Genomic DNA, 144,179 nt, shown 5'->3' on the forward strand with positions numbered 1-144,179 from the left:
CCTGTGAGTTCTGCTCAGTGGAGGAGGGAAGAGAGCCCAGCCCAACAGGAGGCTTTGCTTGTCAGGCCCTGAGCATGTTGAGTGTGTACTTGTCGGTGTGTGTAAGTTTGTGTGTCACTTTGTCTGCACCGGCGCGTGCAGTGTTGTGCTTATGTGTGCAAGCGCAGCACTGACTCCAGCTGCAGCGAGATTTATAATGTTGCACGCATGTGCGAGTGTGAATGTGGATTTTGTCACCCACTGGGCCTCACACATTCCAAAATAAACGGCTCCCACCGAGGATTACTATCGATCCGTGTGGAGCACTCAACTGCATTTGGAAAAGGAGAGCGTACAACTTCCTCTCTCTCTCTCTCTCTCTCTCTGTTAGCCCGGCCTGTCTTCTGAGGAATGTAATGTGTCTGCAGAAAAAGTGTAAGGAGTGATTTGGAAACACAGCCCACTACAATGACAAACCACTGCTAGCTGTCTTTCAGACATGTGAGATAAAGTGTGTGTGTGTGTGTGTGTGTGTGTGTGTGTGTGTGTGTGTGTGTGTGTGTGTGTGTGTGTGTGTGTGTGTGTGTGTGTGTGTGTGTGTGTGTGTGTGAGAGAGAGAGAGTGTGAGTGTGTGTATGTGTGTGTGTGTGTGTGTGTGTGAGAGTGTGTGAGAGTGTGAGAGAGGAGACAGGGAGACTCTTACACTTCCCTCTCATTTATTTTCCCTCTCTGAAGTAAGTGAAAATCTTTTGCTTGTCAGACTTGAGGGAGAGACGGGGTGAGAAAAAAAGAGACAGTGAAAAGCGGAGAAACACACATGGAGAGACAGAGCGGAGAAAAGAAATAAAGAGGCTGTGTGATTGACAGCCAATACGCCTGCCTGTTTCCTGTCACACACATGATTGCTGACCCACCCCTCTGCCCGGCTGACGCCCCTGGGTAGACAGGCCAAGATGGCAGCCCCATTTAAAGAATGAAGGATCATGAATGGATGGACTCTTTCGAGACCCTTCACTGTCTGTGAGCCGTTAGTGTGCCGGTGTGCGTGTATATACAGTAAGCGCATATTCTGAGTGCGTAAGAGATTGACTGATTCCGAGGTATAACCAGTTGCACCTTGTTGCTTTTGGCCATAATCCCTGCAGTCTATTTGTTTAAGCATGTAAAGTCCAGCTGGGTCCTACTGACATAACTGCAACACAAAAGCTTAGTCATTTTAATCAAGTAGTACTTTATTGCTAGGACATCATTGCCATACACTCAGGAAGTATTTTGTCAGTGCATCAAACACATACATAGAAACCTAATAAATGACACATAATGAATATATATGGGATATAATGAGTATATCCCATGTTGGACCGTTCCTATCAGATGAATGAGGTTGAGGTTGTTGGTTATTTATTTACAACTTGACTTATTTTGCATTGTTTTTTATCAGTTTCGATAACATAACATTGTACTCTGATGTCTGACAGGAAAAGGAACACAAGCAGTCAGATGATGAGACACGTACACAAGTTGACAATGGAGCCAGATGGTCTGAACCACTTTATTTTGAGGTAGAACTGACAGTGAGGGAACCAGTGTGTAATAATCCCTAATTGCACAGAAAACAGAAGGTCAAAGTTGAAGCAGGAAGTGGGTCTGTGAACTTTATTTGCTGTGTACCATAATATCATTGCCCACGAAAATAATGTCCAAAACTAAATTTTCCAGATAGAAACTTGGTGGCCTTCAATTGTAGTATGAGTGGTTCATTCCGCTCATTACAGAAGCTGATTTTTAGCCCAAATTGGCCCAAGTCTGAACTCCAGAACCTATCTAGATCTGGTACATGCAATCACTCAGATCAGGGCCACCTGCTACAAATAAACTTTAAGCACCTTTGGGATCAGTTAGGGCATGGTGATCTGGTTGGAAGTCTTTGGTAATATGTACAAGTGGGTTACTATAGTAAACCTAAGCTAACCCTGTTGCTGCTATAGGAAACTGTGTTCACCCTTTCAAACTAAAGCTGAGCAGTGTCAGACTTGTGCAACACTGGAGTCATCAGCAGGGCAGCAGACCCATTCACGCTAACGGTGAACACACATTAAAGGAGTAACATAACTACCATCAAATGAACTAGATCACACGCACTATTTTTGTTTACATTCACTATACTCGTCATCAAGATTTATTTAGATTTTCACACTCTAAACATACCAGATTACCAGATAAAGAGGCCTGATTTCTTTAAAAATGGGAACTTGTTTTTTTAAGTAGATTGACAGCTAAGCCAGTTACAGTTTATCTTGTCACTTGTTGCCCATATAAAATCATATATCTGAACTTAACCATGCTACGTGAACTCTGTCTCGCTCTTTCACTGCAACTGTGTGTTGTCTGAAGTTCCTCCTCAGGCCTCCTGTTGTATTTTTTTCTTTCTCATTTTGCCTTCTCTCCTCTCCTGTCCTCTCCTCTTCCACCTTCCCTTTCCTCCTCCTCCTCATCTCCTCTCTTATCATCTCCTCTTCCCCCTTCCCTCTCCTCTCCTCTCCTCTTCCTCCTTCCCTCTCCTCTCCTCTCCTCTTCTTCCTTCCCTCTCCTCTCCTCTCCTCTCCTCAGTTGTTTCTGGGACTCAGAGATAGGATCTCCCTCAACAGCAAACTTTGGAAGACATCTTAAAGATCCCCACTGTCACTTCAGCTTAATGCAGCCCTCTGGGCTTGCAGTACAAACTCACACACATACACGTACACACATGCCCCCCACCCCACCTCCTCACCCCCCCACCCCCCCCCCAGTAATAACAGGGGCAGGGAGAAGCAGCCTGGAATTGAGGACTTGTAAACACACTTCATTCTCTAACAATTCCCTTTGATCTTTATAAAACAAAACAGTTTCCTTGGTGTATTTCGTGCTTCCATCTCTCAACGTGAGCACGCTGCGTTGCACTTTTCCCACTTCGATTTCCCCACCCATAAATAAAATGAGAGCACATTTGGATTTCCTGACTGTGGCTTTCAGTAGGCTGATCACTGCCACGTCTGTCAGATCCATTAATTCATAAGTGTGCAAGCAAGTTCTGCTTAACTGTTTCTTGAGGCAACATGTTTACATCTCAAAGCAGTCCATTTGCATATCCAATCAAATTAGGTTTATTTTTAGCAACATGCCAGGATGGCAGACATGCATTACTTATGTTTTTGAAGCGTTTAAATGGATCAGCACACTTTCCTTTTACCCCAAACAGCAGTCAGCAAAACTTCCTTCTGCAAGGCCAGGCAGCGCTGCACTGGCTGTTTAACTAAGAACAAGTTCAAGCTTTCCTGTTAAGGGCTCCCACTTCCTGTGTTCACAGAAAAAAAAATCATGTCCTTCAGTTTCTGGATCCCATGGTCCATAATGAACTGATCTCTGTCTCCCATAGGCGGGCCGTTGCTATGGCAACCTGATGACGCTCTGAGAAAGGACGGGAGGGAGAAGAGGGAGGGAGGGGAAGGCAGACGAGGAAGAAGGTAGCTGCACCAAAGATTGAGTATGTTCGATGAGATGACTCACTCCATTAGCAAAATATGCGTATGCCATCTCTCACATTTTTTTTTAAACCTGTGTCTCACACAAGTGATGCAGTTTAGAAATTTGATTTGGAGGTGGGGGGTGGGGGGTGGGGGGAGGGGGGTGTATGTGGTGGGAAAGAGGCTGCAAGATTTTCACACACAATATAAAGGAATCAGATTTAAAAGCTCCTCGGTCAGAGTCCGACTTCACCACAGACAACATGAAATTATGATTTATGGTCTTGAACAAACAGGTGAGACGGAGCTCAGACTCGATCATGTACAGAGGACACGTCCCCTCCATCCTCCATCTATTACAGCTCCTACACCCTTGCATGGCTCTCAGCCTCTGCTTCTGCCCTGCTGTTGCCATAGCGACCACCGGGGTAAAGACTCAAAACAACTTACTGACAAAAAAAAAAAAAAAGGAAAAAAAAGAAATCTACTACCTTTGGATGTTAACTTGTTAACTGCTCTAAATGAGCCTCCTCACATGGCTGAAACATCAGCTATCTGTGGCACTGCACAATTATCTCAAGAAAGCCAATAGCAGGTAAGTTTGTTTGCTCTGCAAATTTCTGCCTTGATGTAATTTGCAATTATGGTTGTGCTACCTGGAAATTTATGTGCTTCCAATTTATAATTTTTCGATACTGAAAATATATTTGCAATTTCTTTGGGATTTAAAAAGAAAATCATTTTCTCCACTTACTCAACTGATGATTGTGTTGATATAGTGTTCTTTTGTGTGTGTGTGTGTGTGTGTGTGTGTGTGTGTGTGTGTGTGTGCGTGCGTGTGTGTGTGCGCGTGCGCGCATGGCATATCCCAAAATAGATTTTCCTAAAGCCACTGGGATAAAATTTGTGGTGAATCACATTTTTGGTGATTGTGTTGTTTTTTTCCCAGCGTTTTTAATTTATAATTTATAATAATACATTATTATAGACCATACATGCTTACAAGCAAAATTAAAGATGCACTAATGCCAGAAAATTTGTCCTTTTGTGCCAAGCCACTGAGTGAATCGTCTTGTCAAAACCATAAACGATCTTTGGCTGTGCCTTCCGTACACAATAGCATTCTTTCAGTGAACACAGCTCGCGCTAGGACCCAGGTCGGGCGCCGGGGGAAGTCCTCTGCTGCTGGCGGGGCAAGGCAGAGCACAGAAACACACGCATCCCCGCACACACACACACACACACAAACACACACATACACACACTCACCGAGCTCTTCTCCGACAGAGGAGAGAGAGAGAGAGAGCGCAGAGAGGGATAAACAGGGAGAGAGAGGGAGAGAGAGAGACTATAGGAACGCAGCGGCTTGTGTGCGTGTGTGTGTGTGTGTGTGTGTAGGTACGCTCGCTCGGTGGTAGAAGCGACTGGCGGGGCGGATATGGAGGGGCTCGGGAAAAACGCTGGGAACTGACCGAGCACCAAGACGAAGAGGGAGAGAGAGAGAGAGAGAGAGAGAGAGAAGAAGGACGGACGGACAGCACGGAAGGAAGGAAGGAAAGGAGGAGAGGAGGAGAGAGAGAAGTCTGACAGAGGAGAGGAAGAGTGTGAAGAAGGGGCTCGCCTGGAACACAGAAGGATCCTAAGGTGACTTTATGGGTCTTTCATGGCTGTATGCAGCTCTGGCAGAGGTGTGTGTGTGTGTTGTGTGTGTGTGTGTGTGTGTGCGGGGTGTTGACATATGCTGCATGGCTCCTTACTTAAAGGGAATAGTGGAGGTGTGTGTGTGTGTGTGTGTTTGGGGGGGGGGCACATGCGTGTGTGACAGTGTAAGTGTGCCTGTAGCCTATATATACATTGTTGTGTGTGTGTATGTGTGTGTGCTTGTGTGTGAGAGAGAGAGTTTTAAGGGTTGTTTTTCCACAAGCTAAAAAGGGGGCCAAAGTGTGTAAGCGAGCTGAGCTGACCACTGTAAACTGGAGTGAAGGGATCAAAAGGAGTGGATACTTTTTAGGGAACAGCGTGATCCCATTCCAACACACACACACACACACACACTTCTCAAGTAGGCTACTTTAAGTTGAGCTAGAGAAAATGGGGGGATAACACTCCCTTTTAAGAAGGCAGAGTCTCTTTTACCCCCCCCTCTCACCGTGTGTGTGTGTGTGTGTGTGTGTGTGTGTGTTCAGGAGTTTTTAGTGCAGCAGGTAACACACACACAGTCATTGCTTGGAGGTTGCAAAAGCAGCACTGAATGAATTTTCTGTTTTCCCAAAGCTTGGCTGACACTGAATGAGGCTGGATAAGTAGTAGCAGCTTCTATATGTGTGTGAGAGTGCGTGTGTGTGCGCGCATGTGTGTGTGTGCCATAGACGGCAAACAGGTTGAGAGAGGCAGATCTGATCAGACGCACAGCAACAGAGGAGAGAGCGTGGCACAGGCTGAGCAGCAGCACATTGGATTACACACAGACGAATACACACACACGCACGCACACACACACACACACACACACACACACACACACACACACACACACACACAGGCGAGCTCCGTGGCCAGGAGAACAGCTGGGAGAAATGTGTGTGTGTCAGTGCCTGTGAGCGTTTCACTTAATGCATGCGTCTGTCTTTGCACGTGCAGGACTGTTTGCTTTTGTATTATCTTTTGCTACTATGTGTGTGTGTGTGTGTGTGTGTGTAAGGTTGTGTAAATATGTATGTGCAGGGGAAGAATGTTCTGTCGTCTCTTCAGACAGACGGCGTGTGTGTCTACCTCCATCTCCCCCTGGTCTGGAGACAGGAGGTGGAGGATGGGGTGTGTGTGTGTGTGTGTGTGTGTGTGTGTGTGTGTGTGTGTGTGTGTGTGTGTGTGGAGGGAGGTAAAGCGATCAGATGACCGAGAATAAGGCAGATGAGAAGATTAATCCAGTAGTGAGAGATAAAACGGAGACGAAGGAAAGGGAAGGGAAAAGGATGATGGAGATTTTAGGACAGGAGGAGGAGGAGGAGAAATGGAAAGAAAGCAGAGGAGATGGAGTGAAGGAGACGGAGGCTGACATGCTCTCTCCAGGAGTGCTCAGAGTGCTGCTCATTCATAATTCACCTCCATGGCAAACGTTCATTCACATATTGACCCCCCATGGCTGCGCTCAATGGAGTTCTCGCCCCTCCACCTCTCCCTGTCTCTCAATGGACACCCCTGTGGCGCGACGTTCAGTTAGCCCACTTCTTTTTCACTTGGGAGACAGTTGAGGCTCTCGCAGAAAGCCCACACTGTTTTTGTCTGTTATGGCTCCTTTGACAACAGAAGTTTTTCAATAGGACTCTCTGATGAAAAAAAATTGAATTGTGTAAATTGAATATTGAATTCAGGCTCCACCCCAGACACAGATAATTGGTAAGGATGACTAGGGCTCTCAGTACAACTGTTGTTAGTCTCATTCCCTCAACACAGCTCAAACAGTCCATAATGGATCTATAATTCATGCGCGAATGAGTTGAACAGTCTGGGTTTTGAATAAAAGCATCAGACAGTTTTCTTCATGATTTATTCCGGATAAATACTCAAAAATGGCCATTTAAATATTTCTCATTGTATTAGCCGTGCCTGGAGCTACACTATAACCTACTGCTGCGCTGTGGTCAGCTGTGGCCCATGAGCCATATGGCACCGTGTCGAAAATGCACAGTCAGAAAAAAAGTGTACTGCAGAGGTAGCACAGAACATTTAGTACTAAAAGGTAAACACTAAGAAGTGCAGCTTATCAGCAAAAGTGGTAAAAAAAAATAGCCCCACAACTTTAGTTTTACAGGTATGATGGACTTGTAGTGTGTTTACTCAGCGAGAAGAGGACCCCGACAGTACATTGTTGACATTGTGTGCTGGAATGTCACCACTAAAATCTTCATGACCTTTTGTTGTACGCTCACACAGTACATTAAGTTGTGTTCTCCAGAGACGCAGTAATGTAAAGACATTAACAGCAAGAATGAGACACTCACTACAGTAAATCATGGTGCTGCAACTTCCATTGTGAAGGGTTTGATTCCCACAAGCAGACTAAAAATAGTTAAACTAATTAAAGGCATCGTTCACACCCACCCCAAAAAAAAAAAGATTAAAGCAACCTCAGTCATTAACTGTTCATCTGGCTCAGTGAAAACTTGACTAAAGATTGCATGAAAATAACACACAGAAAATAACCTTGTACTTCCATCTCTGCCTTTTTCTAAACTATCATTAACACAAAAACACAAAAGAGTATTGCGAAGAGCTAATGCTAATGCCTGTGGAAGGCACCATTGGGCTACTTTTCATTAGTCTTTCCTTCGTTAGCCGTGCTAATTTGTCTGCTTGTGTCGTAAGAAGGTAATCAGTGAGGAAGTGCGACATTTTTTATTGTCCTTGAAAAAGTAGCAAAACACACACATATGGTGGAAACACGTTTATACATAAGTTACTCACCTGTTGCGCAACAAAAACTTCCACCACATCTGTTCAGAGTGACTAGTTGGAGAAATGTGAGATTCTTAAGAGCTCAATAAGTAATAGCCCGGACAAAAATGGTCAATATCTGTAATCAGTTCCTACTGAAATGAATCCATTGTAGCCTTAAATACAATGTCATGAAACATCATCAAACCCACAGCCAGTGTGGTCGGTAGAATATCAGCCTGTTGATGAGCCTGAATTTCATTTTGTGTTACATAAACTATTCAACTTGACATTGTATTGATCTTAACACTTAAGAAGAATTATTGTAGTTTACATTGCACAACCAATCAGTTGTGAGTGGCCTTTCTGTCCTCAGTTAACACTGAAGCTGTGGTAGCGGTTGTTGGTAGTAAACTTTTTCATGACAAAGAAATATGCTGGTTTAAGAGTTGGTATTTCTTTGACTTACATCAACCTGTACCTCTGCATCCGTCTCATCACTTGTCACCATTTTTATGTGACTATTTTTCATGGATGTAGCAAGGTAGCTAGCTAGCTATGTAGCAAGACAACTTGCTCACTATCTTGACTACAAGCTCTGACCAGGCTTCAACTGGCTGAGATACCAGTCAGTGGGCACAACACCAGATTTGAATCGTCAATAGCAGTCACATGGCTGTAAATGCTGGCAGATTAGTTAACTAGTGGTAGCGCTTGCTTGACTACTTCACATGACCTTTGCCTTGTAGGCCACAGCATAATGTGTCTTAACCACAATGCCACGGGACTTCCCCCCCAAAATGTTTTTATTCACTGAAATTTATCCAAAAAGCCTTTGCAGCATAACCCAGTGTAATTTAGAAATTACACTATGGGTTCAAAAGCCTTGTATTTAACTCCTTAATGTACATTTTTTTATTCACACCTAACAGCACCCTCAAATGCTGAAATGTCTTCTCAGATGATGCTCTAAACTCAGATATGAACTGTGTTGACTTTCAAAACACTGACAGTGAGCTGGGAACAAATTTTAGGATTATGCACAATAACAAACAGAGTGTATCTTCAATGCTTTTGCTTCACTGTTCACTTTGGTTTACTTGGTATTGAGAGTATTTTGTCATAATTAGCATATGAATTCTTGAGTCATGGCCAAAAATTTTTTTTAAAGTCACAGTGACCTTGACCTTTGACCTTTGACCACTGAAATCTAATCACTTCATCCTGTGCCGGATGAAATGAAATTCCCTCCAGGCTTTCCTGATCAATCACGCTGCCAAGACTGGGACGGACCTGAGGTCACAGTGACCTTGACCTTTGACCTTTGACTACCAAAATGTACTCAGTTCATCCTCGAGTCCAAGTGAACCTTTATACCAAATCTGAGGAAATTCCCTTAAGGCGTCCCTGAGATATCGCGTTCTCGAGAATGGGACAGATGAACTGCTGTTGCTATGTTCTGTTAATTAGAACTAAGAAGAAGAAGAGTGATGTGTTTAGTTGTCATTCATTTTTTTTCACTCACATGATTCGGTAATGACTTAGTTTGCAGTGAATTATTTAATTTCTGCCTGTTTTGGTAGGTGAACTGTGCCTTTCATGTGCTGCGTAATGTGTTAAAACTGCTGGAGAGTTAAAAGCAGGTTTTAAAATTGCAGTGGAAACACAGCCGGCCTAAGTGGCCAAGATGGCTTAGAAGAATAATGCTCCTCTGTATCCCCCAGGTTATAATTGTCTTCAATAGGCCTCCTGCTGATTTGAAATGGACTCATTGTCCACAGTGCTGGGCACCTCAGCTCAATTAGCCTCCGTCTACTTAGTCGTGCTGAGCTATTGCTGGTCGCATCCTCACACAGTGGCACACAAGTGCATGCGCATAAATACACACCGACACATACAGAGCAGTGCTCACACACACATATGTGCATCAGGCATTGAAAGACGTCAGTGGGTGTAAAAATAGAACTTATAAATGGGGGAAAAAGTGTTTTATGTTTACAAGGGCTGATGTCATGTTTGGTTTAGATCCATAGCTGACGAACTGGAGGGCAGCTGTGGCGAATATCAGCCTGCTCAGCTTTGGCTCGGTGATCTGATGGGTTTTTTTTTTGTGCTTTTAAAGGAGCAGAGTTCAAGGAGTTGCAGTTTGTATGTGTGTCTCTGTCTTTGTGTTTGTGTGTATGTGGTGTTTGCAGTGGTGGAGGCATGCACACGGTGACGCTGCTCTGGTTGCCAAGCAACACAGGAACGTGGGTGGAAGGATTTCCTGTCCTTAGGAAGCTTTGTTTATAAGTGGGGGTAGAGTGAGTGTGTATGTGTGTATCTGTGTGTGTGTGTGTGTGTGTGTGTGTGTGTGTGTGTGTGTGTGTGTGTGTGTGTCTGTGTGTGGATTTCAGTGTGCGTTTCAGGAGTATGCTTGAGTGCTTGTGTGTTTTTAATGTGTTCTATGCCTCAAGTAAAAGTGCTACAGAAAAGTCACTTAAGACGAACACACGTACACACACACACACATTGTGTGTACACTGTACACACAAACACACACAGACACACAGAGAAAGGACAAAAAAGGCCCTTTCTAGTCTGTTGAGTTGGATTTGCGTTGCATAACTCCTCTAGCCGGGTCTGTTCACAGCGCTCTGTCTCCTCCTCTTCTACCCAAACACTCTCAGCCATGTCACACTAACGCCAGGCCGCCACACTCACGCCAGGCCGCCTCCCACTAATGATGTCATAAGCATGCCTCATTTTATGTCTCCTCTCACACATGAGATTGCAATTATGTGTTCTTGCCCTGCATGTGATCACACACACACACAAACACACACAGCATGTCTGTCCTGCAGGCGTTGGACACCATGATTACGTAATTGACATTGAGTGAATGGGATGACGTCAGCTTGGCTCTCTCTGACTCTCCTGTCTTTCTGGCTAGCTACAGTGATGTCATAAGTGGATGCAGCCATATACGGTGTGTGTGTGTGTGTGTGTGTGTGTGTGTGTGTGTGTGTGTGTGTGTGTGTGTGTGTGTGTGTGTGTGTGTGTCTGTCTGTCTGTGTGTGAGTGTGTGTGTGTGTTGGCATGCATAATCGTGTGTGGAGACAAAAATGACCTCAGGAACCATCTGATTTATATAATGTGTTTCCTCCTCCCCTCTTTTCCCTTATTCCTTTCCCTTAAAGTGGAAAGAGTTCTAATAGATACTTTATTGTTCTGTGTGTTGTTCTTAGCAACATGAGGCACTTAAAAATGCTACTGCAACACACACACACACACACACACACACTGTTGCAGCCTGTTGCAGCCCCTGGAGAGTGGCTTCTATTTGAAATGGATACCCCAGTGTCTCGCAACTGGTAACTCCATCTCCTTGTTGCCCTCCGTCTGCGACTGTCTGACCTTTGTTGATTCGCATCCCGAGAAGCTGCAACACTCACAGGCAGTGAATGAAAGGATAAAGAGATGATGCTGGGTCGTCTCCACAGATACTGTACGTGCCAGTTCTTATTTTAGCAAAAGAAAACAGCGTCATGGAGAAAGAGGAGTGATTTTTGGTGCTTGGCCTTCTTCAGCTCTCGACAAAAATATCTGTTTTTAGCTCTCCGTTTGAGCTACGGGATTTTAAGCACAGAGGAAAAGAGCTCTATTTGTGTCTTGGGTTGAATAGGCCGCCTGTTGTGTTCTCCAAGCGTTGTGGTTGAAGCTCTGAACATCAGCCATCAGGCAGCTTTGGATTGGAGAGCTGGGAGCTTTTAACAGACACGAATACGCACACAAAGACGCACAAACACATTTTGTCTTTTCTGCCGTCCTCTCCCACTTTTCCTCTCTCTAACCTCAAACCTCAAACCGAAGGGAAATCACACCACACAGTGACTTAAAAGTTTATGAACTGAGTAGCAACACATACACACATACACACACACACACACACACACACACACACACACACACACACAAATGCTTTAAAAACACACGGTTGCACACGCACAAAAAATATGCAGATTTTCAGAATAAACTGATTAGCATTAGCTCCGCCCTTGCTAAGGCCACAAACTCTCTACTGTACATTCCACTAACCACATAAGAGCTTAACACCAAACAGGATGATTTGATACCACTGCACAAACACAGACACACGCACACACCCTTAAATACACAAACATAAAACCCATACACACACTTCATACTGTAGCAGCACAAGTAAATCATATCAGCTGTCTTAATGATGTTGGAACTTCACTTAGCGAGTTCGACAGATACACAACAGTAATTATATACATATGCACACACATGTACACATGCACACGCTCACCCCCCACCCCCCCCCCCCCACCCCCCCAATCCCCCTAGAAGTCTTAGGGCCTTAGTCAGCGTCTGTGTGTCCATGCGTGGGCCTGTTCCCTGGCAGTGTAAGGGGAAAAAATACCTTCCCATATGATGTAAACACCAAAGTCCCTGTGAGTGAGTGTGAGTGTGAGTGTGAGTGAGTGTGTGAGTGTGTGTGTGTGTGTGTGTGTGTGTGTGTGTGTGTGTGTGTGTGTGTGTGTGTGTGTCATGCTTGTAAGCTTGTGTGTGTGTGTGTGTGTGTGTGTGTGTGTGTGACTGGCATTCTCTGAGATAGGGTTCGCTCTCTGTGACAGTTTTCCAAATTATTCCACAACACTGTGCAGTTTCTTTTTAAAGATAAGTTTCTCTGCCATCTCTGCTTTGTTCCACTGCACACAGTGGAAAGAGACGGCAGAGACGGAGGAGACGGAGGGGCTGACATGTGACATCACTGACTAAAACAAGGCAGCGAGGTAAAAAAAACAGAGGCCACTGCTTTTAACTCGATTTTTAAAAAATCTCTTTCATCGATTTTATGATGGTTTTAGTGAATGCAGCAGTTTATTTTGAGTAATGCCAAACAAGTGAACTTCATTATTTTTTACTGTGTGAGAGAAAATATGATCATTGAATCTTCAGGTGGCCCCTTTATTTTTTTGGGTTTAATATGATACATGACTCAGACGTTGAATGTGTATGTGTCTGACTGTGTGTGTGTGCACATGGGAGAGAATGTCAACTCACTCACTAAGGCTAATATACAGTTTATCCTTTACATTACAACTATTAAACCTGTTAATATAGATCAGGGATCAATATGCTTGAATACAACATCACATTATTACAGCTACACTGCATGATTATAGATTTTATGGCTGCAAACGTTCATTTAAAGGTGTGCTTCCATAAAGTTTAAGACTGATTAAAAACAACAGACAAAATCTGTGCAGCAGAAGAAAAGATACCCCGATTTTTTATCTTTAGTATGGATCAAAAACTCATCTCAACTGGGTCTTTTCCTTTTGACCGTCCCTTTTCACTTCAGCGTTAATTTTAGTCTCGTCACATCCTCTGTCCCATTTCCTTTCAACGTATGATACAGATCTGTTGCAGGCGGTGTTTACTGGTGTAGCTGTTAAGACATCTAAAAGTGGTCCATAATTCAGCTCCTACAGAACCCCAAGTTTCCTCCCCAGCTCACTGTTTTCAAACACCACTGTACTGCACAAAGGGATAGAGGTAGAGAGGACAGCAGCCTTGTTGCTGTGATAACCTATAAAGAATTCAGTACACAGATGGGCTGAGCTACCTGCAGTCCTGATGAAACACAGTTTTTCTAGGTTGTAGTCAATGTCACTTTCCTGTTACTGTACTCTGTGCTTGGTAATGCTGTCTGCAGGGGGGCTGCTGTACAGCAGTATGGCAAGCCTCAAGGGACAATTCTGGCATATACAGAATGAGGAAGAAGGTCCAAACGGGGAGTCTTTAGAAGAACGAATGTGACTTGACGTGGCAGGAGTTTGCTTTTAGTGTTAAATGTGTTTCTGCTGCTGGTTTCATTCTCAAAGAGGCCACAACTGACAAGACTCCACCTGTGCATTCATCATGTGTGCTTCACCTAGCTTTTAAGACATTTACACAAAAAAAAAAGGTAATATGTACAACCTTAAACCTAAGTGTACGCATTCATCTTTAGCCCAACAGTAGCTGCACACTTACAAGCCGGCGTGCCGCTAACTGTACCCTTTGGTTTCACTGCAGCGTGCTAACAATGGTGCAAGATTTATTGAGGTCTATTGAGGTCTATAATGAAGCAACAGCACATTCAACACATTTCTTTACAAACAGGTGCAAAACAATCATCTACTGTCAACATATCCATCATACATACATTCAGATCTGGTCAGGGGCACGCAGGAGATCACACTGGAAATTATGTGTGCTGTGTATTTGTTGCTAGGCAACACTGTCACAATACCCCTGTGACCTTCCGACCCTGCCAAGTCTGGTGTTACTGTCCCCGTCTCACACTTCCATGTGTGTGTGTGTGTGTGTGTGTGTGTGTGTGTGTGTGTGTGTGTGTGTGTGTGTGTGTGTGTGTTATCTGAGACGATGGTGCGACTGCCGCATAGCAACTGAGAACAGCTGTGATTTCACAGCGGTTTGGACGAATGTGTGTGTGTGCGTGCGTTGTTGTCCGCGTGAAGCCACCGTCACTGTTCATCTAGATGCACGCATCCACAACAACATAATATGGCATGCTGTCACTTCCACAGTGTGATAGCAGCATAGACTCAATCAGCCAAAATGCCCCCCCCCACCCCCACCCACCCACAAACCACACAAACACACACAGACAGAGAGAGACACACACACTCAAGTCTGTTGTCAAATCGCAGCCGAAAATACAGAGCAGAGGGAGCGACGGAGCAGTCATTTCCCTGAAGATCCATTCATGTAAAATACTGTTATTCAAACCTCTCTCCCCCCTATTCAACAGTCTTATTCATCTCTCTCTTGACTGCAAAACCAAACACGCCTTGTCTTCTGCTTCCCGGCAAGAGCCTTTGTGCCTGGGCACACGCGAGCGGGTGCTTGTGTATGGGTTTTCTCCGCTCCTCTCCTTAAGAGGAATGTCCTTGGCCTGTCCGACCCGCTTGCTCCCACCGAGCCCTCCGTCAAACACCTGGGGCGGGCTCTCCCGCGCTGCTCCAGCCAATCGGGAGCCCAGGCAGTTAATGACATCAGTTAGCGGAGGATCTTTAGGGCCGGCCCCTCGAGGTGATTCGTCGGAGAGAGAGTGCTCTTATTGTTATGATGATTAAGTGTTATATGAAGGGCTATCAGAGGAGAGCCCCTTAATGAAAGTGGAGCACAGAGAGCAGAGGCAGCGGTGGCGGCAGATTGAGCTGGAAGTAGAGTAAGAATGGAGCGAGAGAGGGAGGAATAAAGGGGGAGTTTAAGGTGGGAAGAGAGAGGAGAGATGGTGAGAGGAAGAGGCAGCGCGGGGCTGAATATTCAGCAGCTGTGTCCAGACTTGCTGACTCCGGTGTTCATGCTCTGAATGTACCATGAGACGTAGAGAGAGTGCACAGGAAGCTGCTGTAAAAGAGCAAAAAAAGGGGAAGAGATGTACGTATGTGTAAATGCGTACAAATGTGCTTGGTTTCATCTTCCCGTATTCGGCTTTCATGTGTTTATCTGTGCAGGAATGCAAGCTTGTGTGTGTGTGTGTGTGTGTGTGTGTGCGTGTGTGCAAGTGTGAACAGTGGAGTTTCCCTTGCTGTTTGGTAAAAGAGTGGAACGCCCTGCCTCAGAGGAAAATTCCATCCTCAGCTGCTCCTACGCTGTTGTAAATCATTAGGCTGGGATGTCCAACGCATTCTGTTATTTTGTGAATAAGCAGTTGTCATTTGCCTTTTTTTTTTTCTTTTTTTTGTTGGTTGTATCCACACTCCCTCAGCCTCTCTCGTCATCTTTACTTAGTGTTTTCCTACACTTCCCTGAATGCCTCTTGACACTCCAGCTCCCCTCTCTTCCCCTACCTGAGAATGTGATTTTCAGCTGCTGGTGTAACATATCTGTGGAGCGACTTATGGCAAAAATGGAATTTCTTTTCCAGTCAAGAAAAAAGTGACTCCCCCCCCCCCCCCCCTCAAATGCATCACATCTTGTGACTGCACTGCATTGTGGTCTATACCATGTTCATTTCACTTTTCCCTTCCTCCTTTGTAACAGCTGATTAGAACTGCTATTACTTTGTCCAAAAGCAAGACTTGACCAGATTTCTTTCAGCTGTTAAAGTGTGTAAAGCGTGTATTTTTCATCTGAGTAGCTTCCAGCAAACCTAAAAATATTTCATTAGTATGGGTTCCACTGGAGAGTTGTCGTGTCTGATACTGTTTCACAGGTTTTTCCGCCCGTACAAGAATACGATTATGGTGAAACACTAGAGAACAAAGTTTTTATTTGCCCGTCTAGTTGATGGTTTTTCTCCATGCTGTGGTATTTCTCAGGAGCAGTGACTGAAATTAACTTTGTGCCTCACCTGCCAATAGCTGTTAAACTAAAAGTGTGAATCCGCCAGGAATTATATTTGTTGCTGCAACTATGACTGCTACTAGTACATAAGTAATTTTTTAGGTAGAAATATGTTTACCTACTTGTTTTCAGAGCTTTTTCAAGTATAGTAAGTAATGTAGGAGAGAACCTTTATTGCTAAGACAGTGGAAGAGGGATAGTGTATCAGCCAGTGACTCTCAATGAACAGATCTTATCAGTGGCTGGCAGATTACAGAATATGACTGGTTAGAGACACGCACCCTTTAGAGACAGCTATGAATAGGGTAAACCTAAGGCTTTCCACACATGATCAGTGGCCTGGGCTGCACTCAACACACTCATTGCTAAGTCGCAGCCCAGCTCAGCTGAAAGCTTATTCATTATGTATACAAGAACTGTTAAATTCATGCTCAAGAAAAGCCAAAACACACCTACATTTACTGTAAATTGGTCACATTCAGAGCAAATTTGTATGAGACCATTCTGTTCAAGCTGCAAGGATGCCAACACTAATAATCGTAACAAAAGATAGCTGCCATGATAACTGTCCAGGGTTGTAAACTTTTCCTCAGAGCCTTATAGACCTCTGTGCAGCGATTCAGTGTCTTTTGTGCCTTTTAACTCGTAGATTTATCACTCAAACTCCACTTCCTGGATGGCAATTCTGACCGGTACCTGCATCGACACATCGCGCCACTTCTGTGAGGTCCTGCCTCAGTACAAAAATACTTCTTTATGCTTAAGCTTCTGTCAGTCAGCTGTAATCAGATTGTACATCATACACAGGTCAGCAACCACCAGGGTTGAAATTCTAATAACAGTTGAGTGCAGCAATGAGGTGTAAAATCCGAACAAAGGTAGTGCTGCTGCAAGATTTGTCTTGGCGTTTTTTTTTCTTTCTTGGAAACAATGGCTCAAATCCATTCTGCTCACAATCATGTGTGGAAGGGATCCGGCTATGTTTAGATCAACAATAACACTGAGGGAAACAATGCAGCATCCTCATTCATTTCAGTGAGACGCTTGTGTTGATGCAGGACCAACAAAAAAAACGGAGGTTTGACAAAAAAATGCACAGTTGTACCTGGCACTATTTTTTCCTCAACGCAGTACAACATCATCTGGCAACACACTGCATTGGCCAATCAAATACACAGTCCAATTTAGTAAAGTCCAGACTCGTACGCTGGGAACACACTGCCTGCGTTGCATCTGCATAACGGTTCCATTGCTGACCTGCTGCGGCTCGCACATGTGTGGTCACTGTCCGCTGCATTGCTGCTAACTGCCAACTCGTCTTTCCACATATAGTTTGCAGGCTACTCGAATGTTGGGTTTCTTTTCATTATAAAATAATTTCTGATTCAGTTTTGACAGAAAAATGTCATTAAAATGACACTGTCTCCACATGCAGCTGCTAAAATTGTTTTTAAAAAGTGATGTGCAGTTCATGCAGGAAGTCTGTCCGCGCCTACCCATTAGCATGAGCGCCAAAATGAAAACCAAGACCTTCCACAGCCGCCACACAGCCAGCGTGTTCCTGGCCATGGTTTCATGAGCCATCACCTTAATGGTTCCACTACTCCTGGATCATATCTCTTGGTCAAAGTGGTACCTGTGGCATCAGGCCCACCACCACTCAGCCCCTTTGTTGTTTTAAAGGCCTGCTGGAGGGTTAGCCTGTCTTTGACTGGCCATGTTGGTTGCGTTTAGGGTTAATGTTAGTGAGTGTGCCTTTTAAGTGAGTCTGCAACAGATGGACCCTTCTCAGTTTATCCAACAAACGCTACTATCATTGGCATTCATTTGGCACCGGGCAGATGGAAACTTCAGACTTTGCTCCAGAGTTGATGTGAGAGAGGAAGCTGTAAGACGAACTGAAAGTATACAGCAGGAGGTTTGAAGTATCCTCATGAAGTAATGCGGAGAAAGATACAGTGATAGACAATTGTTGCATGGGAGTTCAGGCAAAGCTTGATCGTGTTATACTGTAATAAAAGGCTGTAGAGGCAGAGGCAGATAAAGCATCATTTGCCCCCCACTTTCCTCTAGAAACCTCAAGCTAACAAGGACACTTCACCACATATTTTGCGCTGGCAAAGAGGATGCCAGCCCCCCCTTTTTTCTCCCACACATCACCCCTGGCTAAAGGAATGTAGCGGAAAACGAGGGACTCGAGATAGAAGATCAGAGGCCTTAATATGAACCACATTGTGTGTTGTTCTCCTGTTTCCCATCTCCTGTGTTCTCCGCATCAGGAGTGAAATAGCCTTTGATGAATATCTACAAAGAGATTTGAGATTTATGAAGCGCTGCAATTTAGCCAGGTATGTTATCTTAAGCCTGGTAATTTGGGAATTCAATTCACTCATAGGGGGAGCCAGGGGAGTCACAGTGTTTATCAGGCAGGTCTGTACATTGAAATAGAGGGTCTGGGGGCTATCTAATCAATGCTTGACAACATCTTGAGACTAGAGTTATCATATCTCTAATCCTCACTCTTTTCTTCATGGTCCTTTTCTCTCTACACCGTGCATATATGAGTGTGTGAGTGTACTGTAACCATGGATCAGGCCCTGTCTTTCCCCTGAGTTACACATCTAATCACAGCACCATCATCCCTCATCCCTAATTCTGTTGGCAGGGCCTGTCAAACAGCATACGCTGAAATACCGGGTGACTTTGAAATGCTGCTAATGACCCTAGGATATAACTACCCTCTTTCTTTTACTCCCCCTCACTCTTTCTTTCTTGTCCACTCCTGTCAGTTGCACTCGCGGTCACCCTCTTTCTGTTTCACTGCTGTTCTGTGGATCCGCTGATTAGAAAATGCGAAGGAGAGGGTGTGAGAGATGCAAGGAATCACACCATTTACTTTATTGAGAGGCAAAGTCGTTAAGGGTTAACGTGAACTTCTCTCCGAATGTTATTTAACCTTTATTTAAACTGGGCAGCCGCACAGATTACAAATCCTCCTCTGTCAAGGGAAGCCGGCCAAGGCGCAGCACACAAACAGAAAAGTCTCAAACAGAAAAACAAAAAAAAAGAAAAGCAAAATACAATCAAAGCCACGTAGCCGAGAGACTACTTTATAAGCCCTTCAATAGGCAACACTTCAGCGTCAAACCAGCAGGCTCATTGCCAAACCTATTTAAATCTTGACTAAACAAAGCAAAGACAGCTCCTTATTGAGTCTGCCACAAGAACCTTCATTAACCGTGTAAACTCACTGAGAGAGCTTTCAGCTTTAAATAATTTTGCAGCCAGCTCCATGAAGAGAGAACAGAGTGCATAAAGGCACATTTGCCTTATTCATCTCTGACCTCAGGGACAGATAACTAAAACAAATTGTGGGATTGCAAACACTAATTTTCCTGTTCTTTCAGAGACGAAAGAAAACAGTGAATTAGTAGAACCTGACTGGCCTTATACCGCATGTTCATATAGGAGTTACGTGTGTTACGGGGAGTGAGTCGAGCAGTGGATGAGGAAGCTGTCACCTCCAACGTGGAAGGTGACACTGATCAGAGACAGATGTGCAGTCAGTAACGCAGCTCAGTGCTACAGCGGCTCGGACAAAAAAAAAAGGGGGCGATGTATGTGAAAATAAAACATAATCAAGTGCTAGCATGTTAATGGGTGCAACCACTCTGTCTCAGGAAAAGGAAAGAGCATGACTCGTGTCTTAAATAAAATCTGATTTCAGCTTTAAGGGTCCAAAGCTTTTAGGCAGTGAAGCTGGACGTGTTTTTCCTACTTTCCAGGCAGACATTTTTTTCCATTCAGCTAAGGCTGCAAAGAAATCAAACTGCAGAGATTTGAAACTTGCTTAAGAAAAGTCATCCATCACAGTGAGCATCCTGCCCAGGTTTATTTGTGTCAAACCTGATTCATCCTTCAATAGTCATTTTAGAGGACTGCACGTGTTTTCTTATAGATTTCAAAGCTGACTTTTAGACATTTATGTTACTTTGTCAGAAAATCAAATCTGGACTTGTCTTGGTCCTTGAATGTGTTAAGATGCAACTGGTCCTCTGTGTTTCCTGTTAAACTACCAGATAAGATGCCATGGAAAATCTAGAGTGTAAACCAATTTTATACCAGTATATTTTTAAAGTTTATAGTGCCGATATGAGACATGAGGTTTGGCACTAATACCAAATAGCTACTTATATAAATGCCACCACCCAGTGTCTCCCCAGGTTTTCCAACTAGTTGGCAGGATTAGATGCAGTGCAATTATACGACCTATTTTTTTCTGGCTGTGCACAAAATTAAGTACCAAACTTTTTATAATCTTAACATGTTCTACAAAATCATTTTAACAAAAGCTGCCAAACATCTGAAATTTTATCTTAACAGAATCAGCCATTAAAAAAAAAACTTTACCAAAACAAAATAGTCTGAAACTGACAAATCAGATCAGACATTTGATGGCAGGTGTTTGATACTTGACATTTGTATTGTATGTATTGTAGTGTATTGTAAAGTATTGAGCTGTGATACTGAAAGAAATTGAAGAGATTTATTATACCTACACAGAATAAACACGAAAAGTTGATTCACAGTTTATCTGTCAGTAAAAATAAATAAAGTCTCCATGTGATTTGTAATTTGATTAGATCTTAACTTCTCAGCAATCTGCTGAAACATGCCCTCATGAAGAAAACAAGCATCTGAAGGTCTCATACTTGCGTGATTCCTCATATCACTTTTCCTTTTTTGGCCTGTTTGTGAGTTTGTAAACAGCCTGAATTTTGTTTTGTCAGCATTCAGAACACGTTTCAGTTGACATCTTGTGCAGTGTTAAAAACAGCTTGTAGGAGTGGGAGGGAGGAGTGAAGGATGTAAGCAGAGTTGTATCATCAGCAGAAGCGGTGTAAGTATCGTCAGCAAAGGCAGGCTGGAGAGGACAGGACGGGCTACTGACAAACTGCTGCCTCACTCCCTTGTCCTTCCCCTCTCACTTTTTTTTTTTTTTTTTCAAATCCCACTTTCTCTTCTCAAGCACAACACATTTTTTTGTGCTCCGACCTCCTCTCTCAGCCAAAGGTGATCTAATAAACTCTTCAATCTTGATCTGCTTTCTCAACCAAACATGACGCCGTGCGGTTTCTTGATCATAACGATGTTTTAGGTCGTTTGCTTATTGATTGAAATCTTCAATTTCAGCCAAATTTGCAAAAGGCTCAAAGAGCAGAGGGAGTTGGGGAAGCCAGAGAGGGCGGACCTTTGGAACCGGACAGGCTCTTCCAGTGGTTGTTGCCATGGTTTTTTGTTGTCGGGACAAACTGTCGGCCAGTGGCTGAGAGCCTGAGCTGCTGTTTGTTAAAGATAAGTGGAAAAGCCAGAGGCGAAAGAGAACGAGGGAGACAGACAGACACAGAGAGGGAGCCCTGCTTAATTTTTTTTGACTGCAGGACATCCAGCTGAAAAACACTCACTACCTCAAAGCCTCATCCACCCTACTCTCCCCTCAATGTAGGGATCCCAATAGATCACGCTCCCCTCTTTAAACAGTTCACCCAGCCTCTCTCTTCGCGTTTTTTCTGACCCGCACCCCTCCCTGCCTGCTATCAAAGCTCTGTTGGCTGTGCACTGGCTGCTTTGATATTGTATAGTGTTTCTGGCAGTCTCCCTCTCTCTTTCTTTTTCTCACTCTCTCTCTCTCCCTCTCTGTCTCTTTCTCCTTTCTCACAATATTGTAAAAGAGCACAGAGTGCCAACAGGGACCTGCTCACTGTCAAAGAGAAAAGACAGGGAGGCCTTAGAGGGAGTGAAGGAGGGACTGGGCGAGGGAGGGGGAGGGTTGAAGGAGGAGAGGAGGAAAAGGTGGCAAGAGTGAGGTGAGTGTTATCTTTTATCAGTATTACTGTAATGGTTGGCATCAAGGTTTTAGTAGCAGTTTATTGAATCTAAATCCAGTATCAGATCTGACTCTTATTGATTTTTCTAGGTTTAGCTTTCACCAGTAGTTAAAAGTTAAAAATGTACAAATAACAGGTGTTGCCTTCTTACTTTCGCACACATCATCTTATACGTGCTGGTGGTCAAACTTCAGGACTAAGTTGATAAATTCAATTTAAGCTGAACAACAACAACTTGATGTGCATGAATGTTTTAACAGGAAGACTCCAGTGACTAAAATTAACATTAAGGAAATGCGGTTAACGACATTCTTTCCAAAACTTCAATGTGAAGATTCATACCATTGTCATGTTTGTGTGTTAGAGGAGCTTTGTGTATGTTTTGCTACATAGCTAGCATCAGCATTAGCATTAACAGCTGTTTACTTACCAAGAAGTGTTGCAAGTTCAGCATCAAACTTCATTCCTTTACCCACCAAGAGCTGCCCCCACCAGTGGAAAGAAAGGCCAATGTTAACGCTTGTGTCTATCACATTTTTTCTTCAACTAAAGTTAGCACGCTAACCAGCTAGCCCCAGCCCTTCACTTTCCGATAGCGACTCACTCTAACCTCTGATCTGTCCTGAATATGCAGCGCTGCTCAGAGGACGTATTATAACCTCGTGTCATTTAAACCAGACAATGGCTGCAGCTCTTCTCAAGCAACAATCACCACCACCCGCTCCAGGCAAGAAACCACGTTTAGCAGCAGAGAAAACTTACAAATAGCCCCTTTAACTATAGGTCTAAAGCAGGGAGGTGATTGGCTTAGCTTAGCATAAAGACTGTAAGAAGGGGTAACAGCGAGCCTAGCTTTCTCAAAAGTGACCAACTGCCACTTTAAAGCTCAGTCATTAACATGTCTCTTGCTACAGCAAATTAACAATGATCATTTGTTGTTTCATGGGAGCCACACACACGCATACACAAACTGATCTATGTTTCTATTTGTATATGAATTAAACAAATGAGATTCAACATGCTAATGCTAAGCAAATCTAATTGCTTCCTGGCTCCAGCCCTGTGCGGAAAGCTAATGAATAAGCATGTTTCCCAAATTGTTGTACTATTCCTTTAAGTTCATAAGCTTAAATTATATTTATGAAGCTGTTTAACTTGCAGACTCCAACCACTGAAACCAATATGACGCAATCAGCTGAGGAGAATTACCGCTCTGTTGGTCTAGTTAAACTGCACAAACACACACAGTCCACTTGTTATGGTAAAATGGTTTTAGAGACCAAGAGCTGTTTCTTTATCTAACTAATAATTGTTAGCCAAGTACACACTCCGCCTTGCAAGAGCACATCAACTAGACAACAGCCAAGGGTTTTATTTGGGCCTTTTAGCTACATTTATTAGTTTAACCAGTGACGAGAAGCTTGCAACAAGCATGTTTTCTACAGTAATTATTCTTTAATTCTTTGCTTTGAGACAAAAGATACAGCAATTGATTTGTTAGCCTCTTAGCTTATTGGATATGGGTATTTTAACTTTTTGGAGCCTGATCCGAAGCAGAACCGCATCTGTACACCAAGACAGCACCCTGACTTGACTTGAACTGAATGGGTCAGAACAGAATGGATCGAGTGAACGGACGAGTTAGTGTGTACGATGGTACGATGGTGTGATCGCATGCGGGCACGTGGTGTGTCAGGGCCATTACCATGGAAGTCTAGAGCCCTGGGCCTGGGCTTTTTTTAAGCTTGACCTGACTGTCACAGTCAGTCCACCACACACATGCACACAGGCACACACACACACACACCAATATACACTCTCCACCCCTGCACTCCACCAAGGGACCTCCAGGCTGCACACACACACAAGTCACCTTCAAGCGTCCACATTCGCAACCTCAGTTTGCTTTTGTGTTTTGTGTCTGTGTGTGTGTGCGTGTGTCTGTGTGTGTCTGTGTGTGTGTGTGTGTCTGTGTGTGTGTGTGCATGTCTGAGTCTGATTGTTCACCATCCTCAGAGAGCGAGGGTGAGCGTGACTTCCTGATCACTGGCTGCTGATGAATCATACCAAACTTACTCTGTGTTTGCTGGATGCAAATGCCTGTTTGCTTTGTTGGTTAGCCTACTTTGGAGGATGGAAGCTGTGTGTATCTGTGTGTGTGTGTGTGTGTGTGTGTGTGTGTGTGCGTGCATGTGTGCGCCTGTGTGTCGTCTTGAATTATTCACTGGCAATATTTGATTTTCTTGCACCATACATCACACGTGTCCTGTCTGAGCTCTTTCCTCTTAGCTACTGTGTGTGCATTTTTGAGTAAAACAGTGTAGTGTTCTTACAGCATAAGCAGTGGCCCCATTGATGTGTTCTGTGCTATCATTTTTCAATTTGAAAGTTCTGGGGCTCGGTTCCTCTAAATATACTGTATATTATGTGCTTATTATCTGCTTAGTTGGTTTGCCAATAGACAGAGGGGATAATGTTTACTCCTCTGGCAGAACAGGCTCTGAACTCAAAGTTACAATAATGAGTGTGCAAAGCAAGAGCTTCAACCTCTTTTACCATAGGCCCAAATGATTATGGTTCTTATACCATATACATCATGGCTATGCTTGATTCTGATGCTTAGATATTATGTATTATAACTGCAACTATTTTCATAATGATTTAATCTCTCAATTATTTCCAGATTAATCAATGTATTACTTGGGTCCAGACTGAAATATCTCAACAACTGGATTACCCTGAAATTCTTTGCAGACAATCATGTCATCCCCAGAGGTTGAATCCCACTGACGTTGGCAGCTGATTTTTTGTGTAATTCAACCATGAAGTCAAAATTTGTGGTTAGGTTTACGAAAACAAAAGCACTTTGGTAACGGTTATGGAAAGATTGTGGTTTTGGTTCAGTGAACACAAACATGTGTCTGGAGTCACAGTGAACTTTTTCTGTATTACACCAGACTATAATCTTTCTATAACCTTAACCAAATGCTGTGAGAGTCTTAACCATAAAAAACTGTGATCATGCTGTAGTCACTACAGGAGGATATTCTACTGCAACATTGGATATTTTGGTGGAAAACAAATGTTGTCTGTGAACATTTTGCTGATACATTCAGTATCAACATATTTGCGAATTTTCAAATACGTATATTAATAACACGTCCTCTTTACGTTGCAATTACGCTTCCTACAAAATGTATTTGCTGTTGCAAATTAGTTGTATTTGAACATAATTGCTAGGAGATTGGGTCTATTTGTGTATGTTTGAGACCAGACATATTTGTGTGTGTGTGTGTGTGTGTGTGTGTGTGTGTGTGTGTGTGTGTGTGTGTGTGTGTGTGTGTGTGTGTGTGTGTGTGTGTGTGTGTGTGCGAGCGCAACTGTGTGAGTTGCCAGGCAGCTGGGAGCAGCAGCCTGGACCGAGGGGTCAGGAGCAGTCCTCTGGGACACCCCGACCCCTGACCTCTATTCCATAACTCTTTGCTGCTCTAGATGACATAAAAGGAAGACACACTCAGACCTTATAGGATGTGATTGGTTCCTGCTCCGCTTCCTTAAAGCCCTCTGGAACCCTGATATTTGTCGTCAGGGGAATGCAGGAAATACAGAGGGTGGGGGGAGAACGATTTCATGGGCTGAAAATGGAGAACATCACAAGGCTTCCTGCAACCGGTGTTGACATATATGTAGCAGAAGTTATTATTTCCCAGCCTCTGAGAGAGTTCTCATTTTCTCCTTCTCTCTGTTGGTCTTGCTCTCCCCTTCCATCCATCCAGCGTATGTGTAGGAGGGATAAAGGTCGTCCTTTTGTCATCAAAACTCCAGATTAGTTTTGCCTCGGTGCATCTGACTCTGCTTTATCACTGTGGCCAGAGGAGCCACAAGGTTCAGCTCACCCCTCTGCAAAGTAATAACTCCTACCAGCTACTATTCCATTCTTCGCCACTATCTCCTACACTACTATTACTACTCCATTCTGGGGTGGAGGGGTGGGGGGGCGGGGGTTGGGGGGGGATTATTTTCATGGCACTGACTTTATTGGGCTGTATTGTGGAGACAGACAGGAGAGCAAGGAGCAGAAGGATGTGACATGCAACATATGTCACGAACCACGATCAAACTGACAAAGTTGTAATTGTCGCTTCAGTCCGCCGAGGCCCAGAGCAGAGCATAAATGCGCTGCTGACAGCATGTCATGAGCCTATCTTGGTTTTATTTTAATATTTCTGCACTGATGTGGTTTTTGAGGGTTCTGTAACTTGATGACTTGGGGATTTCGCTGAAAGTCAGTTTGGCTAATATTGCAGCAGACTCTAGTACAAGACAGTGAAATGAAGTACATTATTGAAATGTTTCTTCTGGCGTCGGCACATAAAACGCCTGCGAGTCAGACAGAAAAGCTGCCAACAGGGAATGGAGATCTTCTGAGGATTACGTAAATGTGGCATGTGATTTAGACAAGTATCTGCGAGAGCATGAATGCAGCGTGAGATGATTACGCTGTCAATTAAAGCACATGAATTAGCCGAGGCCCTCTCCACTCTCAGAGGAGTTTGTTAACCTCTCTTCCCTCCATGTAAACATTGGTAGCCGCTGCTGGTCAAAGGTCAGCAGGGTTACATCAAGGTCAAACACATTCTTCATTTTCGCTTTTCTTTTTTGTTTTTGGGTCATGTTTAAGCCCTAAAAACATCAAAGACCTCATCTGAAGTCATTGAAGTTTATTGGTTGATTGCCACAGATGTGACTTTTCACTTGGATCATGTTAATTGTTGCTCTATTAGCTCTTAAACCAAAAATATCACTGTGCCCTATCCCTTAATTTTTTGCAGACGTGACAACAAAAGAGCATATTGACTGTAAAAATGTTTTGCTTTTAATGGCACACCATCGTTAGCTGAAGTTCAATACGGCTGGAACCAGGCAAAAGACCAAGGAGGAGGACCTTTAGCTTTGTCAATATCCTGTCAGAGAAGCGTGAACACCAAGTCCTGACTAAAGCGAAACTGTCTGAAAAATAAAGCTCAGATTTAGCTTTCTTACTGTTTATATATATATATATATATATATATATATATATATATATATTTTTTTTTTTTTTTTTTAATTTATTTATTTATTTTTTGGAAACTGGGTTTCACATTTTATATAGGTGTGCTACCTTAAAAATTTGACTTTTTAAAGAGTTTTATGAAATGTTGTGATGGTGTCCCTTACTGGATGAGGAGATAGAAAAGACACTTCTTTTGGCTGATATTTATTTTCATTATTGATTAATTTAGCAATCAGTTACTTCTATTATACACATACATAAATCTCTATCAAGTTGTTTTTTAAATAAGTGTGAACATTCATACTTGACCTTGAAAATAGTAGTTTTACAAAGCTATCTCGACTCAAGGTCTCCTCCCCAGCTTGTTTCAGAGCTTTCAACCGTATCCATATCAGTAGATGGAATTGCCTCAGTTGTTAACTTAACCTTGTGGTTTATGGCTAAAAGAGGGTTTGAAGTGATAGTTCCAGTTCCTAGCAATATGCTCATTTGCTTTCTTGCCAAGAGGTGGATGAGAGGATCAGTACCACGCTCATGTCTGTGTGCTGAATATGAAGCTGCCATCAGCAGTCAGTTAGCTCAGCTTATGAACCTCATAGAAACAACTACCCTGGTCCACAAAGGCATCAAAGCCACCTACCAGCACCTGCTGACATGTTATATCCTAATTGCTTAATCTGTGTAAAAACTGAGATAAAAAGATGACAAGTTGCAGTTTTACATGGGTTCTGTACCGGACTGTTTCTTGACCAGGTACGGTCGCTCCCTGAATTGACTGTGAGGTTGCCAGGCAACCAGTGGCTAATCTAACAGTAACTTGATACAGTAGCTGTGTCCCAATTCAGGGGTTGCATCCTTCAGAGGCTTTGCGAAGGCTGAACCGAAATGAGACGGTCTGGCCTACAGAGGCTCTCTGCTTTGTGTCACCAGCTGTGCCTGCCCTTACAGTTTCATAGCAAAGCACTGCTCCTGTCGCCTAGCAACTTTGACAACATGTGACTATTTTTTACTTTACAAAAACTTGAGGTTTTAAGGCCATTTGATTTTTAGCAGTTATGCTGTTAGCTGAGCTGAAACCCAGTACTTAAATTTAAAAGTGTAGTCCTCAGACTCTGTCAGCGTTGTTTGCTGCCATATTGTTTTCATTACCAGCACGCAATGAACCTTGGGATAGGTTGGGCCATGAAGGATCCACCCGTTGGAGCTTTCCTTGCCCAGGAAAAGAAGGCCGCATTTGAAGGAGCCTTCGAAATGGGAAAGCCTAGTCACGCCGCTGGTTTTCAAATGCAGCCTTGGAAGGATTAAGCTAACACTATGTGCGGTGAAGTGTCAGCTGATCTATATCCATGGCAACTGAGCGAATTCCGATTGCTGATATAGACCATGTGATGTGGTCGAAACTTTTAATAAAATGTAGTAAGTGGACCTTGAGTTCTCACAGCCCAGAGTTAGTTCTTCAGCTTGTTTGTTTTGTATGACCAAACTACAATATCACCAAAATTTAAGACTTGAATAATTAATCAATTGAAAAAATACTTGTAGCTTATTTTCTGGTCAGTTTCTGTTATCAATAAATCCACTGATAATTCAAGATCTGCCTTCTTTTACAGTAATGTCACCGAATAGGCTCTTTCACCTGTGGAGTCTGAGGGCGTTTGAATGTTCAACACAGCGGCCACAGTTATTTTCAGCCTTTGTTTCCTGTCAGAGTCTTGTGGAACCCATATTCACGGCAGCATAATAATAGGAACAGTCTGACTTAAGTGTACCACCAATCACCCACTGTTAAAGAATCGTGTTTTGAATGGAGAGAGCCATTTATTCTAATTGAATGCTGTCTATTAAAATCCATGCTATCAGGGTGCAGAGTGCAAACAGAAGCGGTGTGGTTCCAGTGTTACAGTGAGAAACAGACTCACCGTACAGATTACAGCTGCTTTAAATCACATTGGTATGCACAGACACTTAGATGGAGAGTGTACTTATATACAGATAGTCAGAGAGTGCTGGTTGTCTGATGCGAACACACACACAAACGTGAGAAAAAAAAAAAACACATGCACACGCTAAGCCAAATGTGGACATGCCAAACAGAGACGAACACAAATGAAAACAAAGCATGCAAACACAAACGAGATCCAGAGAATGAAGAAGACAGAGAGAATAGCACAGTCCCATCTGTCAAACAAATGTGAGGATGCTTCTCACACACACACTCAAACGCAGTCCCACACACACACACACACACACACACACACAGCAGGCATCATTTAGTCTGAACTTGAGCGATATCTGCCTTTGTCCTTTAGCAGTTGGTCCTGAGGGGCTGCTGTAGAAGTTGCATGAAAGTTTGTTTAGAGCTGAGCGAGTGTGTTAAGCTTTATGAGAGCCCATGGGAGACATGGTGGCACACACACACACACACACACACACACACACGTACACACAAACATTCATCCACTCATACACACACTCAGGCACGAGGCTTGGGCGGCAGCTCACACTGGCCCCAACCAACAGTGAGGAGTTTGTTGTCATAGCAACAGTAAAATGAGATGACTTTACTGTCAGCCGTAATGTTTCATGGCCCCCTTGCCGCTATGGCAACATAACAAGGAGGAGGAAGAGGAGATTGAGAGAAAGAGAGCATCAGAGCCATCTCTGCATTCCAGTAGACTCCTACCAGGAACAATGTCACCACGATGCCCTTACTTCCTCCGCAAGACAAACACACACACACACACACACACACACACACACACACACACACACACACACACACTGTGACAAGCCTGTCAAACACACTCACACAAAGACACGCACACACAGACACCTTGAAAAGCCTGTCAAACACCCTTTCCACCTCGCCCATCTCTTTGATTGTGCGTTCACTATTTTCAGCTACAGCGTTATCGTCGCCGGGGCAATTTGAATTCATTATGCTCAATGTCAATATTGGTGCAACAACGCCGTACCTCAGACAGGTACAGCTTGTTGAATGAGCACACGTGCTGTCAGGAAGTGCGAGGAGTGAAAAGAGAGGAGAGAAGAAGTGGAGAGGAGATCAAAGACATTCAGCTCCGCCGAGCGTTTCCCTGCGCCGCGGAGAGAGTCGGATGGAGCAACGGGGTGACTATAGGCTGGCCGACTATATGCGGGAGCAAAAGCGCGGCAGCTATACATCACAATTCTATATTTAGCCCAGTCCTTCCACTACAGCCTATCAACACTGTTAGAAAAGTTTATCTACGCTGGTAGAAAAAAAAAAAAGAGGAGATAGGTGGAAGAGCGACAGACACGGAGGAGAGAGAGAGAGAAAGAGAGAGAAAAAAAGAATAAAGCATCAGGACGAGAGAGGATCTGAGTTGTTTTGCTCTGTTGCCATGGTGACACGGCGGCCAGAGCTGTAGCGAACTGACAGTTGTCACGGCACAGCGGGTTGCCATGGGTGACAGCTGTCAGTCAATCACGCAGAGTGAGGGGACAGATCGGCAGATGATCACCTTGGATTAGAGAGCGATCGCACCACACGGGGGCCAGACAGAACATATCTGGACTTAATTCATGTCCTAATGGTGCTGCTCTCCGGTGTGTGTGTGTGTGTGTTCATCCATATTTGTATGTGTGTGCATCCTTTCAGTTTTGCAAGCTTTTTGTACTCCTGTCTGTTTATGTTTGTGCATCTGTGCACTTTTTTTTTTTTTTTTTTTTTTACAAGAATTTGTGTGTGCATGCAAATTTAGGTTCGCGCCTTCATTTGCATGCGTCTGTGTCCCTGTGTCTGTGCGAGCACGTGTGCATCCCACGGAGGGAGGGTGTGTGTGTGTGTGTGTGTGTGTGTGTGTGTGTTGTGTGTGTGTGTGTGTGTGTGTGTGTGTGTGTGTGTGTGTGTCCAGACTCTGAAACGTTCACAGGGCGAGTGGAGCCGATTACATTTTGCTGTAGCTGCTGCCTGGGTCCTTCCCACAGCTGTCTGTGCTAGAGGACAATCAAAGGCCTGGTTGTGAGCCTTCTGATTGTGGTGTGATACTCAGGGCCGTTCCCCTTCAATTACCACACTCTGCCTGCATCTAACGAGCACAGCATTGCTCTTATGTTAGGAGAATAATGGTCTGATTAGACTAGGGATGGATTTGAACTCACACTCTTAATTTGTTTCTTTCCTTTCTTGGCACATCTCCTGATCATGATCATCTCTGGTCACAGGTATCCTGCTGTGGAACTAAGCCCAGCAGTTTAAGTTTATTTTGCACTCATTTACGGCTCCAACCTTGACAATTAAATTTTCTCCTGCTGTCGAGATGTTAAAGCACCAGAATCACTTCTGTGACCCCGCGACTATTAGACCTTTAGCAGCATTCATATGTTATGACAGCAACCCCCGTGTAATGTCAATACTTTGCTGGTACGCTGGTAATTAGAGGGTAGTTGTACAAGGCAAGATTTCCACAACCAATGAAGCACTAAATTTGCTATCCCAGTCAGAACTGGACAGAAAGCCCCGGAGAGAAATGATGATGTATACTTTTCCCCTCAGATCTAACGCAGCCTAATTTGGAATGTGGTGCCTCCCTTTGGCCTTTAACAAAAATGAAGGCTTTATGTGAGAAGCCAAGTGGATTTCACAAGCTGACCTTGTTTCTTTTCTCTCTTTCCCTTCTCCTCTCTACCCTTCTCCTCCTCTGCCTCTCTTTGGCCTCCCCTCTGTCCTGTCTCTGCTGCCTCCCTCTGTAGGAGTGAGCCCTGGGCTGGATGGGACCCACCATGCCCCCCAGTAAGAAGGCCCAGAGCCCCAGTAGTGGAGCCAGTGCTTCGCAGGGCATGAGCCCGCCGTACCGGCAGGGGGACGCAGCCACGGCAGCATCTGAGGCCGAGGCGGCTGACCTCTCCCTGTCCCTGTCCGCCTCCTTCTCCAAGGCTGAGGACGAGGAGCTCACCAGCCTCTCCTGGCTCCACGAGAGCACGGACCTCCTCAACAGCTTCAGCCACTCGGGGCTGCGTAGCGTCTCCCCTCTGCAGGACCCCGACGGTCAGCACCCCCGCTCGCCCTCCTCCTCGTCTCCCTCCCCGGACGACCCCCTGCTCGGCGACGCACACTCGGGTTACGACTTGGCAGCAGGGGCTAACCGAAAACCGCCGTATTCCTTCAGCTGCCTGATCTTCATGGCCATTGAGGATGCGCCAAACAAACGGCTGCCTGTTAAGGATATCTACGGCTGGATCCTGGAGCACTTCCCATACTTTGCAAACGCCCCCACAGGCTGGAAGAACTCAGTACGCCACAATCTGTCGCTCAACAAGTGCTTCAAGAAGGTGGATAAAGACCGGAGCCAGGTAAAGACATCAGCAGTTGTGTAGAGAAATGTTGGATCTTATTGTCTTCCTTTCAAGCCAAGGGCTGTGTATCAAGCCTCAATGCTTTAGTAACAAACGTCATGTGTCCATAGTAGGAAAATCTGACATCAAAAGCACTTTTCTTCAGTTCATTTACATATTTTCTGACTTATACACTACCAGTCAAACGTCTTAGAACAAGTTTTTCCAGCAGTTATTGAAATTTACATAAAAGAATCACGGACTCATCTTGTTGAACTAAATTTAATCCAAACTTTTAACTCATGCAGCAGCCGAACTCACTTGTGGCGTTTTTTCTAAAGAGCAAATCAAATATTGTTCAGAAAGTTCGTCTCAACACTGTTGCAGTTCCCACAGTGTTGCAGTTGTAAGCTGCTTTGCTTTCACCGTCCGTCCAGTCCATCCCAAACCAGCTCCATGAGGTTTAAGTCCGGAGACTCTGCTGGTCTTCATCATGTGAAGCCACCGGCTAGTTTTCCTATTCTAATGTTGTTATCTTGCTGAAGGATGAAGCCCTGACCAATCAGTCTGTCTTCCTTTTTCTCACTGTTCTGATTGCAACATACCTTTAGTACTGTATGTTAACAGAGTTTGTTCCACCACTGCCTTTGTACAGACAGAGGGTTTATAAGTCAATAAAAGTTAGGGCACCTGTAGGAATTGTTTGCATTAACTTTCAAGGCTTCATTTACTTCCACTGCTAGAGGAAAGCTGTAAATGAAACAGTTTCTTAATCCATGAAACAGGCCTGTTTTCTATGAACTGTACTTGATTTTTCAGTGTTTGGTCACCTGGAAAACAAGAAAGTAGAAAAATGTGTTTGTTCTAAAGCTTTTGACCATTAGTGTGTTTATTTAGATAAACTTCTTGAATGACTGCCCATGTTCAGACAACATTAAACAGTGATGCATTTAGAATTCTGGTTTATTTTGTAAAAATGAAAAAAGGGGGACGTAGAAAGAATGTGTTTATTTTCCATAAACTTAGGCATTAAAAAAAATATCACATAGGTATCAGCAGGGTTAAATCAAGAACCTACCAGTGACCGCCTGAAAACATGAATTTTCCTGTCACTGCAACCTCCCTTCACCCAGTTGTCCCATATGCTCAAAGATGGACTGCCATGAGAAGAAAGCAGAGATAGCAAGCAGATTCTTGTCCTTTTTGCCATCAAAAAAAAGAACAGAGTGGTGAGTCCGTCTGTAGAGAAACCATCAAGCATTAGCTAACTGTGCATGTCATTCTAGTGTGGAACCCCCCAGGTCAGCCGTGTAAATCTGTACTCTCGGTTTACAAATCCGTGCACGCCGTGTATAAACAGTGCTCTCCGATTCATAATCTGTGCCCAGAGATTAGCAATCCGAGACCGAAAACTATGGTTTGAATCTCTCAGTTATACTTTTAAACACGTCTCACAACATGTCCAGGAACCCGAGCAGCAGCTCGCTCTATCAGTATGTGAAGCTAGTTAACATTAGCCAACTTTAATTTAGCAGCCAAAGTGGAGATTACAAAGCAGTATGTGAAATAACATTAGCTAACAGACAATCCTGCCTCAGCTTTCAAACGAAATTTCAAACGATTCCCAGCCCTAATTCAAACTAATGCAGGGATTTTTTAAAATCAGTCCTCATTAATCATATTCTGAGTTGTTAAAGGTAAAATAATTCTGCAGCCACGTGGTAAATACAGGCCCATTATTCACTCTATCATGTGTGGTTATAACTTATTTCACAGCCAGACAGTTATCAGCGGTTTGCAGGCATATCCAACTTGAAGTCAAATATATTCTGTATTTTGTCTACAGCTGTACCAGATTCGGCCTTATCAATAGTTGATGATCTCTGCTTTCATAGTTCTCTTTCACTCTGACGTTCTGTGCTTCCCCAGTGGGAACAGCATTTCGCTTTTGATTTAAGTCTTGATACAGTCTTTTATACTGGCTTTCCCATCCAGATTTTACTCCATTAAAGACTCGGGGTAAACGGGGAATGAATCCCTCACTCAATTAGTGCTAAATTAATACTGGAGGATTTAATAACACAGATGCCAGCAGACTTTAGATTTCATCTTGCCCGAGGGTGTTGGGGGTGGGGGACAAACAGCGAGGATCAATGCTAGCTTTGCGTGTTTAGCTGATTGAGATTGGACTAGAGGATATGGAAGCTCTTTATGCTTTCCTTGACCAGCGTGTGAACCTGAACTCTTCCTTTTGAGTGAGCTCTGTGTGTGTGTGTGTGTGTGTGTGTGTGTGTGTGTGTGTGTGTGTGTGTGTGTGTGTGTGTGTGTGTGTGTATGCGCACACACCCTCACGCTATGCTGTCATCTGGCCCATGACTACAACGGCACAGAGTTTCTCTTGTATACATATCTCCATAGTAACTAGGTTGCAGTTGACATAAAAGTATGCTGTTGCTGTAGCAACGGGAAAACTGATTTGGCTTTACTGACTTAGGTGTGTGTGTGTATGTGTGTATGTGTGTGTGTGGTGTGTGTGTGTGTGTGTGTGTGTGTGGTGTGTGGGGTTGTGTATGTGTGTGGTGTGTGTGTGTGTGTGCATGTGTGTGTGCATGTGTGTCTGTGTGTGTGTGTGTGTGTGTGTGGTGTGTGGGGTTGTGTATGTGTGTGTGTGTGTGGTGTGTGTGCATGTGTGTGCATGTGTGTGTGTGTGTGTGTGTGTGTGTGTGAAAATGTGTTCATGTGTGTTGGAGCTTCAGATGGGCACTGAGCTGCTGAGTGGGGGAGAATGAGTGTACGTCCTCATATCCTCATATTGTGCTATATGCACATATGTGCTGGCGTGTGTGTGTGTGTATGTGTGTGTGTGTTCTGCACATGTGGAGCAGCATGTGTAGAGGTGATTTTGGCAAGGACAGCCTGTCTTGTCTTCCTGTCACTGCACACCGTTTAAGACAGCACGCTAATTAACCCTTCAAACCTATTCCCCCCTCTCTCTCTCTCTGTCACACACGCACACACGCACGCACGCACGCACGCACGCACGCACGCACACACACACTTCCAAAAACACACACAGGACATGTCTGACACACAAACAAACAAGTGCACACATACACACACACACACACACTTGCAAGCACGGATGAATGCTTTAAAGGACTCACACACACACACACACACACACACACGAGCGCTGTGTCGATGTAGAAATGAGGGCACATCTCTGCAGACTCCTACTCTACCTGCCAAGTGCTGTGCTTTATCTGAAGCTGCAATTACAGAATCTCTGTAATTTTAGTCAGACTCTGCCATTCAAAGCTTTTCACTGAGAATATCTGCATGTGAATACTCCTTTTTCCTCACTGCTTTGCTTTTTCCTCACCTGTTTATGTCTTTTTGAATTGAGCATGCAATTACAGGGTCCCAGATATTTTTTCTTTACGTTGCATTATATTTTACTCATTGTTTGCTGTGAAAAAGAAGAAAGACAGGGGATTCGGTTAAGGGGAGGTCAAGTTATCGTTGTGAGGGATAGACTTGGAGACACAGGGACACATAGAGAGAGAAAAGGGGGAAGTGGAGAGACATGGCTTACTGTGAACGCACCAAATCATATTTCCATCAATTTACAGAGGTGGAGATTAATATGACAGTGGCCTATTTGTTCCAGTGACTGTATTTCTGGGTCATATCCAGGCAGATGACAAGATGGGAGATTAGTTTAGAATAAGCTTGGTGCTCTATGTGTGTGTGAGTGTGTGTTTGTGTGTGTGTGTGCGCGTGTCAGTCTTGCGTGTAGGAGTGCAAACTTGTGAGAGAGAGCGTGAGAGAGAGAGTGTGAGTCCCACGGTTGCCATGGCTTTGTTTACAAACAGGATTCTTGACTGTGCTGAATGACATGCCTTAATGACAAGTGTTGTTGCCCTCAGACTTCTGGATCAGCGCTGAAGATCAGTAACAGCACAACACACACACACATGAACACACAACCTCACAGTGATATATCTCTCAAAGCCTCTTATGAAATCACAGCAGAGAGAACAGGCAGTTTTGTAATCCAAGACTCCCTATGAAGTCTCTCTGTGTTGCGCTTAAGTGTGTCACCTCTAACTTAACCTTGTCTTATTCAGATGAGAGGCGTCCTTGATTCTTTTACCTTTTAACTTGGACCATGTTGAACTGTAGCATATGGGGTGAGCTAAGGTTGTCTTGGCTTATGGTGGTTTGTTGATGTTCATTCATCAGCAGGTTATTTGCGGCACAAAGTTGCTGCTGCTGTATGCAGAAAGTGGATATGATTTTTAAACTACAAGCAAATTAATATTTTTCCTTAAAGTGTAGGTTTTTTGTTGTTGTTGTAAAGTGTGGATATGGACGAACGCTTATCTTTATTAAGCAGAAAGAAAGTGAACCTATTATGTTCATTAACAGCTCTATTCTGAGACTCCACGAGAGAAGTTTTGCATGATTCACAGTTTAAATACAGCCCTTATTTACCTCAGACTGCCTGTTATGAAGCCCCTCAGTTGAGTCGCTTACTGAAACAGGCAATGTTAGCTTAGGCCTCCTTAAGACACCGCCTTAAAAGCCCACTTTCATCTGATTGGCCGAACATCCGGAAGCCTGCCAATGGGCAGCGCACCCAGCACTTGAGAGCAAGACATCTCTGGTTGGTTAATATAATGCCCATTACCTGCTTATTGTCTGACATTGGATTTTGGCGGATTTAGTCTTTCAATCACAATCTATATATACATTTTTTTTATATCTGCCCCATATGTTTATAGTTGTAAGTGTGGAAATTGCTTAAATTGCTGGCTGAAGTGGAAAACCTTTGCTGTAAGGAAATACAAAAGGTAACATTTGCTGTCGCCAAACGACTGCATAGTAAACCTGTACCTTTTGGTTATTTGTACGCTACATTAGATGCCTGTAAGACTACTCAAGTAGACTATTTTGGGAGAACCAGTTGTGCTTGGAGCTGTATAATGAAATCCATGATGAGTTGACGTCAGCTCATTGCGGAAGCTGAAAGAACCTCATTTTACCTCAGTTTAACTCATTAATTTTAACTTTTCCCTTGTTTAATCTGACATTGTAACATCATATATATGACAGAAAGTAAGGAAAAGCATAATAGGTCCCCTTTAATGTATTTTTTTTTAAAAGCTGCTCCAATCAAGATTTTGACAGTAAAAATGGGTCAGATTACCACGTGTAATATGAAAGAATTGACTCACAGGAGTGTGTTACCACCCCGTTCTGCTTCAGGGAGTGTTGTAGTGTCTTTGAGCTAAACGTTTTGGTTTTATGGTCCACTGCTTCACTGGTTTGGTTCCGTCTTACTGCTTTCTTCCTTTAAGTATATTCTTTTTTAGTTAGTCTTTATTCTTTCATTCAGTGTCTGTACACAAGGTCAATCACAGGTCACCATAGTTCATTGTTTATCTCTAGCCTAGTGAGTGTGCAGCTGCTCCACTCCCATCAGCAGTAACCATAGTAACCAAGGTTACAGCAGGGCCCCTTATCGATAGCATGTGTAGGGAGGTGTAAACATTTGAGGGAGAATGAGGGGCCTTAGAGTCAAAGGGCCAGATAGTGCACATCATCTTTATTAAGACAAAAGTCAAGGAAAATCCTCTGGGTGAGACATGATCATGTTTATACTTAGGTATCCAATAAAATTAAAAATGTATATGAGATATACATATATACTCATACATACATATATTTATTTATTTGGGAATATAGTTGGTGACATGCAAACTTGAGCCATGTGAGAACCTTTGGGTTTATAAGCACATTTTCCAGGGGAAGCTTCAGATTTGGGATGGCATTACACTAGTTAGCCTGTTAATGTCTTTAATTGTACATTGCTAATCTCCTTGATGCATCAAGCTGCAATAAATTGTTGTGCTTAAGACATCGGGCATCTCCTGAAAGCTCCTTCATCCAGCTCACAAGGTTTCCATCACAATCATCAACCCTTTTTTCAGCCTCATCAGAGGGACAGCTAGGATAAACCCACTGTCTGCTACCTGCTCAGCACCAAACAGCAGACAGAAAAACTAAGCAACCAGCTGGTGAACATAGTAGAGCATTTAGAAGCTAACGAGTCAGATATTTCCCTCAAGATTTGATGGAAACCACAACAGAGCTAAATGGAGGGAAACACATCTCCAAATAAATGCTAATGTTGCTACGTGTCTGCTAGATGTGTAAACTACTGGTTGTTTGCTAACACGTTAGCCGCATCAACTTTGTAAGGTGATAATATGTTCATGTGTTTGCAGTTTGATCTGCTGTCCCAGAGTGTCCCAAAAAAGATCTGGCTAGCACTGTTTTTGTAATCTTTCTTCTTTTTTTAAAGGTGCTATTTGTAAGTTTAGCTATTGCTACATATCTGACGTTAGCAGTAACAGCTGTTAATTTACCAATCTAGAAGAAATGTTGCGAGTTCGGCATCAAACTTCATTCTTTACTCCCCAAGAGCTTTCCCCAGAGGTGAACAACAAAACAAAACCATTGTTAACTCTTTTCTCTATAATGTCTTTTCTCCTACTGAAGTTAGCATGCTAACCAGCTAGCCTCGCCTAGTGTTGTCACTTTCTCATAGCGACTCACTGTAGCCTCCAACCTGCCCTGAATACATGGTGCTGCTCAGAGGTCGTATAATAATCTGTAGACACAATAATGGCAGAAACTCTTGTCAAGCGACAATCACCACTGCCCACTCCCAGTAAGAAACCACTTTTGGCGGCAGAGAAAACTTACAAACAGCCCCTTTAAAATTTCTGTGTGACATATTTGTTTCTATCTCTCTGAGTCTTCAATATAAAGACATGCCTTGCTGTCACATACCATATGCAGCCCAGGGGAAGCAATTTTAAACATGTATAAGACTGGTACTTGGTAGCGCTCTTGGAGAACTTTCATGGTTGTAGAAATGATGCCACTGTGAAAAACCAAATACGAACCAAAACCCAAATGACCTTAGTTAAATTAATTGCCAAGTGACAGGATATCATAGCTGCTTTGGGAGTTGCTTACATTGGACTGGGCCCAGTTTGTGCCTCTCATGTAATCAGTGTTTTTACATTTCAGACTTTTGCTTTCGAATCACAGATAGAAGCTACTGCTTGTGTAAAGGAACAGACATGCACATTATGAAATCAGTTAAAAATTTACTGCACAGCAGATGTGATATTTTTCACCAGTAAGTGTAAATGACCTGCCAAGTTTTAAAAAGTTTGCTTTGTATTATCTTTGAAGAAAACAAACTCTTATCTGTGAGTTGATAGTAAGCTCCAATGCGAATAAAAACTGAAATGCAAAAATGATGTCCGCATGAGAAGCACAAACTGGGGCGAACTTTTGACTAAATTAAAACCACATGGAAAACAGGTTTGTGGAAGAAAAGTCAATTCATAACACCTGTAGAAGAAATTTCCACATATTATCCTACTCAGTTTTTCTGTGCTCTGACAAAAAAAAAAAAAAAAATAGCCTGTAGTCCAAGCAACATGTAACTTTTACACCCAACAGGCCGTCTTTGTCCTTGAGTCTCTTTGTTGCCAAATAGCTTTCAACAAGAACAGAACTGGCAGGTATCAAGCAACTTTACTAGATGAAATATCCCTCCTCTTCTTCTTTTCCTCTCCTCCTGCCTCTCTTGTATACTAAATGTATGTAATCACAATACTTGCAGCATGGGTTAAGTCATATTGCACATGAAAATGTAGAGGACAAAGCTTCTTACACTGATGCTTTGCGTGTTTCTCTGCAGGGAGAGAAGCAGCTCTTTGCTCTCTGTGCATCATACGTCTTCTTTAATCTCATCCGATTACTGAGTAGAAAATAAAATTTACTCTCTCCTCTCATAAAAGACAATATGCCTCTGCAGTATATGCCATTGTTAAAGATAATTAAATGGTTTAAAGCTGTAGATTTGCTGGTGGACACAGATGTAGCAGCTGTTATAATAGAGGAAAGGATGAGTTTTCTTATTGTCACAGGCACTAGGGATTTCGGTCGGTTGTTCTGTCCACCAGTTTCGGAGAGACCGAAAAATGTGAACTACTGCCATTACTTGTTTTACAGACATTCAGGACTCTCATATTGGATTATTATATTATTATTGCCATTACTTAGATATTCATGACTTCCAGAGGATAAATCATACTCACTTTGATGATCCGCTGACTTTTCCTCTAGCGCCACCATGAGGTTAACAACTTTTGTTTTTTGGGAAACGTCTCGTTAACTATTGGATGGAATATTACATTATTATTGCCATTAAATTTGGTACAGATATTCACCTTCTCCTCAGGCTCCATCACATAACAATGAGAGAAAAATATATATATTTTCAGCTTTATTCTTTAAAAATAAGTCAAATGTATAAAATTGACAAAGTAGAGGAGTAAGGGTTAGTATGAATAATGTGAACTCTTTTTATTGCTTTTTAAGTATTTCTGTGTATATTTTTACTGCAGCGAGTTTTGTCTGATAGGGAGGTGTCCTTTCCATATTGATGCTTAATGTATATATGAAAAGATAACATTGCAGTCAGGAACGCAGTAGCAGTAATGTAGTGCTACTAGCAGGGTCAGCGGCGGCACGACTTTTTAATATCTCCCATTTCCAAGGGAGACCAGCCCCCACGGCTTATATAACACCGGAAACAGATGTTGGCAACACACAATCATCTCTCCCTCTCTCTTTTTCTCTCACTCTCTCTCTTCCTTTGTGTCCTCTTTCTTCCCCTTTTGTCCTTTACTCACACTGTGACATGTTCAAAGTATATGTGTTTTCTCCATGATAAATATACCTGCACATTGCTCAGTTTTCCACAGATTTTTTTAGCACAGAAGCTGCTCTTGTAATCAAAACCACTACAAACTAGTGTAGTGACACAGATACATATAATTAAATCCATTTCTTTAATATTGCTTAAACTTGCAGTTTAAAGTCTAATGCAGTGCCAAGTCACTTTTAGTTTCACACTGTGTGCGGTATTTGTGAGAGGAGGGGTTAATGTTTCCCGTTGTGGATTATTTGTTGTGTAATCCTTCGCTTTAGCTGCAAACACCACAGTGATGCAACTATTTTATATCACATAGATGCAACACAAATAAACACATCATCCAGAAAACCGTGCTGATCTGAAGAGTAAGACCAGATGGGAGCATGGGAGAGCGAGAGGAAATTATATAAATGGAGATCACTAACATAGTTTCAGGTGAATGTCCTCCATCACCTGCTTTGCTGCTGTAAAATCCTCTGTTGTGGACGTATTCTATTTTTAAAATCTGTGTCATACTGTATCAAAGTCAGAAACTTTAAAAACCCATCTCTGACCTCAAATACTCTTTTGTGATAATTTGATTTTGAGACACGCTGCCTTTTTCTCAACTTGATCAGGAAATGAAAAGTCCATTTCACCTCCTCTTGCTTCCAAGCCCAGATGATGCCTGTTGCCAAGGCGACTGCTATAACCCAGGTGACAGACCCTTCCTGTGAGCTGCGCCCTGTGATTGGCCTGTCGAACCGGGGGGGTGGGGGGGGAGTGGGGTGGGGGGGTGTCCACAGATTGAGCCTTTTGATTGGCTGGCTGGTTGGCAGAGGCAGGGGCCCCGGCAGACAGAGATTCTGTAGAGAGCATTGATTTAATCGGCTGGCAAGCGGGCAGACAGTCAGTGCACGCGCACACGTGCGCGCACACACAGACGCGCACACACACACTTACACAAACGGCTGGCGGGCTGGAGGTGCAAGGGGAAATTTGGCCCAGTGGGGGTCACCTCTGTGGGAGCGATTGTATGTGTGTGTAATATCATGCTCTCCAGGAGAGGCGTTGCTGGCAGTAATAGAAGCACTCCCAGGAGCAGACCACGCTGGGTAATATCACACTCCCTAGGGAACTTGCCATACACACACACTCGCTCACTCACTCACATACACACACACACACACACGGAGCAAAACACAGCACATATGGCCTGTGTTCAACATGAATGACATACTAATGCAAAGATCCAGACAGGGGGGACACAAATCAACAGTGCACACACATGCTATTAGCTTCTTGCATTCTTACAAGGTCAGATGATGTAGTGAGCGGTAGCAAGGTTTTTGACTCATTCACTGGACATTGTAGGATCAGGAGACACACTGAGAGAGCAGCATTCACAGACGCTCTGGATGGTAATCTTTCATGAGAAATTATACAAGTTGAATTGTCATTTATTTTACCAAGGAGTCCATAAAACAGGAAAAATCAGGTGCCAGACATGAATGTGGAGGTTAATTTAATCCAAGTTTTTGAAGCCTGCAGCAGGATATGTCTTGCAGCAGATCAGATGCCAATGCTTTTTAATATTCTGTCTGTGCACCGACAGTAATGTTTATAAAATATCATTCTAGGTGATTTAATTTGAAACTTTGGTTGGTGTATATATCTTCTATATTTATTTTTGCAATGTAATCAGAACAGAGTTCTTACCGTAGTCAATGCAAAACATTAAACAACTTCTTCAGATTTTATTGTAACTGAACTGCTATAAGTTCAATTTTGGACTTAAGTGAGAGATAAAATTAAGTTGTGACCATATATATGACAGACATACTGTATAAACACTCGCCATGATGAGACACAGACTCACAAGGTGAAAACAAAACCAGCCACGCTGTCTTTTGAGAACTCACTGCTTAGATTGTCAGCATGTTGACAGGCATCACAGCTGGTGGGATCTCATCACAAGATGGTTTCTACTTTTACCAAAAGTCTTAGAGTGGAATGATTGACACCGGCCCCGTTCATACTTTGATTGGCTAATTGTCTATGTCTCAATCACAATCTCAGTGGTCCTCTTACACCTGGCTGTAATTTACATGATAAATGTTTTATTTTTCACTTTTAGTGATGAACTTTTTTACTCCTTAACGGGCTCTTTTCTACGTTCTGAAGTGTATTTCTTGTTTGTTGATGTTTGATGAATCCGGGTCCACGACCCCTAAGATGTGGCAAATAAACCTGGGTGGTCACAATGTGATTAACATGATAGTAAAGCAGAGAAAAATATCTTCTCTCTTTCACAGAGAATATGTTTTAGATACAGAGTAGTTCCAGACACCAGCGCACACAGTGAGGTCTGTGAATGATTATTTTAGAGGTGTAATTGTATTTACCACAAACAAAATGTCATTCATCTCTATTTTATTGCAGAAGTCTCAAAGAATGTCTAACTAAAACTAAAGCTATCTGCATGACTAGAAGGAAATATGTTTGTGTTGATTATTTGGGTGAACTGACACTTTAAGTGGCCACAAGCCAAAATGATGGGAACCACTGATGTAGTGGAAACATTAAAGTGTGTTTTTCTCATCCACTTCAACACAAAATGCTACTCAGGTTTTAGAATTTGTCTCCATTGCTCACATGCACGTCTCTGGCACATCTGACATTTCCCTCTTAATAGATTCCTTGCAGTATTTGCAGAAATCAGAAGCCTGCAGTCATGACATCTCCCCGCCCTGTAGCCTGTACCTGTAACATATCACAGAGCACTACAAAGTGAGCTGAACACGAGGCAGGACGGCTTTAATTTTATATTTACTTCTCCCTCGCTCTCCCTCTTCCTCTGCCATTCTCTGTCTCTGCCGTACACAAACTCCAGATTTTGCCACATTCAGATGACAAGGCAGATGAAAGCACAGAGAAGGCTGCGAGAGATGGAGACAGGGAGTGTATTCTCGGCCCATCCGAGATCCCTCCCCCTTTCTATAATCTATAGGCTGGTTTTCACTCAGATTGGGAGCCGACAGCTTCATTAGGTGAGGGGGGGAAGCTGCTTTGATCTAAAAATACACACCATCATCGCCTCTGGAGTGGGAAAAGTTAAAGAGTTTCCCTGTGTCTTAATCAGAAAAAAAGATGATTTTTATTCTGAGGAGAGACAGAGGATTGGAAAATATTGAGCGAGGTGGCATTGAGGATGCATTAATTCTCATTCCTGCAAGTGTTATCTTCCTTGGGAATATGGGAATGTTTGCGTGGCTGAAGTGTGTGTGTGTGTGTGTGTGTGTGTGTTTTTTTTTTTTGTTTTGTTTTGTTTTTTGAGGGGGGAGGGAGGCAGTAATCTATCTGTGTTTGAGCCAGTAGATGCTGTTGTTTTTCTCAAGGTCTTTATCTCGGTGGGACTGCAGCATTGCTGTGTATACAGGTGGTTTGGTAAATAAGAATCCAGCACAAGCTCTGGACTTTGAGCTTGTGTTTGGGCTTTGGACTTGTTGGCTCAGGTCAGTGTGCTGTGATGTTTGTGATGTGCTTTGAGGGGCCCGATAGCACTTCCAATAACATCTCTCGCATCTCTCTCGCTGTCCCCTCTCCACCCCTCCCTCGCTCTCCACCTCTGTCTTTCTTTCTTTCTTTCAGAGCATAGGCAAAGGCTCCCTGTGGTCCATAGATCCGGAGTATAGGCACAACCTGATCCAGGCGCTGAAGAAGACGCCGTACCATCCCTACTCGCCCGGCCTGGCCACCCCCTCCACCTCTCCACCCACCCTGCCTCAGACATTTCACCACAGGTAAGTAGGATTTTTAAAGTGGCTGATTGATTTGATACATTTATATGACATATTTTCCAAATGAATGCTTAATGGCTGTGCTTAATTTGATTGGATTATTTAGCTTGGTTAATTGATTAACACATTCACTGATTCACACATACCTACAGTATATACATACACGTGTAGCGACATATATAGATGGATGCTACAGTGCCTTCCCAGCCCATGTGAGCAGTTTCATTCTTGTACTCAGATATTTCTCTGAGGTATTCAGACCTGTTGTATCATCTTTAAATGTTTTAAAATTAATTACATTTTATGATTTTATTGGTATATTTTGGCACAGCAACTTATAGATTATAATAGTTTTTAGGAAACGTCTCTCACTGCGACAGCTGCCTCAGGGTGTTTACGCAGGCCTCCGTCCAGGATCATCCTCTGTTGCACCCAACAATGTAACATGACCTACTGTCAATCTCTGTCACATCCCTGTGACCGCCTCCTGTCTGAGTCACTGACCGCTTCGCTTTACACAGAGTTTTTTCCCTTCAGCCTGGCTTTTAATTTAGCATGGTTTTTAGTCATTAGTCGCTTGATTTATTCACTTATTTTATTGTTAATGTTTGTTACTGTTATTAAAACTTTTAACATCTATTTTATTGAATTCCATTGTCAGCTTTCTTTTTTGATTTGCCCTTTTTTGGCTCATCAGTCATCTGTGAAGCACTTTGAACTGCACTAACCTGTATGAAAAGTGCTACACACGGGAAGTTTGATTGATTGATTGATTGATTGATTGATTGATTGATTGATTGATTGATTGATTGATCGACAGACAGTACACTGCTACTATCAATGTGCTCTAATTGTTTTAGGTCCCTTTAAAACTAACACTTATAATTCTGTCATGTTTTCTTCTGCTGACTCTTGAAAGACTTGAAGTTTCTTTCTTTCTCTTATTCTTTTTTTTTAACTGAACTTTTCCAACAGAGCAGTTTAGATATGTTGGTTATGCTAATGATCAAACGCTCACCGCCTGATGAACAGGTGGCAGGTTGACAATGAGCGATTTCCAACAAGTCTGTGCAGTTGAGTTTCCTGAGTCTAACTTTGAAAGCTCGTACAAACAGCCACACAGAAGAAAGTAAAGACCCATTTATTTGATTAATCAGATATTCAGTTAAAATAAGATGAATGTGCAACAGTTTGGATGATTAATCATTAAGTCGATTATCAAGCTGAGACATTCTCCAGTTCCAGCTTTTCACATGTAACATGATTCTCCACTTTTTGTCATTGATTTTCTGATTGATCGCAATTTTCACTTTTAACCTCCTAGGACCTGGCGTCCACATATGTGGACCTCACATTTTGGGTTCTCTAGACCACAATACTAACTTTTTCTCAACAAGGGCCTGGTGACCACATATGAGGATATTATACTGCCACTCAGTAATCGAAATTTAAAACTAATGTCCTCATATGTGGACATCATTTTTCTCAGGTCCCAATCAGCCTATATAGCAAGGAATAGAGCTCAGGTCTTAGGAGGTTAAGGACTGGATACTGAGTCTTAAAATAAAGATCAATCTTTGAATCTTTTTGTGTACTTAGTTGCCTATTTTAGTCAATTTTGTAACATATTTTGTAGCAGGGAAATGGGTTTACAATTGTTGTTCACCTGTGGAATAAAAAGAGAGTCTAGTTTTCAGCATAAATTCAGCCAAGCCGAAAGCCTCAAAGCCTCTCTTCTGATTGGCTCACTGGTAAACTGAAAACCACAAATATATCTTCTCATGGATCAACACTTCACATAAAACACCAGAAAAGTGTAAAATATGAGCCCTTTAAATTTTAATTTAATAGGAAAATCTGTGCCAATATTCAGCCTTATATATTTTGTAAAAATTGTAAATTTTTGGATTTTAGTGAGAAAAAAAACAAGAAATTAGAGGTTTTCACTGTTGGTCCTGGAAATTTGCATTTCTTACTATTTTCTAAACAGTGAATCAAAAAAAGATCAATGCATTAAACGATAATATGAGCATTCATTAGTTGCAGCCCTGAGGTACATAGAACATAAAACACGTACACTCCTCCACCTCTCTTATTCTCTCCACCCACTTGCCCCTGGCATTATATAGCTGACCCACCCTATCCTCTCTTTTTTCTTTTTTCTTTTTTTTTCATGCAACAACTCTCCCATCCCTCTTCCCATCTTCCTCTCCCTCAGGCACATGCTCAGGTAAAAGAACTGGTTGCCTTTTCTTCTCTCCACATGTTCACTTGTTCATTCCCTCACCTTCTCCCCAGTCTATCCTGTGCATCCCCCTGTTTCGCTTCTCTTCTTCTTCAGCTCTTCACACTCCTCCTTTCTGCTCCTCTCACTCTCTTGTCTCTTCTTTTAATACCTCACACACCCTCCCGCTCATCCTCAGGCATACATTACAACTAGTGGGGGCACCCGGTGCTCCGTCTTCTTTATTTATCCCTGCTGTGATTTATTCCCACTCTCTCTCTCTCCCTCTCCGCTCTTCTCACTCTCTCTCCACCACTTTATCATTCAATTAAATCCTCTTTTGTCTACATTCGCTTCATTCTCCAGCCCCTCGCAGTCCCCTTGCATGCGCACAAGCATCTCCACAGCAGCATCCACCTGTGTTGTTTCCTCCACATTCCTTTCCTGACCTCTCCTCCACCCTCCATCCTCTTCCTTCGCTAACTTCTTGGTTTCCGACACTTTCGCCCATCCCTCTGGATATGTCAGCGAGAGCTACTATTAGTTGTCTTTCTTCCTTTCTTTGCTTGTTCTCTTTCTCTCTCTCTCTCTCTCTCTCTCTCTCTCTCTGTCTTCCTCATTCTCTCTCTCCCTCTCTCTCTCTCTATGAATACCCCACCACCACCACCACCACCTTCCCTCCACCCCGCTCCCCAGTTGATCCGGGCAGGTTGGCTTGCAGAGCCAGCGGACTGTGTAAGACAGAATAATTGGTTCACCATAAAATGTAAAAGTGTCATTTTGAACAATGAGGTATGGGGAAGTGGAACAAATTGGGGGGATATGGGTGGGGGGTTGGGGGGTGGGGTGAGGGGGCTGAGCAGAGGCAGGGGGGAGTGAAGGGGAGGAGTGGGAGAGAGAGGAGAGGTTGTTCATTTGCATTGTGACACACAGTGGGAAATGAGAGAGAAACTGAGGAGAGTCCATTTCTTGGTTAGAATGGAGCTGAGGTCCCTTATGATGCAGCACCTGAGGAGCGTGCTGTGTGTGTGTGTGTGTGTGTGTGTGTGTGTGTGTGTGTGTGTGTGTGTGTGTGTGTGTGTGTGTGTGTGTGTGTGTGTTTGTTTGTTTGTCTTAACCATGTTCATGGTGTCCACTACACTTCTGGTGCTTTGTGGGAACTGAAATGCTGGACCCCACAACTTTAAAAAGCTGTTTGAGGATTAAGACTTGGTTTAAGGGTTAGGGTCAGAGTTAGGTTTAGGTTAAGGTAAGGGTAAGGGTTGAAGTTAGGCATTTAGTTGTGATGGTTAAGGTAAGGTTAAGGGGCAAGGGAATGCATTTTTGTCAATGACGGGTCCCCACAAAGGGAGCTGTACAAACGTGTTATCTAACCTTCCCAGCAGCCATCAGTTTTCATTATAACTAATGAAATAACTAACAATTATTTTCATTGTCAAGTGATCCAATCATTCTTTCTTGATTGATTAATTATTTTTAGCTGAAAAAAGCTAAAATTGTCCATCAATGTTTCCCGAGAGTCCAAGGTGACATCGTCAAATATCTTGGGTGATTTAAAACAGAGAAAAGTACTAAATCCTCTCAGTGGAGAACCTTCAATCAAAGAATGGTGGCCATTTTTACTTCAAAAAATTAATAAAATGGTTAATTGTTTGTGAGAAAAGTTGCTAAATTAATTGATGATTAATTAATCGGTGTTGCAGCTTTAGTTTCCATTCATTTCTTCACAATATGAGAATCAACCTGAGACTTGCAGAGACTGAGAACTCTTTTGTTGCCTTCCTTGTACACATGACAGTTGTTTGCAGTTATGAGCAGGGGTCAGGTGCATTTAAGTGCAGTTCAGCATCAAACTCTTTAGCGTGAGCTGGTGAAAAACTAATTTTAATGCAAGAAAGACCATCATCATAGTCAGTGTTTTCTTTGTCTTTTTGTCCAGGCGAAAGCGCCTCTCTTTGACTCTCAGATATCAGAGCATCTTTGAATCCTTGAAAAGGAGAGCCTTCAAAAATGTCACTGCTTTTCGACAACTATGAACTCCAAACGTTACATATGACTGAATAGCATGCACCTTTCAAGTCTCTGTGAGTTAAGTTTTTGTATCGTCCTTAAATTAATGGAAACCAGCAGCTTTACAAAAGGTAGAAAATCAGTCTAAGAATTTAGAAACAGGCCAGCAGCAATGTAAAGTACATGCACAGCATGTACAGTATGCACAATTTGTAGCTAATGGGCTACAACATGAAACCACCACTTGTATGGTCCTTTAACCTCTTTAGCAACACTGTGCTGCTGTTCCATTATACAGAAATGCTGCTGGATCCACATCCCGAAGTTTCCAAAGATATAAAACATGTCAGTCTCAATAAGCAAAGCACATTGATGATTATCCACAAGATATCTGTGCTTTTTCCATTTGATCCAATAGTGCAGCAATAAAAAATACATTTGTGTTGGAACAAGCAGATACAGAACAGATAAGTGTCCTGCAGTGTGGAAGGAATGTATTCTCTAACTTTAAAGGCACTTAGTGGTGAATTTAGGAAGAAAATTGGGTTCAATAGTGAATTAATATTACCCTTTGAAGCTGGCACAATAGGGCCACTGTTCACACGAAGTCAGAATTTGCAACTGCGGTCTTGTACTTTTAATTATATTAGACAACAAACAAGCATCCTGCCTTCAGGTTTCAGAGCACCATGGCTCAAAAAACACATGAATGGGGCAAAAGGTCATCCTTGTCCTTGGAATTAGTCATTTCAAAAGAAAAAATCCCCACTCAATGTCCACTTACTAGTTTTTTTTCCCAGTTTTGGACACTATTACACAGTCTGCAACATAGTTCATAGTTGTTATGGATATGGATCTGTCTACGTGCACATATTCAAATGTTTTGGGATAATAAAAGAAAACAGGTGAAGACTACATGATCGAGTGAAAGCTCCAGGGATTTAAAAAAAAAATTATTTCTGTTTATTAAAACCAGAAAAAAAACATACTGTTTTGTACACTACGAGTCAGAACAGGCTATTCAGTTAAGATAAATTCTTTGTTAAAAGTTGTGAGTGATTAAAAACGCTTAAACACTTTTAAGATTTTAGCCTTAACATCTTATGAAAAAAGTCATCTCATAAAGCTCAAAGATCAAGATTATTTTTTGAAACTGTATAAGTAGTGAACCTTAAAAGTCCCATTTTTTACACTTTTCATGTGTTTTATTTGAAGTGTTGATCCATAAGAAGTTATCTTTGTGGTTTTAATAACTAAAAACCATCTCAGTGTAGTTTTACATCTCATCTCTCAGGCTTCTCTCTGGAGCTCCAGTAACAAAAGGTTGGTGAGGCAATCGGAAGAGAGGAGGTTTTGAGCCTCTCTTCTGATTGGCTGATTGTTTTCTGAGTGATCGATTAAAAATAGCAGATTTCAGGTAAACACTGAGAGAAATCAAATCCTGCAAGGTTGGATGGTGGGTCCAGGTGGGTAGGGCTTGGGGCTTAGAGCGGTGAGTGCTTTTCTTGTGACATCACAAAGTTACAGAAGTCCTGACGGCTCGTTTCAAGTCTTAGTGTCTGAATACAGGCTGTGTGCATTTCTCTGTGGACTGAGCGCTTTGATACTTTCACAGTATTAATATAGAACCTAGACCTGCTTTATAATCAAACACATGGACATCTACCATTATACTATATGGGACCTTTAAGGTGTAGATTAAAGGATCAGGGAATAAATCTCGTCAGAAGATGGTCCATATGAACCAAGTGATCAAACACAAATGTACAGTCTGTGTCACAATATTAAATAAGATATTAACAGTTTCCTTTATATGTATCTTGGAACTCAGTAGGTCCAATCAATATAACACAATATCTCTTTCAAGAGCACTCACTCTCAAGAATATTATGTTATTAAGTGTAATGACTGTGAATGGTTGCACAGCTTGTCTATTATGTTAAGGTCAAGGACTGTCTCAAGCAGTTCTACAGAACTCAGAAGTGGACGATGAACGCAGAGAATGAGAAGATAGAGAGACAGGAAGTGGCAGAATGAAGAGGTGGAGAACAGAGGGGAGAAAGAGGCTGAGAAGGGAGGAGGGGGATAGAGGGAGAGCAATGACGCTTCTTTGTCCTCTACTCTTTGTAGCTTTACACCTCTTGGTTTTTCATGGACCATAATAACTCACGCCGCGCCAGTCGACCCCCACCTGCAGTTTGCTCCAGCACGTGTGTCCGTGTGTGCGTCTTTATCTGCATGTGTGCACGAGTCAGTGCAGTTATGTTTTTCAGTCCAACTCTGTGTGTGTGGATGTATGTATCCTATGTGCGACATGTATTTCTAAATGGGTGCATGTGTGTGTGTGTGTGTGTGTGTGTGTGTGTGTGTGTGTGTGTGTGTGTGTGTGTGTGTGTGTGTGTGTGTGTGTGTGCGTGTGTGTATGCGTGTGTGTGTGTATGTGTGTGTGTGTGGAAGGGAGAGAGAGGGAGAGAGAGCATGCTGGGTAGGAGGTCAGCTCCATGGTGCATTCCTTCACACCCCATCAGCATCTGGATGGGAGGAGGAGGGGAGGGGAAAATGGATGGAAGGAGAGAAGGGTGTCTCAATGGGTTTGGGGAGGAGCTCTCTCCCTCCGTTTCTCTCTTTCTTTCTTTCCCCCCACCTTCCCTCTCCCCTCACTCGCAGAGAAAAGATGAGGGGAGATGTTGGTGGTGGTGGGGGGGTGAGCGTCTGCCACGAGTTTAGTCCCTCGCCTACTACATTAAATGTACAGGGTTGCCTTGGCAACGGGAACGCCGCCATGGCAACACATGTAGTATAAGGCAGGTGCTGTCGCACTGTGAAGCCATTTGTTGAGAGAGAGAGACAGCGGATGGGAAGAGAGACAGAAAGAAAGAGTGAGAAAAGGGGAGAGGGAGCGGGGTTGAGCGAGAGGGGGGAGAATGAGATGGGCGGGGGGTGGGGTGGTAGGGAAAACAGACAGGCTGTTAGCGCAGGAAAAATATGTTATCGCCGTGGCAACGCAATGTGGCAACTCTCCATGGCAACAGCAGGTGGCTCAGGGCTGAAATTTGCGTTCTGCTTTTGCTTTTTCGTGTTGCTCTGTGTGTGTGTGTGTGTGTGTGTGTGTGTGTGTGTACATGTACAGTAAGTGTGTGTGTCTGCATGCAGCAGTGTGTGTGTGTGTGTGTGTGTGAGTGTGTGTGTGTGTGTGTGAGTCCATCTTTTCCCTGCATCTGGTGAGGTGAGAGCCACATCACAAGTGCAGACGTCCAAATCCTCTCATTCAGCAGCTTAGCTGAACATAAAACAGGACTCATATTACAAAGGAAACTCTCCTGATGAGTGGAAACGAGTGGGTTGCTTTTACAGAGTTCACAGCATCCCCAGGTGTTTTCTCTCCTGTTTGTGTGTGCACGCGTGCGTGTGTGTGTGTGTGTGTACATATGACCAAGATGTATGTTGTCAGCCACACACTGACTGTGTTTGAGAACAGCCTGTCTAACCACAGAGAGAGAAAGAAAGGAGCAGTCAGACGTGTTGCCTAATGGGGAACTAAAGACCACTCAACCTGGGAAAGCTCCTACATCCTATCTCTCTTTCTCCCTCTCTCTCTCGCTCGCTCTCTCCCCATCCTTATCCCTCCATTTTTCTCCTTCTGTATTAAAATTATGGATTCACCAGCAGAACTGTATCTCTTGTCTTCTTGTGCGTTTGTGTGTGTGTGTTTGTTTGTGTGTGTGTGTGTGTGTGTGTGTGTGTGTGTGTGTGTGTGTGTGTGTGTTTGTGTGTGTGTGTATGAGTGAAGATGTCTCTGTCTATGTGAGAAATGCCGTCATTACCTCCCTCATTAGTGGTGCAATGATCACGTAAACTGAATCCCCGGCTTTGTGTGTTCTTCTTCTCCTGTGTGTGTGTGTGTGTGTGTGTGTGTGTGTGTGTGTGTCTTTGCAGCGTGTGTTTTAATGTGTCACACTATATGCACGTCTTAAACATGCCTGTGTGACATGAGCGTGTGTTAAATGTGTGTGCGCTGATGATGAGATTTTTTTCTTTTTTTATTTGAATGTGTGTGAATGGACCAGTGGCGGGCGGTGGGGGGTTGTCATGAGAAATTACCCCCATGGACTACAGCAGCGAGGCTGTAATTCTCTGAGGTAATCACAGGGAATAATGGCAACAGTGGGACACCCGGGAATCTAATCACTATAATCAGAACCACTGGCTTATGGGCTCAAATTCCTGCTTTGCTATCTGCCTCGTGATGAAGCCTGCTGGGCTGGTTGGCTGCTGCAACATGATCAAATGATTGACCAGTTTTCTCTTTCTCTCCACCTCACTCCCTCCATCCCTTCTTCCTCTTTCCCCTCTAGTCCACCATTGTGGTCGGGGAGTCCCCTCTTCAGAAAGAACGGAGGAGTTCTCCTACAAGGTACCGTTTCACCTCTGCAAGTCTTGTACTGTATGTGTGTGATCTCCTGCCTGTTTCTTTCTTTCTATCTCTTTCTCTCTCTCTCTCTCTCACTCACTCTCTTCCTCACCGCCCCACAACCCCTCAACCCCAAACCAGCCCCTCCCTCCACCCTCCACCCTCTATGGATGTGCCTACTCCAATCATCTCAATTCCAAATCCCTCTTTTTAGAATCGTACCTTGAGAATACCGAGCGCTGAGTTCTGACACTTGGCTCAGCGCCAGAGGAGGAATGTTTTTTCTACGAAGGCGTATTTGAAGGTTAAAAAAAAAAAAAGGAGTGATGGAGACAAAGTAAGAGACAGAGAGAGAGAGAGAGGTAAAGAGAGAAGAAAAGGGGGAGAGAAAATCCCATCTTCAAATCAGAAGCTGGGGAGATATCCCCCTGCCTCCTTTCCTCATTCAACACAGCATATAGTCTCACTCTTTCACTCATACACCTTTTCCCTGTATTTCCCATTATTCCTCTCTTCCTCTCCTCCTCTTCCTCTCCCCCCTCCCGACCTCCTCCCTGGTGGCTGGACGGCAGTTTAAATGGACATTCAATCCCAATCAGGGAGCACTCCGGGAGCTCGCTGGGCTGCCGAGTCCTAAATGGAGGGGGAAATGGATACATTAGGCGTCTGCGGCGCGCCCTCCATTGCCGCTGATAATGGAGTAGTAATGGTCAAGGAGCCGAGGTTGGAGAGAGCGGCTGAAAACCTGGTCTCCCCCTAGACACACACAGTCTGAGAGTGATGTGTCTGAGCAGCTGGACAGATAGATAGACAGACAGTGAGCGAGACAGTCAGGAACTCGGAGCGCACACGTGACAGGGCGAGACAGGAGAAGAGAAACTTTTTAAATGTGTAATGTGTTTCTGAAGGGAGAGAGGGTGCAGAATGCCCGGGTGTGATATTTGGAGGCGGCAGCAGGGAGAAAGAAAGTTGTGGCAGTCAGCCAGAGGCAAAGACAAGGAAAAAGAGTCGAGGGGGGGGTGGGGGCTGCCAGAGAGAGTGAGTTTGGGGCTGTTAGTGCCCTGTGTTATTACTTCCATCTCCCATTCCCAGAGCTTTCAGAGCTGCTCCGCTCTGAGCTGATGTGGGCTGAAATCTGCCTCTCCCTGTGGCCCAGCACTGGCTCAGGATGAACACAAGGACAATGGCTGGCAGCTGTGTCCTCAACCCTACCCATCACTCCACCTCCACAACCCCTAAAGTTCATCATTCAATCATGAAGTCTTCCTATTTTATTTAAGTTCTGAAGTCACCTGCTATTATTTTTAAAAGGAGCCTAATTTCAGTTGGATTTATTTGGAGCCAGTTCTAAGTCTTTATTAACCTGTCAGCTGCAAACAAAGTGTGAATCCAAGCCAACAGAAACATTGACCACCTCCTAAATGTTTAATTGCAGTGTATTTGTTTTTGGAGGATGTTTTTTATTGCACCTGCAGACAGCTAGAAAGCAGCAGATTGAACCTTGAGTATTCCATTTTATTCTACTCCTTGTACTTGTACTCATTACATTTCATGGGGATATGTTGCACTACAGCTCCACTGTAACCTATAATCAGCCTATAAAATATGATGCATTGTTACACAGTAAGTGAAACCAGCAAACAGTCTATAAAACTGTTATTATTAGCTCTGCCTCAACCAGCTACATCATTACAATGCTGCTTACATGTTAATGCATCAATAACATGAATCCAATATTACAATATACAATAATATAACACTGACAGGATAATTGCTGCCAATATTTTTGATACTTTAAGTACATTTTGATGATTAAATGTAATTTTCTAAAAGCAGTGGTGGAAGAGTTCTGCTCCTTTAAAATAAAGAAATAAAATTGAGATAAAAGTAGCAATACTATAATATATCTATCTATCTATCCACCTATCTATCTAGTAACTAATAGTTTTGAAATTTATGTAGTTGAGTAAAAAGTACAATATTTATTATCTGTAGTGGAATAAAGGTAAAGTAGCTTAAAAACTTTGTCACTAATGCAAATACTCATCTATTTATGTTATCCATTAAAAAGCCTGTCAATCAACACTTTAACACCCAGCGTTTCCCATAATGCAACTCAAACTTTCATGCTTCCAGGTTGTAACACAGGCTTTCTACGATCCTCTAGGTTATTTTTTGGCTCCCTCCTGACAAAACTTTTTCCACCGGCTGAACTCGAACGCCTCATGATGCGCAAACTGAACTTTATGTGTAAAATCGATGGAGTGGCCCTTTAAGTTTTCAAAGCAACATGAGCCTCTATCCCAAATCATCTTTGCCCAAATAGCAGAGCAAAAGATTTGATTTTCTTTTAATATGCTTATGGGAATATAGTTGAAGATCATAGAAAATGCACCAATACTCAGGCAAACTGCATCAAAGAACAGAAATGTAAAAGTTCAATCCAACCAGCGAGGATGTAATTTATAGCAGAATAGGCTGCTGAGCATCCAGCCTGATATTCATGATATCCATGTTTGGAGCCGTGTTTAAAACGTTTATTAAGTTACAGTAATTAAGTGTTGCTTTTATTTTGTCTCACCCCTGGAAGTCATAGCACATGTCACTCAGCCAACCACTTAAACACTCAGCTGAGAGTGTCAGATAGACAAGCCAGTTAGCCATCCAGTTAAACTGCCAGCAACATCAGCCCACCAGCAATCCAGTCAGTCAGTCAGCCAGTCAGTCAGACAACATTAGTATGCATCCTGCCCTCAGACTCAGTACTCAGTTTAACACACGGCAGCCAAGCAGGCCGATAGACAGGAGGGGAGGGGTGTTTTGACTGAGTGAGAGGCCACTTTCAAACGGTTGCGTTCTCAAGGTCTGCTTGAAGTGACCTTTGAACCTTTGGACTGCGTGTGTGTGAGTTCAGAGAGAGAGAGAGAGAGTGTGTGTGTGTGTGTGTGTGTGTGTGTGTGTGTGTGTGTGTGTGTGTGTGTGTATGTGTACTGTCTGCTCTGCTCCTCTGCCGGCCGTGTGGAGACTGCAGCCTGCAGGGCCATGTGGAACTCATTTAACAGGAGAGCAGAGGAGGCTCAGTGTGTATACGGCACATGAGAGCGGAGACGGGAGGGAAGCTGAGGGCTTCGCTTGCCCTGGAAAACAGGCAGGCAGGCAGGCAGGGAGACGGGCGGCAGGCGGCAAGTGAAGACGTAGGAAGCAGACAGAAAAGGCAGAGCAGCTGACCAGACGTAGGAAAAAAGACAGACTAAAGGATATTTTCTCTCCAGGAAAAAGGCAGAGATGCAGACAAACACCTCTTCTCTTCTGTATTTACATTTTTTTTTTCCCTCAGCACGTCCTGCTTTCTGCTACCAAGCCGAGTGTTTTTTCTTTTCTTTTTTTCTTTTTTTTTTTATTGCTTTGAGCTTGTAAAATGTTTTGCTCCATCTCAATCTCAGTGAGTGAGGACAGGCTTTTGGGAGCGCTGCCTGCTCTTTCCCAGCTTAGTTTGTCACCTCATCTCCTCAGCATATGTCCCAGGCTTTTTACCTGCAGAGACAGCATGCATGCTCAGTCGGAGATATGAGTCACCACTATACATAGAATGACAGCGAGACTGATAGAGAGAGAAAGAAATCAACAAGAGGGGCCGGAATTAGAAAGACAAAGAGAAGCGTTTGCTGAGAAATTCAAACAGCAAAGCAAGGAGGTAAAGATACAGAGCACAGACATAAGAGGAGAGTTGTCTTGTGCTCGTGCTGTGGAGGTGTGTGTGTGTGTGCGTGTGTGTGTGTGTGTGTGTGTGTGTATCTAGGGTAAACACTGGTGGTCAGGAGTGTGTGGTTGAGCTATGAGAGGCCATGTCAAACAGAGCTTGGTATTTCCTTTCCCCTTTTCTCTCTCTCTCTTTCTCTCTCTCCCTCCTTCTCTCTATCACTTTCTCTGCTGATGCATGATCTACCACTCTGTGGCATGTGGAAGGGGAGTCGTTGCTATGGCAACCCAAAGCCTGACTTGAGCGAGAGGTGGGAAAGGAGGGGTGGGCGCATGTCAACCCGGGGAGACCTAATGCACTGCCCACACACACACACACACACACACACACACACACACACGTGCGCGCGCACACACGCACGACCATGCAGCGAGTGATCAAGATTACAAAAGAAACTCTGTGCAGGGACTTACTTATAAGGTTATGGAGAGCAGAGCTGGAGATATCAGGGGCAGAGCCACACTAACTGGAGTCAATAAGATTACTGTGGACACAGGCGGCCGGGGAAAGGCAACAGAAACACACCAACAATGACAAACGACAAACAGATCCATCATAATTCATCTTTGTGTGTCAAAGCATGAATCAAATACACGTTGTGGGATTGTTTTCTGGGGGGGCCTTGTCATTACAACTTGTATGTTTTTAATGAGCCTGTGGTTCCTGGGGTGAATTAAATCTCTCCTCATAGCATCGATCATAAATTTACTGTACTGGTTTAAGATTTAAAACCCTCCAAAAAAACAAAACAAAAAAAGAAAAGCTGTGGCGAAACGTTTTAAGCATTTACACCTTAACAAATGCTTCTGCAGCAGACAAAGCAAACAGCAGGTCATCATTTGTGAAATGCAAACTGACCCCAGAGATGAAAATGACAGCTGTTTTAGTTTTAACAGAGATGGCTGTGCTGAGCAGCCAGCCCTGAGTAATGAGAGCTGTTGGCTGACATGTACGTACACTCTTCTCTTCTCTTTTCTTCTCTTCTCTTCTCTTCTCTTCTCTTCTCTTCTCTTCTCTTCTCTTCTCTTCTCTTCTCTTTTCTTCTCTTCTCTTCTCTTCTCTTCTCTTCTCTTCTCTTTTCTTCTCTTCTCTTCTCTTCTCTTCTCTTCTCTTCTCTTCTCAAATGGATAAATATATATTAAATAAATTCACTGCTCTCGCAAGTGTTGAAAGCGTATACGTAGCTCTCCCTTCTGGTCTGTCACAGTCAATTCTGTATTTGTGAAAATGGTCTTTTCAGGTCAGGTCTTTTTCACAAGTAGGAAACCAGAGGCAAGAGTTTGAACTTGATGGAAAGTCTGAAGCTGCGTAAGAAACAGTTTTTTTATTTTGGAGGATCTGAATGTTTGTTTTCATTCTGAAGTGTTTTTCTTTTTTTTATATCCTGAGACACTGTTGGTTCTGAACCAGAAAATGTTCCAGCGTCTCAGCGGACACAGTGGAAACTGAACTGAACTCTTTTTAAATGAATTCTCTGTAAAGTAGGTTAATTTTACATCGTGATGGAAACACAAGTTTTTCTCTCTTTTTTCATTCTGTGTTTTCACTAATCCATAATGGCAACAGGAAAACCTGTTCAGAACTTTAAAATATATTTAGCTTGATATTTTGGGAAATGTGTGTTCAGTTTCTTGCTAAGAAGTAGATGAGAAGATTGATACCTCTCTTGCTATGTCTGTACAGTAAATATGAGACAATAGCCAGTACCTGGTTAGCTTAGCTTAGCATAAAGACTGGAAATCAAAACAAAATCTGCCTATCAGCACCTCTGAAGCTCACTATTAAACTTTTTACCTCTGGTTTAATCTGTACAAAAAACAAAATGCAAATAAACATGTTTCTTTATGCTAAGCTAAGCTAACCAGCTGCTACACAGAGAGAGAGAGAGAAAGAGAGAGTGGTATCAGTCTTCTCATCTGGTGTAATTCTCATAAGCGTATTTCCCAAAATGTTTAATATTACTTAACTGCACAAGTATTAAAAATCAAACACTGAGTATCACTGCAATATGTAGAACCTGCACTGACAGTGATGGCAGCTTTAAGCCGTGCGTCTACCAGCTGTCAGACTGGATCAGGAGCGTTAGTAACCTGTGATTTTCAGCTCTCCCCATAGATTTTCAAATGGCTTCAAGTGCAGGCTTTGGGTGGGCCACTCGAGGACGTTCAGGGATTTGCTCCAAAGCCTGTCTATTATCCTGGAAGTGTGGTTCAGGGTGTTGTGTTGCAGGAAGGTGGATCTTTGCCCCATTCTCTAGTGTTTTCTTCGAGGACTTGTCTGTATTTGGTGGCATTTGTACGATGATGCCAACATCGTGCTGCAGTGTAGTGACACCAGGTGATGGCCAGGTGATCAACAGCACCTGGTTTTTGCAGAATGAAATGCCTGAAGATTCAATTTTTGTCTCATTAGACCAGAGAAAGCAGTGTTTGGTAAACTCCAGGTGGGTTTGCCATATGCCTGTTTGTTCTGAAGAGTAAAATGGCACTTGGATGGAGTGCTGGAGAGACGGTTGTCCTTCTGGCAGGTTCTCTAGTTTCTTTGAAACTTGGTTAGCCATGGACTCCTCCCTGACCAAGGCCCTTCCTGCCTGGTCACTGTTGACCAGAGCCTTAATGATGGACTCTCTGTGGAAACTTCTTCATCTACAGAAAAAACTGTTTCCATCACAATCCTCCCCTGGAGGTCGACTGACGGTTCCTTGAACTGTTTACTTCACAGTAAACTGTGAGACATGATGAATGCAGTTCACCTTGAAGTGATGCGTCTAAGTAGAGCTACAATAATGATTTGCAAAAGTGTCAATACTCTCAAATTTGAAAGTCTGTGTTATCCGTCTTTAAGTTCCAGCCGCCTGCTGTTCAGCTCACAGCATCAGACAGGCTGGATTTAGCCGAGCCCAGCGGTCGTTGGTAATTGAATGACTCGCAGCGGCCTTAACTCATTTATGACGCTTTCCCGCTCAATTTAACCTTGCCTTGCTCATCAATATTGCCCTGTTGGCCTCCTCAGACGGTCAGTGAATGCTCATCGAGCTGCTCCCGGGTCTTATCGGGGTCCAAACACATTTTGGAAGAAGCTTCCTGTGTGTTTTCCTTCAGTGCTCAGGATTAACTTTGAAACAGTGTGGCGTGGATCTGTGTTTATATCTTGTCTAAGTCCCTGTATCTCCTGCTCTCTCTTTTAGTTCCTCGTGGTGTGATCCAAAATGGCGCCCGCGTCAGGAGCCAGGCACTCTTTCCTGTGATCAGACCCCTACCTGTAAGCCCTGTGGGGAGCAGAACCTCGGCCATAAGGTTGGTAAACTTTGCCGCTGTTGCCCTCAACCATATAATTAATGTCAGCCAGGGCTTTCCCTGCTCAAACGCATTCCCGCACAGACATAGACAGACACACCCTCACCCACATGCAAACATGCAGTAGCCTCCAAACAAACACACAAAAAACACACACCTACACTAACCAGACCTTTCACTGAAACTTTCCACTGATAGTTTACATAATTACATCTTTATTGTGTTGAAAGTCAGAGGCATTCACACACTCCCCACTGTGCAGAACATTTTATCCAGGTGTGTTTATATAATGGTCTCTCACATGCACACGCGTACACACAGACACACACAGACACACACGCACACACAAACAGGTTTATTAGTGGGAGAGGCCTCATGATTCAAAAAACATTCGGAGCATGCATGGACATGCACATCCATCATAGGAGCATAAGAGTATGATGGTCTCCACTGCATAATGAATTAAACATATCCAAAGGCTCACTAAAGGTATGCAGTGAATATTTGATCACTGTAAGGGGTGCATGTTTTTCTTATAAGATATTAATATGCTAACCCTCTCATCCTGAAGGGAGAAAATGTCCGGGGGACAGGGCACGCTGCTGAAGCTCCTTTTGATTTATTGGTTGTCTGAATACACCCCTGTCCTTTAATGCCTTACAGAGAAAGGTGTCTCCTGACTAATAGAGTAAAATATGTGTTGCAATACAATGCATAAGCTGATGTACAGTGGACAGTGGTTAAACTGCTTCGCTGCAGAGTCGTCACTCGGTGTTGATCTGACTTCAGAGCTTGCAAGGTCCTTTATGTGCTGAGCAAGTTCCACAACCTTAGGGAGCACAAGAGCTGCTCAAAATACACTATCATTTGAAAAATGCATAGGTGGCAATCTGAAAATGAGTCTCCTCATTTCTGAAGGAAAGGCTGACTCTTTTTGGAGATACAAGGTTTTAATCTGACCTGGGAAATATGCACATTAGGCCCAAGGGGGCTATTTGTGGGTGATAGATTATCAGATGAACTTTTTCTGCTTTGCAGCCAAACGCAGAGCAGACTGGAGCGGCTTCAGTGCAGTGAGGAGTTGAGAGGCAGGCAGGCCACCTGGCTGGCTGTGTGACAGCAGGAGTAACAATATTCTCTCCCACTCTGTGTCCTCGCTTCATACAGATCATCCCTAGGAGATTATCTAAGCCGGGGACAGGACAGCCCATCCTGCTACTCTCCTCCGCCCTGCAGTGAGGACCTCCAGGATGACCACACTTACAGCACCGCCAAATCCCCCAGCAGGCTGTGCTCCTCCCAGGTCGCAGCCCCTTCCTCCCCCCTGGACGATGACGACATCATCGCTGTGGAGATCCAATCAGACGTCAAACCCGAGCCCCGGGAGATCCCACTGGATTCTCACATCACCACTGCCGCCGCTACCTACATTTCCCAGCAGCCCCTGCGCGGACAGAGACGTAGTTCGGGGGCAGGAGCTGGGACTCTGGCAGGAAGCAGTTTGCCCTGGACCAAAAACCGAGCAAAGGGCATTAGCGACACACTGCCGCTGAAGAAGCGGCGCGCGGCGGCGGTGGAGAAGCCGCCGGAGAGTGACGACGAGGAGATGAAGGAGGCGGCGGGGTCGCTGCTCCACCTGGCAGGGGTCAGAGCCTGCCTCAACAACATCACAAACCGCACCGCCAAGGGCCAGAAGGAGCAGAAAGAGGCCCTGAGAAACTAAAACACACACATAGAACAAGTACATAGTCATGCAAACACACACAGACGATATACAGCTCAAAGCACGCACACACACATTAACACACAGACACATATACAATACACAAATAGGTCAACAGGTAATGTTACAACAGCATTAGTCTCAACGGACAATTCTCATCTCCCTCTATCTATCTGCAGGGCATTAGGTGAATCCTACTTATTTGTGGCAATATCAAAAATCTATGTTTTCCTACATGTTCAGCAACACTAACATCAATGGGTATTTCTCATGTGTCTTTGTTGTTTTTGTTGTTTAAAAGGGGATGAAAGCCATAAAAAAAAGCATGTTTTGTCACTAATTTGGACAAGTCGAACACGACTAAACTGAATCACATTGAGGAGCGTACAGTACATGAACAGAAGATGGCTGTTTGTCTTACCTGTTTGTTTCTATGTGAATCTGTAGCAATCTTGCAGTGATGCCAGCAAAGATGGCAGAGCCGACGAGACAAGCCTATTTAACAAGACTTAGAGCCTCTCTCGGCCGCTCGCTGGCATCACTCTCCTACATCCACGAGCACAAATGTGAGACTGTGCCAAAGATAAGCGACCAGGTTGCTTCATGTAGCCGATATGACAGCTGACAAAAAAAAAAAAAGAAGGCATAGTAGTAAAGAAGAGCTAGAGAGAATGACCTTAAGTGTCAAAATAATTGTAAAACCCAATGTGATATATATTCATGCACTTCAGATTATTTTACGCCACTTATAATAAAAGCATCATGGGTAAAGACATGGTTTATTTCAAGAGCACTCATAGTATTTAAGAATAGATATATTAAAATTTAAAAAAAAAAAATGGTCATGTTTATCACCATAGAGATGGATAGTGTGCCGGGTCTGAGGCAATATCTCCTTCATTTTGTTGTTGTTGTTGCATAATGTAAACGTCCCTTAAACTTCCCCAGTACTTCTGTCCATAGACGTAGACACCTGGTATAGATATCGTAGCTACCAGTAGCTACCACACCTTCCTATTCATTTGACAATGTCAAAGAACTATATACATAAACTGTGGGTTTAGATTTCTGTTTGTGTCTGTTTACCTTCACTCTACCCTCATAAAGATATAAGCAATTTGTCCCGTGTGGACAACTCTGTAAAAAGGTTAGAAAATATTTTATTTTTTTCCTTTCTTAATTGAAGCAATTTGACCTGCAGGACTTTCTCAGTTATATTGCATGGGTGCTTGTAAATAAGATAAAAAGCAAATCTTTTTTATTCAAAGATCATGTAAGATAAACGATGTATTTAGCATGAAGCATGACTTATTTTCATATAAACCTTGATCCTAGAGGAAAGAAAAAAAGTTTTGCCGCCAATTCTTATACCCGTGATTATATTGGAGTTTTTTTTGTTTGTTTTTTGTTTTTTGGTTTTTGTTTTTGTTTTTGTTTTTGAGTTTTGTTTTTGTTTTGTTTTGTTTTTTATGTTTTTTTTTTTGGTTTTCCTTTTCTTTTGGGTTCTGTTTTTCTGAGCGGGCTTTCAAGACACGTCTTCAGGGAGGAACATGGGAGATCACTCTGCAATTAGAGGCCCAAGGGTGCCTCCTCTGGGCTTCGGGTTCAGGCTATGTAGGCCAGCTGAATCACCTCTTAGGGGTGGGCTTCCGTCTTCTTCTGCCTGTACAGTGATTTTTAGGTGTTCAGTGTTAACCCCAGTGTTATTTCAGCACACAAACTCTCACGAGTGTGTGAGTTTGTGCGCCCAGGAACACACACCCTTTAACATTGTGCCTGCCTGCCTGCCTGCCCTCAGTACCTCTGTTGTCATGTCTCTGACATGTTTTGACAGAACGTTACCTGTCTTTATTTATAACAGTGTTGTTTTTATTTCTCTCCTGTGTGTATATGTACATGTGTCCTTATTTTCCATCAGCATTGTTCAGTGTAAATGTATGGATCCGATGGGCATGGGAATCTTTGTAGGTGTCCTGAAAGAACCTCATATCTCCAAAAAGGCTACTTGGGAGTTGAATTGAAAAGAAAGAGGAATGTAGACACAAAAAAGTTTGTTTTCTAATTTACATACAGTATTGCTAACCCTTTGATTAAAGGTACTACTTGCCATTGTGGATGTCAAGCTTGCATACAGTCTATCACATATTTATCTCAAGAGGCCAATCTGGAGATCAGAGGTAGATTTTTTTTAATATATTTTGCCACTTTACAACATGTATGTGTATCTCACTTAGCATTGACATTGACTTGATTGAAATTGGCAATGGCAGTAGTGAGCTTTGATGTTGTTTGCATCAGAAGTGATATAAATACTGCACTGCCATTATTCGGCATGCTTTTGCTTAAACAGCAATGCATTAAAGTATTATTTTTCCCTCACCTGCAGAGATGAAGTGCGTATAAAAAGCAGCTTTGTAGGAGAAAACATCAGCTGGGTTTTGTTGTAGCAGCAGAGTCGCACAGCTTTTGTTTAAGCTGAATAGACACCGAGTGATTGTCAGCGAGCCAAGATGGAAAACAAATGCATGTCCCATCCACTGGTACAGTGTTTTGCCACCTGTAGCATGCATCACTGGCTTTGCATTTTGTATGGTATCCATGCCGGCATATAAAAAAAGGCTAAAAAGAGACACTGTCAGTGTTCTTGTTGTGTGCCATCCGTCTCTTGTCTGATATCTGTCTGAGTGCTCCCGCGGCCCAGGTCAAGCACTCTGCTGTATTTGCAGTAACAATCCACTGTTGTGGTGACTAATAACATGTTCAGTTGGCAAGAGGCATGTCGAGGGGAGTATATGTTGCTTTAGCAACCACCATTTTTTCCTCTGACTCACTCAGTGACATGCAGGAAAGATGAACTCCTGACCTACGCGTCCTGGAAAAACAGAGCAACACATAAAATATACCTGGGACATTTTAAAGCAAAGGAAATATACTTCACTGCCTGAAAAGCCCCTAAAACAAGTGTTTCTTTCAAGCCTGCCAAACACACAGTTAAATGCTCTAAAAGATGTAGTTGCCATTTTTTATTTGTTGATGTTTTTATGCACATTTTCATTTTCTGTTTTGTTTTCTCTCTGACAAAATTAACTACAATACTGCCATTATTTTTCGGTGACTGTCTGAGCTGAATATTGGAAAGCCATAGGTTAGAGATGTCAAAATGCAAAACTGTTATTGATCTGTGAGATGTGATACAGAGTACGCCCAGGTGTTGGTTTTTTCAGTAAATGTTCAATTCTCTTCTTATTGTGCAATCATATTGCCAAAGAATGATTTCAAGACCTATTTCATCACTACATGTAAATATCAACGTTGTCCAATACCGTGGCAAAAAATATATAAATGTTGTTTTATTTTGTTTTCCATTTTCTGAAAAACTACAATGATGTTTATGTGATGTATTGTCTTCCAGTTGGTTGCAATAATAAAAAATACAAGTTGCAGAAGATTAGTTTGGCTGTTCTGTTCTGACAGGCTTGGATTAAACAGGAAAAAAAAGTCACTGGTAGAAAAAGAGTTGGTATTAATATCAGCATTACTGGTTGGTAGTTTAAACAGCCTAGAAAAAGCAGTATATGGTTGCATCAAATTTAACCATTTTCCTGTAAAAGTCTCAAGTTGAATATAACAAAGCCTAACCAGAAAGCACGTCACCCTCCCTCATCCCCCTCCTGTTCACCACTTCATCATGCAACACACACTAACTCCCATTTGCCGACTGTGAGAGTGGAGACTTTTTGATTTGCTCTCAAGACTGACCCCAATAATTAACCTCACATATTCCTATCAACAAGGGTCTTATCATAACCATGCGTCTTCTGCCAGTTAATTATTCATTTACTTCCTCTAATCATTTAAGTTCAATACTTCTGATTAAAGTCAAACTCAGCTATCCCTTTAGGGAAAGAAGTAAAAGAGTTAAGTGAACCAAAGAATTCCTCAATGTCTTATCAATTTGAGTGGTGCCATTTTGGAGCCGTGTGGCAGTGGAAGCCCATTCATAATTGAAGCCGAGACAGGCTTAATCTCGAGCCAGTGCCTCCCTGTGCAGTGCGCTCCCACCACCAACACAACTGGAGCTAGCAGCTCCTCTGTTGCTATGCAACTACAGCAAAGAAAGGGGGGGGGGGGTGCCTTCTCTAGATCTTTAGAGGGCATCATACTACTCAGTAACAGAGAGAGAGACTCAAAGGTAGAGACAACATGCAATGGATAACAGCTTTATGTCTGATCACATCACATAGTTTGAGAAGCACCTGCTAGACACAAGTCTCCAATCATCTTTTCACAACACTTTCTCTTTTTATTAAAGAAATAGATTAAAAGTGAATACAGAAGCATATCCTCATCAGTGTCAGGTAGGCCTTCAATTTCATCTCAAGGAAATAAATGTAACGAAATCAATTGTAAGATTTCAGCGTAAAGGAGGCACACTGAAGTGCTAAGTGGATTGATGCACAGAGAGCTGTGTGTTCCCCGGTCTATATCATCCATATCCACAGAATGACCAGTGAGGCAAGTTTCCATGGAGACAGAAGTGGAGGTAACGTTCTCTTGTCAGTTCTCATTTATTGCAAAGCTTTATTGTTTTTTGGAAATTTTCCCCTGGTAGTCAGGCCAGGTGTGTTTCTGATTAAGCAGACAAGACCTATAGACACGGCTCATCCAAAAATTCACTTAAATCCCCCTTTATTGAATTACATGTAAAATAGTTGTGCGCTGCACAAAGTGAATGGATCGTGTGTGTGCGTGTGCGTGCGTGTGAGTGTGTGTGTGTGTGTGTGTGTGTGTGTGTGTGTGTGTGTGTGTGTGTGTGTGTGCGCGTACGTGTGTGTGTCTGTGTCTGTGTGTCTGTGGAAATGGAAAGGAGAGTTTGTTTTCTGGAGTTCTGGGATGTGGTGTGATCACACTCTAGTGGCAGAATGATGGTACTACAGGAAAAGTGCTCTTGAATCATAAACAAAGGTACCTGTTACAGTTTGGAAATTTATTATGAAGGACCGAAATTATTGGCATAAAAATATTCTTGTCTCCATGACAACTACTGCCTGAGGCAGACACCTACACTTTGGGTCTTCTTTGACCCTCCAAGCTGTTGCAGCCTCTCAGTGGTTGAAATTAAACTTTGAATTACAGAAGCTGCCATCAAGCCAATTAATGTAAAATAGTTGTGAAATAAGTTGCTCAAAGTATCAAAGACAGCACTAATGGTGGAAGAATTATTCAGACCTTTTACTTGAATAAAAGCATTAATACACCAGGGTACAAGTACTACATTACAACTGAAAGGTTCTGCATTTATCTAAATGAGTTAATGTAGAGACATGTTATCCATTAATGGCTGCAATCATTATTAAATATTCTATAATTAAATTATTAGTATTGATGCCTAAATTCTCACTCTTCAAGCACTTTATCAGGACCACCATGCTAACAGTGGGTAGTTCCTTCCTTTGTTCTCAAAACAACCTCAGTTCTTCACAGTTCTTGTATGGATTTCACAAGATGTTGGGGACTTTCCTTTGAGACTCTGTCCCATGTTGATATAATCATATCACACCATTTTTGTAGATTTGTCAGCTGCACATTCATGCTGCCAATCTCCTGTTCTACTGGATTCAAATGTGGTGACTGGAGAGACCACTGAAGTTCAATGAACTCATTATCATGCTCGTGAAACCAGTTGGAGACAACTTTTGCTTTGTGACATGGAGCATTATCATGCTGGAAGAAGCGACTAGAAGATGGTAAATTGGGGCTATAAAGGGATGAACATGGTCACCAACATACCATGACTGATTGGTATTAAGGGGCTCAAAGTATGCCAAAGATTCATCCTCACACCATTATTATACCACCACCTGCCTGGACTGTTGACACAAGGCAGGTTGGTCCGTGGATTCATGCTACTGAAGCTAAAGTCTTAACCTGCCATCTGCTGCTTCATCAGAAATCCAGATCCATCAGACCAGGCTACGTTTTTCCAGTTTTCAACTGTCCAGTTTTGGTCAGCCTCTGCCCACTGCAGCATCAGATTTCTGTGGTTATCTGAGTTTCCATAGCCTGTCAGCTTGAACGAGTCTGGTCATTCTGCTCTGACTTCTCACATCAACCAGGTGTTTCTGTCCACAGAACTGCTGCTCACTGGATGTTTTTTTTGTGTGTTTTTCACACCATTCACAGTAAAAACTCTTGAGACTGTTTTGCGTAAAAATCCCAGGAGATCATCAGTTTCAGAAATACTCAAACCAGCCTGTCTGGCACCAACAATCATGCCACGGTCAAAGTCACTGAGATCAGAGTTTTTTCCCCATTCTGTTGTTTGATGTCAACATTAACTGACACCCCTCGCCTGTATCTGCATGCTGTTATGCATTGCACTGCTGCTACATGACTAGTGGATGATTGGATCATTTATGAATAAGCAGGTGTACAGGTTTTCCTAATAAAATGCTCAGTGAGTGTAAAGCAATATCTCCCTGTGAAATGGGGTAGAAATAACAGAAAATACTTCACTAAAATACAAGTAGCTTAAAATTGTACTTGGTACAGTACCTGGGAAATTGTACTCAGTTAGTTCCACCACAGGCCTGTTAACAAGATTTCAAGTTTGATCACTGATACTAACTATGTATCACTTTAAAAAAGAAAAAAAAAGAAAAAAGCATTTAAAATGTTTTCAGCACAGAAAACAAAATTACTGTGGTGCTTAAAAGTGAATTGTTAAAATGATGGGAGCAAAGTTGGAATTAGAATCTTCAACATAAAGGCTACACCACTGAAGCCCTGAGAGGCAGTGAGAAAAAAAATTCTGGTGATCCATTTTCTAAACCCGATCTAAATCGTTTTCTCTCCTGTGTTTATGAATCAAGAACAGGTGAAAAAAGGGTTTTGCCAGGATAATCTTTATAAAGTTCCCTTATTTTATGTTTTTTAATCTGTGAAACAAGTGGAGTAAATAAATTGGACAGGTCATATTTTTACTAACTTTGCACAAAATACTTCAAATAAAGCTTAACTGTATGGTGATATATTTACTTTATTTATTTAACATACATGTAATGTGATGTACATAAATGTATTATCTACTATCTATATCATATTATCAACAATTAGCCTACCCACTGTTGTGTGGAAGTAAGACTCCTGAAATGTGATTAATTCCTGCATTTAAACTACATTTCCCAGCATCAGCTGCATTGATTGGTCATCATGCTTCACATGAAATATCGCGATATCTGCGAATTGACCCTGCCCTATGTCTCGCGCACTCGCAGCTCCATCGCTCAGTATATAAAGCAGGACAACGACGGAAGGAGGACGGCTGGGGAGTCGCAGCCCGGGATTGTAAATAAGACCGTTAAAACTGTGTTTTATTTACAAAAGTGATGCCGGCTGTTTTAAAATATCGTTCCCAGTTGTTTTAATTCGTTTTTCGTAAATTTTTGGCTCTATTTCTCGCCTATTTCCGTGTGGTTTTTACACTACGCGTATAATGGCGAGCTCGGCAAACTCGAACCCAGTGGTAAGGATCAATCTCTAAGGATTGTCAGCGGGGGAAATGGGGGTAAAGTTAATGGAAAGCTGTCGACAAGCTGGTTTTATTTGTTGCAGTAAAATGAATCTGTTTTTAACAAACACTTCACTGCTTGGTCAAATAAAATGAAGACTTAAGTTCAGTCAATCGGCCATTTTAATCAGTTTGCTGAAACTAGTTCTTCTCAGATAAAACCATCTGGTAGGAGCAGTGGCTAATGAAGAGGGGCTGTAACGTGTTATTTCGTTAAGAGAAATAAGGTAAATGGTGTAGATGTTCAGGTTTAGTGGTGAAAATGCAATTTTAAGTTGTAAGTTATGGGTTGTTTGTCAGGTTGGAGGTTTCATGAGTTGGCCGTTAGTTGGTTCATGGTAGTGTCTCAGAGCCTTTTGAAATTAACTAACGTTAAGGCTAAACATGGATTATCGGTATGTTTGTGCTGTTCCTTTAGTTATGGTTCAAAGCATTTCTTGTGTCTTTGATTAGGTGATGAAAGGGATCAATGGTAAATTTAAGCTAAATAGTTTATTTCTGAATATTTTATGAAATACAAATGTACGCAAAGCACCTTGCCATCATCCACTGCGAATGAATTGAGCTTATGTTTTGACAAATTAAAGTGTCCTTAGTCGAAAGTCGTCAACGCTCAGTCAAATGCCTCATCATTGTCCACCATTCCACGCCCAGAAGGCAGGTTAGCCGCCCCAAACCACCACTTTTACCCATCTCATGTCAAATTTGTCCTGATCCCTACCGACAAGACCATACTGCTTAGTTAAAGCTGAGCACTCATAAGATAATACACCAAAAATATCCTTCACATTCCGCCACATACTGGTAAAAGTACGAGGCTGTCGAGCGCGCAGTTTGCCGCTCCGTAAAATGGCTTCCACGTCTCCCCTCTCTCCGGTTCTGGCCCTCCTCCTTTCCGCTGCCTGGTTTTATACAGCCATATTGGCTCTCTAATATAGACTGCCCGGGATGGGAAGGTGCTACTCGACGCTACGTCACCGGCTCTACATATAAACACCAGACTGTGCTTTAAATAGTGGAGAGCAGACAGGCCGAGGGGGAGGGAAGGAAAGACCGAGGGCCGTGCTGCGGACACTGGGGACAAAGCAGCGCGGTGGCCTGCTTGTGTGTCGCTTTTAGCTTTACGAAGTACCGCTTTGTTCTGATGCTGAAATGTGACCGTTATGCTGTTGCAGACCTTTAAACTGTATGTAATTGGTGGTGGTGTTGTTGTATGCACATGTCACGGTATCCCAAGGGGAACCGTTGTATACGTCGTGAGACACAGACACATATAGACCTGGTTCATATGGATTTGGATGATAAACCAATCAATGCTGAGTATATGTTATAGCTAAATGCCACGGATTATATAGCAGTGGACTAGTTTTAGAGTTGAGCTATACACAAGATAACACGCAAAATTAAAATTAAAAATTAAATGTAAAGGAACATTGGTTATTGGCTGTTATACATGTTTTGCTGGTGTTATGGTGAAGCTGTTGTGTTCCTATTTAACATATTTTTGTATGTACCAGTCACTTTAACTTCTATGTAAACATTGATGACAGGAGAAATATTGTTTTTTGATACCAAAGGCATATGTTTTATTTTATTTTTTGCAAAAAATTAATGTAAACTTGTTTTCTCTCCTGTTCCACATAGCCTAAACTATATAAGTCTGTGATTGAGGATGTGATCAATGAGGTGCGAGAGCTGTTCCTGGATGAGGGTGTGGATGAGCAAGTGCTTCTGGAGCTGAAAACGGTAACTGTCCTCAGCATTATTGTTTCTGTGTGCAACCACTACAGAAGAAATATTACTAGATCAGAAGTGTGGTGAGAAGTGCTTAATCTTCTGCTTCAGATTGGTTTAGAAACTAGTTAGTTTCAAACTTCTCCCAGACAGTAATAAAGTCTGTTGAAAGGTGCACTGGATGGATTTATTTTAAAAATAATTTAAACCCTGTGTTTGAACAATGATATTTAAAGCAGTTCCCAAAAACCTACAGTAAGAATGTATTGCTCATAGATTTATAAGCTTAGCTTTGCAACACTCAAAGACAGCCTCCTGACAAATGATGCCCTTCTGCCACCTTTGCTCGATGCTACAGCTATGGGAGAACAAACTGTTGCAGTCCAAGGCAGTGGATGGCTTCCATACTGAAGAGCAGGCAGCCCTGCAGGCTGCTCAGCAGCAGCAGCAGCAGCAGGTTCAACAGGTCCAACAGGTCCAACAGGTCCAGCCGGTGACCCAGCCAGCACAGACTCAGCAAGTCATCCTGCCCCCCCAGCAGCAGCAAGGTTGGTTAGCACCAGCACTACAACTATTGTTAAAATAACTTGAATCAGATGTCTATAACTTCTGTCATTTGTTGTTCTGAAAGTCATATACACCTTTTAAATTATTTACTCAACATACACAAGTAAATCCTTCTATTTAAGTGACTTATTGAAAGAATTTGATATTAAACAAGCAATTATTTTATGATTACTTAGTATATTAAATGGCCCAACCAATTTACAGATTTTGTACATAATTTTTTGTTCTTTAAAACCAATTTCTTTTTCTTCTTTTAAGGCTATATTCATTGTTTTGGGGCATGTTATGGCATGACTTAGATGTGTTTCTCTCCACAGCTCCCCAGCAGCAAGTCATTGTTCAGGATTCCAAGATTCTTCAGCACATGAGTGCAACGGGGATGGTAAGTAGATTATATGCAAATAAATTGAATGTAAAATTATAGTTTGGGGGTTTGCAGTGGTAGAAGTTATTGTGTATTCCTCAAACAGAAAGTAAATAAGTGCTACAAAGAAATGTAACAACTATTGTGACAGTGGAAATAAACCAAAGACTATCGCTTATAAGCAGTCATATGACCTTGTTTCTGATGGGCAGGGAACAAGACTGCAGGATTCTCACTAACTCTGTTTGTTTCATATATTTTCATTGAGAGAAACACAAGACTATTTTCCACTCAATAGCCTGCCAAAAAGAAGAAGACAGCAAAGAATCTTAATGTTTGTCTGCAGGCCTTTTTGTCAGAGCAGGATAACTGGTCCAGTAATAGACAGGAGGACATGGAGGGCAAGAGAGTAGAGCAAGGACTATCACAGAGCTGTGTAGTAGCCTGGATTACAGTTAAAGCCACATCCACACCCTTTTACACGCTCCCTTTTTGTCTCATACGCAATGACAAACACACCTTTTTCTTCATCAGTTTTAATTTCACACAATGGAGCGTCGACACTCTCCTTCCTTTCTGCACTGGCTCCCCTCAACAACACTTCTGTTCAGCAAGCCATCTGTTATTGGCGAGGCTTGCATCTGTGCCGCTGTAGTAAACCATGTTTTCCCTCTTAATCCTACAACCTTTCACTATCAGACCTGGAAGATAAAACGAATGAATGAAAATATGTAAATGTTGCTTTTATTACATCTGCCAGGGGAATATGAATATTAGCGCTTTAATTGTTAAGAGATTGAGCTGTGCTCCATAAATATTAAAATTTCTCTAGAGAAAGGTACTTCACATTAAGGCCATAAATACCTGTGTTTGTACCTGGGGTGTATTTTTGATACCTCTGTAGAGCTTTTACACCATGACAACCATTGATTTCCACATTGATGAATCCAATCCTGTAGGCCACAGTTAGAAATATTATTTAGCCTCAGGACCAAGTTCCGCGTGTGAATGAGTTTTACCTACTGCTTCATTTCAATCACTCTTGTATGTGTGTTCTCCTTTTCTCCTCTAGAGTGCAGCAGCTACCGCAGCAACGCTTGCTTTGCCCACAGGGGTCACCCCATACCAACAGCTCATCACCAGCCAAGGTAAAACACTCACACAATCTGTGTACAGCATGTTGTGTGTCAGGTTTTATTTCCCCGTCACAAAATGCTCCTGAATAGTCATATCAAGTTAAATCATAGGTATAATTTACTCTAGCGTGCTCTTAATGCGATACATTGACTGCTCTCCTCATCTCTCTTCTGTTTTGTGGTGTTTCAGGTCAGATCTTGCAGGTGGTCCGTGCTCCAAATGGGGCTCAGTACATCATCCAGCCCCAGCAGCAGATCCTCCTGCAGCAGCAGATGCAGCCTGGTGGCGTGCAGGCACCGGTCATACAACAGGTATGCCCGATCACACAAGTAGGAACATTTAGCTTTGGTAAAAGGAGAGAAATTTTTGAAAACTAAAAAATTAAGCGGGCTGGAAGTGCCTTGTTTTGTCTGCGGTCTTCAGAATGGCAATCAGCAACTTCCAGTATATAATAATTGTCATCCTGTGTATAATCGGTCCATAAATCTGCCCATGTTATGTTGTATGAAGCGGTTTAGCTGCGTAGCTGTGGAAGCAGTGGAAGAACCAACTTTTGGAAATATGGGAAAATAAAAGCCATGAAAAACATGAAATGATTCTGGGAAATCAGGACTGTCTGCTCACCTCTTTTCCCTAAAGAAACATTATCCATGACCCCACTATCCATCACTTCAAATGAAGCAGGAACAGTTAACTTTAATACATCATTTACTACTCTGCTTTTCAGCTTTCAGCTTACTACTGCTTCAAAATTACAGTACATCAGTTGAGGCCTAGCCGTGCTTATGATATTTTCAGATATAACTCCCAAAGAAAAGTCTAAAAACAAGAATATTTTTTAAAAACTTTTAATCTGAGAGCTTATATAAAATGTGGACTCTTGCTATTTACTTTGTGTCCAGGTCCTGGCTCCTCTGCAGGGAGGCCCCCAACAAACAGGAGTCATCATCCAGCCACAGCAGATTGTTTTAGCTTCAAACAAAGTCCAAGGCAATACACAGGTTAGCACTTCTCCACTTCCTTCATGACTGATTATATTGTTCTTATCTGTAAGTTTGCAATGCACTTGTGTTCTGTAATATACTGTGCTGCTTTCCCACCATATTTTACAGCCTTATTTATTCTGTCATATTATAGATGGATATATAAGTGTATTCTAGTTTTATTTGTCAGAATTATTCTTCTGTAGTCAACATGGATGAAGCCTTGGGGTAAACCTACAGGAAGCTTGGCATAACTGAGTGTTATTTTATTTAGTGTTAATTAGACTAATGACAATCACGCATCAAAGCCAAACCAGCATCATGCTGTCCTTGTTTTCTTTCTGGGTCCCCTTTCCCATTAGGTGATGCAGGCAGCAGCTATGGCACCTCAGCCCGGTCAGGCAACAACAGCTGCTCTGGTGCGGCAGATTCAGCAAGCCCAGGGTGCAGCTGCACCACAGGCCCAACCACAGCCTCAGGCCCAGCAGCAAGACCAGCCCCAGGGTCAACCCCAGCCTCAGGCACAGCAGCCTCCCATGGTTGTGCAGGTGGATGGAGCCGGAGACACCTCCTCAGAGGAGGACGAGGATGAGGAGGAGGAGTATGATGAGGATGACGAGGAGGAGAAGGACAAGGATGGGGGAGAGGACGGGCAGGTGGAGGAGGTGGGCACAAGAGGAAATCTTTCAAGCTAAACAGACCCAAAATCAATGCTACTGTTTTATGGCAGCTGATTGTCAGTGGTGCATGTTAGAAACCATTATTTTCATACTGGACTTGGGATGAGGATCTGAGAAGGCAGCTCATGCAAGTGTCAAGTAGTTCTACTGCTGTGATGAATAAAATTATGTCATCTGATAATTATCATCAGGTCATGCATTAGCATGTTTTCTTTCAACAGATTCAGCAGGATTGGCCATGTCACCAGAGACGTGTTTTAACGCTGTATAGACCAGATGCCTTTTTTTTTTTTTTTTAATGTTCCGCCTCATCTAGGACATAAAACATTGTTCAACCTGTTTGTTTTGTTTCTTCATCAGGAACCACTGAACAGTGGGGATGATGTCAGTGATGAGGAAGACCAGGAGCTGTTTGATACAGAGAATGTAGTGGTGTGCCAGTATGACAAGGTAAGAAACTCTATTCTGTGGGAGACAACAGTCAACCAGTGTGTGTAAATACAGAGATGCCTTATTTCTAATTGCCTTCTATCTCCTGATATAGAATTTTTACTTTCAAATCCCTAACTCGTGTTATTTCATATCGACATTTAGACAAAGATAAAATTTATACATTGAAGCAATAATATTTGTGGTGGTAAACGGGGAGAAAATGTGAATGAAAGCCGCACCGTAATATTTTAAGTACACAAATAGATGTAATTTTAGCTTAATGACACATAATGACAGATATTGTTTAAAACAGAAGTTATAAAATTTTGCCCATATTATACAATTCCAGTGTAAAGACTGTCACACACTAAAGGATGAGCAAGTACTAAATGCCTCATAAATAGTTTAATTGTTTATCTTTCTTTATTTTGAATTTACTGCCATGAAGTAAACAGAGATATTCACAATCCTTTATTACATCAGAGTCACTAATTCAGAGCTGCTAAAGAACTATAGATCAGCGCTGGTTAATATCAGTGTACATGTCCCGCTGAGCATTCTGTGTGCGTGGGCTAAAGACATAAGAGCCTGTGTCCACTGTAAGCTGAAACAGTGTCCATCTATCCTTGACGCCCACAATGTCAATTTCTTTCCCTCTACTCCCCAGATTCACAGAAGTAAGAACAAATGGAAATTCCACCTGAAGGACGGGATCATGAATCTGAACGGGAGAGACTATGTCTTCTCCAAAGCCATTGGGGATGCCGAATGGTGAAGTAGGGGGAAAAAAACACACAAAAAAAAAACAGGAGCAGGAACTCTGTAACTCCTTCTATCCAGTTAACAGACACTTCAATATCCTTCCATATCCTGTGACTGGATTCATTTCAGGAAACTTCTTCTGAGTCTTTGAGAACTCTGACAAACCCAAAGGACTGAGAGGGTACTGTAAAACCTGGGTGTCGTCAATAATACTCGGCTAGCCTTGCGAGATGAGAAACTTACAGGAGAAGGGAAAGCCTGTGTGAACAGAGCATTGTTTCTCTTTTTTTCTTCTTCCTCTTCCGGGCTTCTCTACGTTTTTTCCTGACAGAGTTCACATACTTTGAAAGTAAGCGTTTCACATCGTACAGGTGTAGTGGACCAGGGTGACGTGACCTGCCCTGTCACAGGAGGTCAGAAGTCATTCATTATAACCCCGTAGATGAAAAACACCTTCATAATGCACTGTAGTCGGTTGACTGGATTGACTCGTGTCTACGTTTAAGTCCGAATTTAGTGCCACCAGTCGAGATCGCTGCCTTTAGAACGGCCAGAATCAACTTTTTTGGCTTCTAATTTTTGTTCTTGGATCGTAATTCTGTCTCAATTGATGTTTATGAAAATGGTGCTCCAGAGTGTTTTATGTAGTTAACAACCTGTTATTGTTTTAAACATTTTTTTAAAATATGTTCTATGAAGGGTTAAGACAAAGAAGGTAAAAATTACATTAATTTCAAAATAACTAATAGTTGCGTAAAGGCATTTTTAAAATCTTGTAGGGAGTGCTGAATCCAAAAAAAGTTAGTTTGTTCATCTGCTTCTCTGGAGTTTCATTCCATCTTTATCAGAAAAGTAAAACAAAAAAAAGGAAGAACAGATCCAACACCGAATTCATTTAAGAATTGTACAAAATGTCTGAAAGTTTGTCCTGTTGGTGTTTCTTCTTTGCTCTTATTTTAGTTCTCTGCAGCCGTCTGAAAATTTGCACTGTCAGTTTATCAATGTGTAGTGAAATCAGTCAAGTTAATCAATAACCACAGCGTGCTCTGTTCTGTCAAGTTGTGTGTGAGAGAGGCATGTGGCAGGGGGTCACGTATGTATGATGATTCATGTGTGTTGTCACTGCTTTTCTCTGGAAATTTGTTGGTTTATTTTTCTTGCACACGACATTATCTCAAAAAATCACAGCTAAAATAGTAAAATAGAGATTTAAATTTATTTTGGGTGGGGCAGGGCGGTGTCCTGTTTTTTTTTTTTTTAGTTTTTTTTTTTTTATATTTATTCCTGAAAGTTCATGAAATGTTCTATTTTTTGAGAAGGTTGGAAAGCCGCACCAAACTGTGCTCTTATAATCTAAAAAGTGTTCCTTTTTTTTCTGTTGGCTGGACAAAGCTACCTAACGCTGTGTTCCAAATCATTTCGTCCACCATATGTTCTCCTGTGCTTTCATTTATTCATGATTTTTAAAATGAGAATATTTTCTATCAAAGTGAGTTTAACTCGGGGGCCCGTGTGTTTCTCTGCAGTTTGTTTTTAGTGCCCCTGTTGCAGCAATTTGAAATAAAGTATGTGTTTTTTGACTGTTGTGTTGATTTGGTTGTTGGCCTGCTCTATAGAGTAGAAAGAAATCATATGAACACCAAGGAAACACTGATAAGGTCATTGATGTAGAACCACAAAGGGGAAAATAAGAGTTGCTTACCTTTTTGACAAATGAATTTAATTATTTATAATTTTTTTCATTGGCTACAAAAAATAATTGCATCTGTTTTCTTTTATGGATCCTGAAATGAGTTGTCTATAAAAAAGGCTTTTGAAGAGGCACTGAATGGCCCATTACCATGTGCAAATAAATATAAATGTGCCTAGGTAGAGGTTTCCAACACATTTCAAGTAGAGAACTTTCAAGTAAAATATCACCCTAAGAGCTCCTGGGCTTTCAGAACACAGCATCCAGTAGCTTGCCTCCTTATTAATGATTTAAAAAAAAATCTAACTAGCTCATATTATTTTATGTTAATCCCCATATTGTTGAATGTTGTGTCTGCCAATTGAACTTTATTTCAGTTCTGGTACTCACAAATGATAAATGAGTTTATGAAAAGGATGTCTATTAAAAATGTATTCGACACAACTAATTGTTTTGTCATATGTGTTCTAAATGGATAATTACGCAAATGTGTTTGTGTTATTCATTCAATTTTTTTTTATTAAATCACGTTCAGAACAACACTTGGGAGGTTGTCCTTTGAATGCATTAAGTTGTCCTTTGCAAAACAAAGAAAGTGTCTTTTAGTTCAACTCTTAACCTTAATCAGGTGAATGAATCAGAATCAGTCTTTCTTTTAATTCAGGTCCAAGTCTTAAAACACCCGCAAAATCGCCTTACTCAAGTGGTTGTCATCCTTTTTTTGTGCTTTGTACCCACAGCGCTGAACTCCAGTTCCCCGTCATCAACATCAGTCATGCTCTAAATGTGTTGTGATGAATTGATTTTTTTTTTTTTTTTTTAATCTGTTTCAGTTTGGTAAAGTTTGCATTTGTACCACTATGAGTTTAGTGGCAGAGAGTTTCAGCCATTTATCCATTACAATTACTTCCATTACTTTTGCCTAATGTTAACAATTTTCTCCATCACTTATTACCTCCACTTTTTATCCATCACTTAAAGCTATTTCAATTGTTAATGCATTACCTTTAGCTATTTCCTCTGCATTTACCAAACAATTTATTTAAACTGTGATCCATTAGCCTACTTTTAGGTAACTGTTGAACTCTTTATCCATTACTTGTAGCTGTTACCAGTGCTTGAAGTGGGCTGGTACGCACGTTGATCTTTATATTACTCTTTAGAGTACCGTTACTTTTTCTTGCGTACCGACAGTTCACACTAGCTGCCGGACCTCGGTTCTGTCCTCTCCATTTCAGGTTCTGGGCAATTAGTAGTGACCCCAGTGTTTGTTTATGTAAGAAACGGCCGGGAGTAAGTACTAAACTCACCAAACGAGTGTCGCGGTGTCCCGCCCACAGCACCGTCTGATTCGTTACACGTCACGAGTAATAGCCTATCACGCGGAAGGCTGATGTGTACTCAGACGGGCACAGACTGCTCCAGTTCAAGTTAACGTGTGTCGAAGGTAAGACAGCAGACATCTCTGAATATGTAATAAACATCACAGTCCTCTACACTGAAGTTACAACAACACTACACTACACTCTGATAAACATGTTCACCTGTTGATCCAAGACACACTGAGTATGAGAGAGAGAGAGAGAGAGAAGCTAGCGCTAACTGCTAAGCTAAAGTAAGTAGCTGATCTGAATAGCATGTAAACAGCTGAATTAATGAAAGTCCCTAAAAGGAGCAGAGAGCTCTGGGTGCAGGAGCAGAACTAGTTTAAGTTTAAATGTACAGCAGGTAGTTAGTCACTGTGATGAAGAAAACAGCAACATTAACTGTTTAGATAGAGCAGCAATAATCACTACCAATAACAGAAACCAGCTGAAGATGAGGCACTATACTGACTGCAGCACATCAACACCTACATACAGTCTATGTTCAACATCTGAACGGTCATTAACTGTTACTAGGTCACTGACTCTTATAAGTAAAATCACTGTAAAAATGTTTTCTGATAAAAGTATAATGTAAGTCAGTTAAAATGTCTTTGAGTAAACATGTTACATTTTAAAAGGGGGTCGGGGAGGGGTAAAACATATTATATGGTGATATAAACTCAGTTGTCAGTTTATTAGGAACATGTAGCTAAAATTGATGTAGTCTAATACAACAGCCCTGTAGTAAAACCTCCTGCATGAAGGTTGTAATCGGTTTTTATTGTAATAGTTTTAGAGAGTTGTTGATTCATCTGATCATTTTGGAGGATGTAGTGTTTGGAGCTGTATTGAACTATACAGAGAAGTGCTTCTGTTATTTAGCCTACCTTCATTAATATAAATGCTGTGGACAAAATAATAGAAACACCTGGACGCCACAGTGAGAGTCCTCATATAGTAGTAGTTTTGTCTTGGCATATCAGTTCCAAATATTGGTTATCAGTCTCCTTGATTGCTAATAATCGTCTGGGACATTTTCTTTTTCTTCTTCCACTTCAAGCACTGGCTGTTACAGCTCTTTACCCATTACTTTTACTTATTTATTTAACCCATATAGTATCTATCACCTGCTAACTATTTAGATTTTCTCTCTTGCTAACTAGCTTTCACTCAACTGCATAGGTACCCCCTGGAGTACAAGTACCCCTGAATGGTATCACTTCCTCACAACATCTGATCCCACATAGGCGTGAGACCCAGAATCTGCCCCAGTCTGTCTTCAATTCCACTTTTCTAGCTGTATAATCCAGTGTCTGGATGGCTGTCAGGCTTTGCACAGCATGGGCGTTCTCGCTGCCTTTCCTCTAATTCCTACCCAAACTGATACAATCCCTGTGTATTTCCTTGTGGGTAATTATGAGATAAAGGTGTGGTGCTGTCTGGGATTACGGCCGAATCAGAAACTACATGGAGATTTTTGCCCTTGATTGTAAATGGATTTGAGGCAGGCTGTCACTTCTACAATATATCACACTTCACAAAGACGTATTCAGCCCTGAACAGAGCTAGTGGAGGAAGAATGTATCCCTGGCTGCTCTTGATGAAGTGGGCCCTCATGCTACTCCTGGGCACTCAGACATAAGAGTCTGAGCTGCTGGCAAATGAGACATATAATGAGGCCCTGGAGATGTCTAGCTTAGACTCTATAGCTTTCTCTGCTTACCAGCTAACTGATGGTGACTGCCAATCAGCTGCATGGCGAAATAAAGTTTGTTGGCTTCAGTGCAGTGTAGTAGCCAGGCCTGTTGGCTGTGGCATGTTGAGTTTACCACAGTCTCAGAAAAATGTGAAGCTCTTTGGGACAAAGAGCCTTTATCCATTTCTAATGGAGATTCCTCCTTTGCTGGTTTTTCTCCATTGTCTCATGCCTTTTACAGTGTCCCACAATGGATCTAGTGTGTCCAATAGACAGAGCTGTGTAAAAATCTTGGCTATGAAGTTCCACATTAAGAGAAAATCCTAACTTTATGTTTCAAGTCCTAAAGAAGTCTTTTTTTGGCATTAGCAAACACACCTTTCCTTCCATCTCCCGCAATGTGATAGGTCAAGAAGGACATTTTGACATGTCACAGCAGGAAAAGCATAAGTGTAAATAATAGAATTAATGGTTTCTGTCCTTAATGTTATTAGTAACGTCAAAAGTCAAAACGTCTGCTGTGAAAAAAGCCTATAGGCTGATGATTGAATTATATCCCTGACTTGATTTGCCATTCACTGTCGTCTGATGTATTTTTTTTTATCTTTGTGTCATTTGAAGGCACAAGGCAAAATGTCGAAGCGATGTTACAAGATATTAAAGTCAAGTTGCAAGTCTTTAGTGATTTTTCAAGTCAAGTCTGAAGGTTTCAGTATATTTTGACCAAAGTGCTTGTGGGGTGGCCAAACACCGTCTGAAACTTCCCCTCACGACTTCTGACCCTGGAATTAGGGGCGAACAGCACTGAACAATTTCTTTAAATTTCCAAAACCAACAATCGGGCAAGCGTACCTTCTGAGCAGGTGTGTCGAGGTGAGAAGCAGGTTTTCACTCTGCCTTCAAACGTGGTCGTTCATAACAGTTGTAAACACTTTTGCCTTTAGACGTGATCTGAAGACACATCAGACAGAATACTACCAGCCGAGTCCAAGCTGTATGTTTCCCCCCCACACCTCTGCTGATAGGTCACAGTAAGATGGAGGTGACTAATCATATTTGGCAGAAGGGAAAAATTCAAATATTGTTTCAAAGTGCGGCCTCAGCCTCTTTTGGTATTTATTAGAAGATTTTGAAAAAAATAGATAAGTATCAAAAACAATCCTTTGCACCAACCAAATGAATTAATAGGTAAAATATATACTGGAGATTCTTAATTTACTACATGGATGCATGGGTCACCTGTATGCCACTGTGACATGTAGTCTATTAAATTATATAAAAGCAAAAATAATAAAACTCTTGTCCTGTTTATGTGTGTGCAATGGGTGAAACTGCTTGCATAACAACACAGGGAGAAATGTTTTAATACAACTCCATGGTTCACTCTAGTAATTTTTCAAGAGTTTTCTGTGAGAGAGCGGAACTTGACTCTTCAAGATGACCGTCCTTGTCTAGTGGCCCATGGAATTACATGAGGAATGACATCATAAATGCAGGGATTTCATGTTCCCAGGAACAAGAGCTGGATAGATACTTGAATACTCTGACCTCCTCCGAGCGACCGCGGCTACTCTAAATCTCCTGACAGAAACCTCAGTTTCTTCGCTCACTTCTTCTCATGATTCTGTTCCCACTGTATTTGAGTTTAGCAACCTAATCTGGTGTTAGAGAGGTGCATCGTCGGGCCCTGCCCTGCTCAGGAGAGAGATGGGTTTATTTGAAATACCGAGAGAGGAATAATCAGGCAGGCCTGAGAACCAGCTAGCAGAAGAATGTCAAAATAAATCCAGTCCAAGTCTCGATCGGTTCGTTTTGACCTTTTCTGTCTCTTGGTTGGGCTGTGCACCTACCCACAAATCTCTGTGAAATTCTCTATGATGATCCTGATGGCTTTGAGAAAACACTTCATGACCGAGTGTTCTACAGATATATGTCACCACCCCCAGTCTCTTCGTGTTCACCCAGACACCCACACAATTTGTGCAGTGACTTTGATTTCTATCAACCTTGACATGCACACACTCGTGAAACAAGTATGAACTGTGAGTTAACATTAACTGGCAGTGGAAGGGAGTAGGCCCTCACAAACGCAGCCAGGCACATCACGCTCCAGCTCAAGAGTGCTTAGCATTTGAAGGGTCCACACTGGATTGTTGTTAATGGGTGGCTGGAAGAGATGGACACGACGCTGTGGAAAACGTTCAGCTGAAAATGATGTCCTGTTAGTCTGTTCACAATTTACAGTGTGAGTTAAGTCTGGAACAGAGTGAGCAGATGCCACTCTTAATTTTTTCAACTTTAAAAGTAGAAATCCCTCCAGTTTTGAGGTTTTCGACCAATTCAAACTCACTGACACTTTAAGATTGCAGTGGGGTTATATAGATTTGGGAATGTTGTATTATTTTTCCCATAATGAAACAAACTGTCCAGCAGTCTGGTCAAATATCTTCAACTTTGCAAGCAAAATTTAAAAAAAAAAAAAATGATCCCTTTTTCCTGGAAAGTTCCCCCCCGTTCATCTGTATATTTCCTCTAAAAAATGTCACCCAGCAGATGAAATGCTAACCAGATGTTAAGCTGCCATTGGCAGAGGGTGTCCTTTAACTCATAATAGCTCAATATCGCACAAGCTACAGCGCTCTGCAGCTCACATATGTCTCAGCTGTATTTGCTTTAAGCTCTCCCGGCGAAGGCAAAGCTATCTCCACTGATTGTATAAGTCACTTGTTTCCGTAAGAGGATGGAAAAATATCACGATCATGCTAGAAAAACAACCATGACATTCCAAAGGAGAGACACGGCCTTAACAGTATATATTTGTGATTATCATACCTGTCTGTAATTTGTAGAAAAATGGCTAATAATCAAAATATGTCTCGTGTTTACTTTTGTAATTGGATCATATGCTCTTGGGAGATGAAGAGGTTCCTGCAACGAGTGGAAAGTTACAATATTCAATAAAAATGACATAAAGAACAAAAGTAAGCACATATTTTATTAAACTAAGAAAGCGATATATTGATTTGGTGCAGTTATAAACCACAATTAAGTACAAGTACAGAGTCCACTTTAGCTGTAAAAACACTCACTCAACAGTCGAGCTCTTTACTTTTCAGCTTCAGGTAAACACACTTCAGAAATGCATAAAAATCACAGACAATGTGTCCTGCTTTCATTAATAAATCACCAAACGTTAGCATGTACTTACATGTACTTACTTATATACAGAGGTATTGATAAGACGATGAGAAACGCAATGTTTTTATATTTGCATAAACTGTTTGAACGGCACTGAGCCAGCAGGCTGTCCTTGAACACAATAGCCAAGTATAAATATTTTACCCCAGAAAGGTCTTATCTTTGGAAAATGAATTACTTAATACAATTTGTCATATTTCCCTGTATTTTAATGCGAGACTGTGCACACATAATTTGAATTAAACTCAAGATATAATTAAAGATACTGAAAAATTGATTTTATTCATAGTTAAATGTGTATGTTTGAGTATTATCTTTATGTTTTCCTTATAATAATATCGGTTCTATTCTAGCCAGTCCATCAGAATAAAAAAGAGCTACAAGTGAGATGAAGTCGAGCTCATATTTCAGGGACACTTGATATCCTCCAACAACTGGAACCATAAAATCATCACAGCCCAAATTGTGAAAACAGCTGAACTTGGCCTGAAAGTTGAAGCAGATACAGAATACTGGAGCTTTCTGTTAAATATCCAAACAGATCTGTCCACAAACACTTCAAGGCCTCCTGAACTTGTCTTACTTTTTTACTACTTCAAGCTGGTGTTCGGCTCACGTGTTCAGGCTCTGGCTCTCTTCAGGGCTTGTCTGCTGGCTCACTGCTTGATGGTAGGCATGTCCGGAGCATTTCTTCAGGTGGATGGGCACCTCTTCCTGGCCCCCGCTTCCTCCTTTCCTAACCTTATCCTTGTCTCGACGGACCTGAGATGTCCCACTGCTTCCTTTCGACGAGACCGTCTGGCCTCTGAACAGCTGTGCTTGCTGCTGACATAGCCCCACCTTACTGAGGAGGATGAATACATCCCCCCTGAATGCTTTCGTAAAGATGGCGTAGAGGAACGGGTTGGCGCAGGAGTTGAGTGGGTAGAAGAGCACCAATAAAATTTTTGAGTTGGAGACAGTGATGAGCGGCCGGTCCAGCACTGCTGACATGGCGTAGAAGGAAATAGGCGCCATGCACAGGAAGTCAGTAAAAATGAGGACCGCCATGCGCTTGGCGATGTTGGTATCTTTGGATCCAGAGTGGTAGTGAGGGTTGTGCACTGCGCAGTAGATCTTGAAGTAGCAAGCACAGATAACAAGAAAGGCCAGAACGTTAAGGACCAGCACTGACAAGATGTAGACCTGAGCCACCGTGGACTGGGTGTCCATTGGGAGGCAGATGCTGACCTTCTGATAGCTGCTCACCCCAACCAGTGGAAGCAGCGCCAGGACGAGGCAGAAGATCCAGCCTCCTAGCATCACAGCTGCGGCATGGTGTAGCCGCAGCTTGCGATCCAGCCTCATGGCAAAGGTGATAGCATACCACCTCTCCAGAGTGATCACTGTCAAGGTGTAGACAGACAGTTCACTGGCAAAGACTGTAAAAAAACCCGCAAGTCCACAACCAGGACCTGTTTGCCAGTCTATGGCGTGGTTGAAGTACTCGGCCCGTGTGTGGAGGTCCACAGAGGCGATAAGGAGCAGATAAATCCCCATGCACAGATCTGCGAAGGCCAGGTGACACATGAGGAAGCGGGAGACTGAGAGCTTGTAGTGGCTGGTGAGCAGCACCAGGAGCACCACCACATTTCCCAGAATGGCCAACAGACTCACAAACCACACAGACACTCGCAGGAAGCCAAAACCCATTATGTCCTCACAAGGATTGAACTCATCGGGCACTGGTGCACACGCCACCTCCTCTCCTTCCTCACACACCACATAATCGTAACGACTGTCAAAATCTTGGCTGGTGTCTTCTTGGGGGTTCTTGAGGGTCTCTCCAAAACCCACATCCTCATCCGGCTGCCCCCCAAAATAGGCGTGGTAGTGGAGGCTGCCATGAAAGTCACCTCTCCTCCAGTCTTGGTGGGACTCTCTGTGACCTCCATCGTTTGGCTCCTGGTCTGGGACTGTTTCCACAATGCTGTCCCCCTGGAGGGAAGGCATGCGGAGGGGCCCCACAGAGCGTTTGTGATGCTGGTCGTTGAAAGCAGTCAGGTTACAGAAGAAGTACTCCAAAAAGCTGAAAAACAAATGCATACAAACACACATAAGACTGGCTGCAGTCCTCACTAGCACTAAGAGTACTATCAAATCATTTATATATCCAATTGAAGAAAAGGGATTCCTGTTTTGAGAGTCATTATGACTCTGACTCAACATTCTTCCTACAATAACAGCAATGAGTGACACTAATTATGGCAGCGCTGTATGAAGTTATAGGTAAACACGTCAGAGAGTTGATTCAATCCCTGCCAAGATCCACACCATAGAAGTGCAGCTGCCCCACTCACTGTGGTAGCTCATCCAAACACATTACATGAACAGACTACCTGTTTTTTGTACACCCAGGACACACTTCCTAAGATGCCTCCACTTCACTTTTCTGACTGTCATAAGTTTGTTTTGACGAATGCAAAATGAAGAACTGAGACAAAGGCTCACCCTCGTTTCTTTTTGAGGTTTTTGAAGCCGCAGCAATGGCTGGGGTAGGTGAGGTTGGCAATGGTGAGGTGCTTGAAGGTTTTGATAGGTGGCAGTTTCTTGAGGGCCCAGGCATTGCGCGCCTTCAGCTCCCGTAGAGAGTCCATACCTGTGGTCGGCAGGGAGCTGATCCCTGTCAGGGACACGTCTCTTCATGACAGAAAGAGAATGAAAGAATTTAAGATGATATATTCGTAATGAAGTTTGCCCTTCACAGTGGCAGAGTGGCGATGAGAGGAGAGGAGCCTGAGCTACCCAATAATTCTTAGCTACATCCTAACTCAAGCCTGATATTAGAGCTTTGTACGTTACTCCGTGAGTCAGTCACATAACACCATGGATACATTAGGGAAAGTCAGAATATTACTTTTTTTCCCAATGCTTTCACAGTGCCGCTCCACTCTGCCGCTCTTCTTCTTCACTGGACCGTACATTAAGTCCATAGTCTGTGAAACATTAGATTTAAGTATTTGTTTCACCACCGGAAAATAGACTGGCAGACAGAAGACTGGAAGGATCACGATACAACCTGCTGCTGGATAACAAGTTAAAAAAAAATAACGCTTTGAATTTTTCAAAGGATTATGAAAGGAAAACTGTGTCATCGAGGCTGAGCTACGTCTGGTTGATAACATGCAATTTTTTGCACACCTCCCTCCTATTATATTACACACCGTATTGTAATAAATAATACGGAGCACCACACTTTCATTTAAGTCAAATAACAGCCCGTAGTCACCACCCAGCACCTAGTTTTCACAGATCAACAGAGATCTGATGAGACGAGAGAGCTCACACATGGATTAAACAACATCCTCCATCTGTTTCCTAGAGTGAGCTCCTCACTCCTTCATCATCTTTAAGCAATTACATGTGGTATTTCTCGCGCTCGCCTGTCATGCCAAAGCCAGCTCAACCTCATCGGGACAGAGACGTGCAGGGGATTGACAATCTCACCAACATCCTGTGTGATCCCATTATCAGGACATTCCTCTTATCGGGACATTCAGCTGTACAGCGTCGGACACGAGGGGCCAAGGAGAGGCCAAGTTCTCTTGTGCTTTCTTTAGTTTCCTAACCCATTACACCTAAGTCAATGATTAATTCTATTAAATAAAATAAACACAAGCCAAATAATTTCATATTTGCTAAGAGCTCAATTGTTCTTTTTTAGTCCCATTTGCTCTCCCCACTTCTCTGTCCTCTCCTCTCTTTTCCTCTCATGGGGCACATTGTGTAAGGCTGCACAAAAAAAGCAGCACAGACCCTATGAGTGTCAGCCTGATTTTGTCATTCCCAGATGTTTAGCTCATGACCTCAAAGAGGTGACCTCACTCAGGACATGTTACTCAGTGGAACAGAAGAAGAAGACCTGCACACGAACCCTATTTACCTAACCAGACGCTGAGCGGCTCGATTGGAGCCACAATAGCAACTAGATAGCCGTGGTAAATCGCGCACCTTTTAAAAAGCGAGCAACTCAGCTTTAATAACCTTGAGAACTGCAAAAACACAACAGTATCAGACAAACGTCGGAAGTTTCTCCCTCACATGCTTGCACACAATGAGTGTCAGGTTTCCTCCTCCAGCTGTGGAGCTTTGGATTTTTACACTTTGATGATATGCTATCCAATGTCGCAGACATGTCTCATCCAGTCTGCACATTATGAATGGGGAAACTGTTGACATTTAACTTGATGTAAGTAATGTAATTGCCAAACTAGGCCTATTACTTAGTGATATAAATACACTTCCAAAATGGTTTGCTATTTGTAAATTTGAAATCTATTATTGAAATAGTAATTTGCAGAGTTAGATGAGAAGATCGATGCCATTTTCAGGTCAAAACATGACATAAATGGATGTAACTCACCTTTTTGGATTGTGTGCAATTATGAGCAGTCGATAAGAGAGGCTCAGAGTACTCGGGTAGTTCAGGTACTTACAGAAGCATGGGGCCGCTGATGGCGCCCGCAAAAGCCCTTTCATCCATCTTGGTCAAATACTTATTCCTGTGAAGGTCGCTGGGACAGGAAAGCAAAAATTTAAGTTTATTAAGAGAAAAGTTATCCTTCATGTTTCAGTCAGTCTGACAGGGGCGAGGCATGGCATAATATTTTCCCAAGCCTCATCACTGCACATTTCTGTGTTTATTTTCTCTCATTTCAGGGGTGAAACATGACAGAAAAAAAGGTCTCAATCAAGATCACGTTGTTGATTCAAATTAGATAGTATAAGATGCGACGGCATACTCCTTAAACATACTGCACCCTCAATACACATCTCCCTGAATCCCGTAAATCTAATAAGGATAATAGACTTGTGAGGGATGTGTTTGTCTTGGTCAGGCTGCGCTGGGATCAGTTCTCCCCTCAGAGCGGATCAGGTGCCAACACAAACACCCATGTGGTAAGACTCACTAGTCACAGACCAATGGCTTAATTAGGCTCTTAGAAGGACCCGGGCTGTGTGTAGGTGTTGTAAAAGAGGAGAGGGGCTTTAAATTAATATCATCAATACCTCATATCCTGAATATGCAGGACCAGGCAGTGACAAGAACAGAAGAAAACTCGTCGAAAGAGAAAAAGGAAGCAATTCTTACCTATTCTCCCCTCACTGACTCATAATTTATCCTTGTGAGGCTATTGAATATACAAGTGTGAAATTGTTTTCTACAAGTCTGACACAAATCTAGGGTCCAGTGTCACTCAGTGTATGGGAGAAGGGGGCTCTTAATGCAGACTTCCTGATACCCACTTTTGGAAACATATTTTCCCATGAGAACTCCAGCTTGCTAATCAAGAGCTGGGCTTAAGCCCTTTTTCAGTGCATATGAGAAGGCCCATAGAGACCCAGCTGTGATCCTGCTGCTTTTGTAGTGTAATTTTGGGAAAGGAAATACACATGCCAGATGTCAGAAGTGGTTTAATCCAGGCAAAACACTGAGCAACCAATTTTTATGAGAAATGTAAAGTTTCTAAATCGACAGATACTACACCAGATAAAATAAAATTGTGTCTCCAGAGTTGAATTTTTTTATTTTTATGTTTAAACTAAACGATCAGCTGATGTGCATCTGAAACTGCTGAACAAAATTGTTAGAGGGATAGTTTGACATTTTGGGAAATGCTTTTATTTGCTATCATGCTGAGAATTACAAGATTGATACCACTCTCATGTGTGCACAAGTTAGCTTAGCCTAGCCAGACTGGAAACAGGTGGAAATAGTTAAGATATACTCCAGAACAAACCCTTTATAAAACAACCACCAGTCGTTTTTACACTTAATTTTTTCTATGGATTAAACAAACAAGCTATGACGTGTTAATGAGCTTTAGAGGCGCTGTTTGGTGGATTTCTGTTTGGACAGAGCCATGCTAGCTCAGTCTGTGAGGTAGGCTAGTTAACCAGGTGCTGGCTGTAGCTTCATATTTATCACACAGACATGAGACAATGGTCTCATCTAACTCTCTGTAAGACAGCAGCATTTCCCACAATGTCACACTATAAAAAATAATGTTTCACAGAACAGAAATACCATCAACCTACACTTGATCTAGCTTGGTCCCATTAAAGGCATGATGTTGGATTTCTCTGAAACCATTTCCATACAGCATCCTGGAACAAAAGAATAAGTTTAAACAAGTATTTTAGTAGAATTTTCTTCCAATCCAGTGAATAAAAATATTTCCCATGTGTTAATGTTTCATCTATTTCCATGCAGCAGTGACAGAGATAAGTGGGATCTTATTTTACATTTTATGGTGAGGTTTTGTGGTTTTTAGTCCAACATTTTCTGTAACATGCCACTCTGTGTATTAAAATTACAATCCCTCTATTTTCACTCCCAAACCTAACCACATACAGTATATGTGCTTGCCTGTTCTGTGTGAGTGTCTGTGTACTTGTTTTTGTTATCAGGGAGATTCAAGTTGGTTCAAAATGAGGACATGTTTTTAAAGTGAGGTCATTTTGGCCAATCCCTGCTTCTTCTAGTGGCTATTTTAGGGTTTGGGTTTGATTTAGGGATAAAGGACAAAACCAGTCTTACGGCACTCACTTTACTACAGTCTATATCATATACAGTCTATAGTTTGCATTTACTTAACACATTTTTTGGTGAGAGCAGATGTTTTTACATGAATGTACAGTATATACAGTATGTGTGTTTAATGTGATATCTTACACTGTCAGCACATCACTGGTGATGCCACGGAAAGAGTTGGCTGGGATGTCAGTGATGTAGGGATGATCAACAATTTCCCTGCAAATGAAGGCACCAAACAGAGAGGAAATGAAGTGGTGTAAGTAAATACCTTTCACTGGAAAATGGCATCGGGAGGAATGTAGAGCTGATGAATGTATGCTCAAGTATTATGGCTGGGTAGGAAAATTAAATTAGATAGAGCGGCTGTCTGAGATGGTGATGACAGAGATGTGACTGTAGATGTAGCTCATTTCGTAGGGACATGGTGAAGCAGATGAGGGGTACACATGCACACACACACACAGAGCACAAACTGCTAATGTAGCATTTTATATCAAATTTATGAGGTGGCGTTGTTAGTGGTAGTATTTCTCAAAATTGAGACCACATTTCCCATAATCCCTGCTGTGTTGTGTTACAAACTACAATGTTGCTATTTGTCCATCCTTACATGGAATACAAAGGAGAATAAATATGTAAGACGCGATTTTTTTCATTTCCCTGTCATTCCTTTTAGTTTATTACGTTGTCAAAATCATAAAAAAAAACAAAAAAAACACTCACTTTGTAGTGGAGCAAAACATCCATCTTCCTGTCCCTTAAACAGTGTAAAGCATGGTGCAGGAAATGGCTGTTAAAGGCTAATTACTTTCCTAAAAGAGTCATGTTTGTTTGTTCTATTATACGAAGGACAGATGTTAAAATGCTAAATAATAAATGTTGACTAGTGTGCTCGATTTAAAACGTGTAAGGTTGCAGTAACTTACAATATGAAGTTCATGTCATTAGAGTGAATGTTGCTCAAGTCGGGGAAGAAAGTAAGGCCGGTGTTGAAAATCCCCCTGAACAGCACAGAGATAGAAACAGTCGGGATATATGCAACAGAGATTACAGGGCTTTGCAAAGATGTGATGCATTTTATTGCTCGATTATTAATCCTCTGTAGAATTATAACACACAACGGTGTAATGCAAATATATAGTGCGCACTGCTAGCATAAATACAGTCCCAAGATCTAATGTGGGCTTCACACCTAAATACATTATTGTTCGGACTGCATCATTTAAGAATTAGCTAGCCCAATTTATTTAATAGGCAACTTGAATGGTCATTGTCAGATTCTGGCTTCTTATAGGCCAGCGCTTCTTGAAAAGAGCTTAAGTAATGGTGGCATCTCTCTACACTAGTAAACTTTGGCCCTCTGGAAGGAAACAACAGCTTATAGTTGTCTGCCTGAGTCAAGAATTCACATGAGATTGACGTCTTTCATTCTTAGGCCAAATATGTTTGATTTAATCTGTGTGTAGAGCGTGCAGCAACTTTTCTAAACTCAGCCTGTACCACTGCATTAAATTCAAATGAAGCATGACTCAGTCTTGCCCATACTGACACACACAATTCTATGAATAGATCACAATGTCTAAATTATTACCAGGCCCAAGCATTTTAAATCTACACCCTCGTCCTTTTTGGGTTTCCATAATGTTGTCAGTATGTGGAATTCAATGCCAATAATGGTATGAGTTAAAAAAAAAAAAAGAGTATGCAATGAAAAGTACTCACAGGTATTTAAGGTTTGGGAGATTTTTAAAGGCTTCTGGGTCGATGTAGGTCAGACTCTTCGCATTACGTATCTCTCTGGAAGAACAAACAGGCAAGAAAGGGATGCACTGAAAATATTTTTACGCATAAATATAAACTAATTGAGATCATAAGTAGAGGACAGAAATGTTTTGACCATTACAAAATTTTTCAAAGAAACGACACACTGCACAGTCTTAAAACCTGCTGACAGAAAATAGCAAGGTGCATGCCAGTGTGCAAGAGAAAGGAAACTCAGTGCAGACAGCCAGGGCCGGAAGTGGCGTCCAATTAGTGTTTCATTAGTGTGTTTACTCTGGTCCACCCTGTGCTGTGCTGGACTGAACACCTCTCTCTGCTGTCTGAAGCCATGTGGTGCGCTCAAACGTGTGTTCTGGCCCTTCTACACACACCTGGCAAACCACACTGAACAAAGGAGACAGACGTGGTCAGGTCAGTGGAAGTCCCTGAGTCTTCCCAGTGCTGCTGTGTAAAAACTAGGGCTCAAACCAAAAGGTCAATCACACAGTGTCAGTGGAAATTGGATTTCCTTTTACTTTCTGCTGATAGACTTTGTATTTCTGTGTGTGGTCCTCTTTGCTTTGTTAAAGTTCCTCACCAGACATGTTTTAAAGTATGTAAAAATAATCGGCTATGATTAATATTTTCCCACATAATATGTGAAAAAAAATGGAAAATTGGGGCTGGAACACATCTACACTTACTTCCTCATTGAGAAATTCTGGATCAGGCCTTGTGCCCCGCCCACCACTGCTGCTCGTGCTAGGTTGACCGGTGAAAGAGCAAAGAGTATCAAGATGGTTAGCCAAAATCGGCGACTAGCAGACATATCAGGACGGTTAGCATAGTTAGCATCTTTTTTTTCTTTTTTTTAATTGTTTGTTAGCTTGTAACTGGCAGTGGCTGACAGTGTTAGTGACTGTGCTAATGCAAACTCTTGCTCTCTGTACTGAAAACTGAAGGTTTTGTGTTTATTTTGCCCGTCCCCTGACCCTGCAAGTTGATGCAATTGGTTCCTCAGGTTTGTGACATATGAATCCCTGGCTATCTGAATCTGTTTTTATGAGACTGTCATTGGTTCACTGCAGTTCCAAGGTGGAAATACTCAGTCATGGTGTTGACTGGTTATTTTACATGGATATGTCTTGTATTAAATAATAATAATAAAAAAAAAACTGCATATTCACAGGTTAACAAGGTTAGGAGGGGGTCTTTAAGTTTATCATATTAACTACACATCCATCCTTACTAAAAAGTAGAATCAGGTTTGTATTGCCAAGATAATCAACATCATCATCGGAAAGAGGTCTATGTGATGATGACAAAAATGTAGCAGAGACTGTTCATATACAAAAAGGGTGTTGATTTTGCTTCTTGCTACCAGGGAAAGAGTTTCTCTCCTGTTAGCTCTGGTTTGGTCTCCAGCAACTCACCAAAAACACCTTTTCACTGCAAAATGCTCCACCACATTCACCAGCCAGTGACTAACTTTGTCTACCTGCTGTTTGGTGCTGTGCAGTATGTTTATCAGGGCTGCTTTCAGCAGCTTGAAATTGGGTTGTTAAGAAGATTGAACCACAACAGTTAAGTTAAAAACCAAGACAGTGATCTAAAAGATACAAAACAACCCCAGAGAGTGAGAGAGAAAGAAAAGAGGGAAATTGACTCAAGTGATAAATCTCGATGGGTTTGTCACTATGTCACTACACTTTTCACCTTACTCAAAGTTATTTGACCCATTGTTAATGCAGCTTATACCTGTAAAGATAAAACATTCTTTCCTTTGTGGCAGAGTGTTGAAGTTTTTATAAATTGTGTGTGTATAGATTGAATCATTATTGCGATGTATCATTTGCCAATAGAGCACTGAAACTGAGATTTATCTACACCACAGAGTATGAAAATATGTGCATTTTTACTTCTGTATATATCTTTTAAAAGTGGTGGTTTTATCGATGGCGGCACGATACAAACTTCACCAGCCACCCCTCTGAATTTTCAGCTCCGACTGCACTCCTCGATCCACAGCTGCTGTCGGCCTCAAGCAGCCAACAGGAAGCAGAGCATTAATTTGTGTCTGACCCTGAAGGAAACCTGAGAGAGATGCCATTTTCTGATGTATGGCACTACACCCCACCAATCAGTGGCAAATAGGCCCCAGAGATCCAAAATACACCCCCAGAACACAGATACAACCCACAGCCAGCAGTTTGAATTATCGTTTCTGTCTGTATTTTGATATCTGGAATTAGGAACCAAATAAAGACAGAGCAAAGGGAAGGATAATTAAGATAAAAATGACAGCTAAATGATATGCACATATGCATCAAGTCATGTCAAATGAATGTCTGTGGCTGTTAATCATAGTTACTGTTTAAAACAGCTGCACATGCCCACATTTTATACAGTAAGTGAAGAGTGGAAACAAATTGCGTACACGCAAACTGCTGTGTTACAAGATGCTGTAACTTGGAACAAATCATTCACATAGGCAGGAAGTCTCGCAGTAATATATGAAGTGCTAGGAGGTGTTCTGCTGGAAAGTGTGTGGTCCACCCGGAGACTCAGCCATAAATCTCTATCCCATAATTGAGAATAGAGTGCACCTTGCTAGACTTTTTTCCCCTGAGCTCCTTCAACAAGAGCTGGAGTATGAAGAAGACGAAGAGAGAAGCCAAACACTGTCTGCTGTTTAGCCTCTCTGCTCTAACATGCTCAGACCGGGCCCTGTAATAATGCGGCAAATACATTCAGATAATGAGTTACTTCATTGAATTGAATAGTTTCTTATCTAATTTGCAATAAGTAATCCCACAACAGGGTTATTTTTTCAACCTCATGAATTAGCAAACCTGCTCCGTACCACTCTGATGAGGAGCAGTAAGTGATGTGCAGGAGAGAAATAAGTTTCTAATGTGTTTCTTCCACACTTCCATTTGCTGCCGGCAAGGTTCAAAATTAAGCATTTTTCTTTTCAGAGAGCAAATGGAACAGCTTAATCAATAAAGATCAATAAATAGCGTACCCTTTTCCTTTAGGTACTCACATGTGGGTGATTTTCCTCAGGTTGTAGAATGAGTGTCTCTCCAGCCTCTGCAGCTTCACGTCCACTGACATATATCTAAAAGCAATAAACAAACTTACACCAAATCTAATGCACAAATCATCTTTGCAATATCTAAAATAATGAGTTTTCTTAACCATCTGTCTGATTTTTAAGAATGAAAAGTACTGTGCAAGCGTGAAAGCGAAATATAAGACCTGTTTTCATAAATGACTGTAAGTGTGTGGCTCTAAAAATGATCCCAAAGTCTGCAACTCTTTCCTGAATTTATCAACCCAAAGTGTCTCCCAAGCCCCCCTAAAGTCACGGGCAATTTTAAAGGTATGCACCTCACATATACATTACCTCGTCATCAGTCACTCTGCTCTCACTTGTTATTACTTGGTAACAAGTATGCTCTTAAAATAAACCATGAACTTAGCACTGGATTAACTGTAAAAATGACAAAATTACTAGAAAAAAAACATATATTCTGTTTACTTATAGTTATTACTAGGCACTGAATGAAACACACCTCAGTATTCACAAACTAAAAAAGAGCTTGTATTTGAGAATCTGCTGACATTTTATACGTATCTGTATCTGGACAGCGAACAAAGAGTCAGTGGACACACTGGCTGTGAGCACTTGTGGCCGTTTGAGGCTTACACAAAACCTCTCATCCACCATCTCCGTCTCCCTTCACGCATGACTTGGACGCAGACGTCAGACTCAGCGGCCGAGGATCAAGTCTCGAGTGTATATTTTACCTCTACACAGAGGAGACTCCACCTCTACAGGGAGTCTACAATTCCCACACATCCAATAAGCTCTGCTGGAATACCTAGCCAATGTCCAAGCCCCACTGCGGTCGAAGGACCAACATTCCTGATGAAGGAACGCATTAGTGCTTCCAGCTGTGATTAGGAGGCAGCAGTGATACTAAACAGAGAGCATATCATCTGCTTGGGTGGGAGACAAAAAGGAAAAGGGGTGGGCAGCTTGGAGCTGGGATAGATTCCCACTCTTTAGGGAAAGGAGTCGAAAGACAACAGGTGGATGAGAGCAACTTTGAAGGGTCTGTGAATAGAATAAATTTTGATAAATCGACACTCACATCCTTGAAATGTTGACCATGTTGGCAAAGACATCTGCTGGAACAGCTGACAGACGGGTCTCAAAAAGCCACCTGGTGAAAAAATAAGTATGGACATTTTAGTTGTCACAAACACATTTTACTCTGAATAGCATCTGTTTGTTGGACTTGACTTTTTTAGCAAGGTGTTCTTGACATTTCTGAAGGAGCAGTTTGACATTTCGGCAGAAACGCTAATTCACTTGTTGCTGAGAATTAGATGAGAAAATCAATACCATTTTCACATCTGTATGGTAAATACGTAGCTAAAACCAGCAGACAGTTGGTTGAGGTTAGAACAGAAATAAAATAGAAAAGATTGGAGACATGGGGAACAGCTAGCTTGATTGAATTGTTTTTTTTTTTTGTTGTTGTTTTTTCGTACAAACTAAATAAATTCAATATGTGTTAGACAGTGATTTAGAGGCACTGTTTTAGATTTTGTTTGGACTGAGCCAGGCTAGCTTCTTCCTACTATTTCAAGTCCTTATGCTAAGCTGACGTCTCCTGGATACACATAGCTTCATTTTAAATACAGAGATATGCAGGGACACACAGTCAGGGAACCAGGCAAATGTTTGGGGCCCCCAAGAGGAAAAGGGGTCCCCGATGGCCCTTCATATTAGAAAATTTTGCGATGACATCTACAAACCCCCTTAAACCTCCCATAATGACACCATACTGTTGCTCCAAACCACCCCCTAGGGGGGCCCCGGATGATGTTTGTTGTAGCTAACATCTACCCATTTACTACATGAGAGGCATCCAGGGGACAATGTAAATTGTAGTGTCTGCCAGTAGTCTAGGTGAGCGGTGGGGTTCTTTGATGGGCTTCTTAGTTTGGGGCCACCTAGAGTTTAGGATCACCACTGCAGATATGAGAGTGGTATCAATCTCATCATCTTTAAAAATTTTGCACCTGGAGATTTTATAACCCATGGAGAGTATAATGACCTTCACTGTAGCATTGCAGAAATGTTTAATATTTTAATTGTGATGAAAGTGATTCAATTATCAATAACTAGATTTCACATATAGAATTTTTGTCTTTATATTCCAATATCCAATCCAATGATCTAATAATTCCAGACAAAAAGAGGTCTAACTGCAAAAAGAGAATGGGACAAAGTGTAAAGAAAAAATAAAAGAGAGAAAAGGGAATAACACATAAAGGCCCAACACTGATGAATTTCAGTGTTAGATGAAAGGTTTCTTTGAAGTTAATGGTAAAACAGATCCCCCTATTCTAGGAACAAGAGAAGAAACAAAGACTTGGAACTGAATGGACCTGATCTGACAGCCAAATCAAACAATGTCTGGGCCTGCTTAGGACAATGTTTCAGAAAGTAAGGTTAAGGCCTAAGTATGCGATGCACACCTCCACAATAAGGTTTAAGTTATGAGACAGAAAGTATTTAGAATCTGATCTGTAAGTCAAACTTGTTAGCTTGCTGCAATGTTTTGCATAAAAGGAGGAGGAAAAAAATTGTATTTCCAAAAAAAGAAATAGCTTGATATGCGGAAATTAGCTTTCTTGCTTAAAGTTATATGAGAAGATCAATACCACTCTCATGTCTTTAAATATGAAGCTGTAGCCATGGTTAGCATTGCAAGAAGGCTGGAGGTACGGGTGAGCAGCCAACAAGGTTTTGTCCAAGCTTTAAAAAAAAAAATTTACTTCTAAAGCTCAGAAATGTTGTGTTGTATCTGTTTTGTTTAATCCATACAAAAACTGAAGTGTAAAAAGGACATGTAGGGGGTAATGTGCCAAACTATTTCTTGGCAGGGAGCCGTAAATTCCTGGAGTGTCTGCTGGCTGTCTGGCAAGAGCAAATGTCGTTTTTATGGAAGGGTTCTTGTACAGATTTACCAGATATAATGTGTTAATTTGTGAGCTATAGATGTGCTATCAGGTGGGATTTGCTACCTTTGGAAAGTGCAGGCTACTCCTTGATTCCAACCTTTGTGCTTGTTAAGCTAACCTGCTGCCGGCAGTAGCTTCATATTAAGCACACAGTATAGACATGAGAGTAGTATTGATCTTTTCATCGAACATTTGGCAATAAAAGTGCATCTCCCAGAATGTCAAGCTTTTCCTTTAGAGTACATTGTGGGCTCTTTCACCTCATACGTCGCTAGCGAAAATGTGTTGCCTCTTTCCTGTGATCTTACGGCAGACTTTGTTGTGGTGGACTTGGGAATCACAACATAATAATAGAAGAAAGAGATTAAGATGGTATCCACATGTGTTGATGTCATATTGTATTTCAGGATGCACTTTGTTCCACCGCATCCTGCCTCAACTAGCAAACAGTATGTGTGTCCATTTGGAAACAGGTATAAAAAGGGACTCAGCCAAAGCCACCATCTTCATGCACCTTTGCTTCATCAGAGGAACAATAGACTAATTCAGAGGTTGCAGATCTGGCCCAGGAGTCTGAATCACGCTCATGTGGAGGGAAAAGTGGGGTTTGAGTCACTAAGTAGACACTGGAGCACGGCACCCTGCACACGCTTTGACAAACTCAAACAAACAGAAGGACACAGAGCAGACCCTGACACCAAACACCCCTGTCAGAAGCATGCTGTTTCGCCGCCCTGCTCAAAACCCAAATAACCAGCATGCATTTTCCCTCAGGAGCAAGTGCGAAGAGAGAAGACCAATGAGTCGATCTCGCGGGCTTAAGGAGAAAATTACTCCCTCACTTTGTCATTTTGGATAGAAACCCGAGAAAACAAACAGGTGGGGAATTGAGTTTGAAGTGGGGAGAAGCCACATAATTCATAATAGTGTCAACATTGGATTGACAACATAGCTGTGTTTACTATGGGTTCTGTCTCATTTTGATGTGTAATGGTCTGTAGTGACTGGTAGAGAGGGTCAGTTACATATTCAACCTGCACTTTCTCCAGTGTGATTCAGTGTAAATCTCCTCTCATGTAGAAATGCTGTCGTTACAAAAATCCTGACTGTCTTCTCAGTCCGAATGCTTGAACGCACACAACCAATTAAGAGGCAAAACAACAGTATTTAGGACAATGAATAATTTTTGTTTAAAGTTTATAAAAGATGACATTCCTGTTTGTTTTCTCATATACACAGGAGGTAATTATTATAGAACGTGAAGTTATAGTAACAATTTCCATTACTTGATCCATTGGTACAAATTAATAGCTGGGAAACTGTCAGTATTTCCAGTAATCTCAGCTACAGCTCATCATGTTCAAAGTCCCACTTCATATTTTACAATTAATCCCAGTGCTCATCTGTTACCATTCAGGAAACAGCATTAGAATTTCACTCTTCGGTCACTTTTTTTTAGATGAGAGGTTGAGGGACAACGAATATCACAAGTTATCACGTTTTAACTCCAATCCAAAAATTCAGAGGCTTTTGAAAGACGGGAACTGCTGTGTTTTTTTTCCACGTTTCCCTTGAAGTCTTTTTTTCCTCTTAATTATTCTCAAATGGAACTCTCTGGGTGTTTGAGAAATGTGCTGTAAAAAGTAAATATTGTATTTGAATGCATCGTCCAGACGCAGCCGGGAGTCACGCTACGCAGGCTTTTAAGCATGTCTGTGCTTTCCTTTCCACCTCTCTGACTCCCAGTGGCGCATGGAGTAACCTCCACAAGTGCACACACACAAAGGACTCCAAACTCTAAGTATCCACATGTTCATACTCACACACAGACATGCACAGACGTCTGCTTTGCATTCACGTTTTGTTTTTTGAATAGAATGTTTACACATTTTCTTCCACAAAAGATGGCAACAAAAGAATTAGTGCAGAAAGTTTTCTAAGTTTTTGTCCATGATAGGGCAATTTAAAAGAGATTTGAGAACACAAACCTCCGTCAGAGTTGAAAAAAGGTTTGGGAAATATGCTTATTTGGTTTGTAGCAGAGGGTTAGAGGAAAAGACTAATACCACTCTCATAAATATCTGTATGCTAGATATAGTTCATGCTAAAGCCAGCAGCCAGTTCCATTAGACTTAGCTTAGCAAGAAGACTGCAATCAGGGGAAAACAGCTCAGCTGGCTCTGTCCAAAGGTAATAAATTTTACCTACCAGTGCCTCTAAAGCTAACTAACATTACTATCAGCATTATCTCTTTGTGCAATCTGTACCAAAGCAAAAAGTGTAAAAACAATTCACCAATTTCACAGGAAGGTATGTCCTGGACTGTGCGTCCCTGCGTCCAGTCTTTGTGCTAAGCTAAGCTAACCAGATGCTAGCTTGTCATCCGAAAATATGTAGCCTATCAAAAATATTGAACTTTTTAGAGTCTGTCAAAATCAAGTATCTTTCTAAGCTCAGTCAGTGTCTGAAACACCAAGCCTTGACTATAAAAATATTATGTGATTTTTCATCGGTCCAATTCATGGAACTTGTCATGAGGATTTTCAGATTGTTTGCTGACAGAAAAACTAATGGACCAAATCGAAGCTCCTTGGCAGAGATAACAATCCACAAGACAAAAGGCCAATAGCACAAACAAACTGACAGCCAGAATCAGTGAAACTGGACCCCACTGGCCTGACCAGGGCAGCAGGGTCATTCATTCCTCAGTGTCCGTACAACAAAACCAAACTTCCTTACGCCTCATCTGCTAGAACATCCCCCTCAACACACAGTCTATTTTGGGATTATTTGGCAGATATTTTTATCAGGATGGCGACAGGGCAGCGCTTGGTGGCATGCTTTCATGTCTTTCTATTGTCCTGGAGGGCTCTGGGTAAACTTTGGGCAGGAATGTGAGGAAATCGTAGGGGACATAGGGGCACGTGCAGACGTGAATTGGAGCAGTGATCGGGAGATAATTTTATGTGATGGGTGCTGTTGGAGGCAATGAAGAGTGGTGTCTGGGATTGAAGGATAGAGGGATGTTCCAATAAACTGTAAGAGAGGAATGAGGATTATCATAACACAGCGCAGAACCCTCTCCTTATCTTACCGAGCCCTACATCAGTGCTTTAGAGGAATTTTGTGCGAGAGTAACAAGTGTTAAAACATACTCACAATGACAATGCCAATGCCAGCAAAACTTCCACTCATCATATATGTTTAAGATGGTGTTTGAAATATTAGAAAATGTTCCAGCTTCCACAACATCATCACCAAAAGTGCAGTTTGTTCAGCGTAACATCTACTGTCTGAGTTATCATTCAAGAATACTGATTTAAATGGAAATACCCTTTCTCACTCTTCCAGCTTCTATGTTTCCACATCTGCCACAGAGTCCCTGAAGGGCATGTGTTTCCATCACTCAAGGCCACGGCAAACTGGTCGCGCTCTATTGCATAATTTTTTCATCCTGTATTTAAGCAATTTAGGAAGTGTAAAAGCCCTGATACATTTTTCAGAGGTGACCCTGACATATTACATCATGTCGGCTCCCAGGATCCTTGTCAGATTCTTTGGGGTCTCAGATAGCAAGATAGCAAAAGTGTATCAAGCAGTTTGGCTGTAAATTAGTTCATTACAAGTACGGTATGTCTGTATGCGAAGGTCAAAGTAGAAACTGAATTAATTTAGATGAGGAGGTAGGATTGTTTTTCTATTTTCCTCACTAAATGCAAGGGTAGTAAGGTGTGGTGAGCGCTACACTTAGTAATGAAGCGCATCCCTTTTTTCCAAACTGTTTCTTATCTACCGTCAATGCGTGAAGTATGGGTGCTTTGCACAAAGATCCAGTACCCTGTAGCACAAACCCAGTGAACTGGACATCTCATCCCTGCCTCTCTTCTTTCTCTCTTTTTCTCTGTCTCTTCCTCCACCCATCTCAGTTTCTCATACAGTTAACTCATAACAGCACAAACACTCAGGGGACATACTATGTTGATAGTAGTTGTTTGAAGTGCTAGGAGATGCTGTTGTAATGCAAATTTCTATGGGTAAATTATAGATGATTACACATTAATCATGATACACCTGTGACCAACACACCAACCATTATTAACTTTAACATTATACTTTTCAGTTACATCAGGGGGCTATATGATTTCAGGTTATAAAGGTGGGCTAATGGTTCAATGGATCTTTTTGATAACATGCTTGAATGAATTATTTATTGCAGTCATATTATTCCAATATTAAAGTACTTGAAAGTTAATCTTCATGAAAAGAATTGTAATAAGTTCAGTATACTTTTAAGATGTTTAAAGATTGGCTGTATTTCACACTAAATCAAGAATAAAATCCTCGCTGACAACTTTGGAGTTAGCAATCTTAGCAATCTTATAATAGACAAAAATAATACCTTGAAATGGAATAAGTGCTTAACATCACAGACAGCCTCGAAATCCCTGTGGGAACACTTTGAAGGAATATTCATGATATAATGATTTTTCCTCGGGGTTAAGAGCACTTTACTTTCAAAATACAGGGGAAAAAAAGACAGAAGAATCACTTTTACAGATGCGTTTTTTACGCCTACTTACAGTGTCTCCGTGCTTGCTGGAAACCTGGGGAGAATATCAATGTCAAAGCAGGAGATGGTGTGAGTCCTCCACTCAGAGCACTCGCAGACAGCAGGGCAAGAGTCAGCCTCCGACACGGAGCTGACAGGGAGAGTGACGAGCATAAACAACGCGCATGTTATCACCTGCATGCTGGAGAGCTGCCCGCTGTCAGTGTCGCCTCAAAATATCCTTCAGACTGACTTCTTTGTCTCCATCTGATGGTCCTCTTGATGTCCACCACAACAAATATGTATACCAATGTCAGCAAAGTTCTCTATAATAGACTATGATGTTTGTTTTTGGTGTATAGGTTATAATCCTTTGGTAGAGACAGTGGAGCTGTACTGGACTGTGATGTTCAGTTTTCTTTACAGGGCCCCAGGAGTTTCTGTGAGGTTGTGAAGGTGGAGATGCTGTAGGACGGACAGCTGCAGCTCGGTGGTGGGTTTGGAGGTGGTCTTCAACTTGAGGGGAGGGTGGACTTCTGAGGCACTCTTGTGTTAGACTTGAGAATAGTATTTTTCCTTTTCTCCCCCTTGAGCAATGATTTCAGATCTTGTATGTTTTGTTCTTTTAAGTAAAATATATATTTTACATACACAGGCTTAACTGTAAGTCTTTTATACATTATTCATCAGTTGTTGATATAAATTGTCCTATTCAATATATTTCATAAACCTAAAGTGTTTCAGTATATTTCTATAAGTCTATATGCCCAATATAGTTCTCTTCTCTTCTCTATTTATTTTATTATACTCCATTATTAGCTATGTCAAGTACACGTCGGTGGACATGAGATTTCTAGGTCTATTCTAATAATTTTTCAATAATTTACTGACTTATCTTGCTTTTTCTTTTCTTTTTCCCTTCCTCAAAGTAAAGAGAATCGACCTTTCCTGTCCTCTACGATACACTTTTTTCTTTTCTTTTTTTTCTTCTCTTCTCTTCTCTTTTCTTTTCTTTTCTTTTCTTTTCTTTTCTTTTCTTTTCTTTTCTTTTTCTAACTGAAGAGCGGAACGACAGGCGCAAACGCATAAAACTTTGGACAATGTAGTTCACAAATGATAAATTCCCACAGTGATCTATTGTGAACATCCTACAATTCCCGGCATCCTTTGGAGCAGCCGCGCTCTGTTATTTTCCTGTTCAGACGCGGCTAGTTCAAGTTGCCATAGCACAGTGAAACTGAGGGTTGTTCTTCTGTTAACTACCACTCGCAAAGCGAAAAACCAACGTCTCATTCGTAATTTATTTAGAACGATAGCGTGTATTTCCTCAGTTTCCACTGGACTTATGCAGTGTTTTGCAGTTCTACGATATTATTTCAGGGCAAAATTACTTGGCTAACGTTGGGTTAGCTAGCTTACGTTCATAGTGGTTGCCACTTGTTGCTAACCAGGAGGAACACCACTCGCAACAATGCTCAGGACTGTGATTGATTGGGAACGGGACCGAGTGAATTGTAGTGTTTTGCAGGTCAAATAGTTTTTTAGCATCCACCGGTTGTTAAGGTAACGATGACAAAGCTTTCATTTCCGTTTGCTATGACACAAATATTTATTGTTAAGAAAGTTCAAAACCACCCATCTTTATTCGTTAATCTGATTAACGTTAACAGTTAGCGTTTTGTGCCGACGACGCTAGTGCTGGTCACTAATCGTCATATTTGCCTAGTCAGCGGTTTTTCGTCGCCACACCCGCAATCTGTCCAAAATTATGGACACAACCAGCGAATCGGATTCTTACGACAGGACGCCGGGAGACAGGGCTCGGGGGCGTGAAGCCCATCGCAGACCTGGCCGGGACAGGGGCAGAGCCAGTGGGAGTGGAGGTGATGATAGAGTAGTAGACATCTCCAAGAAGATCAGCACCCTGGCAAACACTTTACAGGTACTCCGCTGTGCCTCATGAGACAGACAGGCACCTGCATGTTCAGATTTCATCCATCAGCAAGTACTGAAAATTTATTTGTGTTTTGTAGCCTTACCTTACCATCAAGTCAAGTATTCTGGCTGTGCCAAAACTTCCCTATACACTCTAAGCACTTTTTGTGTGTATATATTTATTTATATTGTATTGATCCCTAAATTAATTTCAGTAATTGTTAACTAATATCTTCCTTTCTCTGGTAGGACACCAGTAGAAACCTGACCAAAGTAGACCGGATGCTGGGCCAGTACAGGGAGCATACAGATGATCAAACTGAAGCCATGGCACTGGTGAGACACCTGTTCTATTATCTAAGTATTTATTCCCTAAAGATGCAGATGGTAGCACATATAGCCATATATTTTATTAGATGTCAGGTTTGATTCAGATGCATGTTATTGAAATACTAAAGTGATACTTATTGGAGGTATTTTAAATAAAATTTGCCAGGATTAAAGAAACTTTAGACAAAATGTCACTTTTTCTCCAACAATTGTCAGAGAACTCTAACAGCAGCACTGGAAAATGAATAGATGGGACAGTGTGAGGAGTTTGGCAGTTTCATAAATCCACATCTTCAGTGCATAACCACTTCAACACTTCAAGGACAATAACATACCAGTATTAATGCACAGTAATACTATTTAAGGGATATCACAGTCAGTTATCACATTGTTTGTTCAGCGCTAGGCCTGCACAATATGCAAAAAACATTATATTGCTATAATTATTGCAGATTTTTTAATATCTTTGACTCCCCCTCCTCTATGTCTCCCCTTCCAGTTGTCATCTTCAGTATGTGATTTTATTTAGGAGCTCTGTTATTTTCTGTTTCCTTGGTTAGTCAGCCCTGTGTGCTTTTTCTTCTGCACCAGCTCAGGGAAAACCTGGAGGAGTCAATCAGTCAGCTGCAGACACAGAGGTTGAGCAGATCCAATGGGGCTCGAAGTGCTTCAGCTTCGGCCTCTACCCTGCATACCAGTGACCTGGAGGCTGGCTCAGGGTCAGGTATGGAGAAACAGAAAGGCTTTGGCTGACAGATTTATTATGAGTGAGGCTAGTTTTGGTTGGAACATACTGGCAGATAACACAGAGGTAAAATACAGAAGTGAAAGCCATAGACCATCTTAATTATGTATGTTTGTGTTGCCAACTTAATTCTAATAATTAAAAACAGTAAAACAATCTGCCTCTGTGTGTCGCACCATTAGCAAGTTGTGCAGTTGTGAACATTTTTCAGAGGTTACAAAAGCTCTGACTCCTGCTTTATCATATTGTTTCCAGAAACAAACACTTTATAACATCTCTACATCTGTGATTTTAGAGGGCCAACGTTTCTACCCCACCTCTCCACTGAGGGAGTACACAGGCACTCAAGCAAGGAGAAGGAGGTCTCAGTCTGCGGGTGTTCGTTTCAAGGACTCCAACCCGAGAGGAGAGGATGTAAGAAATGCCGACAGAGCAGTGCTGCTTGTTACTTCATGTAGTTTCAGAAAGTTGCCACAAGAGGGTACACTGAGTTTGCAACATTGATATAAAATTTGTTATTCTAATCTTGAAAAAAAAGGTCCTGATAAGACTTCATTAAAATCAGATATTATCCATGATCTATTCTTACTACAGTGGTTGCTATAAATGTGCATCTCTGTAAATGCAATCATGGCTAGCTCTACTTTGCTTTGCTTGTGTCTTAAGATTTGTATCGGTATGTGTTTGTGGCTGACTCCCATAGATTCATTCTGTACACCAATCCTTGAGGGATCTGCGTTGTGACCAGCAGAGACTGTCTGATGACCTGGATAGAGAAATCCTAAGGAGGAATAGGTATCTGAGACAAGGGACACAGAAATCTGAAACGGTGATAATTCGCAATAAAAGATGCTGAGATATTTCTGTCAGGCTTTACTAATGTGGTAAACACTTCCTACATCCACCCACAAATTTTCCACATTAACTGAGGTCTTGCCTCTTTCTGGATCAGTGCAAGATATTGAGCTTATACTTTTCATGTCTGCTGTACATGAAAAGTTTTTTCTTGAGCTTTGAAAATAAATGCATGGATTTCAGGTCTTTGAAATCTCCTTGATGAGAAAGTGATAAAAGTGTCATGGGAAACTTAAGGAGATGCAACTGCAAAGTCAAAAGGCGGCAGATCTTTCCCTCAACATGCATTCAAATTTGACATTTTGAAGTTATTAAAAAATCTCTCCTTCCAGGCCCGCTGACCAAACCAAATTGATCTACCACCATATTTCAACATCTGAAGCTGCATAATTAATTTTAGTGACATCGCATTATGCATTCACATTTTGATCAATGATGTCCTGGAACAGGATTTTTCAGAACTGTCGAGAACTCCGCTGTGTAGATATGTTCAGTCTGCTGGATTTGTCTGTTTTTTTTTTGTTTGTTTTTTTATAGGTCTGAAATTGACACCAGGCGGGCTATGGAGAGCCTCACAGGGCACATGACAAGTTCTCAGAGACAAGACTCAGTGAGTTGTGGCTGTGTATTTCACTAGCAATACTTCAAGTATGCTTTCTAGTGGATGCATCCTGAACTTAAGGACATCACATCACAGTTATTGATGGATGAAAGCTGCTGTACAGAGCGTTGAATATGCAAATATTTTTGTTTTCTGATCAAAAAAAAACAGCTACAGACAAATGGCAAACTTACTTCATAAAACTCTAACTTTAGCAAATGTTTCAGTATAATTTCCAAGCACATGGCTCCTCACTGCACCATCACTACTGTGACAAATATGCTACTTCAAATGACAGCCAACATATTTAATATTTTTTATCTTGTCCTGTCTGTGGATGTGACAAGATAAAGGTATTTACTGTCTCATACAGGTGGATGTGATGCCTCCTGATTAGACAGCGAATTCTTGCATCACAAATGTAATACTTTCAGTCAGCTCTGAAAGATATTTTTGTCACCCACCCTTTTTAATTTCCTGTTGTCTCATTTATCATATCCTGCTGCCATTCCTGTACTGGTGATGTTTGTGTGACCTGAAGCATCCTCCATCTGACTGTGTGCAGGTGTCGGCTCGCGTGGAGCGGCGTCTGCAGGAGCTGGAGAGAGAGACGCACGCTGATGAGAGGAGCATGGAGAGAGAGAAAAGGCCTGAGCAGCGGGTGGCCATGTCTGACGAGCTGCAGGAGGTGACACTCCTCCCCACCACTCATCTGCTGCGATCCCACTGTCACATACCTTTCTGTTGACACTCATGTTCTCTCACATTCAAAAAGAAAGCCAAAAAAATCTGAAGGCAAATGAAAGCAAATAAATTCATAAATTGTTGACAGGGCAAGATAGAACATAGTTATATTTAACTTAACTCATTTATTTATTAAGGACAACACACATTAACAAACACACAGAAGCAAATAGGACAGTCAGAATTTTATAACAAATTAGGCTAATTGTCACAAAGGAGTGTGAAACTTTAGCCTTACAAGCAAGTACTAAGGAAACACGTTGATACACTCATACACTCCATAAAAAAAAAGAATAAAGCAGGCACACAAGTCAATCAACGGTAGACATCACAGATGATATGCAGACCTAAAATCCACTATAAAGACATTGATTGACAGAGCAGATTGAAAATAGTTCAAATATCATGTTGTGTCTCCAATTTTTCAACTTTCTAGAAAAAGTATCGTAGGTTGTCAAGTCTTTCAAATTAGTTGGAGCATTCGAGCCAAGTGATGCACAAAGTGTTTTTCAAAAGTGAGACCATTAAGCACTCGTTTTTTTGTCTAAGACCTTAAAAGCTGGATTGGAATTCTGTCCCTTGAGGATTGTTGCACAGGTATGAGACCGACTGGTCAAGTCCTGCTTTTTGAGGAAGAAAAATGTTAGTCATGCTCTCTAATACTAAGAAGCAGTCAATGAAATTTAATTTTTGGCCTTGATAGCAGTGGCTATTTGACAATCATGGTCCCTAGAGGACGAAACCTGTTTACTTCTTATGATCCTCTGATTTTTTTTGTCTCGTGCCACCACAAGGTCAAAATTTGAATTTGTCCAATATTTTGGTTTTATGACCAAACTTCTGCACAACTAATAATATTCCGAGCCACTTCAGATTTACTTTGTTTTGTGCTAATTGGCAAATGTAAGCATGCTAACATGCTAAATTAAGATAATAAATATAGTAGACATTACCTGCCAAACATTAGCATTTAGCTCAAAGCTAAAGGAGAGATTTAACAGATGAAGTAAAGCGAAATAAAGTCAGTGGACTTGCAGAAGGAATAAATGCATTTTGGTTATTCTTGAGTAATAATAAAGACCACTGACATTTACACAATTTATTAAACCTCAGTTTTCCAGGAAAAAAAAAGCCAAAAGCTGTTCTGACTGCCAGCACTGGCCAAAAAGATTAAAAAGCAAGTGTGGTAGTGTCCAAAAAATGACTGCTTAAACATTTTTCAGGTGTTCTCTGTTGAGTAGTTATTCCTCACCTTTTGAAAAAGAAGTCAGAAAAGATGTCAACTAAAAAGTCTAATTATAATTGGTGGGATTTTAATCTTCCACACAATTAAATAGCAGTGATTTATTACTGTGTTGACAAGTGTTGTCCATAAAATTATATTCACAGTACATGTAAAAAAAGAAATTCTTAATTTTTTACTTGCTGGGTCGCTGTGTTTTACTGAAAGGTTTTCTCTCCATTGTACTGCCTTCTTCTGTTTGTTAAAGCAGCGCTCCCACTGTGTCACCTAGCCCTCTTGCTCTGCTTTATGAGACTATAAAGTACACCTAGGCAATTACTTTGATGCACTGCAAATGTTCGCTAAGCAAGCAATTACAACTTTTCTGTATTTCAAGCCAGTCGTGTGTTTTTTTGGGGGGGGTTTTTTAGGCATGCATTTGTCTAAAAGCATTAATAGCTGAGAGAGCTCTGCCATTAGGTGCACTTTAGTGATGTAGACTCATAGCTAGATGCACTCTGTATATGCCCACAGTCACAGTAAAGAACACATTATCTTGTATTATTGCTCTCTTACATTGCTACTTTCCATTTAGCCACACAAATCATTCATATTATACATCATCAACATAATGTTAGTTCATATTTGAAATAACTGAACCATTCATTTCTTGGTTACTGGTTTGGAGGACAGTGTTTTGTATAAGATAATCAGTGTCTTGGCATCTGCTTGTTTTAATCTCTCATGCTGCAGTTTATTATTAGCCCACAGAGGGTCACTGTGTAGCTGTATCCAGACTGATAACCTTCCGGGGCTAGACTTTTCAACATACTGTGTAATGATGGTAGCTACCAATTCATTTGCATCCCTCTCCTCTGTAGTGCCCTAATGGGACACCAGCAGGGCCCGGGGCGGTGGGAAATAATGCATTTGTCCAAAAATTAAGGGTAAATAAACAAGCTTGAGGAAATGAAGAGGAAAATAATCTCTTTTACTACTAAAGAGCAGGAGAGGAGGGAGAGCAGAGGGCACATTTATTCCCCACCGATGGGCCCGCTGTGATGTGAATCAAATAGATGATGAGTCACTTGGGTAGCTGTTATTGCTAGCAGCCGGTAATTCATCACCACAGCCTGCTCAGAATGAGTGGGATTGAGTGGGATCTAAGCTCTTGTACAAATCCACCATGATGCCAGTATCTTGTTCCAAAAAGACGGGATGGGGGTATACTGTGATGCAATAGTACCTCTCATGTTGCATTCATACAGTACTCGTATATGTGTGCTTTCATAATAATACTCTATCCTGTTTGTGATTGTGCTTGTTTTTTGTAGATTTTAGGTAGACACCAAGTTCAATCCCATGAGAGAGAGGAGGCCATGACAACCAGGTTGTTGAAAGCAGAGAAGGAGAAGTCCAAGGTGCAGGAATTTAGTCTTAAAGAAGTGTTTGTGTGTTAAAATAGAAATCCTCTGTGAGTTAGTTATTAAAGTTTGCCATATAAAAGTTCCTACCTCATTTTTCCAGCATCATTTTACTGAAATTAGCTGCTTAGGTAGTTAACATTCAAAGTTTTAACAAGGCACTTAGTATATCAACACTTTTTAGCTGAAAATTAAATTAAAGTTCATAATTAAATTATTTCATAATTGTGCCTTAACTCAAATTGTATACATTCTGAACTTGTAGATTGTATATGCTGCATACCTAATGATATAGTGTAGGAGATCATTCTGAAGCTTCCAAGAGAATCAAACCTCCTGCTGACTCCACAATAATTTAACACTTGATTATTTTGTATTGCCCTGACAGTCTTGTTGTTACACTATCCTCAGGTGGAGAAGGATCTGGAGAGAGCTAGAAGACTATTAGAACAGTCAGAGGATAGCAGAGAGTCACTTGTTCATCAGGTTCGTTTGTGGATGCTGTACATAAATCCAATATAAACCCTCTGTGTTGTTCATTTTTTCAGTCAGATGTCTTTCTCTTTGTGTCTGCTCACATGGCTGATGATCCCCAGGTGGAGGGCATGCGTGGTGAGCTGTTGAGGACGAGGAATGAGAACACTGAGCTTCAGAGGGCCCGGCTGGAGACTTCTCAGCCCACCGCTCGGCCACATGGCAGCCACACTGACAGGGAGGAGGGAAGAGGTGGACTGCGGGGGCTAGGTACTGAATTTAGGTCTGGACTCTTGAGATGAGGGAAAGGAGCATAAACAGGGCTGAGAGGATTGGGATGTAGGTGAAAGGGACAGGTTAAAAATTGTTATGCCAGCCCTGTAACCGTAGCTGGCAATACATTGTGTTATTTTTATTAGTTTCTCCTTGAAGAAAAACTTCACACAGTACATATGCATTGCCAACAGCCGGATCAAAATACCCTTTAAAAGTGGGAGACAGGGTGAATGCATGGCAGGGGGAAGGGAGCGGCCTGAGAGCAGATACGCGGCCAGCAAGGGTTAATGTGGAGTGTTGGTCAGAGGTCCAAATTGATTGGACTATGGTACAAAAAGAGAAGAGAAAAAGAATGTCAAAGTTATGACCAGAAAAGGGGAGAAAATTGAGAGAAGATTAGAGAAAAGTATAGAAAATCTTACCGTTCTGTGCCTTACTTTATTTTTTATAATGGTATTGATTTTAGGGCATCAGTAGGCCTTAAAAGGCTTGAAAGTGACAGATTATCCTAAGAGTGTCTCAACTTGTATAGTATTTCAATATGCAATAGAGATTTTCAGCTGATTTAGATTATAGATTGGATAAAAGATGGTTCATTACTTCATGATAACCTCATTGAATCATCATGAATACTTTGCTTATTGCATCTTTGTTTGTTGATATCATACATGGAGAGTCGTGCATCATTGACTTCTAGTAACACTTTATTTATACTCTGTTCATGTCTATCAACTATTGTTCTGCCCCAAGTGACCAAGTGAAGTGATTGACAGAGAAACATGCATAGCAGGTAAAAAGGTGAAAAAAGAAATTAGGGTAAGGTTAGAAAATTATTCTAAATTCAAATCTGCTTAAATATTTATCTTACTCATAAAGTGTTGCCAAGGCTTGATATATTTATTCCTCTTGTTCCCTAATCCATCACTTTCCTAGTCACTGTGTTCTACTTTTGTTCTCTCCACCTGCAGTAATCAGCAGTTTGATTGTGTGTGTGTGTGTGTGCGTGTGTGCGTGTGTGCGTGTGTGCGTGTGTGCGTGTGTGCGTGTATATGTGTTAGATCGTTCAGACCTAGAAAAAGAAGTGGCAGAGCTGCGAGTCCAGCTGGCCAAGGCCTCCGTCCTGGGTGAGGTTGAAGAACTGAAGAGGGCTTTGGAGCGTAAGGAGAAGGAGAGGGTCCAACTCAGCTTACAGGTGGAGGTGTGTGTATGAGAGAAATTGTGTCACACTGGGTGTTTATATAAAACAACGTGAGCTTGTAAGAGCAGTGGTTCAGAGAAGGCATTGCGTGTCTTTCCTTAGTCATCCATTTGGCTGTCTTTGTAGTATGCTCTAAAGAATAAATGGGAAACACTGAGGAGCTCTCAGCTGGAGTGCAAATGAGCACAACACAAGCATGACTTTGACTTTGCCCATGTTGCCGTCTCCACCCTGAGCAGGGTTATTTCAGTTTGTAGGGTGCCTCTCATCCGTGGTCGCATCCTCCGCCAACTCCATGCCACTTGATCCTCTTAAGATCGTCAGATGAAGTGACAGTTGGAATAGGAGATCAGAAGTCAACCAGCAGTCATTTATCCTTCTCAAACTGGTGCGATGTGTCACTTCCATCACTGTAACAAGACATAAAAAAAAAACTCTAGAAAAACACATCCCCATGCTAAGTGGGGCTAGTCAAGGCTATGCTGGGTATCAATAAAATGTTAGTAGGAATTGCTGCACTTTAAGCTTTGGCACATTCCTCTAATCTCTGATGTTTCTTTCATTGAAAATGCGTTTAAACTGCCACGCTTCCCCTATTGCTGAGTAGGCGTTAAAAGATAAAGTGGGTGTTTGCATGTATCACCTGGGGCGTCTCTTAGGGTTTTTATGTCTAGATCAAAATAGACGTCTGAAATGTTTCATTTTAATGGTAAATGAGCAAAAATGAAGTATGATGAGGAGAATGGCGTGGAAGATTCAATTTTTCAGTCGCTGAATTTATATACAGTCTAATAGGTCTATGACTAATCAGGCTATGACTAATTACCCCTAACTGATTCAGTATAAATACCTAAACGGCACCCGGATAAACTTACCTGCCCTCACTTTAGACTTCAATCAAACTTGAAACTTCAAAGTGATTGAGTTTTTTTTTGGATATGAAGTTAATCCAGTGCAGCTCTCCTCTCCGACTACTTTTCAGACCAACATATCAGATAATCCAATTGTAAGCAGCATGTAAACACAGTCTCAGTCTTCTTTGACCTTTCTGACTTTGTCTGCTGTCTTCTTTGCTCACCATAACTGCCCTTTACTGTTTATCTTTTCTTATGATCTATCACACCTTTTTTTTTTTCCTCACTTCCCTTCTTAAACATCACCTGTCTTCTTTTACTTTTTTCTGGCGTATATTGAATTCTCACCCCTGTATGACCCCCCCCCCCCATTAGCAGTAGTACTCACACAAGTACATTCACATCCTTGACCTTTTCCCTTTTTGTATATACCAGGAATTGTCATCAGACCTGGCCCAGCGGGAGCAACAGCAACAGCGAATGCTGGAACAGTTGAGGGAGATACAGGTATTTTGATTGGTTACTGCAATTCATCAGTGCATTGGTAATTTAAATCAAGGTCTCTAAACAAGGGGTGCTTTTTCTAGTGGTAATTTAAATTATAAACATGCTGTGTTTAGTGGCTTGTCTGGGCCATAACTCAACACAAAAATGACGCTGTAAAGAACTACAAAACTAAAAGTTGCAATAATGAGATCCTTCAGAGTTAGGCCTGTGAGACATTTTAGGATCCACCACATGCTTAAAAAACACTTTCAGATTCAGATTATAAAGAATGAGTGTACACTTTATTCATAAATTCTGTCATCCTTTCAGAGCCGAGGGCAGGCAGAGAGGAGGGAGACGGAGGCATTACTCCAGGAGAGCACAAGGAACAGAGATGAATTGAAGAACAGGGCCCAGGAGGCTGTGCGCCAGTGGAGGGCAAAGTGCAAGAGACTGCAGAAGGAGCTGGAGGAGACCAGGGCCCAGACTCAATTTCATACTGACAAGGCTTTGCAGGTCGGTTGAGGCTGATGCATTCATTACACAAGTTTTGACACCACCACCTACCTACAGTAGCAGCTGTGACTAAGTAACTGCTGATCTTTATAATGTTGGCTATCTTTCACATAGAAAAAAAAATCTATCTCAACAACTCAGTGGGAATCTAATGGCCTGATCTGCCTTATTCTGTTTTATTTCAAAATATTGCTAATGGAAGGAATGAAGGGTAAACCTAGGAAATGAGCAAAATTATCTCACCCTGTTTGCTTTAAAAAGGCACTCAACCGATTTTACACGTGAATTTCAGTTAACTTGTTATGAAGAGAACTATTAAGCTTGTGAAAACAGTTGTATAAAGTGGCTGTAGACAGATCTTTCAGAGTTGAAAAACAACTCTGATGAAGTCAACAGGCTTATCTCAGCTTGAGCCTGAGATTTTTTTTAACAGGAAGTCTGCATTACAAACCAGAGGTGTAGGAGGCAGGAGGGACGTAATGAATTATGCTAATGAGTTGAATTGTGGGAAATGTAGTATCCAGTGTTTTTGGAGCTTGACCCTTACAAGAGACTAAAAGTTAGGAGGTCTCTGTCTCTTCTGCTTTGGTAGTTATTGATTTATGAAAATGCTGTACCAGACCAGAGATTGCCTTATTAAAGCAACATTTTGGATCTAAGTATAAATCTATATTTATGGTAGGTGCAGACTATTAACACTAAAACCACTTTTGCACCAGTGATATTGACAAAGAACCTGCCATTCTCCTGTTTAGAAAATATTAATATGCATTGTGTATGATGTACTTGATGGTCGAAGCCTCTGAAGCCTGCAGGAAAAATGTACAAACACATTGTGTATTGCACATACAGTAACAATATAAAATAAACGAGCTTATGCATTTGATAACAGGCATGCAGAACTGTGCTTGTTATTGTATATTACCTAGAGTTAAACTATCACTATGTCTGTGCCTGCGTAAGCAAACTCCGTTTTTGCACACTTGCAACAGAATCCAGCAAAAGTTATTGACTACGTATCGGTTGGCTCTGTCTGAAACGCTGCTGCTGCTGCTTGCTGAACCAGCAGCGAGGCATCTGGCTGCACTATTCGCTACAACTGAGCCTCTGAATCATCTTTGTTGCATTTTCAAAGCAGCAGACTCTTGCTCATGCTTAACTGCTTTGACTTTGACAGCATGTTCTAAAAAGTGAAGTAATCAATAATGTCTGCACTATAATGCATTTCTTGAGTTCAATAGTAGAATGATTTCTGGTGCCACCCCAGGCAGTGAGGATAAAACAAAACCTCTCTCAGCCAAACTCTCCCTGTAGCTGTGCAGCCCACTGATGTCAGAATACATTAGTGGGTGGTGGAAAGTTGCTACAACTGACTAAGTGATGCACAGAATATTGGTACGTATTGTGGAAATTATAGATACGACACCACAAAAATGTGTACTGTGTTACTCTGGTGTCATATGCCAAATGTGTTAAGCAGCTCCTTTGTTTCATTTACATTATGGAGATGTCCTCCATACTACACAAGTTCAGGCATCTATTCATTCATTCTATTATTTCAGAGAAATAAATTAACACCCTCACATCACCAGGGAAATACAGAAATTGAAATATTTTTCAGGTCCAAGGCCTCCAGTACCTTTCATAGTTGAAATGGGCTGGAAAATCAGCAAAATCGACACCTTTAAATATAATGATTGGGAAGGGGTGATACAAATACATATCCTTTGCAGTCCATATTTTATGTCCCATGATGAGGAAAAAGAAACTTTAAACCCAGCTTTAAAGAAAAATAATGAGAGCAAAATAAATACCCTTAACACACCAGAATAAGTAACACACATGTGAGAAATGTTACAGAGGTTTTTATTAATGTTGCTATTTAACCTGAACGAAGCCAATAGGTAGAATACCTGTGCACTGCTCGTTTTAATTAATACTTTGTTTTGTCATTTATAGCATAGAGAGCTTAGTATCAAAGTCATATTAAAACTTTGAATAATGTATTTTGAATTAACTTGATAGTAATATAACCAAACATGAAGTCAAGTAGTCTGAGTACCTTCGCATGGTATGTAACAGCGGTTGTGCTTAGTTGAATAATTAACGGCTGACTATTACTGTTAGCTTGAAAGTCACCTCCCAGTGATTTCCATCCCATTAGAGTCACCTCCAAACTCACAGTCATCAGCCTTGCGCCTCACAGAGAGACAGACAGACAAACTCCCACCTGGCATACTCGACGTGACGCGAATTAATTACAAAATCATTTCTGCCCCCTTAATGAATTAGGGGAGAGAATCAAGTACTCAATTAAATGATTAGGTTCTGAGCTACAGCAAAGACTTTGCAAATTCCAGTCAAAGCCAGAGTATTAGAAGCAATCTGCTTTGAACAGACCTGACCATTGTCCCTTATCGGGGAGCTGAGTGCAAGCGGTTTCCTATCAGTGCAAGAGCTGGTACTGCATATGTTTCTCTCCATCTGTCTCTCTGTCACTCTTTCTCTTGCTCTCATCATTATTGTTAGAGCTCCTCTTTGTACACCATCTTCCTCCTCCTCTTCATTTGTCATTCTTCATTTCCCTGCTCCTCTCCCTCTCCGAATCCCTTCTCCCCCACTCTCGTGCTCTCTGTTTCTCCCTCCAGGCAGCCAGGGAAAAGGAGAGCTCTCAGGCCCAGCTGAAGGCGCTGAGCCAGCAGACTGAGGCGGCCCACAGGGAGCTCACTGAAATCCTAGGTCGTTTGGCCCAGCGTGAGGAAGAACTCCACCGCAAGGACGTGGAGCTGTCCGAGACCCGACAGCGCCAGTTGTCACTGGAGCAGGAAATCCGGGAGGTGTGGGGTTGAACATCCAGAAATAGAATTCCTCTTTCAGATATTTTTTCCACCTATAGGACCATAGACTGTGGGTCAGGTTTTCACTGCACAATGCTACTAGAGATTTTTTATTGTTCCTTAATTTTGAATCTGTTGACCTACCTGCAAGCTAATGTCATTCATTCAAATCCAGTTAACTTCAGATTTTCTAAAATGGATTAAAAATTGATTAGAGGTTGAATCAAATAGTATCACACTGTCACCATGAAGTATACTATTTGGATATTATGTAATAATGACACTTATTTAAAAGTATTCAGCAAGCCCTGAAGTTGTACTGTTTTGCCATATATCAAAACTCCTTTCCAAAATGCTTGTTTGTTGGTTGCAAGCACATTAGCATTCTTATATAAATCCCGGTCTAACCACAGGCATGGCTGAAATTCATAGATGAATTTGTCTTGTTCAGATTGAGGTGTTGTTAAAGTGAAAAATGAATGTGTAACACAAACTTAGCTAAAGAGTCATTAAAGAGCTTTCATAAGATCCTAATAGCATTCCTAACCCCAGGTAAGAGAGGCCTCAGCTGCCCTGGAGCAAGAGACTCAGCATCAGGCCGCCATCCAAGCAAGACTAAGGGAAGAGAACCAGAGGCTGGAGGAACGAGCTGACAGCCATGCACGTCGTTGTCAAAGAGACCAGGACACACAGGCCGAGCTCCAGGCTGCCCTAAAGCAGATGACCTCAGTCCGTGCCCAGCTAGCTCAGCGGTTAGCTGAGGAGGAGAGCTCCAAGAAGGAGCTCCAGAAGGGCACCTCACAACTGCAGGCTAAGCTGACAGTGGTGCAGGAAGAGCAGGCTGCACTTGGGCATCAGCTGAAGCTTGAGAGAGAGGTGCATCAGAAGGAACTGAACAACATGAAGGCAACAATGGAAAACAGCAAGATAAAGAAGGATCGAGAAGTGCAGGACACGCTGCAGCTCTGCCGTCAGGAGCGAGATGAAATGCAGGCACGACTGAAAGAGGTTAAGGTAGGTCCTTTATAAACATGTATTCATACATAAGTCTTTTTTTCCCTAAGGGAAATGTACAGTTAAAGGAACAGTTTAATTTGCTTTTTTGACTCGAGTTAGATGATACCATTCTCATGTCTGTCCCAAGCTAACAAAACCTGGTACCAGTAATTTCCTAGAGTCTCCACTGGTTGCCTGACAGCTGTTCCTAGCCAAGAAATATTGTGGCACATCAACACTAGTATTGATATTTACATCTAACTTGTGGCAAGAAAGTGAATGAGTCTATTTCCAAAAATGTTTTAAATTCACCTAAAGGCACCTATAAAAAGCTGTGCAGAGATCTGGATAATGTATCAGACGCGTGTGCCTTACACTTTTAATTTGTCTTTTGAGATGTCAAGGTCATAAGCCAACCAAAGAAATTTCTTTTCTTCACACCTAGGCATGGATCACAGAGTGCCACACTCTAATTGACATTTAGAGTATCATTGGCACGCACTTCAAATTCAGCACAGGGTAACATGCCTCAACCACAAAACATCTGGCATATTTCCGACTCAGCGAGACACAGACAAAATTCTCATTTAGAGTAATTTTCCTTATTGGCCAGGGCTCTGTCCTCTGAGTGCGGGTGAATCGAGGATAGCTGAGCTCTTAATGGTGTGTGATGCCCTGTGGATCCTCACGGCCATTCCACAGCTCCAAGCGTGAATATTTAAAAACCCTGATATCAGACCTCAGAAGTCTCATCAAGGCAGTGTTAGAGATAGGGGACTCCTTCTGATTTACTCCCGCGTCACCCTACCCCCATGATGAGTCCTCATGGGTACATTGTTTCTTAAGGGGCATGGTCTTCTCTGATATGGCTGAGTTTAGCCCATTAGCTCCACTGAATGGTATTAATATCTGACATAGCTCATTGTAATGGTGTCATTTCCGAGTGCAGAAAGGACAAGGGCGTTTGCTAGAGTGTTTTTAAGTACTAGCCTAGGGGTGCTGCAGATGTCCCTAAGAAGCCCACCCAATATTCATAGAGCATAGCCAGAAGCCTATATTACAATTTTGATACAGTCAACTGTCAGAAAAAGCTTAAAATATTCTTATTTTCTTGTCCTTGTCCTCTCAGTCTTGATTTCTCCTCCACTCTATCTTTCCTCCCACCATCTCTCTCTTTCTTAATCTCTCTCTTACTGCCTCCCTCCAGTTCTAATTTTGCATTTTCCATCTGTTTTTCTCTCCTCACTCCAAGCAGCTCTGTTTTTCCATTTTTTTTTCTTTGTTTGTGTCACTCCTGACACTCCTAGTACTCAGTCATTGTTGTTCATTCCACATTACTGTATCTCGAGCTGTGTGATAATGTGATCACTGTAGATAGAAAGCTTGAATGTCTGAGCTGGATTTTCCTTTGCAAGTCTGAGACATGCATCAAGGATGTAGACAATGATTTCAGAGACTTGGCAATGGTTATCTATCCATCCTCTTGACCCACTACATGATGTTCTCTGTCTGTGCTGAACAGAATGTCATGTCAGACCATACTGTGAATTCATTCTGTACCTAACAGATGTGACATAACATCTTTTAGAAATTGTTAGGGCCCACTGGCAAATTTGGCATGCTGTATGTATGATGCAGAAAGCAGAACTTACTTGCACCTTTGAAAACTAAGTTGCAGTTTTCTCTCATATCCCCACTATATTTTAGTGCAGGATCACAGAAATACAAACTGCAGCCAGCTTTAAGTAGATATTTTTAGTGCAGACCTTATTATCTTAAGTTACTGCCTTTGTATCATGGCCTTTAACATATCCACTCTCTACTAGGCAGATGCAGTGTCAGACAAAGAGCTGTGTGGGGTGCTGCGCATCAAGTTGGACAGGATGAAGGATGAGTGTGATAAGCTGGCAGCGCAGCTGAGCACAAAAGACGAGGCACATGCACTTCTCCACAGAAAGTACCATCTACTCAAACAGGAACTGGATGACAAAGTAAGCCCTCCCTCCTTTGCTGTTTTTCAGACATAGTGACTAATATCAAATGACATAAAAAAAATTCCAATAAATGCAGAGTATCCATTGTCATTGCCAATGTCATTACCAGGACATTGCTTCCTTCCCATCCTTGCATTAAGATCTAGGATATCTGATTAAGGTCACATGATCATATAAACCTAAGACTGGTTCAAAAGGTTAAGTGGTGCCACATCAGCACTATTTTTAAAGGGCCTTTATCAATATGTTATTCACCTCTTTGACAGGCCCCTGATAAGTTGTATGGGGCTCTTTGGGGGATCCATGTATTGATTTGAAATCGGGTGAATGGAGAAAAAAGGGGCATCCATTAATGTAACATGGGCAGTTTATTATTCCAGGGACAGGATAAAGATTCACGGTCCCTGGGCAGTGCTGATCAGTTGGTTCCTGTCCCTCGGACCTATCGATTGACTGTGGCCTGGTAGGGATCCTGAAGTATTGACAGTGCTGACCAGAGAAGGAAACTTAACTAGATCTGTTTGTGTGAGAAGAAAGTGAATTGGCTCTCAGATGCTCAAACTTGTGTATTTGTCTTTGTGTGTGTATTATTGTGTAAACTTGAATAACTACCCACAGTTGATGTTGTAATAAGCAAACCTGGGTGTGTTTATTTAGTCACCCACAGAAAACTTGCTGTAAATTAATGTTTTTATACTGTCTTGTAAAATCCAAATGACATAACTAAAAACACTAGAAAGTAGTTGCTAATTTGCATCCACTATACCTCGCTCAGCTGTCTGCCGTCCTCCACAGGTCAGGTCAGGTGATCGGATACATGCTTTGGAGTCAAAGCTGGAGGAGAAGGTGCTGCGGATGGAAACAGAGCAAGAGGCAATCTTTACCTCCATGGGTGAGGAGCTAGACGCAGCCTGCCGCAGCCTTGCTAGGAATGGTGAAGATAAATTACAGGTATTTAATTTCATTACATTATAGTTGTTGTATTTTGTCCTATTTTATTTTGTTTGTTGTTTGTGTATTTTAAAGCTGCATTTAATGTTTTTTTGGCCACTCTGGGGCATAAAACCTGCAAAACAAGGTCACAGAAACACAACACTGTTAATCAACATGTAAGCAAACAATTGCCTATTTACACAATCAGTAGACACAGAGCAACATGAGCAGGAGTTGTCAGATACTGGTCCAGTATTGACTTGCTGTTTAACTCAAACGGCCCACCAACTCCTGAAAAAACTAGCTGCGTCTTTAGTTTACTAAATGGTCAACTTTCCAAAGTAGAGCCTTGACTATTTCAGCTATTTCTTGGTCTGTTCTGGGCTTACCCAACCAGTCGTGGCTAAAGAGCATTAATAGTTTCTATCTATACAACCTTCGTCTGAGCACACATATGCATGCACTCTCATCAGAGAATGTTTATCTTATACTGTGTGCTGAGATGAAGGCTGCATGAGCTGGAGGCTTGTATTGATGATTAAAAATATTTTCATCTTAGAGGGTGAATTTGTTTGTTCTTCTACTAGAGTAAAGATTAAATTGTTGAAGAAGGAAAAAATCAGATGGACATGATTGTTTCTTACCGTATGTTCATAAAACTGTCTCTTGTCTGTTTCTGTTCGTACAAACATACAGAATTACCGTTAATTTGTATTACAATTAACAAAGTGCTTTGGCCCCTAGTATGACAAAATGCTATGCTATCTAGAGTTGTTAAGCTTCCTGTAAATGTAAATCTTTTTATACTAAGTTCACACTACATGATTTGAGCCCTGATTTTCCACTCGCCAACCGTTTTTGGAGATCACTGAGAAAAGCCCCAAATCAAAAGCAAATTGGCGTTCGCTCTGCGCTGGCAAATTGGTGCTTGATCAACATTCAATATTGTCATTATTATTATTATTGAAATTGACAGATTATGAAAAAGAGATCTAAACTTCAATAAGGCTACCCGATTAAATAAATTTCATAATAAAATTCCTGTAATGCACAATAAAGTTTCTATGGTACCTACTGACAGACAGTTTTATGCATGTTGCCTATTGGAAATACCAACATGTTCATACACTAATAAACACATTGTACACACACCCACTTCCCCTAACATGTTTGAAGCTGGTTTTCCTCTGGTGCTCCAGGCTAATGAACCCTGGCAGCTCTTATCTGCTCTTATAGATTTCCCAATCGGCTCCAGCAGTGCAACAGCCAGACATGCGAGCCAACGCCTCTCCTCATCCGTAATCTGTCATGTTGAAAAGAAGTCAAACTTGCTAGTGATTGGCTTAATGAGGGGAATCATTAACAGTTAAGGGGTGTATTAGGTTTCAGTTACCTTGTGATACTCTCCTTCCTTATTTCTCTTTAGAGGAATTAATTAAAGAGGTTGTAGGACAGTATAGTGCTAGTTGAAAGTTAAAGAAAAAAGAGAAACAGTACACTGTCATACATGAAATTACCACTGGGAATTTACTGTTGGTAAATCAGTTGCCAAGGGAAATTTGAATAAGTAAAACTGCTGTCTTAATTAAAGTAACTAAATGCAAAAACTAATCAACAAGATAACCCGTTGACCTCACCTCTTGAACCCACTTGACTCTCATTTGTGACCTACTTCCTGTACACATCTTTTTTCTCTTCTGAGCACAGCTGGCTCAAGTGAATGCACAAAATGGAACGGCAGTTCTGTGTTTGAATTAAGTCTGGGACATTTGTCATTTTATCCTGTTTCTCCTCTGACTTTCCTGTCTCCCTTCACTTTAAACCATTTGATGGGGAGAAATGCCCCAGTGAAAATATCTATAAAAACATCCTCCTGTGTCCTTTACACTTGCGGTTAGTTGTAAAATCTCTGCTTTTTGCTTCTCTCTAAACTTTGCTATCTTCACCATTCTCTCAGCGGGAGGTGAAACAAACAAACTGTAACCAAAGACGCGCCGTCACAGATTTACTCGCGTTCTGAAAGAGATATATAAAACACGTAGTCACACATTTAAATTAGCAATGGCAGACACTTGGATTCCACGGCAGTGCTGCTGACAAAATAGTGGCATTTCTTTCACTTCAGCCCCACAGACAACACTTTCAACTCCCAGCCTACTTGTTCAGTTTTTCTGCAGTTTCACCTCCTTTTTGTCTGCCACCGCGCCGAGCTGCCTTTGATGGTTCAGGAAAGAGTAAAGAGAGAGAAGAGCGAGAGGCATACAGGCGTGTTTTATCCTCCCACGCAGTCACACACTCTTCTATGTGGTTGTACACTCCCAGAGATGGGGACCTCTGCACAGCAGCACTCCATTGCTGTACTTTGAGCTGCCGTGGCAACAACTTGGGACATTTGTTTTGCTTGGATCTGGATTTGAGTGACAGGTTGAACAGAGCCGTGTGCCGTGAAGATGTTGTCTGCCATGGCACAGGACAGAAAGGGTCAAAAGAAAATCCTGCAGTGTGCCTGTCCATGTCAGTTGATTATGCATAAAAAACCTCGCTACAAGTGTGTGCTTGAAAAAAACGATTGTACTTTTTTGTCGACTTTGTTCATGGCTGTGAGTGAATATGTTGTGTCTTTTTACACCTATGTAGCAGGAGGGGAGTTAGGTTTTTCTCCGTCTGTTTGTGTATCAGCAGCAAGGCATGAGGTTTCTCTATGAATGGATTTGATCAAAAACATTTTGGAAAGGTTGATCAAGGGGCAAAGAGGCAATGTGTGTTACTTCTTTCCAATACACATGTAATGTCAAAACAAATCTATGTCAACACTGTTTTGCCATGCTAGTTAGCTGCTCCAATGACATATCTCAGTCTATTTGATGGGTGGTCATGAAATTTGGTGTCCATTGGTCCTACTGTGAAAGTATTATTTTTTTTTTTATCACTTTCGGTGATCTACTGACTTCCTGTAGTGCCACGAACAGGGCAGAGTTTTCACTTTGTCTGTGAAATGCCTCAACATTTAATTGATGGATTGGCAGAAGATTTTGTTCCCAGATGATGAAACCTAATGAGTTTTGGTGATCCCCTTTGTATTCCTCTAGTGCCATCATGACATTTGTAATTTTGAGTGAAATGTCTTGATAACTATCAGATGGAATGTCATTAAATTTGGTACAGACATTAATTTTTATATTTGGATGAATTGTAATCTTTGGTGATCTCTTTTTTTCAATCTAACCTCGGGTCATATGTCAGTCATGTTTCAGTGGTACCTGAAGTAATATACCCCCATCGACAAAGCCCCTTTCGTTGTTATAACACAGGGCTGTTTTCAGACTGAATGCCCTTTTAGTTTTATTTGAGCCATCTGTAAACGGAAAAAGACAAACCCCCATAATAAGCAATATCAGACAACAGAAAGATGTAGGAAAACTTCGTCCTGTTTCAGATAAAATGGTCTCTTCGGGGTATCGTGGAGACAGAGTGGTTAAGATACATAGTGTATAACCACAATATTCTTTGTTGGGTGTCATATGTCTTTCTCCATGCTTTGTCTAAGCACTTGCACCGTCTAATAGGAAAAAAAGATAACCTGCCATTCAATTTATTTTTAAAATTTGGAGCAGTGGTTAAAGTGCAGCCCTAATGGCCACAGAACAGACAGACTGGATTGGTTACCTGAAGTTATGATAACCAACCAAGATACTTGAAAGTGGTCAGGATAGTTAACATTTAATTTCAGGTATTGGCATGCACATGTGTTAACATCCTTGTTTCAAAAAAGCAGGTACTGAAAAGCGTAGAAGAGATTTTTAACCTTTGGGGAATATTTGACATGTTGAGCTGGAAAATCTCGAGGTGTGCTCTCAACTTGTTGAGCGTCATCTAGTTATGTGACTGTTTATCTGTGTGTGTGTGTGTGTGTGTGTGTGTGTGTGTGTGTGTGTGTGTGTGTGTGTGTGTGTGTGTGTGTGTGTGTGTGTGTGTGTGTGTGTGTGTGTGTGTGTGTGTGTGTGTGTGTGTGTGTTGTGTGTGTGTGTGTGTGTGTGTGTGTGTGTGTGTGTGTGTGCAGTCATTAGGAGTTGGAAGACAGTCAGTTTGTATTGTTGATGCTGACAAGCTTGTCTGGAAAGGATGGAACCTACTCCCCGAGCTCATTTTTATGACACACACACACACAGCCTCTGTGTGCAGGTGTGTGTGTCTACGTGCAACAGTGTGTGTAGTGTCATAGACTGTTTAACACATACACATGCCAATTTAAACTGGCAGAAGTCGTTCTTCACAAAAGTTCAAGGTTTAACAGGAATCTGTTCTTCTGATTGTTATCCTGTTGTTTGTGCATCCACATTTTCAGTCACTATTTCTGCTTTTTCTCCTACAATGTCTCTTATATATTTAGACAACCTACATCCATGAAATCGTGTTTAGAAATTCTCTTAAATTTGCACTCCTTTGCAGTGTAGACTTTTTTTAAGAACAGAATTTTGTATAGTGTGCTACAAAGGCAGAAAAGCTCACATTTGCATGAATCTCTCTCTGTTCTGTTTTAACAGGCGATCTCACAGAAACCTGGATTAGTAAAAGACCCTCATCGTTGGCTAGCCGAAACAAAGGTATGATCATTACATGCAGTAGTGCTGCCTTCCATGCAAAGGATTTCTCTAAATGATCAATTGTTTAATTGATTAAATAACAGTATTACCATGAAGATCACACTCATTCACATAATATAGAAGATTAATGAAAGACAACAACAGCATAAAATATATGTAATCAATGATTTGTTCTTTGTAAAATATTTCATACTGTAGTGTAACCTCTCAGAAAAAAGATGATTCATTGTTGAGGAAACCACTTTGAGCAGCTGAGCACTGATGTGTGATGAGAGTCAGCAGGGATCACAATGAAACTCTGATGTTGAGGGATTTTTAACAGAATGCCTTTCCATAATAATCATAAGGGTATGGCACCTGGCTTCTCTCTAAGAGAAATCAGTCCCCATTTGGTATTGCAGTGATGCACTGTACAAAAGAAACATGTAATTATGGCTGTGGCAGTGATGCATGATACTGTGTTAAAATGTGTTTGCACAATTCATAATGTTTATCACCATAATGTATATCTCCTGTCAGAAATGCTTTCAGAGTACTGTGCATTTACAAAAATAAAACACTGGAGAACAAGAGAGATAATTAGCTACCTTGTTAGGAGTTTTTATATTAGTAAAATCAAGGCATGATTTACAGGCTTACAGAGCACAGTTAGAAAACCCATTTAACCAATAATTTTCCTTGGCCGTAACAATCTGTTATATGAAACATTGTAAATTGATTTACATCCCCTGTTGTATTGACGGTGTGCTTCATATTAATTAATAATTTCTTTCACTGCATTTTCTCAGAGCTTTTATCACACTCATTGTGTCTGGGCTCCTCAAAATACTCAAAATGACAGAATACTGATGGACTTAATGTTGTGTGTACATTTAAGATGAGATTTCAAGAGAATCATGAACTTGTAGCTTGGACAGTGCTGCAGACTTTTAAATAGAAGAGGATTTTTTTTGAGAGGATTTTACCTTAAAGGGAAAACAGAATTCCCTTGTGATATTCTTATATCTGACAGGGGACTTAATTAAGTTCCTATGTGAGGTCTTTTCCATTGATTAGTGTGCAGTCTTCTGCATGAGAAAACCAATGGGAGCACTATATATGAGGAAAATTCTTTTTATTATCAGATGGGCCTGGAATGCAGGGTCTCGAGGTGGACTTAAATCAGCGACTTCCCCTTCCCAATACGCGTATATATACGAGTCTCTTAATGTCTCCAATTAAACCTTAGAATATAAGAACCTATCCAAACCCATCCCACTACACCTCTATCTAAGTACATTCTGTGCTGATCTTATATTTATTTAACCAACCAGACAAAGCTACGCTGGCTGTGTGAGGAGGTGCGGGAGCGTGACACAAGAGAACAGCGCCTGAGGAAGCAGCATCAGCAAACCAGGGATCAGTTGAAGGCCCTCAGGCAGAGCCGGGACTCAGAACAGGCTGCTCTCCTGCAGCGCCTGGACCAGCAGGAGAAACTTCTGCACTCCCTGAGCACTGAAAAGAAAGGTATACAAACAGTATTTAATTAAAAACAATTCATGTTGATTTCATATGCAATTAGGAAGCACGTGAGAATGCAGTGTAGTTTTTAATTTTTTTTTCGTCACTCAAACTGGTACCATCGTCATCAAAGTGAGTCACATACCCACGCAATATAAATTTTGTCACAGAGCAGCATCATATGAGACTAATCAGGCTCTGTGTTCTTTATTAGGCAGCTAATAACTTGCCAGAAAAACATTGGACAAGAAATCCTTTGATCATCCACATCTGAATTTATGAATATTTACTATAGCAAGCTCTTAATGAAAATGTAGTCGTTCCTTGACTGTTTTTTTTTTTTTATGGATACAGCCGCGTCATATGCTGACTTCTTGTTTTCTTCCTCTCTCATTTACATTTAATCACACTGTCATTAAGAGCAGTAACTAATTCAATGCCTTCATATAAGTGAAGTGGTTTTGTCTGCTGTGTTGTAAAGGATGCTCGTGGAAATGGTTGTCCGTGCATTGTGTTTTAGTCCGTGCACGCGGGTCGGTCTGTTTACGATTACAAATGTTTGAAAAAGCATCTTAATGTGTGTGAACTTTGAGACTTCTATGAAAAATGGGCTTGTTTTTCTTGTCCAGACTCGCATTTCTGACTGAATTTCTTCTAATGAGCTGTAAGCCAGAGGAAGAACAACTTGTTTTTAGTGCTTCGGCTGAACAATACAGGGAAATGGGCCTAATTTGTGTTCCATTAAGAGAGAGAAAGAGAGTTAAAAGACACACCGAGACCATAGAGGGAGTCATAGTTAGAGGGGAAATGGAAGACCTGTACAGACAGAGACAAACAATTGTCCATTATTTCACTGTGTGTTTTTGGCTATAGAGGTAAAACATACAGATAAGCAATCTAATGATACAGCCTCACCTCCAGACCCCTTTCTGAAACACAGTTCACTCTGTCTTTGGACCCAATCAGCCATTTGACAACCTTGTCTGTCTTCTCTGCAGGCAGAAGCACTGATATGGTCTCCTAATTAGATCCAAGAATAATCTGTATGTCACAACAGCTACAAGATCTGGTTGTTTGTATTGAAGGTGCAGGAATTAAGATTTTATCGCATGTGTTTTGAATATGGCTTCTCAGTAAAGTGGCTGCTCAGTGATTCTGTTGTTGTGTTATTGGAGAGCAACACAAGACTTACAAATCCCTACCACGCATGAATATATGAGCAGCGATGACATGATGCATTTTCAACAAAACACTCAACAATGCAGTGTGGCAAATAAGTTTACCCTTCCCCATCACAGCTGTTTATTCTCAGTTCTGCTGTATTATATTATCAAACTGGGAATTGTATTCTTTAGAGATGTAATTTTCTTATACCCACTTTTCTGCTTATCTTAGTAGATTTGCTGTTAATGCCTGCAGTCTGCAGAACCCTGTGTGACCTACTGTAATTGTCTCAGTGAATTATTAGTGTCAGATTAACGTTGCAGTCTGTGTATTTGACTTGTGCAGCACTCTCTATGGGCCTTTCCTTTTCAAACAAGTTTACACTGCATGAGTAGATAATAAGTTCTAGTACTACAGGACCTAGCACAGGTTTTACAGTCGGCACGATGGGTGAGTCATAGAACAGCACTTTGGCAGCAACAGACTAACACTACCATGACTCTTCTGCTGACTTCAAGGTACATTATAAAAGGTGAGCCAAAAGCAAAGGTTTGAGAAACTGGAGGTTTATTCCATAGCCAGAAATTGTTTATGGCTTTTTTTTGGCAAGTATTTCTGTCAAGTGGGTTGACCTGTGTTGTAAGATATTTGTTTACATGCACATATTCTTGAGGAGGAGGAGGAGGAGGAAATTCAGTCATCCCCAGGTAACTGGATATTGAACGTGGGAACATGTTAGTAGACAGAGGGCAAACTAAAGAGTACGTCTAGTAATATGTTTGCAGAGGTATTTATAGACTGTTAGACCTTATGCTTTCAGAAAAGTGAGATCATGTCATTACTGTGTACAGATTTGTGTCAGTGAAGGGCTTCTCACATTATAATGGAGGTGTCTTTGATGTTCAACTCTCATGTTGACTCTCTGAATCACATTTGGATCCATTATAAATGATGCAACTGTTTTTTAAAACAATAGATTAATCCAAATCCCCAACACACAAATTGCACAATTATTTAGTTATTAGTCACTGGAAAAAAATAATACTTCATGATGATATTTCACAAAGACGAATTGAAATTAAAACATTTTTTTCTTTTTATTATTCAAACAGTGTTTTGCTACCATTTCATTAAAACAGATGCACAAAGCTTCCTCTGCTCGGCGTAATGCCAAGCTGAGTAAAATTGGGTAAATATTGTGGCATTTGCTTAATAAAACTTGCTAAATTAATTCGGAGATATTCCTCTAAAACAACATCTCATTAAGCAAACAACCAGTGATTGTAATTAAAAACAATTTGTTGCTGCAGTCAACAATAGACAGAAGAAGAGTTTCCTCTTTCCCCTACCTGTCTGGGTAAAAAAAATAATCCACTGGCAGCAAACTGTGCTGGAAAGAGTCAAACATATAGAGATAAGTAGCATTTATCACATGACCAAAACACAATTAATTGATAATGAAAGAATAATCCTAACTGGTGTGCTGGGACGTTAAATTTCTGGGTCCTGCTTTTCCATAACTCATTGATGAAAAACTGATCGTTATTGTTGTGGTGTTGTACAGATGTCAGGTATGTTACGATTGAATAGCTCTGCATGAACAAAGAAATTTAATCCTTCATAACATTTTCATTTTTAACAATAGGATGGGTAAATGTACTGTAGAAGAAAACAGCTGTTTAGCATGAAACTATTATTATACTACTGCTTGGTCCCCATCACTATTCTCTAAAACCCAAGGTTATGTGTTGAAATTGCTGTTTGTCTGACCAACACTCCAAAACACAAATCTGTCACTTTACTTTCTTTACCAATCTCACTTAGGACAAAGAAAGTTCTCACATTTGAGAAGCTGGAACAAGGAAATGTTTGACATTTTACTTGAAAGATTATCCAAATAGTTCTTGACTGACTGACTGTTGGACTAATCATGTACCTTCTACATTTGCTTTATATTACACTTGCATATGAACATTAAAAGTATACACGAGACATGCCATAGATGGAGCATATTCTTATAAAATAAACCAAGGATCAAATTGTATCTGGCTGAATACAGCCAGTCCCAATGATTTAAGATATGCATAGTTTCCCACAGATATCATTACTTTCAGATTGGGCTGGAAAGTCTCTGATGCTTCTTAACTCAATTCATCAACAGCAAACTCTTGTCTTACACAGTTTTCTCATTTCAGAGCTGTTGGAGAGGAGTCGCAGGAAGGAGGAAGAAATGAGGAGCCTTCAGGTCAGCATTATGTCTTTATTAATCCATATCTCTTTGCATCCATTAACCTGCACTCTAGATGGTAGATTTTATTATCTAGCTGGCCTGATTTCAGATGTATGTTGCCAAAAAGAGACAGCTTGTACAGTTTTTGTTTATACACCATTTTGGCTTCAATGTATTTGTTCCTTTTTGCATATCAGTTGGGTTGGTTTTGAGTAACCGCTGGGCTTCAGTCATCTGAGTCCTGTGATGCAGTGTTACAAACATTAGTACACAGCCATGGGCCTGACAGACTCCTTGCAGCCTTGCTTGAACAACTAGCTAATTACTGCAGACACAAGGCCTTGGAGTTTAAAAGCCACCAGAGGCCTTGTCTCTGTCTTTCAGTACTGCAGCATCTACACTTGGCAGGCCACCAACTCACCTAGTCTGTAGTGGACTGGCCCCCAGCGCCTCACTGGCCCTTTACTCACCATTAAACAGCGTCACACATACGCACGCACACACACTAAAATGTCTGCTAAGCAATCGTTTCCAAGTGTGTGTGTGTGTGTGTGTGTGTGTGTGTGTGTGTGTGTGTGTGTGTGTGTGTGTGTGTGTGTGTGTGTGTGTGTGTGTGTGTGTGTGTGTGTGTGTGTGTGTGTGTGTGTGTGATAGCGGGGTCCCATCTGTGGCTGCATGATGGCACCTGCCAGAGCTCGTGTGCAATTAATCAGCCCTCTCAGACCCAGCCGAGCTTTTAATTATGAAGGATGAGGAGAGAGAGATGTAGTGAGGAAAGACAGATAGGGTGAGGGATGTAGACGAGTTTTAAAAAAAAAAAAAAGAAAAAAGAAGTAGTTGTTGGATGGGGGTGGGCTGATGAAAAGAAAGTACCCTTGTTACAAACCATCAACACATTACAGGCAGAAAGGGAGAGGCAGCTGGTTGTGGAGGGAGGTGGGGGGGGGGCAGGTGTGTGTTTGAGTGGCAGATAAGAGGCATAGCATCACTTATGCATCGTTAGAGAGGGAACATCAGTCAGGAGCTGGATGAACGGCGAGAGCGGTTTTGTCTTTGTGTGTGCATGTGTGTCAGTGTGTGTGATAAGAAGCCTGTTGTGTGCTACAGACTCTCCCTAGCCTCTGCATTTCCTTCCCTTGTTACCCATTCGTTGGAACACTCTATTCCTCTCTTCTGTCACTTTTCTCCCACACACATGTTCTGAGTTTCTCTTTGCTAATCCACCATTTTGAGCTCTCTCTGTCTTGCAACATTTTCTGGCTCATTTTGTTAGTTTAAACCTGACTTTAGCATTGGTTCTTACTTTACTTCTGTATTCATATAAAGTAATGTTGCTGTGTTTGTTTGTATTTACAGGACCGTGTTTTGGATCTAGAGACGGTAAGTTCTCATTGCTTCAATCAAAATAATGAATATTGTTTAAAGAAAATTTCTTTGTATATTCTGGTTTGGAAAATTGGGAGTTTTGAAGTGTCCTGAAATTGTTAAATTCAAAGTCATGTTGACTTTCAGCATGATTCGATGCAGTCGTATAGGCAGGTTCACCTAGCAGCAATCATTGGGAACACATACCACAGGCTTGGAAATTATAGCTTTAGTCAAGACTCAGACCTGTGTTAATCATCATAAGTCTTGCTGACAGGGCTAAGAAAGGAGCTGTACTGACAACACAGTATTGACCTCATCATCCAAACTGTTAACGTCCACCACTAACATCCTTAATCAGTGATTAGATGTCAGGCCCTAAATTACTTAGCACTGCTGAAAGGTTATATTGACCCAAGCTCTTTTTACTCTCTTTAGTAGTGTAAATGAAGCTGTCAAACACATGCTGTCCATCCATCACAATTATACAGCACGCTTGACCACTTTAACCTTTAATTAGCCATTGTGAGAAAGAAGAGGAAGTACCTCACACCACCATCAAGTCAAATCATGTCTGCTTACCACAACAACACAACAGCAGAAGGATGCATCGACCCATCCTATACTCAGCCTGGGTGGTAGGGATCATCCAGCGAGTCTTACTTGTATGCCAGTGTGCCATTCAGTGTAGCAATCAGCGTGACGCCTTGTAACAACCAGTTCTTTTGATGCTTAAATGCTCCACCTGAATGTGAAGGGGGAAGGCTTTTGAAGCATACAGTGGAGAGATGAATAGAATGGAGTGTGGCTTGAGTAGTTACTTAATCAAAGAGTGTGCCAAGTGTGTTGTAACAAAAGTCCTCAATTAGCCTTTTAATTGACCAGACGGTATGACATCAACATTTGTTACTGTGTAGGCTCGAGCACATTCATACCATAGCAGCTGTGGAGAAAATATTTGAATTGGAGCCGGATAGACTGGATTCCCAACAATCGCATACTCATTTGTCCATGTTTCTGTCTTTTGCACTGTCACTGGAAAAAAAAAAGACATAAAAAATCTCCTTACTATCAAATATTCACCCCATGGTTTTAGAGGTCGCTGTAAGGTTTGTCTCTTGTGCCTCTGATGCCGATTGCAGCTGTAATGTGCTTACATTTAAAACAGTTAAAATGAAATCCAACAGTGGCCCAGAGTCACAGCCAAAAGACAAATGTGTAAAACATTCATAGAAAACCTCCTCAACACCACTTCACCATGAATCCATGCCCTCAGTATATTCCAATCAATCTGCAAGTCATCAATAGATATGCTTCTTCAGAGGTAGCAGGAGGTGATAGTGTGATATGTATGTGTTGTGTAAAAGTCTCTGTGGAGTTTTCTTCTTCTGTTCTGTGTTTCTCACCAGTAAGCATTGTGTGTATACTTAAAGCTCTAACTGACAAATGCACTTCTTTTCTCATGAAACATTTGCAAAGGTGATTTTTATTTTATTTTTTAAAATCCTGCATTGTTTACATTCATGTTTGCTAGTTTGAAGTTATCTTCCTGACTGCCTTTCTTGGCACATTACTATATTATGTTGATCACCTGAATAGTGTTAAACCAGCAGCAGGAATGTGAATTACAGGTCACATATTTTTACCTTGAAATATATCAAAAGTGATTTTTTTAACTATTAGGAGGGAGGAAACCTGAAAAAAATAAGTGGAGAACCAGAGACTCTTGTTTCTCCTTTAGGTGCTCTTTTGAAAACTTCATGCATACTCATGTGTCATAGGCCCTGTTCAGAACAGCCATTAACATCCATCTCAAGTGATTTGATCACATGTGGACAGCTCTTAGTGCGTCTTGGGTGCGTTCACATTTGTACTGAGGACCACATTCTTTTAGCAGTGTGAACACAAATGTGTCCCGGGACACATTGAAGGACTGCCTACTCCACTGACGTCCTCTGCCACAGTTTAATTAGTCCCAACACACTTTCATAATGAACTGAAAAAATTGTATTATTTCAAGTTCCTTATTATTGATTCGCTCAACCCCTCCTTCTCACCCTTGTCAGCTATTAGACTTTATATACAGTGCATGCAGAAAGTATGTCTGAATACTTTGTCTGACCCTTCACCTTTTTCACATTTTGGAGGGTTGCAGCCTCTTGGTGAAATAATTTAAATTAATTTTTCCCTCACCAATCTACACTCAATACCCTATAATGACAAAGTGAAAGCAGAGTTTTTACAAATTTGTTAAAAAGGAAAAACTGAAATATCACATTGACGTAAGTATACAGACCCTTTGCAATGACACTTGAAATTTAGCCCAGTGTTTTCCACCACCATTGTCAAAACACTAATTGAGTGAATATCTTTTGGAAGAATGGAGTTTATCCCCCGGTAGAGTTCAGAGACTCGTAGAATCAATACCAAGGCGCACTGAAACTGTTCTGGTGGCATGTGGTGGCTCAACACCTCACTAAGACACTGCATGTTGGTTTTTCATTTAATTTCTCGCCTGTGGTTGAAATCTTGTGAGCTGGAGAAAAAGACCATCACTATGAGTTCAGATGTCTTAGGCAGAAGTATTTATTGTAAGCTTAGTGCCAAGGAGAAAGAGATGAGCAGTACACAGTGGGTATGTGAATCAGAGTAGTGCCAGTTTCTGAACATGGCTGGTCCTATAGGGCGTACTGTATATATTCCTAGGTATCGCATGGTTGCAACACTCCTCTGTGCCTTACCCAAGTAACGCTAAACATTAGTCTAAACCTATCTGTGTAAAGGCTGTTGGTCACTTAAGCCTGGTCTTTGTCACATGTTCTTGCCTAATTAATATTACATGTGTCTTGCCATTTGCCTACTTCAATCATCCTTGACTAGAACTGTGTTTAGGCAGTATTCTCTAGGTTGATGCTTTTCCCTGCATCTTTATGAAACCTTGGTTACCCTAGCTACAGAGGATAGAGTTGGCTCAATCTTGACGCCAACAGTTATAATAGAAGCTACAGAGAACCATTGTCTAACAATGTGAGTTTATGACCCGAACTCTTGGAGTGTAAGTAAGGCCTACAAAATAACAAAACAACACTAAAGGGAAGACGGTTCCTTCACATCACCCGCCTGTAGGTCTGTGGTGGATGTGCCAATGGTTCTCACCCAATTTATTTTAAAGTATATAACATATTGTATATGCAGTCCAATATTCCCCATTCTTTTTGTCATGTGGGAGGACATAAATAATACATAACAGTGCTAACAGTATCAGCTGTATAGCCTTGTTATTCGGGCAGTACATCCCATTTTCTGTGGCTTAATTCGACTCTACAGAGCAGCTAAGGCCCACAGACAGATGATCCAGCTGTGCAGCCATCGTCAGTAATCATTGCCTCACATGACCTTTGACTGGGAATGACGTTTCACTTCACTAAATGTTTTGTTTCATTGATTATTCCCTCCTTGCTTCTCTTACCTCTCTTTCCTCTTTCATCCTTTCCTCGATTTTAAGTGAGAACGAGGAAAAGACACAAGGGAAAGAGGGAGGCAATTAAAGAAATTGGGATGATGCCTCAATATTTACCCATGTATAATTCTCGATGTGTTGTAGTGTGTAGTGCCTTCTGCTTGTCACGTAAATTGTAATTTCTTTGTTTCTAAAATGATAATAGAGGAAGTTTCCAATGAAAATCATTACACTAAAACAGTATCTGTGGCCTGTTCCAGATGCATTATTTTGATATGACAAACACACACTCAGATAAATCTCTTTACACTTTGTCATGTTTGTAGTTGTTCCTGTACATGTAAATGACTGCAATCATATGATTAAATATGAATATCAGAAAAACAAATACCTAATATTGATATGTTAATTATCTGATTTTCCATGTGTTTCGTTTCCAGAACACAAGAGTAGCTTTGGACCACTTGGAGTCAATTCCTGAAAAACAGTGTCTGATGGAGAACTTCAAAGATTTGGAGGTGGGTTCACCTACAGCCCAGCTGGACTTTGTTTATTGTCTATTTAATGTTTTTAGATCAACTTCATTTTCTTTCCCTAAAATTACCAACCTCAGATTCTAATAAAACATGAAAATATTAAGACACATCTAATAAATACATGCAGAGAAATAGTCTTTTCATGGTATTGGTCCGTGTTGCAGCCATTCATCATCACATTTATCCTGTTAATCAATGTGCATTCATCTCAGTGTTGTTCTTCTACTATAATAGCAGGCTTATGTTCTTTTGTTGGTTAAGGACTGTTGTGTCTTGTGTCTTGTTGCATGTGATGACACAGTCTCCATTTTGTGCCTTCAGGTGTCACACCGGCAGAGGGAGATGGTCGAGCAGCGTTACACCAAATACAAAGAGATCGTCTGGAACCTGCAGCACCAGCTGGATGAGTCCAAACGCAGAATACAAGAGTACAGGGTATGATGCACACATACACAGACAGTTGCAGCTCTACTCTAGAAAAATTAGCTTTATAATGCCTTACAAGAGCTTGTACTCCCAAACAACAACCCACACTTTTTTTCTATTTCGGTCACTAATTGCACTGCTTTGTTCAAACTGCAGCCGTTTGAATAAGGATAGCCTGACTTTGAGAGCCATTTATGAGTCTAGCTCGCCCACACTGGTGCCAGTGTGTGCACCGCACCTAATTTGCAACTTGAATGAATAAATGAATAATTTCACATGCTGGTAATGCATGGTGGATGGACAGAGTGGGACAAGCTCGAGCAGTGGCACAAATATAGTCTAAAACAAAAGCTGAATTTTACCAGCCACTGTTAATTGCCAGTCATCTTCTGAGCTATAGAGCAGCCAAGGGAGCCATCAAGACATCATTGCTGACAGCTGATTGCCATTAGCAGTATGCAGCCTCCTCAAAACAGCCATACAGTCACTGTTTAAATGGTTTTAATCTGCCAGATTACCCCCTTGGTTTGCCAAATGACTCCCATGTTGAGTGATAAGTGGCAAAAGCATTATCTTAATAGCTGCTGCCCACTCGGGGTTTGTTTAAGGAAAAGCGATGGATGGAATGTCTTTATCAGACTTCCATCTTGATCACAGTCAGCAGTGCCAACAACAAACAGCCTGTGCACATATAACAGTTGTTCTCTGCTTGAACCTCTGGTTTCTAAAGTTCTTTTCAGACAGGATTATTTTTTGGGTCAGTGCTTGTCCTGGACATTACAGGACATCTGTCATGTGTGTTAAATTTCAAGAGACCACAGAGACTTAGCCGACCTTGTATCAGAGTCACAAAATATTTAGAGGTATCTGCTCAGGCTGGGACACTTTTGCCTGCATGTTTACAAGCAAATAAATGTCTCTAAAAGAAGCTTGTATCATACACAGGTGCACACAGTTCACAAATCACTCACTTCCTGAATAGAATATTTTATTTTTCTGTGGAACACTTGGGATGTTCAAACAAGCATTTTGGGGACAACCAGATTTAGCCCTCAGCTCTTATTTTATGGTGCACTTAATGTGACTGTGTGTCGTCTGTGTGCTCTGTAAAGTGCAGAACTGTAAAACATAAAGTATCATACTCAAACGGAGCTGGATGTAGTGCACTTTTTAAATTTTACATTGTAAAATTAAGCCATGCAATGGATGTCATTGTCCGTAGCTTGTCACCAACTCACCAGATACTGGACGGATAGTTATTAGATATTGGCACCAGCATTTGGTCCATCTGTCACGGATGTTTGTTCATTAAATTTGTTGAATCTTTCCATCATCACATCATGAGCTGAATGTCATCAGACAACTCAAGATGGCAGTTGCCAGCATGTACACTGGCGCCGTCCTTAGGCTAGACCCACCACTGGTAAAGATCTAAAAACAATGAAGTTTGCTCTCCCTTTATCACATATTCAATTTTTTTTTTTCCGGTGTGTAACATTACAGCCTCACAGTTGTGCTGTTACTGTGTCCACTTGTCTTCCAGGACGAGAAAATGGACAGCACGTCCAGGAGCCTGAGACTGGCTGCTCTTTCTTCCTCCATCAAAGGCCCAAGCACATACCTTAGCAGCTCGATGAGGTTTGACACACTGTGTGAGTATTTATATACTGAAGCCTGTGTTCTGACAACTTATCTATCGGCTGCTTTGATGGTAGTTATGTTTTTCTGCATCACTGCATTGCTAATTTCAAAATGTACAGCTGTATTTTTAAACGTTTTGTATTAACTACAGCATCAAAAGTCTGAAGATGCAGTAAGTAATGATTATGAATTCATTATTTTCATTTTGCTGTACGTTAACTTCATCATTTTCAATCAAAGCAGGTATTTTTAGGGCCAGTTTTAGCTGGGTATGTGTTTCATGTAGCTGCATCCCACAGTACATCATCAGTGTAAAGTTTACATTATAATACGTGATGAATTTCACCATGACACCCGCTCAACTTGACTGAACTGTCCGTCAATGCTCTGGATGTGTGTCTGTCTGTATCAGTGCCAGCTACTCAGAGCCAGAATCAATTGAAGCACTTTCCTAAGCTGCTTACAGATATTTGGCACTGTGTGAGCGGGGTGTACTTTTCTGTGGCTTTGTGTCTGTTTTACCTCCAAGAATTGTGGCGTCCAAAACATATTTATGGCTGTTTAACACCAGTATTAATACACAATACAATAATCGCACATATTCATGACTCCTTTGGCAATAACAAGTAGCACTATTCATTTAGGTTCTACTTTCTGTTGGGAACACATATAACAATAAAAAGGAATATTTTACTCGCACATTTTGGGTTGTGACTGGATGATAAACAGAGAATATAACTGTCCCTCTTTTGCCTTCCTTCCATCCTCACTCCATCTCTCTGATGCAGCTCCTCAAAAACACCTGACCAGTTCAGATTTGGATGTCTCCGCCGTCCACGGGGCCAGACCCCTCACAGATTAGTTTCAACCTCAAGTGAACCATTATCTGTATCTCTACAAACCCAAACACTCGGTGCTTACAACTGACTCTACCTGCCTGGTGCTCATACAGAACAAAGAGCAACTTGACTATCCTAGGAGGCCTTGCACTCAACACTAATCCTCCTCGACTACCTCAAGCAGGCAATCACCGAAGGTGCTTGACAGCAGAAGGCTAAGACGGTGAGATTTCAGAGAGATACTTTGAAGGAGGAGATATGTTTCTACACTGTAAAGGAAGATATACTGTCCAAGACTGTAATGTTATTTATAAAGAACCTGAATTGAATGTATTTAAAGGTTTATACCAAAATGGATTCACTGTTACATTTTTTGCCATTATTCCAACATTTTAACTGAACAGCTGTTTATATACGGTTTACCTTATGACCAATCTGTACTCCTATTATCATGCCAATGTGTTTGTGCTAATGTGATTTAGTATACGGTAACTAACAAACAGAACTATGGTGCCTGTTGAACAATATGCAGTTAGTTTTTTTTACTAACATACTGGATTGTCTATCATGGAAATGTGACAAATCTTTTGTTTTTCTTCATTTTACCAACTCTTTTAATGTATTGATTACTTTTATGACTTTTATTTCATGCAGTATATATTTGTAAAAAGACACAATATGCACAAAAAGGTTGTCTATTTTTTATGAAATGCAAAAGTATATGCACAAAGAATAAATCCCCATGCAGCTAAATGTCTGTTTTTATAAGCACACTTGATGTCCCCTTCATTTCAGAGTGAAGTGTTTGCTTTGTAGCAGCTGAGAGACTTCAGCTACTCCCACTAGTATATCTTTTTACCATTTTGCTAAAATCCCTCATCGGAAAGAACAACCTAAAGACACACAAAAGGAAAAAGTCCCCTTTTAATTTACTGCTCAACTTCAAAGGCGTAAACACAGTACCTGCTGTGTAAACATTTCTTAAAGTTGTACATAATCCTGTTTGAGCCGTATGTTTCGAGACTTTGTGCAGAACCTCACAAAGTTAAGGTTGTACACACTAAAGCTGAATATGCTCTTAGCGCTCATAACATCACTGAACATGCTGGCAAATATGGAGCCAGGAAACTGAAAAAAAGTAGTACAAGGTTGGAGTCAAAAAATACAACATCAATAAAAAAATTAGTGTACAATGAAATAAAACTTTCTACTTTTTCTTAAAGTAAAAAAAAATTGAAAAATCAACAGTCCATTAAATGGTTTCATGACTATCTTTCAGATAGAACCCAGACTGGTTGCTTAGGTTTCATGTCAAGTCCCCTGTATGTTAGTAGTATTCTTGGTCCTTTTTTATTCACTATATACATTAACAATATCATCACTGCCACCCCAAACTAATATTCACATTTATGCAGATGACACTATTTTATATAGTAAGGCATAAAAATGTCATAACAGTGAGGAATTAAAAAAAAAAAAAAAAAAAAACAAACATCAAACTATAGTAGGGCATAAAATGTCATAAAAACATCATAGTATAGTAAAGCATAAAAATGTAGCATATTAAGGCATAAAAATCGTCAGTGCAATAGGGCATGAAAATGTCATAGTAAGGCATAAAATGTCATAACGTTGTAGTATAGAAAGGAATAAAAATTTTTTTAAAAATCAAACGTCAAACTATAGTAAGGTATAAAAATGTCATAGTATAGCAAAGCATAAAAATGTCATAATATAGTAAGGCATAAAATCTAAAAAATTTCATAGTACAGTAAGGCATGAAAATGTTAAAAAAAAACAGCATAATATTGCATAAAACTTCAGAATAGTAAGGTGTGATAGTATAGCAAGGCATAAAAAACATAGTATAGTGAGGCAAATAAAATTTCATAGAAAAGTAATTCTGTCTTCTTATATATAATAATATATATAAATATTATATTGGTCATATTGGTAGGGAAATGTCCCTGTACTGTCCAAATGCAAACCTACACACTTGATCAGATGGGTGTATCCATATACATGCTCTGAGCAGGCAGTGTGTGAGTCTGTCTGTCATAGGCTGCTTTGGGGGGGAAATTTCAGTCTATACGAGTTAATTGGGTATGACTTGATCAAATGGAGACAAAAGCCACGTCTCCAATTGGAAAAAAGATGAATGAATGCTGGAAATATCAATAATGTTCCAAAAGGGGACCTAGAAGACATTGTGTGCGTTTGTCTGTGTGTCTAATGGAGGCAATGGAGGAGACTCCATGGCTAGCTTGAACAACACTGAAGCAAGACATGAAGCAGCAGCCTATACAGCTAGTAACCTATCTTAACTAACTTTTCTCAGAAAACTCTACCAGCTAGTGCACATAATGTTGATCCATATACTGTACTGCAAGCTGCTGCTACATCACTGTCTTAACAGTAGTTACATTTTAGCTAACATTAAACAAAGCTAAGAAGGTTGCTAGCCAACACTGAGTTTTTAGTGTAGTTTGACATTATAAGGAAACATTAAATTAATTTTCAAAATATTAAATGAATAAGAAAATGACATGCAGTATAGTAAATTCCCTAGTTTTATGAAGAAAGCTAGCTTTAGCTGAGTAGCTATCTGAAAAGTCTCACACACATACACAGAGAGAGAGGGAGAGAGAGAGAGAGAGAAAGAGAAAGAAAGAAAGAAAGAAAGAAAGAGAGAGACTTCTGAATATAGACTGCCTGCTGTCTTTTTAGTGCTTTTGTTTCCGTGCTCTTGATGACACTCCCAAAAGGATCAATTATGTCACTTGGTAATAATTTCAGGTTTACTCACTGCAATCATGTTTCTCCTGAGTGGCATTTTAGCTCTTCAATCTGAAAATAAACATACAAATTTATCAAGCTAAACTTCTCAAAAGAAATATGCTTCATGCACCCTTTCCCAAATCCGAGCTTGTGGAGTTTTGGAGCTTTGTGTGTGCCAGCTGTACAACGCAAATCCTCTTCTTTAAAAGCTTATGCAGGTGTCTTTTGTACAGCAGCCTGTAATATTCAAAGAGAAGAAGAAGAAAAAAAAAAAAAAATTAAATCGACAGCTAAGTAGTCTTCCTCCCTCATAAAAAAGAAAGCTTAGGAGAGTTTTGGCATTTTTGAGCACACGTCAGTACTAATGTACCGTCTCATCCTCTGAAGAAGCAGCACTGTTATCTCTTTGACATCATTTTCAAGAAGTTTCCATTTTTAAAAAGAAGAGAAGTTTTGTTAGACATAATAAAAGGCAGAAGAAGGTGTTCAACACAGTCCAGACGATTACCGGTCCAGTCTGACAAAATGTGTCTGTGTTTTATGAAGCAGCATCCAGAGGAAAGCAAAGCTCAACCAAGCTTAGAGCAAAAATGAGCTGCGAAGCTGTACTAAGCCTTCACTCAATCCCTGTTTCCCCTTTAAGTACTAGTTCTAAGTACATCTGGAAAGCTGAGGTCCAGAGAAAAAAAAAAAACTTACTGTATTACAACACTGACTGACTGCACTTGTTTGATGACTTCTTAAACTTTAATACTTAAGATTTTACGTTTAATCTATTGACTTATGGTAGCTGGTTCAGATGGGAGTTCCGTTTAGCACTACACAGAGGGATCAGGTCCCAACCATTTCAGAAATTTTTGCATTTACCAGAAGACTATAAAATTGAAAATTCAGGATTGTTTTTGCTTTGTAACTCCTATCAGATGAGAGCAGAGTCTCAGTAATATATTTGTTCCCATAAGGGCTCAAACCTATCCTCAGATTTAAATTTGAAGATCATGAGCAGTCAAAGTTTTGCTTTCTCTCTCATTCATCATAGTTTTCATATAGTCACATTTGTTTAAATAAATCACTTTTGGCAGGCTCTGTCACTTTGTCACACACACACACACACACACACACACACACACACACACACACACACACACACACACACACACACACACACACACACACACACACACACCTTTATACTGTAACTACCTCCCTAAGAAAGTGTCTGCTTATCTAAGCTATATTAGGTTGCAAAACACATGCAAACTCATAGATCAGCCCTGCCGCTCCCTGCAGACTAGTTTCCCCATTTACATTCTGCCCCATCATTAGTCCAGCTTTACTCCACTTTGTCAGGTTGAGAGATGGTAATGAATAAATTCAAAGCTTTCCACTGGTTCGTGTTTGTATTTTCCAGCATTGGAAAATACATCCCCTATGTAAAAAAGAAAAAAAAAAAGAAAAAAAGAAAAAGCAGTCTGTAATCTGCATTTTCACAAGCATGAGAAACTTAACACACATCTGTCTGAGCTTGTCAAAATAAATTGCAGCGTGACAGTCAAAG

At 41.5% G+C, this 144,179-nt stretch overlaps 4 protein-coding genes across 6 annotated transcripts; 3 read left to right on the top strand and 1 right to left on the bottom strand.

Moving 5' to 3' along the window:
* The first annotated feature begins 3,653 nt into the window (after window positions 1-3,653).
* Window positions 3,654-65,995, top strand: ches1 (checkpoint suppressor 1). The gene is made up of 7 exons (XM_056404528.1): window positions 3,654-4,077; window positions 4,360-5,126; window positions 31,959-32,558; window positions 44,977-45,128; window positions 53,715-53,773; window positions 60,718-60,826; window positions 61,994-65,995. Exons 3-7 carry the CDS (start codon window positions 31,977-31,979, stop codon window positions 62,547-62,549), a joined length of 1,458 nt encoding a protein of 485 aa, XP_056260503.1. The 5' UTR covers window positions 3,654-4,077; window positions 4,360-5,126; window positions 31,959-31,976; the 3' UTR covers window positions 62,550-65,995.
* A 3,837-nt stretch (window positions 65,996-69,832) lies between these two features.
* On the top strand, window positions 69,833-78,358 carry gtf2a1 (general transcription factor IIA, 1). Its single transcript, XM_056404530.1, has 10 exons — window positions 69,833-70,074; window positions 71,764-71,865; window positions 72,212-72,401; window positions 72,738-72,802; window positions 73,857-73,932; window positions 74,111-74,232; window positions 74,824-74,922; window positions 75,267-75,569; window positions 75,945-76,034; window positions 76,684-78,358. The coding sequence occupies exons 1-10, from the start codon at window positions 70,045-70,047 to the stop codon at window positions 76,789-76,791; spliced, it is 1,185 nt and encodes a 394-aa protein (XP_056260505.1). The 5' UTR covers window positions 69,833-70,044; the 3' UTR covers window positions 76,792-78,358.
* A 6,149-nt stretch (window positions 78,359-84,507) lies between these two features.
* Window positions 84,508-104,670, bottom strand: tshr (thyroid stimulating hormone receptor). Of its 2 annotated transcripts, XM_056405784.1 has the most exons (10): window positions 103,690-104,670; window positions 97,228-97,299; window positions 96,114-96,188; window positions 93,029-93,103; window positions 92,233-92,307; window positions 91,445-91,522; window positions 90,808-90,876; window positions 89,205-89,282; window positions 87,220-87,408; window positions 84,508-86,797 (listed from the first exon to the last, which is right to left on the bottom strand). In XM_056405784.1, exons 1-10 carry the CDS (start codon window positions 103,857-103,859, stop codon window positions 85,342-85,344), a joined length of 2,337 nt encoding a protein of 778 aa, XP_056261759.1. In that variant the 5' UTR covers window positions 103,860-104,670; the 3' UTR covers window positions 84,508-85,341. The 2 variants fall into 2 exon arrangements, with proteins under 2 accessions (XP_056261759.1, XP_056261760.1); XM_056405785.1 differs by lacking the exons at window positions 97,228-97,299; window positions 103,690-104,670 and adding an exon at window positions 93,772-93,829 and having other exon boundaries at window positions 96,114-96,182.
* A 143-nt stretch (window positions 104,671-104,813) lies between these two features.
* On the top strand, window positions 104,814-140,611 carry LOC130187858 (centrosomal protein of 128 kDa-like). 2 transcript variants are annotated; one of them, XM_056405783.1, is made up of 25 exons: window positions 104,814-105,600; window positions 105,843-105,929; window positions 106,515-106,647; window positions 106,964-107,082; window positions 107,372-107,463; window positions 108,061-108,133; window positions 108,690-108,812; window positions 111,425-111,511; window positions 111,926-112,000; window positions 112,111-112,258; window positions 113,332-113,462; window positions 114,752-114,823; window positions 115,133-115,318; window positions 117,967-118,155; window positions 118,708-119,169; window positions 120,978-121,142; window positions 121,941-122,096; window positions 126,623-126,682; window positions 127,996-128,188; window positions 131,542-131,591; window positions 132,933-132,956; window positions 136,842-136,919; window positions 137,259-137,372; window positions 138,907-139,015; window positions 139,793-140,611. In XM_056405783.1, the coding sequence occupies exons 1-25, from the start codon at window positions 105,427-105,429 to the stop codon at window positions 139,864-139,866; spliced, it is 3,174 nt and encodes a 1,057-aa protein (XP_056261758.1). In that variant the 5' UTR covers window positions 104,814-105,426; the 3' UTR covers window positions 139,867-140,611. The 2 variants fall into 2 exon arrangements, with proteins under 2 accessions (XP_056261758.1, XP_056261757.1); XM_056405782.1 differs by having other exon boundaries at window positions 104,815-105,600; window positions 113,323-113,462.
* Window positions 140,612-144,179: the final 3,568 nt, after the last annotated feature.

This window comes from Seriola aureovittata, chromosome 19 (assembly GCF_021018895.1).
Source record: "Seriola aureovittata isolate HTS-2021-v1 ecotype China chromosome 19, ASM2101889v1, whole genome shotgun sequence".
NCBI classification, from domain to species: Eukaryota; Metazoa; Chordata; class Actinopteri; order Carangiformes; family Carangidae; genus Seriola; species Seriola aureovittata.

Bases quoted from the DNA above. Each gene is read 5' to 3' on its own strand.
- ches1 (XM_056404528.1), top strand. From the start codon at position 31,977: ATGGGACCCACCATGCCCCCCAGTAAGAAGGCCCAGAGCCCCAGTAGT. The intron at 32,559-44,976 runs GTAAAGACATCA...TCTTTCTTTCAG, and splicing joins TGGATAAAGACCGGAGCCAG to AGCATAGGCAAAGGCTCCCT. The intron at 45,129-53,714 runs GTAAGTAGGATT...TTTCCCCTCTAG, and splicing joins CCTCAGACATTTCACCACAG to TCCACCATTGTGGTCGGGGA.
- LOC130187858 (XM_056405782.1), top strand. From the start codon at position 105,427: ATGGACACAACCAGCGAATCGGATTCTTACGACAGGACGCCGGGAGAC. The intron at 122,097-126,622 runs GTATTTAATTTC...CTGTTTTAACAG, and splicing joins ATGGTGAAGATAAATTACAG to GCGATCTCACAGAAACCTGG. The intron at 137,373-138,906 runs GTATGATGCACA...CTTGTCTTCCAG, and splicing joins GCAGAATACAAGAGTACAGG to GACGAGAAAATGGACAGCAC.
- tshr (XM_056405784.1), bottom strand. From the start codon at position 103,859: ATGCAGGTGATAACATGCGCGTTGTTTATGCTCGTCACTCTCCCTGTC. The intron at 92,308-93,028 runs GTGAGTACTTTT...TGTGCTGTTCAG, and splicing joins CTCCCAAACCTTAAATACCT to GGGGATTTTCAACACCGGCC. The intron at 91,523-92,232 runs GTAAGTTACTGC...CTTCATTTGCAG, and splicing joins AATGACATGAACTTCATATT to GGAAATTGTTGATCATCCCT.
- gtf2a1 (XM_056404530.1), top strand. From the start codon at position 70,045: ATGGCGAGCTCGGCAAACTCGAACCCAGTG. The intron at 71,866-72,211 runs GTAACTGTCCTC...TCGATGCTACAG, and splicing joins TGCTTCTGGAGCTGAAAACG to CTATGGGAGAACAAACTGTT. The intron at 72,803-73,856 runs GTAAGTAGATTA...TTTCTCCTCTAG, and splicing joins ACATGAGTGCAACGGGGATG to AGTGCAGCAGCTACCGCAGC.